This window comes from Lissotriton vulgaris, chromosome 8 (genome assembly GCF_964263255.1).
Source record: "Lissotriton vulgaris chromosome 8, aLisVul1.2, whole genome shotgun sequence".
Taxonomy (NCBI): Eukaryota; Metazoa; Chordata; class Amphibia; order Caudata; family Salamandridae; genus Lissotriton; species Lissotriton vulgaris.
This window is the reverse complement of record NC_141696.1, coordinates 220,167,603-220,311,781: the sequence shown is the minus strand read 5'-3', so window position 1 is coordinate 220,311,781 and position 144,179 is coordinate 220,167,603. Positions and strand designations below refer to the sequence as shown.

General features: G+C 46.5%; 1 protein-coding gene across 1 annotated transcript; it reads left to right on the top strand.

Annotated features, from left to right (window-relative positions):
- Positions 1–54,322: 54,322 nt before the first annotated feature.
- Positions 54,323–124,666, top strand: MIS18A (MIS18 kinetochore protein A). Its single transcript, XM_086933254.1, has 5 exons — positions 54,323–54,686; positions 67,642–67,708; positions 69,989–70,111; positions 87,924–88,020; positions 124,399–124,666. Exons 1-5 carry the CDS (start codon positions 54,413–54,415, stop codon positions 124,459–124,461), a joined length of 624 nt encoding a protein of 207 aa, XP_086789380.1. The 5' UTR covers positions 54,323–54,412; the 3' UTR covers positions 124,462–124,666.
- The last annotated feature ends 19,513 nt before the right edge of the window (positions 124,667–144,179 follow it).

Here is a 144,179-nt window from a genome sequence, read left to right as displayed (position 1 = left end):
ATACTAGGGTATGTGTGGGATAGTGGAGGAGTATATAATTACTATTCTAACTCCAGGGGGGGTGTAATACTAGGGTATGTGTGGGATAGTGGAGGAGTATATAATTACTATTCTAACTCCATGGGGGTGTAATACTAGGGTATGTGTGGGATAGTGGAAGGGTATAAATTACTATTCTAACTCCAGGGGGTGTAATACTAGGGTATGTGTGGGATAGTGGAGTGGTATAAATTACTATTCTAACTCCAGGGGGCTGTAATACTAGGGCATGTGTGGGATAGTGGAGGGGTATATAATTACTATTCAAACTCCAGGGGTGTATAATACTAGGGTATATGTGGGATAGTGGAGGAGTATATAATTACTATTCTAACTCCAGGGGTGTATAATACTAGGGTATATGTGGGATAGTGGAGGAGTATATAATTACTATTCAAACTCCTGGGGGGTGTAATACTAGGGTATGTGTGGGATAGTGGAGGAGTATACATTTCTATTCTAACTCCAGGGGGGTGTAATACTAGGGTATGTGTGGGATAGTGGAGGGGTATAAATTACTATTCTAACTCCAGGGGGGTGTAATTCTAGAGTATGTGTGGGATAGTGAAGGGGTATAAATTACTATTCTAACTCCAGGGGGGGTGTAATACTAGAGTATGTGTGGGATAGTGGAGGGGTATAAATTACTATTCTAACTCCAGGGGGCTGTAATACTAGGGCATGTGTGGGATAGTGGAGGGGTATATAATTACTATTCTACTCCATGGGGTGTATAATACTAGGGTATATGTGGGATAGTGGAGGAGTATATAATTACTATTCTAACTCCAGGGGTGTATAATACTAGGGTATATGTGGGATAGTGGAGGAGTATATAATTACTATTCAAACTCCAGGGGGGTGTAATACTAGGGTATGTGTGGGATAGTGGAGGAGTATACATTTCTATTCTAACTCCAGGGGGGTGTAATACTAGGGTATGTGTGGGATAGTGGAGGGGTATAAATTACTATTCTAACTCCAGGGGGGTGTAATTCTAGAGTATGTGTGGGATAGTGAAGGGGTATAAATTACTATTCTAACTCCAGGGGGGTGTAATACTAGAGTATGTGTGGGATAGTGGAGGGGTATAAATTACTATTCTAACTCCAGGGGGGTGTAATACTAGGGTATGTGTGGGATAGTGGAGGAGTATATAATTACTATTCTACTCCATGGGGGTGTAATACTAGGGTATGTGTGGGATAGTGGAAGGGTATAAATTACTATTCTAACTCCAGGGGGTGTAATACTAGGGTATGTGTGGGATAGTGGAGGGGTATATAATTACTATTCAAACTCCAGGGGTGTATAATACTAGGGTATATGTGGGATAGTGGAGGAGTATATAATTACTATTCTAACTCCAGGGGTGTATAATACTAGGGTATATGTGGGATAGTGGAGGAGTATATAATTACTATTCAAACTCCAGGGGGGTGTAATACTAGGGTATGTGTGGGATAGTGGAGGAGTATATATTTACTATTCTAACTCCATGTGGGTGTAATACTAGGGTATGTGTGGGATAGTGGAGGGGTATAAATTACTATTTTAACTCCAGGGGGGAGTAATACTAGAGTATGTGTGGGATAGTGGAGGGATATAAATTACTATTCTAACTCCAGGGGGGTGTAATACTAGAGTATGTGTGGGATAGTGGAGAGGTATAAATTACTATTCTAACTCCAGGGGGTGTAATACTAGGGTATGTGTGGGATAGTGGAGGGGTATAAATTACTATTCTAACTCCAGGGGGGTGTAATACTGGGATATGTGTGGGATAGTGGAGTGGTATAAATTTCTATTCTAACTCCAGGGGGGTGTAATACTAGGGTATGTGTGGGATAGTGGAGGGGTATAAATTATTATTCTAACTCCAGGGGGGTGTAATTCTAGAGTATGTGTGGGATAGTGAAGGGGTATAAATTACTATTCTAACTCCAGGGGGGGTGTAATACTAGAGTATGTGTGGGATAGTGGAGGGGTATACATTACTATTCTAACTCCAGGGGGGTGAAATACTTGGGTATATCTGGGATAGTGGAGTGGTATAAATTACTATTCTAACTCCAGGGGGTTGTAATACTAGGGTATGTGTGGGATAGTGGATGAATATATAATTACTATTCTAACTCCAGGGGGGTGTAATACTAGAGTATGTGTGGGATAGTGGAGGGGTATAAATTACTATTCTAACTTCAGGGGTGTGTTATACTAGGGTATATGTGGGATAGTGGAGTGGTATAAATTACTATTTTAACTCCAGGGGGGTGTAATACTAGGGTATGTGTGGGATAGTGGAGGAGTATATAATTACTATTCTAACTCCATAGGGGTGTAATACTAGGGTATGTGTGGGATAGTGGAGGGGTATAAATTACTATTCTAACTCCAGGGGGGTGTAATACTAGTGTATGTGTGGGATAGCGGAGTGGTATAAATTACTATTCTAACTCCAGGGGGGTGTAATACTAGGGTATGTGTGGAATAGTGGAGTGGAATAAATTACTATTCTAACTCCAGGGGGTATAATAATAGGGTATGTGTGGGATAGTGGAGGCGTATAAATTACTATTCTAACTCCAGGGGGGGTATAATACTAGGGTATGTGTGGGATAGTGAAGGGGTATAAATTACTATTCTATCTCCAGGGGGGTGTAATACTAGGGTATGTGTAGGATAGTGGAGTGGTATAAATTACAATTCTAACTCCAGATGGGGTGTAATACTAGGGTATGTGTGGGATAGTGGAGGGGTATAAATTACTGTTTTAACTCCAGGGTGGTATAATACTAGAGTATGTATGGGATAGTGGAGGGGTATAAATTACTATTCTAACTCCAGGGGGTGTAATACTAGGGTATATGTGGGATAGTGGAGGGGTATAAATTACAATTCTAACTCCAGGGGGGTGTAATACTGGGATATGTGTGGGATAGTGAAGTGGTATACATTTCTATTCTAACTCCAGGGGGGTGTAATACTAGGGTATGTGTGGGATAGTGGAGGGGTATACATTACTATTCTAACTACAGGGGGGTGTAATACTAGAGTATGTGTGGGATAGTGGAGGGGTATAAATTACTATTCTAACTCGGGGGTGTAATACTAGAGTATGTGTGGGATAGTGGAGGAGTATATAATTACTATTCTAACTCCATGGGGGTGTAATACTAGGGTATGTGTGGGATAGTGGAGGGGTATAAATTGCTATTCTAACTCCAGGGGGGTGTTATACTAGGGTATGTGCGGGATAGTGGAGTGGTATAAATTACTATTCTAACTCCAGGGGGCTGTAATACTAGAGTATGTATGGGATAGTGGAGGGGTATAAATTACTATTCTAACTCCAGGGGGGGTGTAATACTAGAGTATGTGTGGGATAGTGGAGGGGTATAAATTACTATTCTAACTCCAGGGGAGTGTAATACTAGGATATGTGTGGGATAGTGGAGGGGTATAAATTACTATTTTAACTCCAGGGGGTGTAATACTAGAGTATGTGTGGGATAGTGGAGGGATATAAATTACTATTCTAACTTCAGGGGGGTGTAATACTAGAGTATGTGTGGGATAGTGGAGGGGTATAAATTACTATTCTAACTCCAGGGGGGTGTAATACTGGGATATGTGTGGGATAGTGGAGTGGTATAAATTTCTATTCTAACTCCTATTCCTATTCTATTCTAAGTAAGATTGCAAATTACTTTGAACAAAAAATTGTTAACCTTACGAAAAACTTTCCAGCTATTCCCTTAAACGATGAAAACACCGTACAAGGTAATAATCCCGGGTCAACCAGATGGAACACCTTTGCCATGATCGATCTGGTAGACACTTTACAAACCATGTCAAAAATTAAATCTGGTTCCCGACTCGACCCTTGTCCCCCCTCACTGGTCCATGCAATTAAAGATGAGGTAAACCCCATAATTAATGCTATTATCAATGCATCACTCCAATCTGGAGAAGTTCCCATCACCTGAAAGACTGCAATAGTAAAACCACTGCAAAAAAAGACCCTACATGATCCCTCTGTTCTAACTAATCTGCGACCCATTTCTCAACTCCCTGCTCTATGTAAATGTGCTGAAACCCTGGTTAATAAACAGCTTTCAACATTTCTGGAGGTAAACAACATACTACATCCAAATCAGGCAGGTTTCAGAGCAAGCCACTTTACAGAGTCAGCACTGTTATCAACAACAGAAACCATAAGAGCTGCACTAGATCAAGGGAGGAAGGCAGTCTTAATCCTCCTTCATCTATCTGCAGCATTCGACACGGTGTCTCATGCCATTCTATTACATCGCTTGGTTGAAGCTGGCATAGGGGGCACCGTGTTGAATTGGTTCAAAAATGTTCTGTTACATAGAAAACAGATAACCATGTTAGGACAGTTTCACTCGGAGGAGAAGGGGATTGGCTCAGGGGTGCCTCAGGGCTCAAGTTTGAGCCCTACCCTGTTCAATCTTTATATGGCACCCCTGATCAATCTAATTGCTTCCTACGATGTGAGTACTATTACATACGCAGACGACACTCAACTGGTCCTGGTTCTGGATGAAGATACAGATAAGGCCAAACAGGTTCTGAAAGAGTGCCTGACTGCGAACTTCAATTGGATGCATGATAACCATCTTAAATGCAACTCTGCTAAAACAGAGATCCTACCATTTGGGAAAAACAATCTCTTCTCTCCACACACTTGCTGGCCATCTGATGCGGAAACCCCCCAAACACCATCAGCGCAACTTGAAACTTGGGCATAAAATTCGATGACATGCTTTCCTTTAAGCAACAATCTAAAGAAGTAGCTGCCGTCTGCTTCAATATCATAAAAGGTTTACGCAAATTCTTTGATTACCTGCCCTTGTCTGCCCGCCGCACAGTAGCTATTGCTTTAGTTACATCAAGAATTGACTACTGTGATAGTCTGTATGCAGGGGTGGCAAAATCTATCCTGCATAAATTACAGATGGTTCAGAACTCGGCGGCTCGGTTGGTCCTGAGGTGGCCCAGAAAATCATCAGCATCAGCTGCCTTAGACATGCTGCATTGGCTTCCCATTCAGAAACGTATACTATTCAAAATCCTTGTGATTACATTTAGATGTTTTCACAAGCGCGGTTCAAAATATCTATCCAACAAATTTCACAGATACCACCCCACTAGAGAACTCAGATCAGCCACGGCTAATTTGATGACTCTTCCCAAGTTCAGACTTGCCACCAAGGGTGGAAAATCACTGGCAGTTCTAGGAGCCAAAGCCTGGAACACACTCCCTGCTCATCTTCGCTTAATTGCATCAGAACAAATCTTCAAAAAATCCCTAAAAACATGGATTTATGGATTAGCCGAATCAACTTGCAAATCTCTTGTCTAAATCACATATAACATCTATAATTCAGCTAAAACATCTGCCAATCTACCAGCAATGAAGTTGCAGCGCCAGGATGCTCCGTGGATTGACAGTGCGCTTTATAAATACCCCCAAACATCAAACATCAAACTCCAGGGGGGTGTAATACTAGGGTATGTGTGGGATAGTGGAGGAGTATACATTTCTATTCTAACTCCAGGGGGGTGTAATACTAGGGTATGTGTGGGATAGTGGAGGGGTATAAATTACTAATCTAACTCCAGGGGGGTGTAATTCTAGAGTATGTGTGGGATAGTGAAGGGGTATAAATTACTATTCTAACTCCAGGGGGGGTGTAATACTAGAGTATGTGTGGGATAGTGGAGGGGTATAAATTACTATTCTAACTCCAGGGGGGTGTAATACTAGGGTATGTGTGGGATAGTGGAGGAGTATATAATTACTATTCTACTCCATGGGGGTGTAATACTAGGGTATGTGTGGGATAGTGGAGGAGTATATAATTACTATTCCAACTCCAGGGGGGTGTAATACTAGGGTATGTGTGGGATAGTGGAGGAGTATATAATTACTATTCTAACTCCATGGGGGTGTAATACTAGGGTATGTGTGGGATAGTGGAAGGGTATAAATTACTATTCTAACTCCAGGGGGTGTAATACTAGGGTATGTGTGGGATAGTGGAGTGGTATAAATTACTATTCTAACTCCAGGGGGCTGTAATACTAGGGTATGTGTGGGATAGTGGAGGGGTATATAATTACTATTCAAACTCCAGGGGTGTATAATACTAGGGTATATGTGGGATAGTGGAGGAGTATATAATTACTATTCTAACTCCAGGGGTGTATAATACTAGGGTATATGTGGGATAGTGGAGGAGTATATAATTACTATTCAAACTCCAGGGGGGTGTAATACTAGGGTATGTGTGGGATAGTGGAGGAGTATATATTTACTATTCTAACTCCATGTGGGTGTAATACTAGGGTATGTGTGGGATAGTGGAGGGGTATAAATTACTATTTTAACTCCAGGGGGGAGTAATACTAGAGTATGTGTGGGATAGTGGAGGGATATAAATTACTATTCTAACTCCAGGGGGGTGTAATACTAGAGTATGTGTGGGATAGTGGAGAGGTATAAATTACTATTCTAACTCCAGGGGGTGTAATACTAGGGTATGTGTGGGATAGTGGAGGGGTATAAATTACTATTCTAACTCCAGGGGGGTGTAATACTGGGATATGTGTGGGATAGTGGAGTGGTATAAATTTCTATTCTAACTCCAGGGGGGTGTAATACTAGGGTATGTGTGGGATAGTGGAGGGGTATAAATTATTATTCTAACTCCAGGGGGGTGTAATTCTAGAGTATGTGTGGGATAGTGAAGGGGTATAAATTACTATTCTAACTCCAGGGGGGGTGTAATACTAGAGTATGTGTGGGATAGTGGAGGGGTATACATTACTATTCTAACTCCAGGGGGGTGAAATACTTGGGTATATCTGGGATAGTGGAGTGGTATAAATTACTATTCTAACTCCAGGGGGTTGTAATACTAGGGTATGTGTGGGATAGTGGATGAATATATAATTACTATTCTAACTCCAGGGGGGTGTAATACTAGAGTATGTGTGGGATAGTGGAGGGGTATAAATTACTATTCTAACTTCAGGGGTGTGTTATACTAGGGTATATGTGGGATAGTTGAGTGGTATAAATTACTATTTTAACTCCAGGGGGGGTGTAATACTAGGGTATGTGTGGGATAGTGGAGGAGTATATAATTACTATTCTAACTCCATAGGGGTGTAATACTAGGGTATGTGTGGGATAGTGGAGGGGTATAAATTACTATTCTAACTCCAGGGGGGTGTAATACTAGTGTATGTGTGGGATAGCGGAGTGGTATAAATTACTATTCTAACTCCAGGGGGGTGTAATACTAGGGTATGTGTGGAATAGTGGAGTGGAATAAATTACTATTCTAACTCCAGGGGGTATAATAATAGGGTATGTGTGGGATAGTGGAGGCGTATAAATTACTATTCTAACTCCGGGGGGGTATAATACTAGGGTATGTGTGGGATAGTGAAGGGGTATAAATTACTATTCTATCTCCAGGGGGGTGTAATACTAGGGTATGTGTAGGATAGTGGAGTGGTATAAATTACTATTCTAACTCCAGATGGGGTGTAATACTAGGGTATGTGTGGGATAGTGGAGGGGTATAAATTACTATTTTAACTCCAGGGTGGTATAATACTAGAGTATGTCTGGGATAGTGGAGGGGTATAAATTACTATTCTAACTCCAGGGGGGTGTAATACTAGGGTATATGTGGGATAGTGGAGGGGTATAAATTACAATTCTAACTCCAGGGGGGTGTAATACTGGGATATGTGTGGGATAGTGAAGTGGTATACATTTCTATTCTAACTCCAGGGGGGTGTAATACTAGGGTATGTGTGGGATAGTGGAGGGGTATACATTACTATTCTAACTACAGGGGGGTGTAATACTAGAGTATGTGTGGGATAGTGGAGGGGTATAAATTACTATTCTAACTCGGGGGTGTAATACTAGAGTATGTGTGGGATAGTGGAGGAGTATATAATTACTATTCTAACTCCATAGGGGTGTAATACTAGGGTATGTGTGGGATAGTGGAGGGGTATAAATTGCTATTCTAACTCCAGGGGGGTGTTATACTAGGGTATGTGCGGGATAGTGGAGTGGTATAAATTACTATTCTAACTCCAGGGGGCTGTAATACTAGAGTATGTATGGGATAGTGGAGGGGTATAAATTACTATTCTAACTCCAGGGGGGGTGTAATACTAGAGTATGTGTGGGATAGTGGAGGGGTATAAATTACTATTCTAACTCCAGGGGAGTGTAATACTAGGATATGTGTGGGATAGTGGAGGGGTATAAATTACTATTTTAACTCCAGGGGGTGTAATACTAGAGTATGTGTGGGATAGTGGAGGGATATAAATTACTATTCTAACTTCAGGGGGGTGTAATACTAGAGTATGTGTGGGATAGTGGAGGGGTATAGTAACTAACTCCAGGGGGGTGTAATACTGGGATATGTGTGGGATAGTGGAGTGGTATAAATTTCTATTCTAACTCCTATTCCTATTCTATTCTAAGTAAGATTGCAAATTACTTTGAACAAAAAATTGTTAACCTTACGAAAAACTTTCCAGCTATTCCCTTAAACGATGAAAACACCGTACAAGGTAATAATCCCGGGTCAACCAGATGGAACACCTTTGCCATGATCGATCTGGTAGACACTTTACAAACCATGTCAAAAATTAAATCTGGTTCCCGACTCGACCCTTGTCCCCCCTCACTGGTCCATGCAATTAAAGATGAGGTAAACCCCATAATTAATGCTATTATCAATGCATCACTCCAATCTGGAGAAGTTCCCATCACCTGAAAGACTGCAATAGTAAAACCACTGCAAAAAAAGACCCTACATGATCCCTCTGTTCTAACTAATCTGCGACCCATTTCTCAACTCCCTGCTCTATGTAAATGTGCTGAAACCCTGGTTAATAAACAGCTTTCAACATTTCTGGAGGTAAACAACATACTACATCCAAATCAGGCAGGTTTCAGAGCAAGCCACTTTACAGAGTCAGCACTGTTATCAACAACAGAAACCATAAGAGCTGCACTAGATCAAGGGAGGAAGGCAGTCTTAATCCTCCTTCATCTATCTGCATCATTCGACACGGTGTCTCATGCCATTCTATTACATCGCTTGGTTGAAGCTGGCATAGGGGGCACCGTGTTGAATTGGTTCAAAAATGTTCTGTTACATAGAAAACAGATAACCATGTTAGGACAGTTTCACTCGGAGGAGAAGGGGATTGGCTCAGGGGTGCCTCAGGGCTCAAGTTTGAGCCCTACCCTGTTCAATCTTTATATGGCACCCCTGATCAATCTAATTGCTTCCTACGATGTGAGTACTATTACATACGCAGACGACACTCAACTGGTCCTGGTTCTGGATGAAGATACAGATAAGGCCAAACAGGTTCTGAAAGAGTGCCTGACTGCGAACTTCAATTGGATGCATGATAACCATCTTAAATGCAACTCTGCTAAAACAGAGATCCTACCATTTGGGAAAAACAATCTCTTCTCTCCACACACTTGCTGGCCATCTGATGCGGAAACCCCCCAAACACTATCAGCGCAACTTGAAACTTGGGCATAAAATTCGATGACATGCTTTCCTTTAAGCAACAATCTAAAGAAGTAGCTGCCGTCTGCTTCAATATCATAAAAGGTTTACGCAAATTCTTTGATTACCTGCCCTTGTCTGCCCGCCGCACAGTAGCTATTGCTTTAGTTACATCAAGAATTGACTACTGTGATAGTCTGTATGCAGGGGTGGCAAAATCTATCCTGCATAAATTACAGATGGTTCAGAACTCGGCGGCTCGGTTGGTCCTGAGGTGGCCCAGAAAATCATCAGCATCAGCTGCCTTAGACATGCTGCATTGGCTTCCCATTCAGAAACGTATACTATTCAAAATCCTTGTGATTACATTTAGATGTTTTCACAAGCGCGGTTCAAAATATCTATCCAACAAATTTCACAGATACCACCCCACTAGAGAACTCAGATCAGCCACGGCTAATTTGATGACTGTTCCCAAGTTCAGACTTGCCACCAAGGGTGGAAAATCACTGGCAGTTCTAGGAGCCAAAGCCTGGAACACACTCCCTGCTCATCTTCGCTTAATTGCATCAGAACAAATCTTCAAAAAATCCCTAAAAACATGGATTTATGGATTAGCCGAATCAACTTGCAAATCTCTTGTCTAAATCACATATAACATCTATAATTCAGCTAAAACATCTGCCAATCTACCAGCAATGAAGTTGCAGCGCCAGGATGCTCCGTGGATTGACAGTGCGCTTTATAAATACCCCCAAACATCAAACATCAAACTCCAGGGGGGTGTAATACTAGGGTATGTGTGGGATAGTGGAGGGGTATAAATTACTATTCTAAATCCAGGGGGGTGTAATACTAGGGTATGTGTGGGATAGTGGAGTGGTATAAATTACTATTCTAACTCCAGGGGGCTGTAATATTAGGGTATGTGTAGGATAGTGGAGGGGTATAAATTACTATTCTAACTCCAGGGGGGTGTAATACTAGAGTATGTGTGGGATAGTGGAGGGGTATACATTACTATTCTAACTCCAGGGGGGGTGTAATACTAGAGTATGTGTGGGATAGTGGAGGGGTGTAAATTACTATTCTAACTCCAGGGGGGTGTAGTACTAGGGTATGTGTGGGATAGTGGAGTGGTATAAATGACTATTCTAACTCCAGGTGTGGTGTAATACTACAGTATGTGTGAGATAGTGGAGGGGTGTAAATTACTATTCTAACTCCAGGGGGTGTATTACTAGGGTAGGTGTGGGGTAGTGAAGGGGTATAAATTACTAATCTAACTCCAGGGGGGTGTGATACTAGGGTATGTGTGGGATAGTGAAGGGGTATATATTACTATTCTAACTCCAGGGGGGGTGTAATACTAGAGTATGTGTGGGATAGTGGAGGGGTGTAAATTACTATTCTAACTCCAGGGGGGTGTAGTACTAGGGTATGTGTGGGACAGTGGATGAATATATCATTACTATTCTCACTCCTGGGGGTGTAATACTAGGGTATATGTGGGATAGTGGAGGTCTCTAAATCACTATTCGAACTCCAGGGGGGTGTAGTACTAGGGTATGTGTGGGATAGTGGAGTGGTATAAATGAGTATTCTAACTCCAGGTGTGGTGTAATACTACAGTATGTGTGAGATAGTGGAGGGGTGTAAATTACTATTCTAACTCCAGTGGGTGTAATACTAGGGTAGGTGTGGGATAGTGAAGGGGTATAAATTACCATTCTAACTCCAGGGGGGTGTGATACTAGGGTATGTGTGGGATAGTGAAGGGGTATACATTACTATTCTAACTCCAGGGGGTGTAATACTAGGGCATGTGTGGGATAGTAGAGGAGTAGATAATTACTATTCTAACTCCAGGGGGTGTATTACTAGGGTATGTTTGGGATAGTGGAGGGGTATAAATTACTAATATAACTCCAGGGGGGTGTAATACTAGGGTATGTGTGGGATAGTGGAGGAGTATATAATTACTATTCTAACTCCATGGGGGTGTAATACTAGGGTATGTGTGGGATAGTGGAGGGGTATAATTTACTATTCTAACTCCAGGGGGGTGTAATACTAGGGTATGTGTGGAATAGTGGAGTGGAATAAATTACTATTCTAACTCCAGGGGGGTGTAATACTAGGGTATGTGTGGGATAGTGGAGGGGTATAAATTACTATTCTAACTCCAGGGGGGTGTAATACTACGGTATGTGTGGGATAGTGAAGGGGTATACATTACTATTCTAACTCCAGGGGGGTGTAATACTACGGTATGTGTAGGATAGTGGTGTGGTATAAATTACTATTCTAACTCCAGGGGGTGTAATACTGGGATATGTGTGGGATAGTGGAGTGGTATAAATTTCTATTCTAACTCCAGGGGGGTGTAATACTAGGGTATGTATGGGATAGAGGAGGGGTATAAATTACTATTCTAACTTCTCATGGGGTGTAATACTAGAGTATGTGTGGGATAGTGGAGGGGTATAAATTACTTCCAGGGGGGGGGGGTAATACTAGGATATGTGTGGGATAGTGGAGGAGTATATAATTACTATTCTAACTCCATGGGGGTGTAATACTAGGGTATGTGTGGGATAGTGGAGGGGGATAAATTACTATTCTAACTCCAGGGGGGTGTAATACTAGGGTATGTGCAGGATGGTGGAGTGGTATAAATTACTATTCTAACTCCAGGGGGCTGTAATACTAGGGTATGTGTGGGATAGTGGAGGGGTATAAATTACTATTCTAACTCCAGGGGGTGTAATACTAGAGTATGTGTGGGATAGTGGAGGGGTATAAATTACTATTCTAACTCCCGGGGGGGGGTGTAATACTAGAGTATGTGTGGGATAGTGGAGGGGTATAAATTACTATTTTAACTCCAGGGGGGTGTAATACTAGAGTATGTGTGGGATAGTGGAGGGGTATAAATTACTATTCTAACTCCAGGGGGTGTAATACTAGAGTATGTGTGGGATAGTGGAGGGGTATAAATTACTATTCTAACTCCAGGTGGGGTGTAATACTATAGTATATGTGGGATAGTGGAGGGGTATAAATTACTATTTTAACTCCAGGGGGGTGTAATACTAGAGTATGTGTGGGATAGTGGAGGGGTATAAATTACTATTCTATCTCCAGGGGGGGTGTAATACTAGAGTATGTGTGGGATAGTGGAGGGGTATAAATTACTATTTTAACTCCAGGGGGGTGTAATACTAGAGCATGTGTTGGATAGTGGAGGGATATAAATTACTATTCTAACTCCAGCGGGGTGTAATACTAGAGTATGTGTGGGATAGTGGAGGGGTATAAATTACTATTCTAACTCCAGGGGGGGGTGTAATACTAGAGTATGTGTGGGATAGTGGAGGGGTATAAATTACTATTTTAACTCCAGGGTGTGAGAAGTTGGCCCGATATGCAGTGTTCACTATTCTAGTGACCACTATGCATCGGTCCAAACGACCCTTATGGTGATTGGTTGTAAGTCAACCTTAGACCAGCTATCCTAGTAGCGTGGATACGAGCAGTCTTCGGGCTTAACTCTAGAGGGCGTGTTAAGCCAGCTGTTATACCATCACATACCCCTTGAACACCAAGTGAAAGGACACCACACAAGTGTTATGAAAATAAACAGTATATTTATTAGGATCACAACAGCCCTGTACTCTTTATGAGGACAGGGTACTAAGCACAGAAACAAACTCTTAGGAAAATACTTCAAGTGCACAATCAATACAAGTGCCCGAGGGCACGGAAAGGTTAGTGGTCTCGGGCGGACCCGATAAGGCAAGTCGGAAGCGAGGGACACAGGACCCTTAAGTAAGGAGGCTATGCGGGCACCGAAATGCCGGAGTTACCTAGCCACAAGGGCTGCGGCTGCACAAGTCTTACAGGCGTCGGGGGTCTTCGCTGACGAGCCAGGAGCCGGAAGGAAGGAGTTGCTGGCCGGCGACCAGTGAAGAATAGTTCGTAGAGATCCAAGCCTGGATCAGAGATCGATGATACCTGAAAGCAGAGGGGACCAAGTTCGTACTACTAGCCAGTAGTCAGAGGGTACCAGGAAGGCACCGGATGGCCGTCACCTCGACTAGGTGAGTGGGCGACGCTAGGCTCTGCAGTCTCACGGACCAGGAGGCGTTGTCGGCGACCAGGATGGAGGTGCGAGCTGTCCCACGAAGGTTGATGCTGTCGGCGTCGCTGGGCCCAGGATTGGGGCAACAAGCCTTGGCAGATTTCAGGGCCACGTGGTGGGCCTAAAATGGCGTCTTAAGTGGACCACGAGGGTCCGGGGTGCTCCTCTCGGAAAAGGGAGCAAAGGCCGGTCTGGAGCAACCAGACCAGCAGCGTTGGTTGTCGGATGTCGTCAAGGAGATCACAAGCCAGCGGCTAGCGATCGGACAACGTGCTGAGCGGCGAGCAGAAGGGCCCCACGCAGATCGTGGAGATGCTGGGAGGCTGCACTTCGGTGCTGGAGCTGCTCAGGATCGGGGCTTCTCGGACCCCAGAGCACTCACCAGAGGATTCCTTCGGTGGTCGTGCTGGATTAAGAAAGCGTGCAGGTTTTGATGATGGCTGGTCCCTCGAGGTCTCGTCGCACCCACAGATCTCAGCTGAGCTGATGATGTGGGTAGAGGTCAGAGGTGCCAGGGAAGCCGGTTCTCGTTGAGCTGGGTCGTCGGATTTCTGAGGAAGGACTTGCAGCAAACCGCAGAGTTCTTAGATGGTGCCTGCGGATGCAGGGTGACTACTCCTTAGCCACAAGGGAGAAATCTTGAGAAGAGTCTCGAATGTCCTTTCGTAGAAAGTAGTTCTTGATTCAAAGATGATCTAATTTGGAAGGGTCCCCGCTCCGGCCTTTATCCTAAAGAAAGGGGTGGGTACATGACTAGGTCCTGCCCTAGGGGTGGGACCAGTAAGGGGGGTAGTTACACCCCTCTCCCCCTGCTGGACTTTCCCCAGGTCAGGGGCTGCGCGCCCCTGGAACTGGTTCTAGCCGGCAGATGCGTAGTGAGCACCGGGGTGCCACTCCGCAGTCACCTTCTCGCAAAGCCCTACCTACCCAGAATACACAAACCCTGTCTGGGATGGTGCGAACACCGCCCCTGACAGGAAACCCTTTGTCCAAGCTCTCCTCGCTGGAAGGACTCCCAGCAGCAGGAGGTCAGACTCGTGTCTGTGGTGGCAGCGTCCATTTTGTGGAGCTGAGGCTTCAGTTAACTAGGGATTGCTCCTACATTCAGGAAAGGAAGGATTGCTGTTGTTTGTCAGTGGGAGCCCTTTAAGGCTGTTACCGCCACGCCTCGCCGGACCCGCTCCGCGGGTCCCGCTTCGAGGTTAGCAGCGCCAGGACTCACTGTGCAAGGGGTGACCTCGTTCTTGGCTTCAGGGTCGACCGGCAGGGCTGCGAGCGAGTGGCGTGGGGACTCCAAGGTCCAGGAGCCCACACGCGCCCGCCTCCATCTGGGCTGCTCTCCCTGCCGGCCCCACCCCCACCTGAGCACTCTAAAGCTCCACCGCGTCTGAAACTCACCGGATTGCTCCTACATTCAGGCTTGTGAAACGGGAAAGGAAGGATTGCTGTTGTTTGTCAGTGGGAGCCCTTTAAGCCAGCTGTTACCGCCACGCCTCGCCGGACCCGCTCCGCGGGTCCCGCTTCGAGGTTAGCAGCGCCAGGACTCACTGTGCAAGGGGTGACCTCGTTCTTGGCTTCAGGGTCGACCGGCAGGGCTGCGAGCGAGTGGCGTGGGGACTCCAAGGTCCAGGAGCCCACGCGCGCCCACCTCCATCTGGGCTGCTCTCCCTGCCGGCCCCACCCCCACCTGAGCACTCTAAAGCTCCACCGCGTCTGAAACTCACCGGATTGCTCCTACATTCAGGCTTGTGAAACGGGAAAGGAAGGATTGCTGTTGTTTGTCAGTGGGAGCCCTTTAAGCCAGCTGTTACCGCCACGCCTCGCCGGACCCGCTCCGCTGGTCCCGCTTCGAGGTTAGCAGCGCCAGGACTCACTGTGCAAGGGGTGACCTCGTTCTTGGCTTCACGGTCGACCGGCAGGGCTGCGAGCGAGTGGCGTGGGGACTCCAAGGTCCAGGAGCCCACGCGCGCCCGCCTCCATCTGGGCTGCTCTCCCTGCCGGCCCCACCCCCTCGGCCTCCTCCTCCAATCTAAATAACTATATAAGTCGGACAGCCTCCCCGCTGCGCGGGAGCGCGCGGGAGGTTGCCGGGAGAAGCCCGGGACAAGGGCGGGACCGTTTGAGGCCGTTCGAGGCCTAAGAGGACTGGACTGGCCTACCCCTCTTGGCTTAATATTATTTGGTTGTTTTGGTAGATAATCCACTAACTGAGGGGAAACAGATCTATCCTCGCCACAGTGCCCTAGTATTATGGATCCAAGGGTAACTCGTAGTAAATCTTCCAAACGTGGGTCACTAGTCAGCGGCCCCATGGATGACTTTATTACCCGCACCAATATAGCTATAGACGAAGAAATATCTAAGCTCCAGACCCGGGTCTCGTTAGAACTAGACGCCGCAAGAAGAGTGTCTCAAGTAATCGCACTCTCTAAAAAATCCTCCCTTGGTCATATAGCCACCTCTGTTACCCCCGAGCGCCCAGCCCGCCCTAATTGTATAGTCGCCCAGGTAGACATCCACCATTCACCGACCCCGGCTATTCCCACACTTGCCACAGGAAGTGGGGTTGAGGATACTACATTAACATCTCTTAGTACGCTCATCCCTGCTCCCATCGTATCTCTCCAGAATCTGACTCATAATATCTCCAGTGGGAAACAACCAAAGAGGAAACGCAATTCTCGCTCAGCTTATTTCCGTAAGAAAGCGAAAATTGCTGTTCCAAAAGACCTGCCCACGAATAACATCACAGCTCTTAATGCGGGTGCTGAGTTCACCACTAATACTCAGTCATGTAGTGAGGGACAGGGAAATAATCCATCTAATTCCCCTCTGAATACCATAACAGATGAGGTCCCTGAAGTTGATGGGCTAACCAAGAGTAATAAAGAATTTATAGAGGTGGTTTGGGATACTCTTAAAAAACTCTTATCTCCTTTGGACCTAAGATTATCAAGGATTGAAAATAATCTGTTAGAAATGGAGAAGAGTATTATTGCGCTAGCCACTCTTGGGTTGAAAAGTCTGGAAAACCAGGGCGTTATTGCAGCTGACTTAATCCCACAATCTACCGCACCACAAACTAATCCAGCTTCCTCTTCAGTACCACTCACAATAAAACCTGTTCCTAAACCAAGGACAGTTACGGTGGAGCAATCTCGTGTCAAACTAAAGCCCTCTCCACGAGGCTCCACCCGCAACTCGCAACATCCCAAAAATGAAATAGTAACTAGACCGGTTCCTAGTGAAACCCAGGTCCTCCCAGTCAAAGACGACTTTAGAGGTGGCTACATTGACCTTCCCCCAGAGGCAAACGACTATGTCGTTGTCTTGACGGGTGTCCCTACGTTAGGCAATGGTCAATTCGAAAATCACTGGTCGCTTAAAAATAAAATAATGCATTGGTTAAATGTCAACAGACCAATCCCCAATGGCAGAAGAAGTAGGGTATTGATGGTTCGCAGAACTCCCTGGGTAGGGCCAACGTTAAAATCCAGTCCAGGCGACTGCATAGTAGTGACTTTCGAAGATCCCCTCACGGCGCATCACATTTGTAGTTGGCCCAGTAATGATGACTCTCTAGTTAAACCCAAGCCACTATCCTTTTTCTATCCTCCCCGACCCAGTTGTAACCAGGGGGACAATTGGACATTGGTTCAGTACCATCAACGGCCGAATAACCTCAGGGGCCATAGGGAGACCCTGCTACATTGGAATGGCCTCTCCACTTATAATAGATTCGGCGGTCTAGAGGAGGTGGATTGACTCACTATGCAAGCAGTCAAGCAAATACGAAGGGTATCCCTAACTCCACAAAGGCAGCATCTCACCGATTGTCCTGCTCCTGAACCTGCATCAAGCCAAACAATTCAAACAGGACGATTTAACAACGTAAGGGCTGTTGGGGTGGAAACGTCATTGGACTCAACAGCAAATTGTAAAAGGGAAGAGTGCCCAAATCCGCCTTGTGTGACCCTCCCTGCACCTACTACTCTTGAACAACCGGATATTACCTGCCTCGCCCCTTATGCGTCTTTCAATCTCCCCCAAATTGAGCCACTTGTGACGCCTTTATCACCAGTGGGTGCGACTGTTTCCTTAACGCCTATGCCTATTGACCCCACCAGAGTCCTTCCACCATCTGACTCTGTCCTAAAAATTCTATCTTGGAACGTGGCTGGTCTTGGCCGCAATTTTGACATCCCTGAATGGAACGACTTTTTGGAACCCTTTCACATATGTCTTCTACAGGAAACCTGGTGCTTGGAGCCAAGACACCGAGTGGGATTTACCACCTTTTTTATCCCAGCAGTCCAGGAACAAGGGTCCAAAGGTCGCCCGTCAGGTGGACTTATCATATGGATCAGTATTGCTTTAGGCTACAGGGTAAAAGAAAGAAACACCCAATCTTTGGACATCCAGTGGCTAACGGTAACACACAAAAGGGGAAGAAGTATGGAAATCTTCAACATCTACTTGAGGGGTGCCAAAGGCGGTGCATCCCACTTACCATCCACAGGTCTAAACCACAATCTGGCTGCCTGTGGTGCAGATTCCCATATAATGCTTGCAGGGGATTTCAACTGCTGCTTCGAGCCTTTGGCCAGGGAAGATATCTTGGACACTTTTGAAGAGGACAACAGGAGAGGTATTCCGATTTTGAACCTTGACCCGATTCCTAAATGGTCGCAAAACGCAATAGAGATCAATGCCTTGTGCATGGAGCACAATTTGCGACCGACAAATGGCCGATCCAAATCTGACCATATGGGTGCCCACACCTATAACAGACAAGACCACACGTCTAGGATTGATTACATCATGCTCAATTACAATCTTTGGCAACATCACCTAGATATGGAGGTTATAGTGTCGGTCGATAGCGATCATAACCCCTTATTGCTATTTATTTCATCCCCTTGGCAGGTCGGAAGGCAAGGCTCAACCGGCCATAAGTGGAAATCCTCTCATGAAGTGGTCCCCACAAATTGTAGCAGGCGTTTAAAATGGGCAAAAGTTTCAGCCGATGTGACAAGGATGGCCCAAGCCGGGGCAATTTTGGAAGAGGTGGAGCCCCGGATGAGCCCTTTAAGTCAAAACGATAACAAGACCCTACCTCTATTCACTGAAACTGTACTCGCGCTGAGCGACTTATTTATTGTTCCCCAAACTACTCGAAGGGGTCCCTCAAAGTTCTTGCCAAAACAGTCAGAGAAATGGTATACTCAAAAATGTCGTGAGGCCAAGAAGGAACTTGTTGAGACACTAAAGACCAAAGACGCGGTTGCTATTAGGGCTGCCAGAAAATTTTATAAAAAAATCATAACTGAAGCTAAACGGACTTATGATTTTAACTTCTGGGGAGATCTAGTAGAGGCCAGTACTAGGAAGGATGCCAAGAGGTTTTGGGACCTACTAAGATCTAGGGAAAAGCCCATTGACCAGCAGCTAACTTGTAACATTGCAGGGGGAGCTTGGTTTGACCATTTCTCGCAACTGTACTCCCTTCCCCCAGGCCCATCCCAGGTAGCTTGCCCACACATGGGCTTTATAATTAACCCCCAGTGCTATGACGTCCTATTTACCAACTTAGAAGTAGAAAGAGCAATCCATTCCATTGTCCCGAACAAAGCAGCAGGACCAGACGGAATCCCAGGAGACCTAATTAAGAACTACCCATCTCCTTGGAGTAGATTAATTTCCTCGCTTTTGAATGAAGTGATGTTGGGTGGAGCCTTTCCCGACTCATGGAGGGGCGCTGAGGTCGTACCTATTTTTAAAAAAGGCTCCAGGGACGACCCAGCAAATTACTGCCCAATTAGTTTATTAGATTCTTCTCAAAAGGTAGCAGGAAAGGTGGTATTGGGCAGGATCATCGAGTGGGCAGACAATAACCATATCCTATCAGATCTCCAAGCAGGCTTCAGGACAGGTACGGGCACAATCGAGCAGACGTTCCGTCTCCTAATGATCTATTGGAAAGTGGTGGTACTGGGAGGGGGCAGTCTGTACCTAGTCTTCATTGACCTGCGGACTGCCTTCGACCTGGTGCCACGCACGCTCCTATGGAACGTCCTCGATGGGTTAGGCCTCCCCCCCTATCTGCTGTCACTGCTTGTAAAATTTCATGATAGGAATTTTGCCCAAATTAGATGGGGTGCACAGGGAGAGAAAACATCTCGTATCCCCGTGGACAGAGGCGTCCGCCAGGGGTGTGTGCTTGCCCCCACTCTGTTCTCCCTCTATATCAACGGAGTGGTGGAGCATCTTTTACAACATCCATCAGACGCACCCACCCTGGCTGGAAGGAAGATCCCAACGCTTCTGTTCGCGGACGATACCCTCCTAATTTCAAAATCACCAATGGGCATCCAACTGCTGCTTTCCAGCTTTCAAACCTTCTGCAATGAAAGGGGCTTGGCCATAAATATAGGTAAAACTAAGTTTTTAGTTCTTAATCCGCCAAAAAAATCTGTTTATCCCCCGGTCTTGGATTCTGTCCCACTTGATCGCGTGAAAGAATTTGATTATCTGGGCATACGCATCAGTGATACCATGAGTTGGAAGGCACACCACCAGAAAATCTTCCTTACCCACAAAAGGGTGGCAGGTGCGCTGCTTAAGGAGCAAAGAGCATCACCATTAAAACCCATTGGGGCCCCCTTAGATATCTATAAGGCAAGGGTTGTAAGCGCGGCACTCTACGGTGCTGAGCTGTGGGGCACACAAAGAGTTGACACTCTGGCCCATCTTGAGAACAACTTCCATAAAGACCTAATGGGTTTGCCCCACAGCACGCCAACAATCCCAGTGCTAATAGATGCAGGTACCCGGGCAATCTGCGACCAAGCGAAACTACGCCCACTCCTGTTATGGTCCAGAATTTGGAACGTTCAGGAATTAAGTAGTTACGCAGATGCCTTAAATGATATTTTGTCCCTACCAGGTTCCCATAAGATCATCTGGCTAAGGGAAGTTAAAAAGCTGCTATACAGTCTGGGCCTAGGTGAGGCATGGTCTAACAAATCTGCACCCTCGAAACAATATCTAAAGAAGGTTTATTGGGCATGGGTGGATAGTGAGAGGGCCCGAAGCACAAATCACTGTAAATCTGTAGCCCTGTTCCTGTCAGTCAAGGAGTTGCCGTTAAGGGAATCTTATCTAGACACCATTCAGAGCCCAAGGGACAGAGCATTGTACATCAAGTTCAGGTTGGGGGTACTTCCATTATGTGAGTTCACGTCCACTTGGAAACCCCCTGCTCAAACTGTACCCTATTGCCCTTTTTGCGATTTAAGGGTAGAGTCTATGTCCCATATGCTGTTCGAATGTAGCGTCTATGTAGCCCCGAGACGTAGGTGGTTGAAGCCTATCTGCAGAAGCCTGGGAACTCGCTCTCACTTGGAAGCCCTGCGTATTTTACGTACAGATCCTAGACCCTTTCTTTCAACTTGTATGGCAAAATTTTTGGGTTGGGCTTGGCACCTAAGAACTGTAAGGAAAATGTTAATCCAGTGAAACGAGCATACCCACCGAATAAGCTGTTTTGTATATGAAATGTTTTTATGTAATGATTATTGTTAAAGATGTTTTTTAAAGATGTGTAAATGCTTTTATGATATGTTTTTATCGAATAAAGCTTTCTATACCACTTTAACCGGGGTTCACAGTTACGTACATGTCGTGTCCCTCTAGAAGGGCGGAATGCTAACCTCGTCGCCAGAATTGATGAGGGGGCCGCATCCCGATTCGTATGACACCTTACTCGACATGTCTTGATAACGCGATACCGAAGTTACCGATATGATATGCGTTATCATGGAACAGCCATTGGGTCTCGGTTCCGCAAGCTGCAACCGGGCTCGGCTCGTGCCAGAGCCCAATTCACACGGTTCCATGCACTCTGCCTTCAGGATTGTCAAGGCCTACCATAGGAGCGACTGATAGGAACTCGGGTGTCCATTTTAAGGTTAGGTATAGGGATACTATACCTACAGCAACGGGCGAGTACGCCACGTGGCCCCAGCTGTCGTGCAGCCAGTTGTGTCAGATTTAGGTGGCCAGCCAGGGGTGGCATAATACATGCTTCAGCCCCTGGTAGGCCCTGGGTACACCGATGCCCTGAGTTACGGGGTCTGACAGGGTGGCCCAGTTCCAATTGGGTAATGCACCTAGGGTACACACAGCAATTTAGCGAGAGAACAGCTAGGCTGTGGGTCTGATTGGCAGGCCCACAGCCCGAGAAAGTCGTAAACCAGTGAAACAAAAGCAAAAAGTCCGGGTGATCATAGGATTGCAGACCCTACTCTCCTACATGACCCCCCCCCCCAAACGTTGGGACAATAAGCTAACCTTGACCAGGTGAGTCTTCTTGTTCTAAGTGGAAATACCTGGAGAGCCCATCTGCATTGCCATGATCAGTGCCAGGTCTATGCTCCACTGTGAAGTCCATCCCCTGTAGGGAAATGGACCACCTAAGCAGTTTGGGGTTTTCACCCTTTATCTGATTTAGCCATAGGAGGGGCTTATGGTCGGTCTGAATCTTGAAATGAGTGCCAAACAAGTATGGCCTCAGTTTCTTCAGGGCCCACACCACAGCGAAGGCCTCCCTCTCTATAGCTGACCAATTTTTCTCTCTGGGGGTCAGCCGTCTGCTTATAAAAGCAATGGGCTGGTCATTACCATCAAAATTCAGTTGAGATAGAACAGCTCCCACACCCAACTCAGAAGCATCTGTTTGGACAATGAATGGTTTGGAGTAGTCTGGACTCTTGAGGATAGGTGCCGTGCACATGGCCTGTTTTAGGTCATCGAATGCTTTTTGACAGCTCGCTGTCCACTGAACCTTTTTTGGCATTTTCTTACTCGTCGGTTCATTGAGCGGAGTCACAATCGATCCGTAATTTCTGACGAACTTCCGGTAGTAACCAGTCAGGCCCAAGAAAGCTCGAACCTGAGTCTGGGTGGTTGGAGGAGCCCAGTCCCTGATTGACTGTATCTTGCTCTCCAGTGGTTGAACTTGGCCTCCACCGACAAGGTGGCCCAAGTACACAACCTGTGTCTGCCCTATCTGGCACTTGGTAGCCTTGATAGTGAGACCTGCTGCTTGCAGAGCCTCTAACACTTTCCGCAGGTGGACCAGGTGATCCTCCCAGGTGGAGCTAAAGACAGCGATATCGTCAAGATACGCCGCACAGAAGTCATCCAGCCCAGTGAGAACGTGATTCACCAACCGTTGGAAGGTGGCAGGTGCATTTTTCAAACCAAAGGGCATCACCACAAACTGATAATGCCCACCAGGGGTCGAAAATGCGGTCTTAGGCTTGGCGTCCTCAGCTAACCTGATTTGCCAATACCCAGCTGTCAGGTCAAACGTACTTAAGTAGTTGGCCGAAGCCAATCTATCGATAAGCTCGTCTGCCCTTGGTATTGGGTGGGCATCAGTCTTAGTGACTGCATTGAGACCCCTGTAGTCTACGCAGAACCTCATCTCTTTCTTACCGCCCGGGGTGTGAGGTTTCGGCACTAGAACTACGGGACTAGCCCAAGGGCTATCCGAGGATTCAATGACTCCCAGCTCCAACATTTTCTGCACTTCACTTTTGATGCAGTCTCTAACGTGATCGGGCTGCCTGTAGATTTTACTCTTGACGGGCAGGCTGTCACCAGTGTCAACCTCATGGGTGCACCAATTGGTCTGACTGGGTGTTAGAGAGAACATATGCCGGAAGGATTGAAGAACCTGTTTACAATCCTCCTGTTGATGTTCGGAGAGGCTGCCACAAAAGACAACACCGTCTACCGATCCATCGTCAGGATTCTGAGTGAGCAGGTCGGGGAGAGGGTCACTCTCCTCCTCCTGTCCCTCATCTATGGCCATGAGCAAACTCATGTCCTTCCTGTCGACATATACTTTGAGCCTGTTGACATGGAGCACCCTGTGGGGGCTCCGGGGAGTTCCCAGGTCCACCAGGTAGGTGACCTCTCCCTTTTTCTCCAGGATGGTGTAGGGCCCGGACCATTTGTCCTTGAGTGCTGCTGGGGCCACTGGCTCCAACACCCACACCTTCTGTCCGGGCTGATAAACAGTCAAGACAGCCTTTTGGTCATGCCAAGCTTTTTGGAGTTCTTGGCTGGCCTTAAGGTTTTCGGATGCCTTCTCCATGTACTCAGCCATCCGCGAGCGGAGACCAAGCACATAGTCCACTATGCTGGTTGCAGGCTTTTTGAGAGGTCTCTCCCATCCTTCCTTCACCAAACACAGGGGTCCTCTTACAGGATGCCCGTACAAAAGTTCACAAGGGCTGTAGCCAACCCCCTTCTGTGGGACTTCTCTGTAAGCGAATAAAAGGCAGGGAATCAGGACGTCCCATCTACGCCGAAGCTTTTCAGGTAGTCCATGAATCATCCCTTTCAGGGTCCTGTTGAATCTCTCAACAAGCCCATTGCATTGTGGATGATAGGGTGTAGTGAACTTGTAGTTAACACCACATTCCTTCCACATAGCAGTTAAGTAGCTCGACATGAAGTTTGCACCTCTGTCGGAGACGACCTCCTTAGGGAAGCCCACTCTGGAGAATACTCCAACTAGGGCTCTTGCCACCACAGGGGCTGTAGTGGTCCTAAGGGGAATAGCTTCAGGATACCTGGTGGCATGATCCACTACCACCAGTATAAACTTGTGCCCTGATGCTGTTGGTGGTTCCATGGGACCGACGATGTCAATCCCCACCCGTTCAAAGGGCACCCCCACCACAGGCATTGGTATAAGGAGGCCCTTTGTCGTGCCACCTGACTTACCACTGGCTTGGCAAGTGACATAGGAGCGGCAAAACTCTTTGGTATCTTCGTTCATGTGAGGCCAGTGAAAGTGCGAGACAAGCCTGTCCCACGTCTTCGTCTGGCCTAAGTGTCCTGCTAAGGGAATCTCGTGGGCCAAGGTAAGGAGGAAACCACGCTGAGACAAGGGGATAACCAGCCTCCTGGTCATGCCAGGCTTGGGGTCTCTTGCCTCAGTGTACAGGAGTCCATCTTCCCAGTATACCTTGTGGGTACCTGTGCTGTTCCCAGCAGCCTCAGCAGCAGCCTGCTGTCTGAGGGGTTCAAGGGAAGGGCAGTCTAACTGGTCCTTCCCCAGGTCTTCTCGTGTGGGTCCCCCTGAGCCCAGAAACTCAACTTGATCAAGTTCGAGTTCTTTAGGTTCAGTTTCCTGCAATTCCTGGAGGTCAGCCTCCTCTGAGACCTGATCCTCGACCTGGGGCAAGGGGGAAGGCGAGGCCTTAACCCAACTGCTCTTCTTCTTGGGAGGTGTCTGGTCCGTTGTTCCAGGATCCAGCACCTGTTCAGTGGGGCATCGTCTGACCTGTGACCTGGTCACAGCAAACACATGTGCTGGCAAGCCTAACATCTCCATGTGAGTCCGTTGCTCCACTTCGACCATTGCGATGACTCCAAATCATTGCCCAACAAACAATCCACTGGGAGGTCTGAACTAACAACAACCTTTTTCTGGCCATTTACCCCTCCCCAGGAGAAAGCAACAATCGCCATACTATGACTGGTAGTGACGTTGCTGGCATTGGTCACCAGGAAATCTGTACCTGGCATGATCTGTCCAGGGTCCACAAAGTTAGGCGTCACCATGGTGACGCTGGCACAAGTGTCCCTGTAGGCCTGAGCCATTCTTCCATTGATTAAAGGCGTCTGTCGGTATTTGCCCAAAGTATTGGGACTGACATCAGGGGATATATCCACATCCCCTGTACAGACAAGGACAGCCTGAGTGAGTGTACCAACTAAGTTGTCACACCCCTCAGAACCCAAGGTTAACCCAACTAGTCCCTTGGGAGGCGCACTACTACTGCTGGCTGTACTAGGGGGCACAGGTGCCTTAGGGGCTGCAGTAGCAGGAGTCTGCCCTCCTTTCTTGTTGCACTCACTAAACCAGTGAGTTTTACTTTTACAGTATTGGCACCACCTTTTCGATTGACCTTCTTGATTCTTCTTTTTCTGGGAAGCCTGACCCCCCCCCTCTTTGGGTTGTTGGGGACCTGTCGAAGACTTCTGGTCAGTTTGTTCCCCTTTCGAATCTTTACCCTTCTGGTCTGCTTTCTTCTGACCACCCTGGTTCTGGCCCTGGTTTTGCTTAACCCTTGTCCTGACCCATCTGTCTGCCTTCTTTCCCAATTCTTGGGGAGAGGTCAGATCCGAGTCGACAAGGTGCTGATGCAACAACTGGTTCTGACAATTGTTTAAAATTTGTTCTCGCATGATCAAATTGTACAATCCTGTATAATCAGTAACCTTACTGCCCAGCAACCAGCCCTCCAAAGCCTTAGTGGCACAATCAACGAAATCAGACCAGTCCTGAGACTGAGTTTTCTGGGTATCCCTGAACAGCAACCTGTGCTGCTCAGGGATACCCAATCAATCAGTGTGTTCTTCAGGACTTGGTAATTGTTAGCGTCCTCTACCCTAGTAGTGAGGAGCTTATCTCTACCTTTACCTTCAAAGGAGAGCCACAAGATAGCTGCCCACTGACTCTGGGGGATGCACTGTACAGTGCAGGCCCGCTCCAAAGCAGTAATCCATTTGTGGATGTCGTCCCCTTGCTTAAAGGGGGGCACTATCTTATTCAGGTGCTTAGTGTCTAAACTCCTGGGTTCCCGTGGGGGAATGCTGCCACCAGTGGGAATTGTCCCACTCAATTCTTGCTCTCGAGCAAAGGCGAGTCTTTCTTTGGCTAGGGCAAGTTCTTCCCTCTCGATCCGCAGATTGACTTCCCTCTCCTTCGCTTCGTACACTCTCCTCTGAGGGGAAGTCATCCCTCTTTGAGCAGAGCCTCGAGAGCCATTGGTTCGAACAGATCTATTAGAGCCTCTCGACAGAGACCTAACTCGTCCGTTCCCAATGTTAAGCTGGCCTGAGAGGGGCCCCAGGGGTCTCCTAGTACCATTCTCGTGCCGGCTTAAGTTGTCCTGTGTTAGCTGACTAACTATGACTGGACCTTTGTCTGCCTCGTCCCCAGATGTCTCTGGCTCCTCGTCCTACTCTTCGCCCTCTGCGGAGAGATGGATAAGATCAGGGTCACCTCGGGTTCCCTCGAGGGGGGGCATATCCACTTCTGGATGACAAGGGTCGGTGTTACCCGCCCTCCTTGCATCATAAGTCTCCAAGAGACCAATCAGAAACGGAATGGTAGGGTTTGCACCCTGTTTTAACTTCCGAGATGTACAGATCTGTCGCATCTCTTGGAAGCTAAGTGCAGCATATCTGGAGGTGACCTGTGGAAGGTCGACTGACACAAGGGGAGAATCAGAGTTTCCTCCTTTGTCGGACATGCTGCTTCTAGTGTGGTGTAAGTGATGCACCTACCTACACTATATGTTTGCCTACTGATCCCTTGCTAAGAGTTGTAGCCAAGGTGTGCTAAGCCTTGAGGAGCTACAACAGCTGGTTCAGTAGAACTCAGAGTATTCTAAGCTAAGTTATATGTACCTGGAGTACTTATGCGATCTTTCACAAGATATTCTTAGGATACGCGTGGTAAAACAACAGCAAGCTCAAATCCCAACCGCTGCTCACCAATGTGAGAAGTTGGCCCGATATGCAGTGTTCACTATTCTAGTGACCACTATGCATCGGTCCAAACGACCCTTATGGTGATTGGTTGTAAGTCAACCTTAGACCAGCTATCCTAGTAGCGTGGATACGAGCAGTCTTCGGGCTAAACTCTAGAGGGCGTGTTAAGCCAGCTGTTATACCATCACATACCCCTTGAACACCAAGTGAAAGGACACCACACAAGTGTTATGAAAATAAACAGTATATTTATTAGGATCACAACAGCCCTGTACTCTTTATGAGGACAGGGTACTAAGCACAGAACTAAACTCTTAGGAAAATACTTCAAGTGCACAATCAATACAAGTGCCCGAGGGCACGGGAAGTTTAGTGGTCTCGGGCGGACCCGATAAGGCAAGTCAGAAGCGAGAGACTCAGGACCCTTAAGTAAGGAGGCTATGCGGGCACCGAAATGCCGGAGTTACCTAGCCACAAGGGCTGGGGCTGCACAAGTCTTACAGGCGTCGGGGGTCTTCGCTGACGAGCCAGGAGCCGGAAGGAAGGAGTTGCTGGCCGGCGACCAGTGAAGAATAGTTCGTAGAGATCCAAGCCTGGATCAGAGATCGATGATACCTGAAAGCAGAGGGGACCAAGTTCGTACTACTAGCCAGTAGTCAGAGGGTACCAGGAAGGCACCGGATGGCCGTCACCTCGACTAGGTGAGTGGGCGACGCTAGGCTCTGCAGTCTCACGGACCAGGAGGTGTTGTCGGCGACCAGGATGGAGGTGCGAGCGGTCCCACGAAGGTTGATGCTGTCGGCATCGCTGGGCCCAGGATTGGGGCAACAAGCATTGGCAGATTTCAGGGCCACGTGGTGGGCCTAAAATGGTGTCGTAAGTGGACCACGAGGGTCCGGGGTGCTCCTCTCGGAAAAGGGAGCAAAGGCCGGTCTGGAGCAACCAGACCAGCAGCGTTGGTTGTCGGATGTCGTCAAAGAGATCATAAGCCAGCGGCTAGCGATCGGACAACGTGCTGAGCGGCGAGCAGAAGGGCCCCACGCAGATCGTGGAGATGCTGGGAGGCTGCACTTCGGTGCTGGAGCTGCTCAGGATCGGGGCTTCTCGGACCCCAGAGCACTCACCAGAGGATTCCTTCGGTGGTCGTGCTGGATTAAGAAAGCGTGCAGGTTTTGATGATGGCCGGTCCCTCAAGGTCTCGTCGCACCCACAGATCTCAGCTGAGCTGATGATGTGGGTAGAGGTCAGAGGTGCCAGGGAAGCCGGTTCTCGTCGAGCTGGGTCGTCGGATTCCTGAGGAAGGACTTGCAGCAAACCGCAGAGTTCTTAGATGGTGCCTGCGGATGCAGGGTGACTACTCCTTAGCCACAAGGGAGAAATCTTGAGAAGAGTCTCGAATGTCCTTTCGTAGAAAGTAGTTCTTGATTCAAAGATGATCTAATTTGGAAGGGTCCCCGCTCCGGCCTTTATCCTAAAGAAAGGGGTGGGTACATGACTAGGTCCTGCCCTAGGGGTGGGACCAGGAAGGGGGGTAGTTACACCCCTCTCCCCCTGCTGGACTTTCCCCAGGTCAGGGGCTGCGCGCCCCTGGAACTGGTTCTAGCCGGCAGATGCGTAGTGAGCACCGGGGTGCCACTCCGCAGTCACCTTCTCGCAAAGCCCTCCCTACCCAGAATACACAAACCCTGTCTGGGATGGTGCGAACACCGCCCCTGACAGGAAACCCTTTGTCCAAGCTCTCCTCGCTGGAAGGACTCCCAGCAGCAGGAGGTCAGACTCGTGTCTGTGGTGGCAGCGTCCATTTTGTGGAGCTGAGGCTTCAGTTAACTTTAACCGGGGTTCACAGTTACGTACATGTCGTGTCCCTCTAGAAGGGCGGAATGCTAACCTCGTCGCCAGAATTGGTGAGGGGGCCGCATCCCGATTCGTATGACACCTTACTCGACATGTCTTGATAACGCGATACCGAAGTTACCGATATGATATGCGTTATCATGGAACAGCCATTGGGTCTTGGTTCCGCAAGCTGCAACCGGGCTCGGCTCGTGCCAGAGCCCAATTCACATGGTTCCATGCACTCTGCCTTCAGGATTGTCAAGGCCTGCCATAGGAGCGACTGATAGGAACTCGGGTGTCCATTTTAAGGTTAGGTATAGGGATACTATACCTACAGCAACGGGCGAGTACGCCACGTGGCCCCAGCTGTCGTGCAGCCAGTTGTGTCAGATTTAGGTGGCCAGCCAGGGGTGGCATAATACATGCTTCAGCCCCTGGTAGGCCCTGGGTACACCGATGCCCTGAGTTACGGGGTCTGACAGGGTGGCCCAGATCCAATTGGGTAATGCACCTAGGGTACACACAGCAATTTAGCGAGAGAACAGCTAGGCTGTGGGTCTGATTGGCAGGCCCACAGCCCGAGAAAGTCGTAAACCAGTGAAACATAAGCAACAAGTCTGGGTGATCATAGGATTGCAGACCCTACTCTCCTACACAGGGGGTGTAATACTAGAGCATGTGTGGGATAGTGGAGGGATATAAATTACTATTTTATCTCCAGATGGGGTGTAATACTAGGGTATGTGTGGGATAGTGGAGGGGTATAAATTACTATTTTAACTCCAGGGGGTGTAATACTAGAGCATGTGTGGGATAGTGGAGGGATATAAATTACTATTCTAACTCCAGCGGGGTGTAATACTAGAGTATGTGTGGGATAGTGGAGGGGTATAAATTACTATTCTTACTCCAGGGGGGGTGTAATACTAGGGTATGTGTGGGATAGTGGGGGGTATAAATTACTATTCTAACTCCAGGGGGGTGTAATACTGGGATATGTGTGGGATAGTGGAGTGGTATAAATTTCTATTCTAACTCCAGGGGGGTGTAATACTAGGGTATGTGTGGGATAGTGGAGGGGCATAAATTACTATTCTAACTCGAGGGGGGTGTAATACTAGAGTATGTGTGGGATAGTGGAGGGGTATAAATTATTATTCTAACTCCAGGGTGGGTGTAATACTAGAGTATGTGTGGGATAGTGGAGGGGTATAAATTACTATTCTAACTCCAGGCGGGGGTGTAATACTAGGGTATGTGTGGAATAGTGGAGGAGTATATAATTACTTTTCTAACTCCATGGGGGCATAAAACTAGGGTATGTGTGGGATAGTGGAGGGGTATAAATCACTATTCTAACTCCAGGGGGGTGTAATACTAGGGTATGTGTGGGATAGTGGAGTGGTATAAATTACTATTCTAACTCCAGGGGGTTGTAATACTAGGGTATGTGTGGGATAGTGGAGGGGTATAAATTACTATTCTAACTCCAGGGGGGGGTGTAATACTAGAGTATGTGTGGGATAGTAGAGGGGTGTAAATTACTATTCTAACTCCAGCGGGGTGTAGTACTAGAATATGTGTGGGATAGTGGAGGGGTATAAATTACTATTCTAACTCCAGGGGGGTGTAATACTAGGGTATGTGTGGGATAGTGGAGTGGTATAAATTACTATTCTAACTCCAGGGGGTTGTAATACTAGGGTATGTGTGGGATAGTGGAGGGGTATAAATTACTATTCTAACTCCAGGGGGGGGTGTAATACTAGAGTATGTGTGGGATAGTAGAGGGGTGTAAATTACTATTCTAACTCCAGCGGGGTGTAGTACTAGAGTATGTGTGGGATAGTGGAGGGGTATAAATTACTATTCTAACTCCAGGTGGGGTGTAATACTAGGGTATGTGTGGGATAGTGGAGGGGTATAAATTGCTATTCTAACTCCAGGGGGGGGTGTAATACTAGAGTATGTGTGGGATAGTGGAGGGGTATAAATTACTATTTTAACTCCAGGGGGTGTAATACTAGAGCATGTGTGGGATACTGGAGGGATATAAATTACTATTTTATCTCCAGATGGGGTGTAATACTAGGGTATGTGTGGGATAGTGGAGGGGTATAAATTACTATTTTAACTCCAGGGGTGCAATACAGGAGCATGTGTGGGATAGTGGAGGGGTGTAAATTACTATTCTAACTCCAGGGGGGGTGTAATACTAGGGTATGTGTGGGATAGTGGGGGGTATAAATTACTATTCTAACTCCAGGGGGGTGTAATACTGGGATATGTGTGGGATAGTGGAGTGGTATAAATTTCTATTCTAACTCCAGGGGGGTGTAATACTAGGGTATGTGTGGGATAGTGGAGGGGTATAAATTACTATTCTAACTCCAGGGGGGTGTAATACTAGAGTATGTGTGGGATAGTGGAGGGGTATAAATTATTATTCTAACTCCAGGGGGGGTGTAATACTAGAGTATGTGTGGGATAGTGGAGGGGTATAAATTACTATTCTAACTCCAGGCGGGGGTGTAATACTAGGGTATGTGTTGAATAGTGGAGGAGTATATAATTACTATTCTAACTCCATGGGGGTGTAATACTAGGGTATGTGTGGGATAGTGGAGGGGTATAAATTACTATTCTTACTCCAGGGGGGGTGTAATACTAGGGTATGTGTGGGATAGTGGAGTGGTATAAATTACTATTCTAACTCCAGGGGGCTGTAATATTAGGGTATGTGTGGGATAGTGGAGGGGTATAAATTACTATTCTAACTCCAGGGGGGTGTAATACTACAGTATGTGTGGGATAGTGGAGGGGTATAAATCACTATTCTAACTCCAGGGGGGGTGTAATACTAGAGTATGTGTGGGATAGTGGAGGGGTATAAATTATTATTCTAACTCCAGGGTGGGTGTAATACTAGGATATGTGTGGGATAGTGGAGTGGTATAAATTACTATTCTAACTCCAGGGAGGTATAATACAAGGGTATATGTGGGATAGTGGAGGAGTATATAATTACTATTCTAACTCCATGGGGGCATAAAACTAGGGTATGTGTGGGATAGTGGAGGGGTATAAATCACTATTCTAACTCCAGGGGGGTGTAATACTAGGGTATGTGTGGGATAGTGGAGTGGTATAAATTACTATTCTAACTCCAGGGGGTTGTAATACTAGGGTATGTGTGGGATAGTGGAGGGGTATAAATTACTATTCTAACTCCAGGGGGGGGGGTGTAATACTAGAGTATGTGTGGGATAGTAGAGGGGTGTAAATTACTATTCTAACTCCAGGGGGTGTAATACTAGAGCATATGTGGGATAGTGGAGGGTTATAAATTACTATTCTAACTTCAGGGGTGTGTAATACTAGGGTATATGTGGGATAGTGGAGTGGTATAAATTACTATTCTAACTCCAGGGGGGTGTAATACTAGGGTATGTGTGGGACAGTGGATGAATATATAATTACTATTCTAACTCCAGGGGGTGTAATACTAGGGTATGTGTGGGAAAGTGGAGGTCTATAGATTACTATTCTAACTCCAGGGGGTGTAGTACTAGGGTATGTGTGGATAGTGGTGTGGTATAAATGACTATTCTAACTCCAGGTGTGGTGTAATACTACAGTATGTGTGAGATAGTGGAGGGGTATACATTACTATTCTAACTCCTGGGGGTGTAATACTATGGTATGTGTGGGATAGTGAAGGGGTATAAATTACTATTCTAACTCCAGGGGGGTGTGATACTAGGGTATGTGAGAGATAGTGAAGGGGTATAAATTACTATTCTAACTCCAGGTGGGTGTAATACTAGGGCATGTGTGGGATAGTGGAGGAGTAGATAATTACTATTCTAACTCCAGGGGGTGTATTACTGGGGTATGTGTGGGATAGTGGAGTGGTATAAATTACTATTCTAACTCCAGGGGGGTGTAATACTAGAGTATGTGTGGGATAGTGGAGGGGTATAAATTACTATTCTAACTCCAGGGGGTGTAATACTAGGGTATGTGTGGGATAGTGGCTAATTTTAAATTACATACTTTTTTTAATTACTCTAGTATTTAAAAAAACGTTTTAATTTAAAATAATGAAACAATGATTAAAATTAATACTATAGTATCAAACAAAGTCTTAATCTTAAGTCTTAATAATCTATTATTAAAATTAATACATTTCACATCTAAATATAATGTATAAAAACATTTTTTTTAATTATAATAATTTCAAATTAAACATTTTTAAAAATATTATAAACTTACCCATATATGTAAAATGTAAAACATTTTTTTTTATAAATTATAATAATATAATTAATACAAATTAAAACATTTTAAAACTATTATAAACGTACCTATAAATGCGTTGACATGGCATGCGTTGTAATGACATCTGCTTTGTAATGGCATGCGTTGTAATAGCATGCGTTGTCATGGATCTTGCTCTGTAAAAGTTGCGTTGTAATGGTAGTGCGTTGTACAAGTTGCGTTGTGATAGTTGTTTCCCGTAGCGGAGTGCACTATGGGAATCACTAGTGTCCTCTCACATTGAGCACTAAAACTCAGTTTGAAGCAGACCCTGTACCCACATTAAACTAGGAGACAAGAGAACAGGTCCAGTCTTCTATACTCTTCTCAGGTGTCAGGCATCAGTAAATTCAGTTCTGTTCAAATCTTCCATGGATCAAGGAATGATCAGCAGTGGATGCCATGCCTGAAGAAGCCACATTTGAACTGCAAACATCGCTGCGCTGGCGCTTGGCAGCGAGTAAGGACTGCTACAAGCGTTATCTTTTATCTTTGTTTTAGCCTGCTTTTTAAAATTGTGTAATATCACTTGTACTCTGCTCGCTCACTCCCCGGTCCACCGCAGCAACCAGTGCTGTTTGTTGTGGAGGGAGGCAAGCGGTACCACTTCCTGGTTGCTCCATTCTAGGCGGCCATCTTAGGTGGGATGACGCGCTAGTCTCCCACTCCGCCCTTACTACTTAAGGGTTAGACTCATTCGCGCTCGAGGTTGAACTGCAAACATCGCTGCGCTGGCGCTTGGCAGCGAGTAAGGACTGCTACAAGCGTTATCTTTTATCTTTGTTTTAGCCTGCATTTTAAAATTGTGTAATATCACTTGTACTCTGCTCGCTCACTCCCCGGTCCACCGCAGCAACCAGTGCTGTTTGTTGTGGAGGGAGGCAAGCGGTACCACTTCCTGGTTGCTCCATTCTAGGCGGCCATCTTAGGTGGGTTGACGCGCTAGTCTCCCACTCCGCCTAATCTATTTAGCCCCGCACCTTCCCGCGCAGCGGTGACACGCAGCGGTAGCGCCGTAGACGCGCCGAAGAGGCGCCTAAGAGAAGCCAGTCTGCGCCAGTCCGCGTCCAGACGCTTCTTGCTTGCTGGCGGCCAGGCTCTTTCACAATGGTAGGGCCCCTACTTTCCTATGACTCCTCATCGCTTCTCGCCCTACGTCCTTGCCCCAATCTGTTATGTCGTCACACGTTCCTCCCATCCCTTACTGAGTACCTCTGTAAAAGCTGTAATTGGAGTCCATCTCACACCTGCCCTTCACCCCCTGGTCAAGAATGGAGAATGTTCCTCCTTAACTGTAGGCCCTTATGCAAACATTATACCGAACTGCACTTACTGATTGAAGAGCTCAAACCTGAGGCTCTCTTCCTAACTGAAACGTGGCTTCACACAGACAACGATCCGACTACTGTATGGGCCACCCCACAAGGATACACGCTTAAAAGACTGGATCGCCAGACGGGGAGAGGTGGTGGATTGGCTATCATTTATCGAGACAGCTATAAATGCCGTATTACCCCCACCACCTCACCAACTTGTGAGAGCTTCCATTTTTCACTAGAATTCTCCCCCACTACCACCTTTTCTGGCATCCTAGCCTATCGCCCACCTGGCGCGCTTAACAATTTCATTACTAAAATAACAGACCTTGCTGCAAGTCTCGTGTTGTCCTCGCCCAATTTCACTCTGTTGGGGGATCTTAACCTACATCTAGATGATCCTCACGACACTACAGCTAATAATCTTCGCTCCAACTTACAAGCCTTGGATCTACATCAAAAGGGCTTTCACGCAACCCATAATAGGGGTCATCTTCTCGACCACATCTATAGCAATATAGACGCCCTTGTGGTGGATCCCCCTACACCACTACCCTGGACCGACCACTTTTTGATACCTTTCACGTGGCGCACAAACCCCCCTCCCTCGACTCTCCATCCTGCTAGACATCGAGGTAGGAAGTGGTCCTCAATCCCCCTCCCTGCTTGGGAAGACGCCCTTGCTAGAGACCCACCTAGGAAGGTAACGAATCCCAACACAGCCACCAACAATTTCGATGTCTGAATCTCTAGCACACTCGATCTGGTCCTCCCCATACAATCTAGTAACTCCATAAAAAGACCCAAAGCAGCCCCATGGTACACACCGGCCCTTAAGACCATGAAATTAGCTTGCCGGAAAATCGAGAGAGCCTGGAAACAGGACTACTCCCAACTCAGGAAAACCGAATACAGAGCTGCCATTAAGCTCTATAAACAGGAGATAAAGGTGGCACAAGCTTCTTTCTACGGTGGCAAAATTAACGTAGCCGCTAATGCCCCAAGGGAAATTTTTAAAATTGTCAAATCCCTTATTTCACCCCCTGCTGAGTGTCCCTCTGCTGAGGGCGCCCAAAATCATTTTAACGATTTGGCCGTTTTCTTTTCCCAAAAAATCGAGGCCATATACTCCTCTTTCAGGGACGCTAATAATGATACGGAACCCCTCGTATCTACAACCTCCGATTCCTCTGTTCTTTGTACGCTTGATACAATCCCACTTTTGGACATTCCTGCCTTGGATAAACTCATCCCCAAAATTACCTCTAGTTCCCCCAACGATCCAGCACCCCCTCAGACCCTCACTAAGGTCACGGACATTATTCGCCCGGTATATTGGACGTTCTCAACACATCCATCACCTCTAAATCCGTACCACCTTCATGGAAGTGCGCGATGGTGAGGGCTCTGTTGAAGAAGCCCAACCTTGACCAGAACAACTTGGCGAACTACCGTCCTATCTCCTTACTCCCCTGGCTGAGCAAACTGCTAGAGAGGCACGTAAATAACACCTTGATGAACTATTTGGAGTCTAATAGTCTTCTGCAGGCCTCTCAGACAGGGTTCCGTCCTCTGCATGGGACTGAAACCGCTCTCTTAGCGGTGACGGAAGAGGCAAGAGCTGTGTTGGACCGGGGTGGAAAAGTCGCCATCATCCTTTTAGATCTCAGCGCCGCGTTCGACACGGTGAACCAGGTCACGCTATTACAACGACTGGCGGACATGGGCGTGTCGGGCGCGGCCCTGGAATGGCTGACATCCTTCCTGGCTGACCGTTTCTTCCAGGTCTTTGAGGGCGAGGCGGTGTCTCCTAAACACCCACTCAGGTGTGGGGTCCCTCAGGGCTCCTCCCTGAGCCCTACCCTGTTTAATGCCTACATGGAACCCCTAGACAGGATAGTCCATCCCTTCGGTGTGCGTATCGTCACCTACGCGGACGATACCCAACTGGTGGTCTCTCTAGACCACTCTGAGGGATCGTCCCACACCTTAGGCCCCTGTCTGGAGGCTGTTGCCAGATGGATGCAATCTTCCTGCTTAAAACTTAACGGGGAGAAGACAGACGTCATCCTATTGGGCAATCCTTCTCCCTCTGTTCTTGCATCCATCTGGCCACCATGTTTGGGCCTGCCCCCCGTTCCTAAGTCCCAAATAAAAAGCCTCGGGATCTGGTTCGATAAAGCTTTGGACTTTTAAGTCCAAGCAGCAAAGACCGCCGCCACCTGCTTTGGGCTTATGAGGATGTTGCGGAAGGTGCTCCCTCTGCTCCCATTCCAGGCAAGGAGGATCCTGGTCCAGGCCCTTATACTCTCCCGCCTGGATTATGGGAAAGCCCTCTACATGGGAGCTCCGACCTTTGCCACCCAGAAGCTCCAAGTCACACAAAATAGTGCGGCCCGCCTACTCTATAACCTCCCTCGCTGGCAGTCAGCGAGGAATGCCCTAAGGGAGCTTCACTGGCTCCCTATAGTGGCAAGAGTACAATTTAAGGCTATGTGTATCCTACACAAAGCCTTTCATCGCACAGGTCCCGCCATTCTGCATCCCTTGGCTACTCCCTACGTCCCGTCCCGTTCCCTCCGCTCCTGCACCCTCCGGCTGGCCACTTCCGCCAGAGTCAGGAAAGCCAGATGGGGAGGCCGCTCTTTCTCCCATACTGCGGCCAAACTCTGGAACACCCTCCCTCTATCCCTTCGAGGCAACAGTAACCACCTGTCCTTCAGGAAAGCCTTGAAAACACACCTGTATGCCAAATTCTGCTGACCTGCCCTGAGCCCGCGTTAAGCAAATTCAGTCACAAGCGCTACGAGGCCTCCGGGTAGTTTAGCGCTATACAAGTGCAATTTTCAATTTTCAATTTGTGCCTGCCATGAGTTAGTGGACAGGAATGTCCCCTGGGGATGTCCGAACTAATGCGGTAATGGTTCCAGGGGCTTATCCCTACTCAGTTTGGACATTTCATTTTCAAGATAAACTTGGTCTCTTATGGCTCGGGGGATGTGGGGAGGTGACGTTTGGTAATTGTAGAGTCCACTCACATCTAACTCCAATATTCAGTTTAAGGCAGTCCCTGTATCCATGACTACCTCAGAGACAGAAGTCTGATAGAAAAAAAGCTGAGTTTTCAGCAACCAGATATGGAATGCACAAGAACTGTTTTGGCATCCTGCTTTTGCCCTTTGAAGTGTACCTCAAATGTTATATGTAATCCAGCAGACCTGTAAAACAGGCTGTGACACTGTAATGCCAAAAAAAGTGTATCCGTTATTGGGGCCTGGCTGGCTGGGGGGACAAAATAAGGGCCCTGTCAAAGAATCAACTATCATGTGCCCATGATAGTGGAGACCTCTTTGAAATGCGCTGCAAGTGTCATATGCAAAACCCCAGGAGACCACTCAATCAGAGTTGACATATTAATTTCAAAAAGGATCCTCGTAGCACCCCTGCATATTCTGTCAGGGACAGGTGAGTCATCTCTGTCTATTCAGGTCAACTTCTTGTTTGCTCCTGGGTGCAAGTTCACACCTCATTCAAGCCTATTCAAATGCTAATTACTGGCTGACCGAAGTGGGAGAGCAAAAAACAGATTCAGCTTCCAGGGACTTCAGGCAGGGTAAAGATAGCATTCTAAAAGTTACCTTTGCATAATATTTAGAAACAAAACAGACCACCATTGAATTGTATTTTTAATACCTATTAAAAAGTTATTTCACTGCTTGCGGCTCCCTTCGCCTGGAGCACAGACACCACTACTGGGCACAGCCTCCAGCCCCATCTTAGGCCCTGGACCTGGCCTTGTGGACCCAGCAACCTCTCAAACTGGTAATCTTTTGACCGTCCACCAGGTCTGTATGAGGCAGAGTTCTTCAATCTGTGGGGCGTGGGGGGGGGGGGGGGGGGTGGGGGGGGCGTGACACCGTCCCAGGGGGGGGCGCGCACTCCACCCATAAATCTCACCTTTGTCCTCTGCTGTCCCACATCGTTGCAATTCTACTTCACCAGCAGGCAGAGGCGCACCTAGAGTCAAATTTCAGGGGGGCTGATTCTTTAAGCGAACGGCAGAGTGGAGCTGCAGGGGCACTAAGAAGGGGTGAAAAACATCAAAGCCTTATTAACAAGCAAAAGGTCTTTTAAAGACCTGTGAAGTACTTGGGAGCGGCTGTGTTTGTGCCTGGGAAGCTGTCTCAGCCCGGGCTGACACACAAACGGGGGGGGGGGGGGGTGGGGGGGCTGTTGCAATTTCACCCGAGCTAACCAGGTTAATTCCTACAGCTGAAATGCTTTAGCTGCAGTGGGAGGCAAGGAGCCCCCTTTGCTAAAACTGAAAGTGACGATTTCTTAGCAGGGGAGACTCCTTGCCTCACACTGCAGATGAAATGAATGTCTGTTACTTGCTTTCAGTTTTAGCAAAGAAGGCATACTGCCTCCCACTGCAGCTGATGCATTTCAGCTCTCGGAATTTAACCCCGTCCAGGGAGGGTTAGCTCTTCCCAGAAAGGCGACAATGTTGCTGTTTAAATTACACGGCAGGAGCACAATGATCACAGGGCTAAAGGGGTTTTAATTTGCCAAAAGACAAATCCCAGTCAGGTGTTTAAATAGCCTGCAAATTGTTTCTCTTGACACATATGGGTTATAAATAAAGAAGTATGTATTCATTTATGATGTGACTTTTCTGTCTTTGTTCCCTTTTATTATCAGTTATATCATTCAGGCAGGCCTAAAACACAATTTAAAGTTCTTTCTATTTATATTTGCTGTTCAGAGTATGCACAGATAAGTGCTGAAAATAGAGCTTTAGGTGACTGCTTATTTTTGTACCACCTGGGACATCAAAATAATGAGCTGGCAACCCTAATCATAAAACTGGAAGTTTGTTGCAAGATCAGCCCAGTATTTATTTCATCGACCCTTGATCCCTTGTTAATGCCATAATAGCAATAGTTCAACATATCTGAAACCCTGCGCTGCTGTCAATAGCATGCTGAGTTACTGCAAGTGTCTGGGAATGCACCCTACATTCAGACAACTTGCTCCTAATTCTCGCCCTTCACTTTCATGCTCACCCTGCACTCACAGCGATCACAATTCCCTCACACTGACCCCCATTCACTCCCACCATTCACCCTGCACTCAGTGATCACTCTGCTCTCACAATGCACTTGCGCGGTTTTCCCTGTACCTCAACCTGCAGCCACACAAGCACACTACCCACCCTGCACTCATGTGACACTTCACTCACCTGTCCCCCTCACTCCTCAATCTGCAATCTCACTTAAACAAGCCCATCACTAACCATGCATTCATTAGTCCCACTCTGCACTAACATGCACCCCCACAAATTGGTATTGTCACCTCACTCACCCTGCCGTCACTCCACTTACCCTACTCTCACACTGTCGCATACCTCACTGCACTCACATGAGCACTCCAGCCACCCTCACAGCACAGAGGGTTAATGTGCCTGCTACAAAGAAGGTGTACAATGCAGATAAAAGAACTGAGGGGCATATGTTCAAGGAAGTTACGGAGTGAGGCGTTAGCATTCATGGGTTAAGGCCCCTCTCCGCCACTTCAAAAACGGAAGGCTGCACCAATTTTACAAAAATATGGTGCAGCCTTGCGTTTCCCCTGCGCTGGCGCTACACTTAGCAGTGTAGCGCCAACACAGACACCCTTGCACCATAGTGCAAGGGTGTCTCGTGCAGGGGAAAGATTGTTATTGTACAGGAGGGGGACCTTCTTGTACATAAACAATCTTTAAATGCCATTAGTCACACTTCCATGTGTGCTGCTTAATGCAGCACACAAGGAAATCACAAAATGGATTTTTTTAAAAGATTACAAATACAAGGCATTTTGCTTTTTCCATGTGTGCTACACAAGGCAGCACACATGGATGAAGCAAAAATGAGCAGAAATAATGCATTTCTCCTAGTTTCGCCAGCTTAAGACCAGGTTTTCCCTGTTCTTAATTTTAACGCTGCCTCCCTTTTACGCTGCCCTTGTAAATAGGGCGCGGCATCAAAATCAGTGCCTGTTGCAGTGGAACGCCCACTGCAACACCCACTGTCCACCCCTTCATGCTAAGCATAGCATGAAAGGAGGCCTTATTTACAAGGCAGTGTTAAGCCAAGGTAAGTGGCCTTGTAAATACGACAATGCACCCTATCGCCACCACAAACGTCGTAAAAAGTGAAGGTGTGGCTTCTATAGGGGCTTGTACATATGCCCCTGAGTATGATGAAACTATGAGTAGCACTGCAAAAAACATATATGTTTGTCAGAAAGGTGCTATAGAGAGATGAGGTGCATTGTTGGTGAGTGGTAGTGAGGGAATTCATGGAGAAGGAGGAAACACTCATTGTTTTGAACATTATTTGCCAGATATGGCCCGGAATATGCGTGTGGCGGTCGATTATGTGGTGTACCAGATTCCAGAAATTTCTGTCAGGTGGTTGAGGGGGGGGCGACATTTAAAAAAAATCAGCTGGGGGGGCTCAACCATCAAAAGTTTGAAGATCTGACTGCTGTAGATCTCGACTTTGGGGGTGCGTGAAGTTCGGGGGATCTGCCATTTTGTTGTTTACGGGTGGTGGGGCGGTGTCGGACGCCTTCCCTGGACTTTATTTTCAATAACTTGCTCACATAATTGCTATACTTAGAACCGGGACTGTTCGCCGCAGGGGGGGGGGTAAGGGGACCGAGGGTAAATGTGATTTTTCTCCTCCTCCGTCTTTTTTCCTTCTCTTCTCTTTTCCTTTTTCTATCTTTATATATTTCCCTTCTCTCGCTATATTTCGGGTTTTTGGATGCTGGGCGACAGGCACGCTGCTAGGGGGGTAGGCCGTAGCCATTTGCAGGGGTGCAGGGTGGGGGGGATGGGGTATTATTGTTTTTCCGTTTCTTGTTTCTATGGCCTTTTTTCTTCATTAGTTTCACTGGACTCTCTGTTCCTTTCCCTTCTTTCCGGGTTCTGGGATCAGTGCAGTGCATTATCTGATTTCGAATTCTCGACGTTTGACCGTGGGTTTCGCCCATGAATGTTTTTCATTAAGCCTCTCCGTGTACGGGCGATGGCCGGGTGTGCTTAGTGTTTGACTGCACACGTATACTGATTGGCCCCCCTTAAAGATGCCGATAGATATATGATTTAGATTCTGTGACCGATCCCACCCTTCTTTCTTGTTTTCTGCTCTTTTTGTTATTATATTGAACTTCATTTCTTCTAACTGTAACTATCCTGTTGTAAAATTTAAAATTAACCTCACTCATCCTGTGCAAAATTGTGTGTGCTGCAATAGTTCTGGTCTCTAATCCTGCTGCCGTGCCTCCGGGATGTTCGGCTGAATAGCTGTGTGCACCTTGTTTACAAATAAAGGTTTTCAAAAATAAAAATAAAAATAAAAAAAAGTTTGAAGACCTCTGGTATATGGAATGTAGATCACTGTGGTAAGCTGAACCACTTTTTGCAGGTATGCCATGGGGGCCCAACAACCCAAGGCAGCAGAGGACAGACACCAGTGACCAAAGCAATCTGACAAATCTCCCTGGCTGACCCAGGGGACCAAGGCGCGACCCCACTGTGCACGTAGTTGAATTACCCTCAAGACAAGTCCTTTGGATGAGGAGGACGTCTTCCTCATATCCTTTGCGGAGCACCTCATGAGACACAGACGGCCCCAACCCACATGTGAAGTCATTGTAGCAGCCATGACCACTAGAGCACTCATAGGAGCTTTAAAACTTTGTAATAACTATCCACACGTATATGCCTATTGGCTTTAACATATTATTTTTTTTTTTTAAAGTAAGGCCTACCACTTTTCATCTATGACTTAACTTCTTCTAATGAATTCATCAAGCAAATAGCTTTTATCATTGGCGTGTCACCACTGTATTAGACACAAAGCAGCTACCCGTATACATTAATAAAATTATAAATGTGACGGTAATTACAGGTGGTATAAGCAGTATTCTTAAAGTGCAAATCTTCTATTCCTGGGGGATGTCACAGGGGTAACCATGAGCAAGCCCCTTACCTACCACTGTAATTTGTGAGAGTCCTTGTTACAAAATACCTGTCTACGACCTCTAACCCAGTGTAATGATAATCCACCACTAAAGGTCTATTTGCTGCTCCATATGCTTCTCGCAAATAATATGTCCGGCCTACTGACTTTCTCATAACATTTCACAACAAACAGAGCAGGTCTTTAGGGCTTGATCAGTGGCTCGCCACCTTAACCAACTCTATCTTGCTGTGTTGAGTGTAAACTTTCCCATGTGGCAAAAAGTCAGCTTCAAGCTCTTTTTAGGTTTTGCCTGCACAGCCCTTGCGCTGTGTTTGCAAACTCTCTTGTAAACCAAAAGAAAGCATGAAATAAGCTTAGAGTCAGCCCATTGCTCACCATTACATACCATTGGGTGACTTTCATGTCACTCTAGTTTCCTTGCTTCTTAATGGTCAGTGCCTACTCCTCACCTCCAGCTTCCTCCTGGGGCTTCCTGTGTGTCCCTGCTGTGGAGCATGGACCAAGTACAGCTTACTGTCTGCCGCGAGTTTCCTTCCACTGGCTAAATACTCCTACAGGTATTCTTTTTTCACTTTTTAACATGCACTCTACTAGAGTGCATGTCTCTGCAATCCATCTCCTTCACCCCACCCTCCTCCCACTATTAATACCTGCCCTCCTCTCGCTGTTTTTATTTCTTCCCCTCACCCGTAGTGCAGTCCACTATTTGTAAACCAACCCCCCACCCTCCTCCTGCTGTCTGTTGTTTGTAAACCCACTCCCCGTCTTCCTCCCGCTGTCTGTTGTGTGTAAACCCACGCCCACCCTCATCTCACTCTTCGTTGTTTGGAAATCCACCCATCTTCCGCTGTCCGCAATTTGTAACCCACACCCACCCTCCTTCCTCGTGTTGCTTGCCCTCCTCAAACCCATGCACTTTCTTTACACATAGCCCACAGCAGCATGGGCTATTGTGCAACATGGCATAAAGGGAAAAAATCGCTATTACATAGTCACCGATGGCCGCATCACAGTGCTTTTTTTTTTCTTCAAGTCATGTTTCACAGCAGTATTCACTGCTGTGCAACATATCTGAAAATAATTAACAAAGTCAATAGATCTCACATAGGTGAAACCTCTTGGCTTTACCAATGCTTCTTTTCAATGGGAGCACGCAACTTCTGTCCAATCAGTGTCTGTGCCTAGGTAGCCAACATTTGAGTGGAGCCAAAGCACTAATCCCTGTACTTATGAAATTACAAATATGTACCAAATTTAACCTTAATCACCCGGTGACTTTCACATATGAATTTTACAATAAATAAGCCAAGTGTACTGCCTTTGCCATAACGTTTCATAATAAACAGATCAGTCCTATTGCCTCGATCAGTGGCTTGTCACTATACCCAAGTCAGGCCCGTTGTCTTGAGCATAAGCTTTCTCACAAGGGAAAAGTGCAATACAACAGAAGCACATAACTTCTGCCCAACAGAAATCTGTACTTAGAACAACTAACATATGGTGGACCCCAAATACCTCCCTTTAGTACTCTGGAAATATTATTTTTCTGTTGATCACATATGGATGGTATGGGGACAGGTACGCTCTCAAATCAGACCTAAAAAGGCTCAGTCCTTTGCAGTGTGGGTAGGGTGTAAGCACTTCAACCATTAGGGCTGTACTGAAGTGACCTCCCCATCATTTGGACTTTCTGCCCCCTTTCTGACACAAGTGATTTCTAAATGCTTTTAAAACAGTCAAAAAGGATGGTAGAGCCCATCCTGGCAGATAGGAGGCTTTTCCCAATTGGGGGTTTCCCTGTAATATGCTCCAAGGGGTGTCAAAAGATCACCCAATGCCAGAGATGTACCATTTGGGCAAAAAAGTGGAGTGGGGACATCTGACCCTGGAACTGGGTCATGCCCGCATCTCAAAAGGGGCAGATAAGGTGTTGGCCTCAATATTACCCCTGAGGGAGAGGGGAGGGGCAGAGAAAAACTCACCCCCAACAAAAAGCTGTAGAGTGGTCTATCCGGGAATCGGCTTGTGCCCCCACCCCAGAATGGTATAGCCCCAATCTGCACCTCCCCTGTAAGCAATATGCCCACTAGATACGAGGGACAGAAATCCCTGACATAAGAAGGGATGGGGGTTGTCCCACAGTCATGTGCCATGGCCCCACCTCTGAATAAGAGCCAGAGACTTTCTAGTCCTACCCTTGTGATGGATTGGGAAGTAATATCTCAGATAATTGCATCCCCACTCCCTCTGGCAGGTGAAAGAAAGCCCACTAGACACCAGGGGGGGAAAAGACCTCTCCCAAAAAACAAGGTGTGGTATTGGTCCTACAAGGTATTGTGTTGTGCCCCACACCAGAAAAGGTACAACAGTCTTTCTCCACCCACCCTCCTCTCTGAGCAGATAGGGGGGCTTACTTTCAATCTGCCACCTAGGGGTGGAAAACACACTAGATACCAGGGACCAAAATGTCAAGAACAAAAAAAAACAAAGAGAGTAGGGGCCGCCTGGCCAGGCCAGGTGTACCCTCGTCTCAGAATGGATGTTACAGATATTGTGACCCACCTTCCCTCCACAAACCCCTCAGGTGGATTGGAGGTGGCTAAACAGGCCCCAAACACAACGTGGAGGCATCAACATTTCCAGTCAAAAAATGAACTGCTTTGGTAATGGGAGTAGCTCTGGTATTTGGGATCAGGCTCATCTGCCAACCATTGGAAACCTACCAAACCTATACATTTTGTGAATCCACAGCTGCCCACATTGCAAAAAAGGGTATATCACAGAAATTTGAGGAAATTTGATGTTTTAGCCAAAGTTTGAGGTTTGCAAGGGCTTTGGGATACAAACAGATTGTGGGATACACATGATCTAGTTTTCAGAAATGTCTGGGTTTGGTAGGTTTCTCTTGGTGGCAGCTGAGCAAGAGCCCAAATCTGGCAGCAACCCAGATAGTTAAAAAAAGTGTTCATTTTGCTCGGTGAAATGTGCTATTTCCAGGTCGTGTTTTGGGGCATTTTGTCTCACAGGTGCTGGTGTACTGTGTTTATTAAGAGACGTGTGGGAACAGAGAATAGTAGAATTGTTGTTATTAATTGTATTGCTCTGCATTTATGTCTTCCAAATGGAAGTCAGTGTGCATGAAAGAAGACATTTTTGAAAATGTCTTCTGAATCACGATAGTATGGGTAACCCCAAATTCAGAGGTGTTCAAATAACCACTATGCTCAACTCAGTATGTTATGCACATTTCAATAATACTTAGGTTTCCTTCATGCTCATTTTTAGGTTTTGTCTGTGTGCCGATGTGTTCTCATTTGCAAGAGATACTGTGTTAAATTAGGGCCTTAGAGCCTTCCTTTTGCAAAGCATTCATGGACTTCATTGTCACTCTCATTTGCGGTCTTCCACTTCGGCAGCGAGAGCCGACTTCACTTCTTTTTCTTTTGGCTGGAGCATGGGCTAAGTAGTGTTAGCTTCATATAGAATAATGTCCTTCTGCTGCAGGCACTGTGCTTGAGGTACTATTGTTTTTATTTATTAAACTTCTTCTCCAGTCTCACTCAATCATAGTGCCAACAGTGGAAGACATTTCAGTACTGCCATCTTTGTTGCTTCTTCTACTCCCGGACCCCCGTCTGTGATCCGTAATACCATCACAATCCCAGGGTGTGTTGCTTCCCTCCCCTACCCCCTTCATCAGGTGTCTTATACCCTGCCACTCCACCCCCTGCCATGTTGCTTATTCCCTCACCCACATGTTGTCACTCTTGCTTACCTCCCCCCCCCCCCCCAACCACCATAATGGACAAAGAGCACACAAGCCACTTCATAGTGCTTTTTTTTTACAGTCCTATTCCCTCCTCATTAGCTTGTTTGTTCTCCCCATCAAGTTTTGGGACAAATCCCTGACATCTACAAACACCTCATAGGATGTACTGGTCAGCCATATTGATGGTAAAGACCGGACACATGTTGCGGCAACGTTGGAGCTTCCACCTCACTAGGTTCCATGTGCAGAAGTGCTACTTCCTGAATATTAGCAGGGTAATGTGGCTAAACAATGGGCATAATTCCAAGTTGTTGCACCAAGTCCATTTTTATATGTTTTCAATAATGGAGGACATGTCTTTATAACTATTTATTGTTTTATTGTGTTACCTAGTTTCCAAATGTTAATGTTTTGTATTCTCTTCATAGAACATATATGGATATGTAAAAGTAAATGAAGGGGGTCATATGGTTGTTTATTTATAGTTATTGCTCAGATATAGCATTTTCCAATTGAAATTGTTTATGAGGGCCCTTATGCTCCCGTGCATGGATGAATCATCCCTGTATTGCCTTGTTTACGCTACGACTACCAGGAATCTACACTTTCGGTTCTTCGAACAGCGTGCCTTCCAATGATAAATGTATGCTCATTCGGGTTGCACTTTTTTCAACACAGGCTGCATTCAATTTCTTGGCATGCGATGTATGATTTTCTTATTTATGTGTTTTTGCTATTTTTAATAGCACGGTAATGGCCCAAAGGCATCCTAGTGCTTTACAACAGTAGCAGGATACAAGGGTACAGCATGTTACAGTTACAATAATTAAATTTTGACATTTGCATCGGTACCTGGGAACAGGACAAATGCAGCTGTTGGCAAGGGTTATACACGGTTCATCATCGATTAAAATGGTGGGGTCACATAATGATGGTAGTTCATATCCTGTTGGAGAGAGTACTTAAGTATGGTTTATGGTGATTAACCAAGGTGTCAAACAGGAGGAGCTTGAGGTCCTTTTTGAAGGTGGCTGTGCAGGTTGTTATTCGAAGGGAGGGAGGTAAGGAGTTCCATATTCTTGTGCCGCTACCAGAGAATGTCTCAGTTACTGCTTACCTATCTCCTTGTTAAACTATATGTCTTCCTCTTGATGTTGCTTTAATGAATCTTAAAGAACATCCACCCACATGTTCACCTGTAGTTCTCTCCTTGCCTTCTACAGCAAACTATCTGTGTGTCCTAGCCTGACTTCTTACAGGTAATTAAGTACATTGTTTTGCTCAGCAGCCTAGTCAACTTCATTAGACTCCAGTTTCTTCCCACCCTCCTGCCTGCTGCCCACGCCATAAGACGTTGCCAATGCACTGAGATGGACCTCTTACTGCTTTGCATCTGACGGCTTCCCCTTCAACACAAACAACCCCCTCTGCCTTCCAATTTCTTTTTCTTCCTTTTTTCTACTAGAGAGTGCCTTGCAACCTTGGCTATTCTTGGCTGCATGCATAACCTTCAGTGTTTCCATCTGTCATTGCGTTATGAGTTGCAGTAACATCTCCTTGGTCAGTCCTGACCTTGTCACATTTTCCACCCTCCACTCAGGTCGTTCTCATGCACCGCAGCTCTTTGTTTATATCTGGTAGCACCACAAACTACTCTGGTGCTTGAAGCACACTCTTTCTATATCTCCTTATTTGTCCATTTTGTTCAGTTTCCATTCTGCTACTTTTTATTTGAAATCCTTGTAAGGCATGAAACATGAAGTCCATTATAACAGCAAATGCTTAGCAAGTTGGGAGAAAACAGGCATGCAACCAGAAGCTTTGGTTTCGGGCATTTAGAGGGCGCAGCAAATTTCAACACTTTTCTCTCTTTGGTTGGTTGTGATTTTGACAATCACCAGAGTGCTCTGTTCTCACAAGCAATCCATGTGGAAATAGTGTTTTCTGTGTTACAGCTTGCTTAGCTTTTCCTAAAGTATTCCTAAAATAGACGCTGGCTTTGCCGATGCTTGTTTATTTGCTAGATTTTACCATATCAACTCCTGTATGATCAGAATACAATGAAAAATCAATACAAGCTGAAGCTCAGTTTATGTTTTAAGAGAACCTACAACCCTATTTATCCCGATACAACCAGCTTGTGAGTGCTGAGCAGATGAGACTTCCTGGGTTTGGTCTAGAATGCCTGTAGACACCCTCCATAAAAGATGCAGCTAAGTGATGAGTGAAGCCGGCCTCTGGTGCTGCGATGCTGTGACCCCAACCGGACAAAGGACGTGCATACATGACTTTAATGGGTTCCCTGATATTAACCTCTTTTCATAGCAGGTACTCTGGATTTCTTGATTAAATTCCTACTACAGGCTTAATGTCCCATCCCCCACTACCCTTTGTGTTAATCATTTCCTGTATTTGTGTTACAGCTGTTACTACAGGAATCTTCAGACAGCGGAGCCCCAGCTACATGGCCAGTGCCCGGTGGAGCTGCCTAGGTAGCTGTAGAGGAGATTGGCTGTGGATCTCCCCCTTGGCCATCACCTACCCTCCGGACAAGGGCACTGTTACTTGCCTCACCTGCCTTACGGATTTCGTCCACGGTTGCTTGGCATCCTGTGATGCCTTCCCCAACCGTTTTGTTGACTCGTTCACCCTTACTTTTTTGTGTACCCTGAAGTACTTTCCTCTCTGCCGGTCCGGCTGACCTGATCTGCATGCCAACCCCTTTACTAACCCCGCACTACCTTCTATGCCTCGTATGACTTTTTTCTATGTTATGCTATGTTGTAATAACTCATGTTATTATGTTTCATTGTTTTCTTTTCCATGTTATGCTATGCGCCAGCAACTGATGTAATTATGTAACACTGTTCTACCGCATGTAAAGCGCTCTGATACCTCCGGATCTAGCAAGCGCTATTTAAAACTCTTTAAATAAATAAATAAATACAAATTGTTCCTGAAATCTGTGAAGACACTGATACTAGCACGGCAAACCTTTTGATGGTGCCATTTTTATATTTATATAAAAAAATAAGCCTACTTACTCTGCATTTTTTCCTATTCCACCCCAACCACACACAACAAGCATTGGAAATGCAATAGGTCTCGCATTTGTTTGAGTCAGAGATATTGGCACTGTAAATGGCAATGTCTTTTGCCTATGTGTTATGGAGTGTATGTATGTGGTGTGTAGTGGAATTATGTGGGTTGTCTTGGAATTGTTAGCTGTGGAATTGTGTGGCTTTGACTTGTGCGGTGTGGAGTGGAATTATGTGGCATGGTGTGCAGTGGAATTATGTGGATAGTAATTATGTGGTATTGAGTGTATACCTATTTGTTGTACAGGGATGTTGAGTGTGGTAAATTTGAGTAGAGTGTAGTATTATGGAGTGGTGTGTAGTATAGTGGCGTTGATTTAAGATGAGTGGTATGGTATGTAATGGATTTGCATGTTATGTTTTGTAATATATATGGAGTATAGTGTTTAGTTGAAGGGTGTAGTGTTGTTTGCAGTAAATACAGTGGAGTATAGTTTTTGAGTGTATTAGTGGAGTGGTGTGGCTCACTGGTTAGAGGCGGCAGACTCGGGAGCAGAGAACGGCCCAGGACCAGGGTTCAATTCCCGACGCGGCAGGTTCGTGGACCAGGGTCAGCGGACTCGTTAATTCTCATCTCGGTGCCTACTCTAACCAGGGTTCACACTCGGCAACTCTAGGCATTAGCTTGCCTCATCTCCACAACGGCCCTCCACATACGCTGGGGATGCCTGGTTTCACCTTGGAGATACCCAGTAGGGACCATCTCACAGGGAAAGCCAGGATGGGTTCCCCAGCGGTCTACTGCGCAGAGATACTCCTTCGGGAGTCGATTCTAGCGCATTACAAACCCACAATTAATTAGAGCATTGTTAAGTTGTACTAAGCAAGACGAGTCTGACAGTATTTTCAGGCAGTGCAATCATTTTCGAACAGCTATCTACCCTTTATAATGCTGAGTGCACACCTGTACTGTACTCTAGTAATGAGCAGGCAGAAACACTATACCTCTGAGATAATGTTCTGGGATTTACATGCACAACAAAGGCGATAGAAAATTCCCAAACAAACATTCATTTAAAAGTCATCGCATGGCAACAGACAGTATACAATGTCTCATTCCCACGCCACAGACCATGGTGGCGCTGTGTGTTTGATTTTGAGATGAGTAAAACAAGTGTTTAACAACTCACAATACATTGCAAATAAATAATATCGGACGCCATGCCACTCTTATAGTTGTGGGTGGCCTAGAATAGGCTAAATTGTAGGAGTGCAATGGTTAGTTACTGTGTTGGTATTGTCACTGGCAGCACTGGCGGGGGCATTGGGGCCTCAAGGTACAGTGGCCCCCTAAGAAACTTACTTACCTGGCACTTCCTATTTAACAAATTAAGCTAGTCTCCTGGAAATTCGGGTATCAGGCTGGTGCAGGGCCCTATTTAATCTTTGCCTGTCTTGTGTGCGATCAAGTGCCCTCTGCTACGTCCACTGATGGAGGGGCGACCGGCTTCCAGCCATCACAGGCTGGTAACCCTCACAGAGCACAGGAGTACCTATGAGGAGTTCAAGAGGATTTTAAACCGCGCCGTGGAATATCCCTTTCCAGTACCTGCAATCCACACATAGCACCTGCACCTACAAATGTATACACGAATAACACATGTACACACTTGTGCTAGTTTTTTACATCACACAAAGACAACTCAAACAGCACTGCAAGCATTGATACTGAACGCTCCCGGAAAGTTACACCGACACACACATATGAAAAGAGACACCGAGATACACACACCCGTTCACTGGAGGTGCGCACAAACGCATTCTCACAAAATACATACACACTGGTCCTCCCAAAGGCACACAGACACCACAGACCAACGCAGACAGCACATCTTCCTATCTGTGGCAAACATCTAGACCAATACACAGAGCAGGCGCACGGCTGTATGCGGTAGAGGGCGTGGTGCAGAACGGAGAGGGCGCATTTTACCATTGCCTGTACTGCACATTGCCAGACAACGCCACAAAAAAACAGTGTCTCCCTTCTTCAGCAGACTTAAATAACATAAACAGAAAACCTCCAGCTGCCAGCATGATAGTTAAATACAGTGTAAACGTGCACACACAGGGGGTGCCACTCCGCACCACCTTATGTGGAAACAGGTTGTTCTGCGAATGAGAGCAGTGAATCAAAGCACAAGGTTAATTGAATTGCACTGTTATATCTTGGACCTTAAACATTGAATTTACAGTCTTATTGTTAACACCTTCTGTGCTCATGACGGAGCCGCTCCATCAGGGGCCAGGCTGCGGCTCCGCGGATGTTAATGTTGAGCCTGCACTGGGCCCGCACTGCCCCGGGTTTTGGAGTGTCATTCATAATAGCCAACGTTGTCATCTGTTGTGACTGGCTCATGGAATTCAACGACTTTCATTCTAATGAAGAGGTGATGGTGGCTCTAATGAGCAGAGCGCGAGACAGCGCGGGATTAGGTACATTCATCGGACTTTCATATTAACATTACATAGATGGCTACAATGCCTTTATTCGGGAAATGTGTTTGCAGCTATTTCAGATGAGGCAGTTTACTGCATCTCTGTGACCGCTAAGGACAACAAGAAAGTGAACGAGTGGTGTGCGCTCGCTGGGGTAACCTGACCTAAAACAGATGGCCGGCTGCACGCTCTGCTGAAGCTGCTGACTTTGGAGCTGGAGACCAGGGTTCGAGCCTCGGCGTGGGCACCGTTATTTAATTATTAAACAAGTAAACAGCAATCTCGGAGTGGGGGTGGGGAGAAACAAATAAAAAAAAAATAATACACACTGAGGGGGAGACCGATACAATAAAAAAAAACACGGCTGAGAAGAACAATAAAAAAAACACGGCTGAGATGAACAAATGTAATATCTGAAACCAAGTACAACAAACGGTGCGAGGAGGTGGCTCAACAAATAACGCTGTTGACTTTGGAGTAGGAAAACAGGGTTCGAACCTTGGCGTGGGCTGCATCATTTAAGCGTGATTTAATTATGAATAAATTAAACGTAAATAAATAAACGGGGTCGGGTAAGTTAAGGAAGCTGCCAGATGTGGAAATGCAAGCAGCAAAGAAAACAAGCATTAGCAAAGCAACCAATCAAACGGAAAACGAAAGCCGTGGAAAACTAGATGTGCCGGCCGGCCAGCAGTGAATAATTAGGGGAGAGAGAGGGGAGGTGCTGGGGAATAGATGGCCGTGAAGCAGGGGGCGGGGCAGCGGAACCCTTTGAAGTCACGGCCTGCGGCCGTGAATAAGTGACGGCGAGGGAAGCCTTTGATGTGGCAATTGCTGCTGGCAGGGGGAAGCCTGTGGGGAAATGCAAGCTCGTGCACGAAGGAGCTTGTGGTCACGTGATTTCACGTGAACTGTTGAGAATCCGGATCGTAAAAAGTCAGCTTTTGGGTTGACAACAATAGGTTCGAGTAAACTTGACCTAAAAATGACCCATATTCTGGTTATTTTGTAGACTCCCTCTATGAATGCACCGATCCTGGGTACCTTGGGAAAAAGGACAGTAATCTGGCATGGGTAAAAAAAATGTTGAAGGTTTAAGTGCGAACTACTCCAAACAAAAAAAAAAACACTGGGCAGATTTACAAGCCCCTTGCGCCTCTTTTTCGCCGCTGTTGCGTCACTGTGTGACGCAGCGGCAGCGCAAAGCCAGCGCCATGCTGCGGGGTATTTACAACGTGACGCATCTGGGAGATGCGTCACGTTGTAAAGCCCTGCGCCACATGTAGGCGTTCTGGCGCAGGGGGGTTGGGGTAGAGGGGGGCTGTTCCAGTGCAGGAACACCTCCTAAAAGTGGCTGGGTGAAATCTTCAAGATTTCACTCAGTCACTTTTAGGGCCATGCTGCGTCAAAACCCTGCTCCTGCTTGAAGCAGGCGTAATGATTGACGCAACATGTTGGGGATAGGGCACCCCTGAGCCTTGCTGGAACTGCGTCGCGCTTGCGATGCAACTCCAGCAATGTGCCGCATTTCCGCATCACGCATCTGCCCATCCGAGCACCACGGTGCGCCTGAATTGTAAATGCGGAGCATCAGTGGTGGCGCACGGGTCGGCAGATGCGTCACAACTCTTCTGGCGCATCTCTGTTGATTAGCAGAGATACGCTAGAAGTCGTAAATCTGCCCCAAGATGAGACCACAGAGAGAGGGGGAAGGCTTAACAGGAAAGTGGTGAAGAGGTTAGCGAAGTTCGAATATCCCGAGTCCTGTGACTCCCGGTTCACAACACTACACTGATAATAAGAGGCTAATTTCAGCCTCCTGAACAATAGTAAACATTGAAAAGAAACATCGTGGGATAATGCGTAGCAAAACACCGCAAGTCTAACATTATTTAGAACAAATACACATGTCGAGATACTGAAAGAAGCCTTTGTTAACTTGGAAGTAGCTGTTATATTTCTCATGTTATCCAATAACAGTCATAAATTACCCCATTATAAGGTGAAAATTAAACGTTGTTATAGGAATGCACTAAATGAGGGTGCAATACCTAATAAGAGCAAGAGGCTGCAAGGAGATGTACAGAATTTTTTTTTACACAAACTAACTTTAATAGCAGTTTCAAATAACTGTGAGCACCACCGTCCACTTCGTTTGAAAGGAAGGGTACTACACTCCAAGATGGCCGCCACGCTTTCACTGAGCCCGGCATCATCGTGAGTACATGTTGAGGGTCTAGCATGATCCATTCAATACTCGTAGCGGCCGGAAGAATTATGGCGGGTTTGAACAAGAAAGCGGGAGACTCTTCACGCTTGGTTCTTAACTGCAATGGGGACAACGCCAGCCTGGCCCTGGAATCCACTGACACGAGTAAGGTGACCGACAAGAGTAGCCTGACCTCACCCGAACAGCTACCTCTGGTCTTCCTCTGCAGCGCCTGCAAACGCGTCCTGGGGGACTCCGCCGGCTGGATGGAGAGTGACGTGGAGGACCAATCCGTGATGCTAAAAGGTAGGTCCAAGATGATTAGTCTATTAATGGAGGTTTAAAGACAGGTCCTCCTGACCTGTTGGGTGCGAACACTACTGTCGATAACAGTCTTTCTATAGGTCAGTTTTAGGCTTTACTGTTTGCTCTTTAAAACAACACCAACATTAAAACAAGCATTTGCAATAGGTCTCGCATTTACGTATGTTTGAGCTTTTGGCATTGTAAATGACAATGTCTTTTATTTATGTTTTGGTTAGTAAAACAAATAAAAGGCATTGTCATTTGCAATGCTAACAGCTTAAACTGTCGCAAATGCGAGACCTATTGCATTGCAAATGTTTGCTTGTATTTGAGGCAAAAGAAAACAAATTAACGACAATGAAAAATATGCTATAGAACAAGGGTTGTCGCCACCAATGTTAAAGAAACACAGCCCCAGAATAGTTACTCCTCAGGTAAGAAGTGTGTGTAAATTATATTTGTGCACCCACACATTGAAGGATATCTTTGAATATCGTACTAAAAAGACCGCTCTCCCGCCAAGGCCAAGTTTTAACTCCCTGGCAAAGCAAGAAAATGCTAAAGGTTTTAGAGAACAGATTAGATTAACCTAAGGGCTTAACGGCTAGAGCTGCCAGTGCCAACCTTGTAATTGGAGAACTAGGTTCAGGTCCTGGTCTTGGTGCAACATCCTGTGATTCTGGGCAAATCACTTACTCTCTTGTGCCTATAAAAATATGTAATGTAATCTGGTTCGCCTGCGATGCGCTCTAACATCCTTGTGCCACATTCGGGCTACATAAAGCTGGGCTTTTCTTGACCCTGGCAAGGCTCTCTGTCAGTCACAGTCTGACTTTGAGCCACTGGAGGCCCCAACCAGGCCAGTGTCCAGGGTATGTGGGTCCGGTGGGGGACAGGGGTGGTGACAGGGCACAAGTCGGTGTTACACACAGGTACACAGCGTCCACCCACTATTTACACATGGTGGACGCCATCCCCCCTGCCAAGAAGTTGGGCCCCACAGAAATATGCTTGTGTCTGCAGCGAGCCCACACTGAACAATGACGGCCGCTTATCATAAAGAGCGCTATGCCGATCTAACTTTAAAAGTGGCTGCCCCTTACCACCACAGCACTGACGGCACAATGGCTACATTCTTTCACCTTTTATTTATTTAATTCTTTATAAAGTTGCATTCTGAGCGCCGCGCCCGCTTTAAGGACACCACGCTCAGTTTCATTATTCTTTTTTTTAAAAAAAAACTATAATGTGGAGCGCGGCACCCGCTTCAAGGATACCGTGGTTTTTTTGTGTTATTTTTTTAACTTTATTGGTGAGCGCGGCGCCCAATTCAGTCACCGCGCTCTGCAATGCAATAGGTCTTACTTTTGCCAAAGTTTAACCCATTGGTATTGTAAATGAAAATGCCGTTTAATATCATAAATTGCATTGTGAATGCTTGTTTTCACCTCTAGCTGGGCCGAAGTTAAGGCGTCATTAGGCCTCCTTTTGTTTGAATATCCTGACTGGAGGCGGCCTGGAACCTCACACATAAATGTAAATGCCACAGAGGGTAAACCAAGGCACACATCTTGTTATCTCTTCACGAGTACTTAAGAGAGGCATGCTTTTGATTCTGTTCAGTCGCTTTTAGGAGGATCCTTTGGTAGAATTTTGAAGCATAGTAGCCCTGAGGAAGTCGCTAGGGGTGATTACCGGTGCGATGAAACGCATTGCCTAAAAGAAAATAAAGAACACATCATAAAGAGGAACAAGAATTTCAGCATCTTTCTTTGCCATAAAATAATTGCTTGATATAACTTTGATTGTATTGTTGTATGTCTTGAATTTGGTGAAAATATTGTCTCTATCGTTCTGATTGATAAACTTTGGGGGAGCTGGGTGTGTTCTCCCTCTTTCAAGAGCACCGCACCGTTTTATCCAGATAGTACATAGCAGTGTATTCCATGTACAGCGCCTGAGACTCCTACACCGACAACAGCAGAATGCTTTTGACTTTGTTCAGTCCCTGTATAGAAGTGCATGCACTAGAAGACTATCAGATGTGTAGGTCTGTCCCAGTATTTACACAAATAACAATTTCAGTAGCACTGTTTTATTTCTTTTATAGCGCTACGCAACCCAATGCAGGATGTCAGAACTCTTTACATAACCTATACATTGACAATAAATCATGTTCATGTGTAAATCAATGTACAAGATGAGTTACATGAGACAGGGTTAGAAGGTTTAGGAGTCACATGCCCTTCATAGCTCACTGTGCTATATTACAAGATTAGCAATTTATGAACTGCAGGAACCAAAAGGATCCCTGTGTTAAAAGCAGTAATCCACTTTACTATCTACATAAAATAAAAATCTGTCATCTGCATGTTAGGTGGTGTGCTTTGCAGGTGACACATTAACCTTATACTACTTTCATTCAAATCTGGGACTTCACAAAATACAGATCTCTCCAACAAATGTGTTAAACTCCAGAGTTATCTCACCATTATTACTGTTCCCTGAGATATACGGGGCACCGTTACAGCAGATGCCTTAACTCAATCAAATATTTTAAAATGAAGACTTTGTAACCAATTAAGCATAACAGATCTACTGCCATGCATCTCCTTGTTGCCAATTTCTTTTTGTCAGGGCTTAAAAAATATAAATGTATTAGTTGAGGCACAGATTTTGCGTCCGGATTGTGCCACTTTATTGGCACAACGCTGATGCTAAATCTCATTTTTTAAATCTCATAATGTGCTTAAATGTACTCATGATATACCTGATAATATGTGTGAGGTCTTAATATCTGATGTCACTTCCTAAGAGATCACTTTGTCACATCATGCGTTGTGATGGCATGCTACATGATTTCACTTGCATACTGCCTACCCTGGTTAGTCCTCCCACTTCTTTTTCTAGGACTTGTGCCCTGGGCCGTGGTTACTGTTTACTGGGATTTTCACTCTATTGTAGTCACTGGGTACTCGATCCAATGTCCTATATATCTCTTCCTCGACTCTTTATTTATGCTATTATCGTCCTCTCACTTACACCATCACCCCTCTCATTAAATCTTTTTCTCTGCCCCTCATCACTTTGTTCTGTCTATCCTCCCTCGTCCCTCTGACTGTGCTTCCCGATCTATTTTCTTCTCTTCCGCCCCCCCACTCCTTTATCCCTCTTCCCTCCCAGTGCTTAATTTGTAAAATATTAAGTGCCAGGGCTCTGACCAGGAGGCCACTGCAGCTTACACCACTTGTCCTCCCTGGCATCGCTGCCAAAACAACTGCTAGCCATCTCTCTTGCATGTAAATGTGACAGTTCAAATTATTCCAGGTCCCCAAAGCAAAAGGAATGGCTGGGGAGGAAGGTATTAGTAATTTTTTATGTATATTGTTTTCCTAAACAACTGTTACACTGCTCAACTCTAAATTACATGAGCAGCGCCACCTTGTGGCAGACTGCCGTATGTGTGGTGCTACATAAATGCAATTACAATTCAAAACAAGAGTGCTGCAGGACTGAGGTGTCCACACGGTCATGGCTGCTATGTTCTCACTTTGCTTGTGTGTGACATTTCTGTGTTTTCAGGGTTTTTGTTTATCTGTGACATTTAAAAACCTTTGCGTAACGCTGTCATGTATGTCCTTGTGAGGATACATTTCAGATGTTGCCACCTTGTGCTTCTGGCCGAGAAATGACCTCAAAACACTGACTGCTTTAGGAGTACCCAAGCAATGTCAGTTAACTCAGTCCCTTCTGTAACATGCGCATTACATTTTTATTCTGGGACTTTTTAGCCTATTTAAGTTTGTTTTTAAAGGGTACAAGCAAAGCAACGGAATAACTCGACTAGGCAGAAGAGCTAACCACAGGTGTTAGTCACTCAAAACATAGCCCCTTTGTGGCTATCTTATGACCTTGGCTCACCAACATGACACATGAAACACACGAACCATCACTGATAAACAGGCATTCCAAATTAAAGGTATTAGCCATGATCAAATCACAGGAATTTCAAATACCTATTGTTTTCTTTTGACGATCCGTTGTACCAGCAAACAGTAATGCACAGAACACTTATGACGTTAGGTTTTTGTTCCTGGCACGATCTCTCCACAAATCACGGACATGTCACGGCCCGTGAAGCGGTACTAACCCATGATAGGACAAGTGAGAAGTTGTTCTGCATAGTACTAGCCACAAGTAACCGCTTGGATTGTTACCTGTCCACTCACTCGTGGCTTTTTAAAGACAATAGCACGTTGCACGTTTGGAGCTGTGGGTTCAGTGTTTGCACGGGCTTTTGACTACATACCCTGGCTAGAGGTATCGCACCTGACGGTTTCGACTAGAATACATTTAACTTTTTACTTTAAGGAACAGCATTGGGGGTGCTGCACATTTTAAAGTTGGATGGTTCTTAAAAAAACAGCAAACATAGAAGCCTATAGCTAACTTTTGTGACAAAATAATAGAAGCACACAGAATGCACCCCTGTTGAGCCCCAGGTCAAAGGCCATATTAAGAGGAGCACATGTCCTCAGCCTCGAGTAGCTCAGAGAAACTCCAAGACTTAACACTGGGCAGGACCCATTTCTAGTACTTTATTATGTTAAAGGAACACTGCACCGGCGTGAAAGTGAGCTCATTGTCATATTCTAAAGTTAGAATAGTAATGCATTAAGAGAAAAGCTGCCCTTGTACAGCAAATGCTGAACCCACAGTGCGCCCAGAGACCCCTCTCTCTCTACCCTTTCCCAGCGGGCTCAGGGAGGGGCTGGCGTGGGATGTCACAGCCTACGCTCGTCTGTGCTGGAATTCCAGAGGTGGGTGAGAGAGGAGGAGGAAGTGCTCAGAACAGCTCGTCTGCTTCACGGCTGTACTGAAGAATTTTCTTATCTGCTTGTTAAGTAAACAAGCAGATAGGAAAAGTCTTCACAGCAGCCACAAAGCAGGCGATCGTGTTCGGAAGGGCAGTACGAAAAGCGGACAGAGTAGCCCCCAAAAACCCTCTTTTCCAATAGGAAGCCAGCGTTTCCCATAAACGCTGACGCTACCCAATGGAAAAGAGGGGCGGGGCTTAGAGTCCCTTTTATAAATCTTGTATTTACAAGATCTCTCGGAGAGGCGGAGCAGGGCTCTGCCCTGCTACGCCCAGCCAAGACCTAAAAATTGCTAAACGGAAAAATATTTATTTTAGTCTAAAAGTACACATTGGCACAGTAATCCCCTATCTCTGAAGGGACTACTTGTAGATCTGTTCCTATTGAAGGAACAGAATACAGTCACTTAAGGTGAATCTCTTATGGGACCGAGTCAAAGCCCTTAACCCCTTCGATGCTCATGACAAACTCAGCTCGTCATGAGGCACGGTTGAGCTGTGCTCATGACGAGCTGAGCTTGTCATGAACAATGGTAAATCAGGGAATGCAGCACAGGAGGAAAATCTCTCAAGCACCCAAGGTGTTAAGAGAGATTTCCAAATGTAGGAAATACGCAAATACACCAGATATACTTGCTACTGTATGAGTGAATGCATTGAATGGTCACTGTGACATTCACGTGGGATATTTAAATACAGTGTTGGGGACCTGGTAGGTCTTGAGGCAAGCTGACTGACCTGTTTAGGTATTAAATATGAGATAAAGCATGTGGACCCTTGGATGAAATAAACATTAAGGGCGGACACAATTTCGGTGTGGGATAACCAACCATAGGTCAGCGGTTCTGCACACCGTATTATGCAAACTCCCATTTTCTCCCAGTTTCCGCCCGCAGGACAATCTCCCGTACATAAATTGGACTTTGTGTAAATCCCTGCACCATGTGGCAGGCACCTCACGGTGCAGCGATTAACAGGGGGCACCATGGGTGTCCCCAGCCTCCCCATTACCGACCCACAACCGGAAGCCACAGATGAAAGTGGGCCCTGCTAAGGCCCCCCAAAGTCTATTTCCAACAGGCTTTCCATGCCGGAAAGTACGACATGGAAAGCCTATCGGAAATCAATATCATAATCCCTACAGCGGAAAAGCCTTACGTGAGGGATTATGTGCCGGTTTCCAACTGGCTGGGCTTCTTCAGTCCGTCAGAAGCCAGCCAGAATGACCATCCGGTTTAAACTCCTACTGCCTTCTTAGTAACAAAAAAAAAAAGACGGTCATACTTTAAACCGTGGATGTCAGTCGCAAAGCCTGCGACCTGTAGTCGGAGGCTTTATGACCGACATCCTAATCAGCCCCCAACTCTCCTGTAATGTCCACCCTTATGTTTTTGATCTGTGCCATGGGTGCTCATTTGTAATATTGCCTGAGATCGGGGACACCCAGAGGCATTTTTACTTTTCCCAATTTCCTGGGTCCTTTCCACAGATTCTCTGGCAATACCAAAATGGCCCCAACCCCGGCCACCGCCAAAATGTGGGATTGAGCCTGTCCGGTACACAAGTGCATTTACCGGGTGAGAACTCTGTGATGAAGCTTCATTTGGTCTAGTGCATAACATAAAGTGATCAATGTATGAGACAAAAAAGTTTGACATTGGATCACTTTTCGCGTGTGTCTTTTTTGAAGCTGTGTGACACATTAGCTTTTGAACTTACTGGCTCTCGACCCGTTTGTTGGAATTATGGGAGGTGAAGAAAAGGAGGCAACTGACTATTTATATAGTGCCATCTTAGAAATATGGGCTGGAGAGCACCTGAATTTGATCTCAGATATAGGAAAAGCAGCAGAAATAAATTGATAGCATATGCCAAGGCAGACAAAGAAGTAGGTGATCATGTGACGAGAGGGCATAAAGTGATCATTATAGTCGTATTGATAGGACTTAAATTAGTAAGTCTTTACATTTTCTTCGGTATGACAGTAGGGATTGCTTTGTACTGAGAGCTTCAGGGAGATTGTTCCAGATTCTGGGGCCCAGACAGGTATAATCGTGGTTCAAGGTTTTTGGCTTTGTTTACTTTTGGGATATATAACAGGAAATTTATTGGACAGCAGACACAATTTATTTGATTACTTTAATATTTTGTTGATCTGTGAGTGAATTTGAAGATAAGTGATTGCAACTTTAAGCACTGTCAAAAATCTGGGCATCATGATGGACAACACCCTCTAAATGAGATCACCAGTCCAGTCTGTTGCAGGCTCATGTTTTTGACTTTTAAGTATGCTTAGACAATTTCTCCCCCTCTTGCCTCTTGAACATAGGAAGACCGTAGTCCAGGCATTAATCATTTCCATACTGATTAATACGGATGCCAAAATCCCTACTAAGCTGTTAGCCACTCGCCTAGCCCCACACATGACTCAATTGATCCACTCGGACCAATGCGGATTTATCCCGGGCCGTAACACGGCGATGAATCTGCGCCACCTAAATCATGTCCCTCATGAAGTACGAGGGAGAGAGGGTCCTCACATGCTTGTATCAATTGATCTGGCTAAAGCCTTTGATACGGTACATTGGGGGTATCTGATGGAGGTGCTCCAGAGGACGGGGTTCGGACCTGGTTTTTGCGGTTGGATCCGTGTGCTCTACGGGGCGCCTGTGCCAGGGTTCGGCTGGGATCGACCCGGTCGGAGGAATGATCCTTGGGGAGAGGCACCCGTCAGGGTTGCCCTCTCTCCCCTCTTCTGTTTGCTCTAGCGATCGAACCCCTTGCAGTCTCCGCCCGCGCTGAGCTACAGCAATTGGGAATTACGGTAGGTGACACTGTCAATGTGATCTCACTCTATGCTGACGATGCGCTATTCTATCTAACTTCCCCCTCCGAGGCCCTTCCCGTTTTGATGCGAACCCTGGACCGCTTTGCTGCGGCCTCTGGGCTGCGTATTAACCTCAGTAAATCCCTGGTTTTCCCATTGGCAGGTTGTACTCCGTACCCAGGCGTGGACATCCCATATTTGGGTCTACGTTGCGAGCAGGTAGCGTTCCGCTACCTTGGCATACAGGTGGCCGCAACTGATGAGGCCCTGCTGACTTATAACATCGACAGAGTACTCCAGGCTCTCCACAACTCTGTCACCTTCTGGAACACACTCCCTCTCTCCCTTATGGGGCGGTTGGCGATCGCCAAAATGGTGATGCTTCCCAGGACTTTGTACGTTTTGCAGAATAACCTATGTCCATTGCCTCCCCGAGTGTTTCGCACACTCGACTCGCTTCTTACCTCCCTGCTCTGGGTGGGCGGGCGCAGTAGAGTCGCTCTGCGCACAGTGACCCGGTGTTGGGAGGAGGGAGGCCTCGAGGCCCCGAGATTTGATTTATATTATTATGCAGCACAACTTCTCCCAGCCACAAAGTGGTTCGCTGACCAGGAGAACTGGGAACTGGCACTGCTGACAGGCACGGCGAACGAAAGGGCTCTGAGGGAGGCTTTGATGCAGGGACGTGGCGCCGATAACACTTTGCCATATGTGGTGCGTCACACAGCAGGAATCTGGCAGAGATTCGTCGAGAAGGTATTAAGAAGGGCCCCATTTCATAGGGAGCTCCCGTGTGGATCTTGGCCCCGGTACTCCGCTTGGAGGAGAACATGTCCTACCGAGAGTGGCGCTGTGGTAGATGTGAGACCCTGGTGGACCTCTACTCGGATGAATCTTTTGTGTCCTTTGAACGTGCTACAGAGTTTTTTGGGTTAAGTAGGGGGCAATACCTCCACTACAGAAGCCTCCAGGACATAGCCAGAACAACGTGGCCCCAGTTCCCGGAAGCGCCTCCGCTCACCTATACTCTTGACATCATTTTATCCTGTGGTAGAGGTAGACGGCTGATTTCCCTGCTCTACTCGGCCATGCGTCGGGACTCGACCGCGCCGTCTTGGGCGGTCTGGGAGGCAGATTTGGGGGTGGAACTGGGAACCGGGACAGCGTAAACGAATCGGGCTCTTGACCCGCAAGGTCTCCTGCAATGCCCGTTTCAAACTCATACACTTCAACTTTGTCCACCGTACCTATATGACCCCGGTCTCTCTGAATCGCATATCTACAGATAGACGACACAATTGCCCTAGGTGTGGGGTCAGAAAGTGGGTTTTTTCCACCTAGCGTGGGAATGTTCTCTGGTTAATACCTTCTGAAGGGAAGTAGTGGACCATATTGGTCGTGCCACTAAACTCAGAATTGTGCTAGATCCGCTCCATTGTCTCCTGGCTCTAGTGCCCAAGCCTAGACAGAAGAAGCTGTCTTATAAATTCTTACAACTACTGCTAGTCTTGGCAAGGAGGCGCTTGGCTATCACCTGGATGGGTCAAGGGGCTCCCGAGATCTCCCTCTGGCTGAGGGATGACAGAGGATGGGCCCTAGCTGAAGAGACGCACATGCAGCGCACTCGCAGGGATGGGAAACTGCAGGATGATCTGCTTGCTTGGAGGATGTTGTGCATAGAGGGGTTGGCAGAGGAGGATTCTGATGCCACCAGCGCTGACTTATTGACCCCGGATGAGTCTGAGTCCGAGTGTGCTGGGGGGGGGAGCCGAATTGGGGGGTTTGAGTCCGGTGTAGTACCCCACCGAATGCACGCTAATATTCCTTGGTACGTATAACTGTGATTTGCTGTGATCCCTACAGGTCTTTATTGCATAATAATAACTGTGCCTTTGCTGGGCCTCACATAGATAGCCTGATTCTTTAAATGCTTTACTAATGATGCCATGATCGGGGGGTTTGTTTCTTGTTTTATGTTAAACAGTATAAAAAAAAGAAAAATGAAAAATTTGCGAATACAAAGATAGTTTCGTATCCTTAACACACAGCTGAGTTTTCCTTTCTACATGCTCTGATTCTACGCCGCCCAGCCTCCGGGATGTGGGCCTTTATGGCTGTGTATTGTCCTGGGACCTGCATGTTAATATTGCATATGAGTGGTTTGGATGACCATGTAAACCTGTGCTTTCTTATAATTTCGCAATAAAAATATTTTTCAAAAAAAATAAATCATTTCCAGACTGGACTACGTCAATGTCCTGTACCTAGGCCTTCCCGAATATTTGCTTAACTGCCTACAGGTGGTCCAGAATGCAGCCGCAAGAGCAGTCCTTTTGCTCAAACCCAGGACTCCTATTTCGCCTCAGCTCAAGGCCTTCCTGTAAAAAAAAAAAAGGATCAGTTTTGAGGCCTTGGTAATTTTCTTTGAGGCCCTTCAGGGAAACGGGGCAGAGTATCTCGGAAGGAGAGTTGCGCACTATGTGCCGCTAAGAACCCGGGGCAGAGTATCTCAGAAGGAGAGTTGCGCACTATGTGCCGCTAAGAACCTGAAGGTCCTCTACGCTGAATCTGGCATTTGTTCCCAAGATACACCGCACTCTCTCTGGCGGCTGCTCCTTTCGGTTGAAAGGAGCCTGCGCCTGGAACCTTCTACCTTCGACACTCAGGAAGGTGTCTGGCGTAACAGTTTTCACGAAAATGCTTAAAACCTGGCTTTTCCGTTATTAACTCCCGGTCTTCCGCCCCTTGGGGCGGCAGTGGGTCTGCAGTCTTTTTGGCGCCAGGACACACTTTCTGAGTTGCTGTGCCCTCTATAAATGCTCTTTCATTCATACCAAAGTGGCAGTGTATTCTGTTCAGAGTACTTGCATCAGGGGTGTGAGCAATAGTACTCAATTACTTTGCAGAACAAAAAAAGGCAGACTTTCACACAAAAAAAGTGTAGTAAAATGCGGGCTTTCCTCATGAATATCATAAAACCCCTTCTGTGGAATTTAACACACCGTCATTTCCACCATTGTTTCCATGATTCTTACACAATAATCCATTTCCCCACATACCTGACTTTGCTATTTGTAAGTCTGCTGGCCATTTTACACCATCCCCCAAAATCAAATCTCATTTAGTTTCAAGCCTAAAGAATACATGTATTTTTTTTGTATGTTCGTTTTAATTATCAGGAAAGACCCTTTGTTATTATTGTTAGCGTATTTAAACAAGCATTTACAATGCAATGGTCTCTGCATTCTTAAAGTTAGAGCTATTGGCATTGCTCATGACATTATTTTTATTTATGTTTTTGTTTTTAAAACAGAAATAAATGGCATTGTCATTTACAATGCCAATAGCCGGGCAGGAGAGCAAGCACAATGAACGAGGGGGCAGGACAGCAAGCACAAGCAACGAGGGGGGGCAGGAGAGCAAGCAAAAGCAACAAGGAGGGCAGGAGAGCGAGCACAAGCAACGAGGGGGGGCAGGAGATCAAGCACAAGCAACGAGGGGGGCAGGAGAGCAAGCACAAGGGGGCAGGACAGCAAGCACAAGCAACGAGGGGGCAGGACAGCAAGCACAAGCAACGAGGGGGCAGGACAGCAAGCACGAGGCGGCAGGAGAGCAAGTACAACCAATGAGGGGGGGGCAGGAGACCAAGCACAGCAAACGAGGGGGGGCAGCAGAGCAAGCGCAACCAACGAGGGGGGGTAGGAGAGCAAGCACAACCAACGAGGGGGGGGGCAGGAGAAACCAACGAGGGGGGGCAGGAGAGCAAGCACAAGCAACAACAGCGAGGGGGCAGGGGAGCAAGCACAGCGAGGGGGGGGCAGTAGAGCAAGCACAGCGAGGGGGGCAGTAGAGCAATCACAGAGAGAGGGGGGCTGGGAAGCAAGCACAACAAAGGGGGCAGACGCACAACAGAGGGGATAGATGCACAATGAGGGGACAGAGGCAAGAACACGAGCCATGAACATGTTTTGTACCAAGCCACTTTTTTTTATTCCTAAGGGTTCTGCTGCGGTGCAGTCAAGGAGAAAGCCTAGCTGAAGTAAACACGTCAAATATGGAGGAAAAAAAGGACACACCACTTCAAAAATGAACATTGTCAAGATGGTAAACAAACACATGAAGGGCTCGCCGGTGCGTCCAGATTTTCTGCCTCGGCGCTGGCCCTGCCTGACACCGGAGTCAGCCAGGCGGGAGCAGGAGGGGTGGAAAGCAGGACCCCGGCTCCCCTCCCACCCACCGGAGCGGCGGGTCTGCGCCCTGCTCGGCTCTGCCTTTAATCTGGGCGGCCCTTTTCTCATTCTGCGGCTGTCTCGTTGCATTCACCCTCTCGCTGACTGATGCACTGATCTCTCGGTCACTTGGTTTTCTGCTCCGCCGAGCCCATATTACTAATAACACCTCTGCACAACCAGCGAGGGGGGGGGGGGCAGGAGAGCAAGCACAACCAGTGAGGGGGGGGGGAGAGAGCAAGCACAACCTATGAGGGTGGGCAGGAGAGCAAGCACAAGCAACGAGGGGGTAGGACCGCAAGCACAAGCAACGACAGCGAGGGGGCAGGGGAGCAAGCACAAGCAACAAGGGGGCAGGACAGCAAGCACAGGCAACCACAGCGAGGGGGCAGGGGAGCAAGCACAGCGAGGGGGCAGGGGAGCAAGCACAGCGAGGTGGGGCTGGAAAGCAAGCACAACGAGGGGGCAGACGCACAACAGAGGGGACAGACGCACAATGAGGGGACAGAGGCAAGAACACGGGCACAATCAGGGAAGATAGGCAAGAAAAGCGAGCACTCACCGGATGACTCTGCAGCTTCTCGACTTCTTCCCACGGCGGTCGGGCAGAAATGGCGTCAGAAAAGCGCTGCCATTTTCGCATTCGGTGGCGTGGTTTTTGCTGTTGAGTGACGGATGACGTCACGGAGTTAAAAACTGCAAAAAACATGCCCCCGAATCCGAAAAAGACGGGGCTTGAACGTAGTGACGCCCCTCTCCTCCATTGGCTGGCCTCCGTTTAGGAAGCCAGCCAATGGAGAAGAGGGGCGGGTTCAAGCCCCCATACTTGTAAACATAAAATCTCGGCTGCGCGACAGTGCTGCGCAGTGTACGCTGGGCCGAGACCTAAAACTGAACACAAACTATATAATTTAACAAGAACAAACTGTCTCCATCGTAAGCAAGTATTTTTTAGAGAATAATTTTTTTAATAATGCTTGAATTATGGCATGCTAATTATACATGCATTCTTTGTCATTTTAGTTGTGTCCCCATTTGTTGTTAAAGACAAAGAACCAAAAGTGTCTACAGCTTCTCAAGACAATTGTTGGTGAGTAAACTGCAATGTAAAATTGTAATACTTTTCTCCAGACTTTAACTTAGCTGGAGACATTGGTTTAGTTTGTTTGCTGCCTATGTGTTTCTTTAGTATATGGACATTGTTTTGGTTTAACTCTGTTGCGTATGGATCATATTAGCTGTTAAATTGGTAGTCTTGTGTAAGGGCCAGTGAAAAGTAGTTCCTTCAGTGGATGCTTTCCTCTAGCAACGTGTGTTCACCAAATGGGTATAAATGACTTTATTAAGTTGTTATTTTTGAAAGTGGTGGTGGCAACCCATTTCCCTGATGCATTCCTCTTATGGAAGAAGACATGGCTGAACTGATAGTTAAGTTGAAGTCTTGTTATACACTGATGTTAAGAGCCTCTTGGTATTCCATTACCACAGATTAATTAAGAAAAGTGAGAAAAACATTTAACTCCAATCACACTGCTTTGCTGTAACTGTTTAATGTAACCGGTAATTGAAACCCACAACTCCTAATCTTAAACCTTAGGCTAGTCTTTATCCTATGGTCTTTCCTTTACAATATCTCAAAAACCTGTGTTTGCACTTAACCACATCCTTTTTGTTATCCTAACCCAATCCTTTTTTTATTATTCAAACCATTTTTAATTATTGAACTTTTTCCCTTTCTCACCATTTTCTCAGTTTGTTCCCCTTAATGAGCATGCATTATGCTTCCAAATGTTGTAATTTCATTCATTTTATTTATGTACAGCACTGCTTGGCACAACCATTGAATTTCTGTACATAGCACACTGTTAAGCACTTTTATTTACATCACCTTAGATCAGTGCTTCACAAACTTTTTAGAACGACAGACTTTCGCATCCCACCTACCTTTAATGGACATGAGGCGGGGCTATTTTCGACTGTAACAAAAGCATAGTGTGGGAGCTCATTTTCATTTACATACAGCACTTTTCTATTGTGGGCTCCCAAAGGATGTTTGGGGTTCAAGATAATGATCACCTTATAGTCTAAAATTCTTCCAAGACTTATCCATTGTTAGCATGTCTGTGTTTGATCAGCTGTTCTGCACAGTTTGTGACCTTGGAAAGATAGATCTGTGAACAAATTTCTAAATCTGTCAAGAAGTTTATATCTTAAATAGAAACACATAGTTCATAAAGGGATTTGTGAGTACATGAAGTACCAATAACATTTGTTGAAAGCAATATAGCTGATAGAATTGTCATATTAGGCAGTGTTTTTGTATTACTTTACCGCAGAAAGAAGCCATGGAACATTTGGTTAACTCTGACCTTACACTATCTATTGTCTGCTTACCCGTTCGTAATGTTTTCTCACAAATGAGTGTGTCTTCTCCTACATCTTATGTTACTGTCCTTCAAAAATGAAATGTTAAGGCCCTGCATGTGAATGCAGTCTTACCCATTATGTAACTGTGAACCGGACCAACAGTTGAGCATCGCATGTGGAGAGACCTTCAATTAAATCAGAGTCAGTTAGAATTGCTGCCGAAGGCTTGTTCCTCAAAAACGAATAGTCCAGCGACTGGTACAGATGCTGGAAAATGCATAAGCGCTTGAGTACAAGGGTGCTGTATAAAGTTAACTTTTAATATAAAGGTGTTTCGTGGTATATATAACAAAAAAAAAGCAAACAGCACTCCGTTATACCAAAAGACCTGTGTCTGGCTGCATTTTCCTATTCATTTTTAGGTCTCGGCCTGATCCAGCACATGCGCTGGTCTGGTTACTATTCCGTTGTTTCAAATGCTTGTTTGCAAGTTGATAACCACATTGTTCCAAAAGATTCACAGCCTTGCATCATGTAAACGGCGCTTTCAGTCCTGTGTTCTTCTTTATGAATCTGGTGTTCTTCTGCTTGAGTCCCAGCCCCCAGCTGACGGCTGGTGTGGTCATCGGCATTAAGTGCAGTGTGAGAGGAATGTCCTTGTGAATTCAGAGTGAGCTTCATGCTTTTGTGAGTTCTGGGTGCAGCACCTTCAAGCCAGACCTATTTCCATTGCCACAGGTTGTCTACACACTGATTGACCCTGTACTTCTAGTTCATGTTTAACACTGTCACGACTCTTAAACCAAACAAAAATATGTTACATAAAGTTATGTTCAGATATAAAGAGCTTTAGGTTACAGTTGGATTGAGCCGCCTGCTTTAAAAGTGCTTTTATAGTCTGTGGTAATTTCAATTGGCTGGTGAGAGCGAAGTGTAACCTGCATGTCATAAACCTACAATAATCCTGTGTTCTAACATTGTAGTTGTGTACATTTCATTGTAGCATGATTGAAAGCTTGTTTTGCTCCGGTTGCTCCACATGCATTGGGAAGATGTACAAGTCCACGCCAAGGCATCTTGATTTCAAACGAGACCTCTACTGCCTCGATGTTGATGCAATTGACAGGTAAGCAATGGGGGTGGCTATGGGTAGCTGAAAGAGTCTGTAATAATGTGTTTACAATACGTGGGATTCTGTAATCCCTGTATGAATGCCGTCTCTAATTTCTTTATTAATTGAGGGAACGGCGAGTTCAGTTAAATTATCAGTTTATGAGAAAAGATACAGCTTCATCAGGGAGAAATCCCAGCTGACTGGTTGATGGACCTTTGATGTTGAGTTAGATTAGTGTACATCACGTGAAATTATCGCAATCATTAAACTATTTCCAGTCAATAATTAGTTTGTGTTAAAAGGGTTTTATGAATTCAATATTTTAGTAATTTATCTTTATTAGAATTCGCATATAAATTCAACAATATCAATCATTAGTTTTTGTCAATCAAAAACAGTCATCTGGATCACGTTTAATGCATTAAACAAGTTCCATAAAGGAAAAAAACCTCCTATTCTAGAAATGGGAATTAAAAAAAGGTGTCCGTTAGAACCCGTAAAGAGTTCCAATTCGAGAGAGAATAGTAAAACTTCAGCTTCAAAATCGAATCAATAATCGGAAATCAATCAACGGAACGTCTCGTGAAGAGAGATTGGAGAGAATCAGTAGAGTCTCAGAGTGGAGCAAGAGTGCAATGTTGAGCATGGATGAGTGAGTTTGGTCCTACTCTAGGAACACGTGCTATTACAGACAACAAATTATTTCAAAGTTGTAGTTTAGAAAAAACAACTCTTTAGCGTTTTTTTGCTGGGTTTAACACCATACTTTTGACTTCCAATGTCATAGTACCTATACATATTTTGCAGTAGTACATCTATCAATAACAATTTATCACCACCTTTGCTGCTAGTGTTTTTCTGCACACAAACTCAGTTGGTGCACAGTCATCCTATACAGAAGTAAATGGTCCAGACTCTAGCACCCTCCTCTCGTTCTTCAAATGGCTCCCAGCTTGACTGCTATTTTGCTGTGTTCTTAGCCTGTTCCCCACATGTATCCTCCCCCCTTCTTTGCTGGGTCTTCTGAGTCCAACCAGTGGACGTGTTGTAGATGGGCTGCCATATAGTAGAGTTCTATGCTAGGACTCTCAATTCCTCCCCGCTCCCAAGTTTGTTTAGGCATAGTTAGTCCTGTTTGTTTCTTCTTATTGGCCCATAGTAAATCCATAATCAAGCGATCTATCCCTGCAAAGTAGCGCTGGGGAGTCTCCTAGACCGTGCCATGCAGCGCGTGTTCAGCCACCTGCCGAAAACCGCCCTTTTTCACGACTGCAGCCCTGCCCATCAGAAATAAAGGGAGGCCCCTCCAGAATCTTATTGAAGCTCGGAGACCTTCCGATACTGTTCTTATATTAAAGTTCATAAATGTCTGTTCTGTATGGGAAATCTTAACTCCCAGATATTGAATCCCTTCCGATCCCCATGGTAGCCCCACCTGCTGGAGTGTCCCAGTTGGGACAACAGTTAGTGCACCCATCGGGAATAACTGGGACTTTTAGGTGTTAAAATAGAGTCCGAAATCCCTTGGGTTGTTCAGGAGTATGTGAACTGAGTACTCTGGGCTCCACAAATCTACCAGGGCAACATCTGCGTACAAGAATACCACGTGGGTGGCATCTCTCAACGGGATTCCCCAGGTCCATGGTGCATGACGTAGCAGCTCTGCCATTGTCTCTATAGCCAACCTGAACAAGAGGGGTGACGGGCATCCCTGACTATTATCCCTATGCAATTGGAATTTGCTTGAAACCATGCCACCCGTACATACCCTGGCTCCTGGGTCTGTGTATAATAATTTAACCCAGGCAATGTATTTACGGCCAAGTCCCCCTTTCTCCAATACCTGCCAGAGGTATACCCAGTTTCCGGAATCAAACACCTTCTCGATGTCTAGAAATGGCAGGGCATAGGGGTCATCTTCCAGGTGCGGTGCATGGCAAACATGCGACAGTCGCCTGAGGTTATACATAGCGAGTGCTTCGCTGTGGTATAAATCCACACTAGTCAGTGTGTTTTAATTTCGATAGATGGGGTAGCAACCTTGCAGCCAGTATACCTCTAATGATTTTTGCATCTACATTTAAAAGTGAGAGTGGTCTATAAGAAGAGACTTCTACCGGGCCCTTGACTGGTTTTGGTACTATAACTATGAGGGCCTCACACATGGTATCGGGTAATCTCACTCCTCTGAAGGGGCTCCTGATATACCTCGGTAGGGAAATTACTGATCGTATCTGCATACTTTTGGTAGGCGTTTTAGAATTACTGATCGTATCTGCATACTTTTGGTAGGCGTTTTAGTCTTCTCATTGCAGCCAGGAGCTCTTCAGGTTCAGAGGTATAAATCGGTTTCACATGTTACCCTGGTGCTAGACAGCAGAACTTCAGTACCCCTGAGCAGCATGCATTCCCCAAATACCGTAAAACTACCAGAATGTAACACCATCCTAACACCCCCCACCCCAGGTCAGTGCGGAGCAGGTGCAACGAGGCCATAGCATTCAAGCACCCCTTCCTCTATACCCCTTTTTGCCCCTCTTTCTCCCTCCGGCCCAATATGTAATACAGCGAAACCAAAGGGGATGATGGACGGAGCGCTAGAGCAAATCAAACACTCACCCACAGTCAACTGATCTGGGTTTAATCCATGATCATTCTTTAGCTCACTCCACCACCCCACAGTTCAGCCATGGCCATATGAAAATCAGTGTGACCCTGTGCCTCATGGGAACAGTCCCAAAAAACAACAGGTGATGGACAGAATGCAGAACTGCCAAGCCATGTCTTCCCTGGACCGGAAACAAGCATCCTGGGACCGGTTTCGGGTTCGTAACCCTCATCAGCCAGGCTATCTTGAATCCAGTTGCAGAGTGAGCAAGGGACCCACGTCTGGGCATACCCTGCTAACTTAGGGCGAACAAAGCAATACCAAAGGGGATGATGGACGGAGCGCTTGAGCAAATCGAACACTCTAACTGATCTGGGTTTGAACCATCATCATTCTTTAGCTCACTATGTAATACAGACATATCATCAGGTACTCTTATCCTTTTAGGAGTTATACAACAGTGCAGTTGACAACATTCCAAATACCCAAGGTGCAACCCTCGTTCCCCCCCCCCCCCCCCCCACCAATCCCTTCTGTCTCTTCTGTGCCAGATCAGTACCCACTTTACGGTGAACACGCTTTAGGCTGGGCCACCATCCGTGCTGTCACTGCCTGTTCCGGGGTCACTCTTTCGTCTTTGAAGTGAGTCCCAGGAGTCTGGCACTACATCAGTAAAGTTGCAATTTGTTGTTTCTTCTTTCTTCAGCCAGTTAATCATCTTTCAATGCTGTCATGAAAACAGGATCCCTCCGCGGCTTCTCACAGGAACACAATAACTCATAGCAGCGTTCACTGTTGCAACTATGTGTTATAATCTATCGGTTTCATCTGGTCTACTTGTGATTCATTTTTTTGTTTAAAACTTTTTTTCCGTGAGGGAAGTTTTACCTCTGTTCTAAATAGAGCAAGGGTCAGGCCAGCGCATAGAAAACTTCTTAACCCCTTGCATGCTGATGACAGAACGGTTCCGTCATCAGCGTCGGTTGAGCTGATGACGGAACCGTTCCGTCATGACTCCGCCCGCGCAAGGCGGAGTCAGCACAGGCGGGAAATACACCCGCACGCAAGGGGTTAAATAAATTCATTTAATAGCAGTAAACATTATGTGAGTTGAAACATTTATGCAGCTATTGTTCATTATCTAAAACAAGTCCATGGAATTGTCGGGAAATAAACATTTTATGAGATTTAAGCTTTCTTTAGTCCTGTCAGCTTGTTGAGCAATGTTACTTCAGCTATTCAGGCCTGGTACAAGTAAATATGTTTGTATACTACAATTTTATTTTCTTTAAACAAATTTGTATTTTTAATTAAAGCCTGCACGTAAATTCTGCACATTATTATAAACTTTTTTTTAACATTATAAAGCTTTTCAGCATAATCGTCTACTAGTGACCCACTCAGTCGCCAATTATAAAGAAAAGACATCAAAGTTTGACTTATTATAAGTTATTACAGTCAAATTCTGACAATACAGTGGGTGCCGCCAGAGCCAGCAGCATAGCTGAAAGGTAGGTCAGGTCACAGCATAATTAAAGCAGCTGATTAAAGCAACAAAAACAGAACATTGCTTTTCTTTCTTCTGCTTACAATGGCAAGCAGAGAGAATGTTTCTTTTTTGCACTCCTTACATAGAGAAAAGCTAGAATCGTTCTCTAGGCTTTTATACATTCTGAGGTACTGCAGTTTTTAAAGCTTTTTTATAAAACTGACTTGTATTTAACGGTTTCTAATGTTTGTAACAAAGATCGAACAGGTTTTTAATGTGTTTAATTTTGCACTAAAGGTTTTATTTTTGTTGTTCATATTTGCAAACTTGCTTGTTGTTTCATCTGAAAGAGCTATGCACCAAGGTTTTATTTGGTTTGTAGGAAAGGTGATGGTGTTACCATGTATTATGAGATGCAGTATTCCCTGGCGTACTTGATAATGATCTAGAAACTCACCTTGGAGTTCTATAACCTTATAAAAGAACTCTTCCTTCAGTCTCGTTCCACTTTATGGTTATGGAACTCCTCTGTGACTTGCATTCTTACAATGTACGGAAGGGCGTACTTTATCTCTTATATTATTCAATAACTATTTTAAAGATGCATTTCAACCAGCTGTGAGGCAAAGCCTACCACAGCAAAGAGGAAAAAATAATTCTGAACTAAGTTTGTTCACCTTCCCTACATTTTTTCATCCTTATTGATAAAGAATTGTTATACTATTTCTGTTCGTTGTTAATGTGTATGTTGCACAGTTTCTTAAATAAAAATGTTCTTCTCTACTACAGCATAAAAATAGAAATTGACTTCAAATAATGAAACATGAAGAGTTTTCATGGAGCAGTGTTCCAGTAAGAGGGTTGTTAATTTCAAAGAATGTTAAAGAAAGCTTAAGATAAAATATACAAAGTTTATTAGATGAAAATAAAAAAAAATCCATTCTGCTCTCACTCTATGAGATAATGAGCTTCCTCAGTCCAAAAGCTGGTTCTAAGGCTAGAGTAAAATGTGAAGAGGGAGGAAAATACCAATACAATTGCTGCCAAGCCTAGAACAAACGGCACGTTGTATAAGGAAAACATAAAAGCATACTGTCAAATTGTAAGAAATCACAACAGGGGGGCTAGAACATTTTCTGATTATAATATGTGGATAAGAGGCACAAAGAAGAGTCAAAAATATGGGCAAGGCAACAGATTGCAGGGGAAGAAAACAATTTGCTCGAAGAGAGGCAGAATGATGTAACAAAACTCCTATTGTTATTGTACTGGTTGCTATGTAATGCTTTTTAATAGGGCAATGCCGAAGCTAGGAAGCAGACTGAGCTAATGGAGAAGGCAGCAGAATGTAAGAGTAGGGAATCTACTAAAGGGTTCAGATGGAAACATGCACAGTGCTAAAGCAGCCCTAGTACTCTCATCGAGAGGTTAGGCAGAACAAAGAATAGGATACTTTGAAGACAATTGGAGAGTAAAGAGCAACAGTGTCTATCAAGTAGGATGATGAGTAAGAGGCACAGGCATCAGAAGCAATATCCAGAATTCTATCCAAGGACATATTCTTCCCCTAGCCATCCTCAGCCTTATCACCCACCCATCTTTCATCTGTAAAATCATTAAGAAAGCATTCTCCGTTCAGTTGCAAGATCAGCTAGAATAACCTTCTGCAGGATTATCAGCTCTTTAACAAGTAGAGCTTGCTCTGCATACCTGTCTGAAAGATCAGGAACTGGGCACATTGAGGGAGAAGTGATGGGAACCGACAGAGAACACTAGTCAGAAGGGATGGTGACTAAGCAGAAGGGAGACTCCTCAAAGTATGGGAACTACCAGGCACCAGACTTTAAATTGCAGTGGAAACTGAAAACGTAAAGTCAAAAGAGTATGTGAGATAGCAGGGTAGGTCTGCCAGTGCGTACAGATTGGTGTTGGAGCGGACTGAAAATGCAGAGGACTCTCTGAGATAACATATCACATCAGGAGCTCTGTGTCAGGCAACTCGGCCGCATATATCCACAACTCCTAGCACTTGGGTCAGCAGTATCTCAGTTCTCTGGTCAGATCCCTACCCTAATCTCTGGAAAAGGAGGGGCATATCAAAACCCTTCCCTTTACCGATTAATCGATTGCAACTGGTGATCCCAGCAAAAACATGAGGTAACTGAGATGAGGAACCAGGAATCTGGGCACATGAACCTTCTGAAAACTCTTACACCCACCCCCCCACTCCTCCTGAGGTAATCAGAAAGGGTCTATTTAGTCAGCGTGCTGCACCATGGTCTACAGGATTACTTTTATCCTGACTCGGGTGCAGTGTGGAAAATATTTATTCTAGCACTCCTTATCTTGAGACGCCAGCAAGAAAGTGCAATGGAGCTGAACGAAGAAGGCCAAAAAGGGGGTCAGGAGTGGTGGTAGTAGGAGAGATCTATTGCAAGTGGAAGGGGGACAGAAGTGTGGTCAACTAATAAAAATAAATTCTTTGCCTTAATGGTGTAATGTAAAGGTCCTGCTGCTGGGCTGCGAAGATATAGATTCCAGAAGCCCTTCGCCTGATCCAGTATCAGTTGCTATAACCTTGGTAATATAGACTTGAATTTAACTTATGAAGTCCAAATTGAATTGTGAAGAGGTGTGGTGCGGCGGCCAGAGCGTCTGAATCTGGCATGCGGGGACCGCAGTTCGATCCCTGGCAGCAGCGGCTCAGCATCATGTGAGTCTGGGCAATGGTTTACTTAATCTCCTCGCCGGTCCCCAGCGCCTTGAAACCCTTGCAGGGTGATATGTTTGCACTTTACAAATATGTATTTTTAAGGCAGTAGTGAATTACTCTTACTTTCATGTAGATACTCCCTTGGAGAAGTTAGCAAGATAACAATGGCTTCAGCCGTTGTGCTATCCAGATTAGAATACAGCACTGCAGTATCTTAATGTCTTTCGAAGTTTCCCAAAATCATTCCATCCTTCTCATATTTGGCTTAGGAAAATATGTCCATGTCTCAGACCAGCTCTCCCAAATTGGCTTCGCTATGAGTAGGCTGGCAAGTAAAAATTAATTTTCTGGGCCACTTTTAGAATCGGCTCCAATCAGCTTATTTTTGTAATCTGATCAGTTGGCTTACTTGTGATTGCCCAGATGTTCTGGTCATAACCCTAATGTGAGCATCTCGAAGAACGTAAGTCCATGAGTGGTGGGGGTAAACATGTGGAATCCACTTAGCCCCCAACCTGTGTTTCTTTAAATGCAAACTGAAATCCTTTTTCTTTTGCGTCATTCACTCTAGGAGTTCTGCTTTCATTATTTTAGTAGATTATAGGAACCTGTTGAATCTTCTTATTCAAAGCTCTTTTCAGAGAGTTGACTAATAGTTGTTTATTCATCCACTTTTATAACTTAATATTTCACAGCATTTGTTTTGCTCTTGTGATTGGGAGTGATCTTGTCTGGGGCGGGTTTCAAATATATATTTTTTGGGTATATGTTTTTATAGTTTCTTTTATATTGTGATTGGATTGTTCAAATACAAAAAAAAACTGTGTAAGTGACACTCAGCTGTTGTTCACCTGCGGGAAAGGAGCTGCGTTTGATGGCAATTTAATTAACACCTGTCTTTCCAAAGTCTTTTCCTGGTTAAGTCACAATCATTTAAAAGGCAACCCCGAGAAGTCTGAGATCATCTTTTTTGGGCCTCAGCCACCGGGTAGCTGGCACGAATGGTGGCCCCAGGATATATTTCCCCCTGTGTCGGCCGTTTCTACAGTGAAAAATCTGGGAGTCCAGCTGGATTCCACCCTTTCCATGAAGGCCAAGTGCACTCGGTAGCCGGGGTATGCTTTGGATTGTTGAAAATGCAGCGGAATTTTCTCCCATTGCTCTCTATCCCATACAGGAAGACAGTGGTTCAGGCGTTTATAATGTCCAGATTGGACTATGCCTGAATATCTTTTGAGCTGACTACAAGTGATCGCGAACTTAGCAGCCAGGGCCATTTTCCTGTCAGGTTCTAGAACCCACACCACCTAGCTCCTGTCCTCTCTTCACTGGCTTATGGTTCGGAAAATAATTCAGTTTAAAGCCCTGGTTCCGGTTTTTAAAGCCTTCCATAAGATCGGAGCCCCTTATCTTAGGGACACATTTCAGCATTATCTCCCTCAGCGCAACCTGAGATCTTAATCTCAACTTTTGATCACTACTCCTAGGGTGCTACCAGCCCGGATAAGGGGTAGATCTTTTCATGCAGCTGCCTCACGGCTCAAGAACAGCCTTCCTTTCGCGAATCGACAGAGTCCCGATCTTCTTACCTTCAGGAAAAGGCTTAAAACGTGGGTCTTCCAGCTGTGAGTCATTAGCAGTGTTTTGGTTGTGTTTTATGTTACTTCACTTTTGGATGTTTTTAGTGCCCGGACACTCCAGGGAGTAGCCGTGCGCTTTATAAGTATATGCTAACATAACATAAGTGCAAGCTTCCCCTTTGTACACCAAATATGTACAACAGAGTCCGAAGCAATACATAGCTCCCATGCCAATCATTGTGTGTGCACACGTTATTGATGAGGCCAGTTCTGGTGATTTTATCTGGACTATTAAGGGCCTAGACATATGCAAGAGACAGACAGACACACACATCCATCCCCTCCCTCTTTACCGAGTGAAGCTGGCATGCTCGTGAGATGGGTGCAAGCCAAATGGCTCTTGGTGGTGGATCAAGCCACAGATGAAGCCCAGTTTGGGAAAATAATAATGCTCTCAACCAACAACCAAGTTCATGAGGATTATAAAGCCCCTCCTGCTGCCTTAGCCCTTGCTGTCGACTTCCCAAAAAGTACAGGCAGTCATCCCAGTGAATAGTTGTCATTTCTGGTATCGCATCACTGCAGCCTGCCCTCTGATGGGAGGCAGGTGTGTGCAGTACTAAAGACTGATCTAGGGGCTCATGCGCTGTCATTGAGCTCACTACTAGAACCAACTGAGAAGAACTCTCAAAGCCAATCCTAAGCAGATAGTACCCCTCACCACTCAGAGTTCACACAAGATCTTTGTTAAAGTGCAATAATTAACTGTCCAGTGAAATTCTGTACAGGTGTCCCAGTGTTTTTATTACATTTGCTTAAACAGACCTGGAACTATTGTGGCTTCTACTTCTTCACCAGTGACCAACAGCCTGCTTCCAGTAAAGGCTAGATGGCTAGATTTGGAAATAAATGATCACTCTGCTATGCTTGCAGCAAATGGATTCATTGAGCACTTTTAGTAATGGAAGGATATGTGATGGATGCAGCAATTTTCTGCAGTGTAGTCCATTTCTTGAAATATACCAGTCCAGTAGTGATTTTTATTAATATGCAAATCCATAAACAATACCACGTCTTGTCAGGTTGGTTGGTTCTCAGTGCAAAAGGGCTTTCACATCACTCCAATGCTTTCCTTGAGTGAATGTTGGCAAATCATTTCTGGTAACTGTCTTTTGAAAAAAACTCCCACACGTCTATAATTTAGTCCCAGTGTGAATGGTAAGTCTCGAAGTCTAATAAAGAATGTTTCTAAATCAGTAGCTTACGTGGCACATTGAAATAGCTGTTCGTTTATGCCAACTCATAGACTCATATGGTTTCTAGAGAAATGCAAATGGGGTTGTTCGACCTTGTACATCATGGGAAATGTGATGTCTTCTACCTTTTCATCAGCATTTATACTGAGAAGGAGACAAAGAATTCAGGGGGGTAAAAAAACATATTTTTGTCATTTTCAACCTTTCGTGACCTTCCATCCAATCTCAGGTTTACTTTAACATTAACGCTAAAATGTATTTTATTTTTAGCCTGTTGGCTTTTAGATGCTGCATGTATCTTTGGTATTCTGCTGTACAATCCACAATCAGGACATGGGACCTGGTATGGGTTGGTGCTTTTCTGACTGAATGCTTGATTTCAGTAACATCTTGATCCATACTGCCTTGTTAATTCTTTCTAGTCCTTAACAGCCATGCCGTCAATTTTATACACATAATCAATTATCCTAAGGTTTAGGGCCATAACTTTTGATAGTGCAAATGATCAACTGGCAGTGCGGCCCAGAGGTGAAAGGGGCCTACTGCACCGTTCGCTTCAGTGTCATTGCAGCTTCAGTTAAACTTTCGATCTCCTAATATGCCTTGATTCTCACAGTTGCAAACTCTGTTCCTCTTAACATTTCCTTTTGGGACCTTGGACTGTGGGTGCAGGACTCTTCTCTTTCATAAAGAAAAAAATTCAAACTTTTATTTATTGAAATTTTCACAACAGTGTAAAAGCACTAGGTCATCAGGAAATGAAGACAAATACTAGAAAATAGAAGAAGAAATTAAAGACTGAGAGAAGAAAGAACTAATACAGGGCATTTTTCAAAAGACATATCAGTGATCCCGTTTTACTTAGCATTCATCCAGAAAATACAGTTTCAGATTGTCCATACATCTCTTCTACACCTACGTGTTGAGAGGTAAACAGAAAATCTAGATTAAGGACGGAAGGAAGGCCCAAACCCAGCTGCGACAACTACATGTGAAACATCTCTAAAAGCTGATGACATCGATTCAGTTTGCTGGCATGGATTCGTATCCCCTCGTCCGTTATACTGATATACATTCTCAACAGACGGGGTGTCAATTGATCCCCGACATTTGTATAAGGGGCTATACAGGAAGTATTACGGGGCAGATTTCTACATACACTTCACTCAATCCCCTCGTGATGTGTCAGTACATAATCCCTCGATGGTTGCCATATGTTTTTAGAATGTGAGGCAAGTGGCATATGCATCACTAGATGTGTTTTAGTAGATTAAGTTGCGGACCCAAGCCTTAAGCGTTGGGACTTGAAGTCCCCCCCATTACACCCCCCCCCCCTCCACCCAAATGTAGCGAGACCTGCCTTTTAGCTATGAGCAGAGCGATAGCAACGAATTGCCTCACTCCAGCCTGTATAGGCTTAATATACCTTAACAAGACTGTCAGTAGAGTGGGTTGTAGTGCATAATCAATGATCTGGGATAAATGGTGCAAGACCTCTCCCCAATATGTCAATATGGGCCTGCAGTTCCTTGCCAAATGTGAGAAGTCCGCTTGCTCTGCTGCACATCTGGAAAAAGTGTGTGATTTGGCGGGATCTATTTTAGCTAGTAGGTACGGTGTGACATGCTCTATGTAAGTTTATACCGATGATTGAGACAATCGCGTCTGCTCACAGCAATATAGCCACGTCTGATCTGGAAAGTGGCACCCAGGTCTTTCCCAGACCGCCCGGGCTCTTGCCCCAACTACTGGCCAGAGTGTTAAGGATAGGTGGTAAAGTCAGTAAATGGGATGGGCCCCTTGAGCCACCCTGATGGTTAATGTGAGCGGGGAAAAGTCTGCCTGCTCCCTTGGTGGAGATGGAGCTTCGTATGCATGGCGTTTCGTACTCTGTGCAAAATAAATTTGTCCATGTAAGATGCGTTGCGGTCTGCTTTTAATTCGTCAACAGTGCGCAACTGAGCGTCATGAAAAAGATCACCAATAGTCTGTAGACCATACAGAGCCAGAGTTTGTTTGGTAAGTGTTACTGTATTTGGGGGTAGCCAGGGGTTATCTAGCAGCAGGTGCGCAACACCCATTGGGCTCAAAGGGTTTCAGCACCCCCTTCCCCGCCGTGTGTGTCAGCCTGGGCTGAGAACGCTTCCCGGGCTACACACAGACCGTTTTTGAGCTGCTGTAGGTACTTCTCAGGTCTGTAAAAGACCATTTAATCGTTAGGTCTCGTCTGGCGTTAGCAGCGCGCATGTTATCTTTTCACATTTGCTAACTTTCAGAGACAGCGGTCAAGTGCATTGCAGTTAGGTCAAGTAGATTTTTCAAGTTACTAAAGTAGGTTGGAAAGAGTTCTCCCTGCCTTCATCCATGTCAATCAAGCAGGTTTATTCCAGGACACAGTACTACCCATAATACAAAGAAAGAGCTCCAGGTTATAAATCTACAGAGAAAGACAGTAAGGTCATCCTCTCCATACATGACAAAAAGGCATTTGAATGTATATACTAATCACATTGAGTAGGAAACTTAAAATAGATAGTACACCACGCCTGAAGGATAGTGCCTAAGTGGGAGAAGCTTCTCGGAAATTATGCTGGATAACTGTCTGCATGGAACAAAACCTTTTGGATTGAAAATAAAACTACTGAAACAATACAGCCTATAATACCTAATCAATTTACTTCCACATTTTGCCCCTGCCCATGCACTCACAGACTCAGTGTGTCACCTGTTGCCAGGTCTAGCTAACAACAACTTCGAACATGTTTTAGCCCCGAGGCAAATCTATGTACATACATTTTTTCTATTAACTTGAAAAACAAAATGCTTGGGCTGCAATGATGTGGATAAGTATTGGTCAACTACCTCACACCAGTCGCAAAAGTTAGAGTAAATGGTTGGCAATCAGAAAGGTCTGGATTCAGAACTAGATATGGCTGCCCCTATTATTTGTACTCACACTAGTACCTCGCTACAACCCCCTGATCAATGGCCTGACTTTTTGGCAAAGCACCTTTAAACTTACGGCCTTTGCAGACAACCTCTTGGCGTCACTGGAAGACCATAACTATAATCGGGGACGGACCTCCAGAATTAGTGGGCTTTCGCATTAACTTTAACAAACCAAAGGGGCTAGTGTTAGTGGGAGTCCCCATGTTAATTAAACAGCTGAAATTAAGTACTTAATTCTGTTAGATAATGGGCGGGGGAATCAAAAACCTGCCCCCATGCTAATAGATCTGTAGCAGGGAGTACCTATCTGCTCTGGTACTGGAAATCAAAACCGGAACCAGTACATGGCACAAATTCATTCTCTTATGCATGTTTTATGCGTGTCCTAAATTGGCTGACCTATTCATGTCCATTGAGTACTTTTTTGATTTTAATAATGGGATCACCTGTGTGTATTAGTGGAGAACTGGTGATGACAGGGGTTAATTCAGGTACTGCTGTACAATTAAGATCTAAAGCAATAACCTCTTTTGGTTCATCTGCATGGCGGCTGTGCGCGCTTGTATAACGAAGAACTGGATTACCCCTGAACCTCCGTCATTTACTAGCTGGTGGAATAGACTTCTGGCGATGTATAACCTTGAAGTAGCCATTTATAAGACCAAGGGGAGATGGAAGAGGATAACGGGAGCAAAGATCTGGGCTCCCGTGACTGATTGGATCTAAGATATGAAGTTTTTGATTGTTACTACTCATTTTCTTTAGTCTAGGCTGTTCTATGTCTTTTCTGTTTCGTGCACTATTTGCTACTTATTTATTTATTTTGAAAGTTTTATATAGCGCGAACAAGTTCTTTGCAGATTTCAGAGCGCTTTACATAGAATAGGTACATGAGGGAGCATAGTCAGACAGATAAATCAATAGATCAAACAGTACAAATAGGTGGCTGCAAAGCCAATCATGTGAGTAATAAGACAACTAATACAAATAATCAGAGGGGTCAAACATGTAGTATTGATCGGTGCGGAGTATTAACAGAGTTCGAGATAATAGTTCAAGTGTATTTAGCCATGAGGATAGCTTTTACTTCATTTTTAAAGAGTGTAGTGGAAGAGATCAGCCTGGTTTCGGGAGGTAGTGAGTTCCAGATCCTAGGCGCCATGTTTTTTCCTTCCGGAATCTTCGAGGTTTCAGCAGAAGATTGTTTGTGCCTCTGGTGTTTCTAGCTCCGCCAGAGATTGTCAGCTTCTGAGCGAGGTAGCCGGGTGAGTTTAGGTGAACCGCCTTGTGTGTCATGCAGGCGATTTTCAGATGTATTCTGGCTTCAAAAGGCAGCCAGTTCAGGGATTTCAAGTCGGGGGTAATATGGGAGTGCTTTTTTGAGTCAGTGATGAGTCTCGCTGCAGCGTTTAGAGAAGCTCTTAGGGGTGCGGTTGTAGTTAGGGGGAGTCCGCAGAGGGCGATGCTGCCTGTATTCTATTCGAGGGATGACTAGTGCTTGTACTGCGGGCTGGGAGGAAGGGTTTAAGTTTCCTCAGAGTATTGATTTGGAAGTTTGCTCCCTTTGTTGCCTTGCTGATATGTTGCTGCATGTTGAGATTGGTGTCGAGTGTTATGCCTAAAGATTTTGCTGAGTCCACGATGGTGGGTTGAACATTGAGTGCGGTTAGGTGTTTAAGCCAAGTTTGAGTGGTGGAGATCTTCGCTGGAGGTGAGATCAGAAGGAACTCTGTTTTCAGGGCATTGAGTTTGAGATGATTATCGGCAAGCCAGGATTGGGTGCCTCTGATCGTTGAGTTCAGGAGCAGGATGTCTTTGGGGGATTGTAATTTGAGATAAAGTTGGGTGTCATCGGCGTACATGTGAAAGTGTACATTGGATGCTTGTAGCAGGGTGGTCAGAGGCTCCATAACTAGGTTGAACAGAGTTGGGGATAGAGAGATCCTTGGGGGACGCCTAGCGTTACAGGTATTGGCGAGGACATCAGGTTGTTGCCCTTGAATTTCTGCGACCTGTTGTGAAGAAAGGAAGTAAACCACTTGAGGACAGTTCCAGATATTAACTGATACTGTATTCATGTTGCCCTTTCTTTTTGTTGACCCCAGTTATCTATTCATCTGTTTAAGTTTGTACTGAAGAAATGTAAATTCCTTGCATAAAAGGGGAAAAATCAATAAAAAAAAATTAAAAAAAGCGCAATGAGCCGTCTGCGTAGAGGTCGCCCAGCATTTCTAGGCCTGCCTCGTGCCAGTGCTTCGTCTGAGGTGCCTGTCCTCCCTATGGGTGTCCCCGTGAGTGAAAGCAGTGGGACATAAGGGGGGGTCGCACCCCGGGTAAGGTGTAGGCTTCTCTTGTAGCATTTGTGCGCCAGCTCCAGATGTATCTGGGATGGCCTTTGGAGTCGAGCAACGGGGTGAAACAAGTGGTAGATCTGAGATTGAGACCATGGCTGCTGCGTGGTTGCTGTGCTTTCTAACCCAATGCCGCCTAACCATCTCATCACCCACTGTAGCTGGGCTGCCAAATAATACAGTTCCATATTTGGAACCCCCAGTACTCCTTGGCCGGTGGGGGCGTATAGTTTCCACAGTGCGACCCGGGGCCTGCCCTTGTTCCAAATAGGGTCACGGAACAGGCATGCTAATTCTCGAAATATTATAGCAGGGATATAGATTGGGAGGTTGGAAAAGTAGTATAGCAGTTGTGGTAGGATTACCATTTTTGTCATTGTTATTCGGCTCATGACACTTAATGGAAGGGTCTTCCAAAAGTGCACTCGGGCTCTGACAGCAGAGATGGCTCTGATTGCAAACTGGGGTGTGAAGGCGATCTCTTACGCCGACGATACCCAGTTGGTATTTCCTTTTAAAGATTTGTCGAGTGCCTCTTTTGTAATCTTAAGAGTTGCTTAAAAGACATAGCTCAATGTATGAATAACAACAAACTCAAGCTGAATGCTAACAAGACGGAGGTGCTGTTCTTCGGTAACAGCCAACCCCCCGTCGCAGACCTTTGGTGGCCGGAGGAAATGGGCTGCCCTACCACCCCCGCAGGCTGCGCAAAAAACCTAAGTGTAAAATGGCAGATGGGCTTATCATTCTCGGCCCAAATAAAGCAGGTGACAGGCGCTTGCTTTGGCAGTTTGAAAAACCTGCGTAAAGTTTTACACCTTTTGCCAAAAAACTGCTGTCGGTCTGTGGTTCATGCCACAGTAACCTCTCGCCTGGACTACGCGAATGGCCTGTATCTAGGCCTCCCAGCGTACCAGATAAAGAAATTGCAGATGGTCCAGGATGCGGCTGCGAGATTGCTCAAACATGTCCCATTTAAGCAACATATCTCTTCGCATCTCAAAAAATTGCACTGGTTGCTGGTCACCAACAGAATAAAGTTTAAGGTCTTAACTCTAGCCTTTCGGGTATTCCATGGACCTTGTCCCAGCTATCTGAAGCAGAGACTTGGTGCGTCCAAACAGTCTTGCTTACTCAGATCTAGCTCCCAGAACCAGCTATGCACCCCTCGAGTTAGGAAAGCACGACTGGGGGGCAGATCCTTTAGGTTTAGGGCTGCCATGCTTTGGAACGCCCTGCCCAACGCTATGCGACAAATTACCTCTGAAACCATTTTTAGGAAAGCAACTAAAACCTGGCTTTTCAATCTGGACTAATCTGCTGGACTCTCTGTTGTACGCAGGCTACCTTGCACGCCACCTGTTGCTACAGCTCCAGGACACCTCTTAGGAGGTAGCTGTTTGCGCTTCACAAATGACAGTATTATTATTATTATTATTAGGTTTCCTTCTAATATATCAGCAGGGGACCGATACATGAAGATGCCAAGATAGCGGAACGTGGACAGGTTTTGTATTTTTTACTCAAGGTACAGAAATCGTTTGTGGCCTAGTCAGTCACAGTGTCATTTTCCTGCACCTTTCTAATTTCTTTTTATCGACGGCATGTTAATTTTTTTTAATTAATTTCATACTTTTGTTAATAACTCACACTATGTAAGGTAAATCTGAGCAGGTTTTATTTACGCAAAACAAAAAAGATGCAATGTGACGAACCCGTTGGATAGCATCTCACTATGATACTGCAAATGAATTTTTGATAATCGTGCACAATGCTCCCGCACCCGTCACCCTTTGGTGCCACTGAGTACAGATTATAAATAATACAAATTAAACAAAAGGAGGTGCACCAAAGAAAGTGAATCTAGTCCATTAGGTTTTCTTCAAATTGTTACTTTATTCCCTAAATTCATATTCATCACGGAAGGAAAGTGTTGACACGTAATAAGGTGTTAATCTTTGGCTTTTGGAGCTTACCTCTACCATAAGGAGAAACTGCATTTCGAAATATAGCCTCATAGCGCTATAGATTACAACTTTAAAAAGCCCTGATGAAGTTCCACAAGTTTCATTGTGGAAACGAAACGCGTTGGCTGTTTTTATGCGTGAATATACATTTTAGAATAAAGAAACAATTTGAAGAAATCATAATGGACTAGATTCACTTGTTTAATTTATTTACGCAAAACCCTGCTCCATCTGCCGGAAAGAAGAGTAACACACATCCAAGACAGATTCATTAGATTCAACTTGGTCTTTTACTCACGAATTCTTTCATTGGGCGGGTTTTAAACGTTGTGTGTCACCTATTGAAATGCATTAGCACACTTGGACCTTAAGTCCTTAGAATAACAGCAGCACACTGTGGACTTTCACCAATTTCCAATTGGAATATTTTCTTTACAAAAATGAAGTGTATTTTTTTTCTTTAATATTTGCAGGCTCTCCACAAATACATTTAAATATGTGCCACCTCAAGAAATGCCCAGCAAAATCAATCACAGACAGCAATACATTGGTACATTCAGTGGTCTTCACCACTTGTCCACAGTAATGTGTGGACACAGTTTAACCTGCTTCCATTCAGCATCCCATTTTGGAGGTGGGATGCCTTAGTTTAAAGGCAGGGTGATATCATAGGTTGAGAAGACGACACATTTTTTGTTTGGCCATGCCAGTACTTTCCTCTGTATTGGATAATTCTTGCAAATATACACAGATATTATTAGCAACATGTACGCTATAACTTGAGTATCTGCGACGTTGTAGTCGGTGCCAGCAAATGTTTATTCATTCTGATCGTTGACCATTGCATAATGAGTATTTTACATGAATATTTGTTTTTTTTGGGCGTTAACTTTAGTGTGTTTGCTTTGTAGTTACATTATAGGCTCCACGACCTTGCAAGAAATACCTGAGAAAGACGAACCTCTAACCTTGGAGAAGCGGTCTGACTTGGAAGAGGAGTTGGAGAGGGTAAAGTTAGCGTTTGAATTCTGCAATATTCTTTCTCACATAAAATAACATAATGGGCTGGTAATGTAATGCTACTATTTATTAGTCTGATATTTCTTCGCCTCCAGGCATTAGCTGTCGGCAGCTACTTTGGGTGCACAAAGGTGAAATAGAAACCTTTATTCAGCTTATGCTCTGTTGTAGAGCACTGTATTTAGGGTGAATGTTTGAAATGTGTGATTTTGGCTAAACTTCCAGATGCGAACTGTATTGAAAGATTTCGGGCATTAACTGCCCCCAGAAGATGCTGATCCATCTGATTCCATTTAACAGTGCAGAGTATTCAGTGAACTTACTTTGATTCATTAGAAAACACAACATTTACATGCGAGTTCCCCTAGTTCTTCCCGGTCCCCCACAGGATATAGATTTGTAAACAGGCCACACCCATCCACACAAGCAACACATTTATCAACAGTTCAACTTTGCATCTTTATTAAAATTATACGATGTGTATCCCTCTATAGGCAGCAACCACCCCACAATGATTTGTTATCTATCTGAAAATTAGGAACCAGAGGTGGTGAGACCTTAATGAGTACCCGGGGTCTATTTATTGGCTGAGGGGAAAGATGGTGTGTCATATGAGTTGTGGTGTCCCCTGTGTCATCTAGTAAAAAACATCTGGATTTTAACAGCCCATAACCTGTCCATCTCTCTATGACACATTAATTATTTTATTGCGGTTTACAAGTATGGTGTAAGTTGGCACTCTGCCAACAAGATGAGGCTAACAACATTGGATCACTTTATTCAAAGGGTAACTAAGGGGTGCACTGCTCCCCACTGGAGCCAAGGGGGCTCACTCACTTTCAATATTATGAAAGACGTCTGTGATGTGGCCCCAGCAAGCAATCGGCCGTTCACACTGCAAGGCCGATTGGCTCTTTTGATCTCATATAACAAATACCATTTACTATTTCACCACCATGTTGGCACATTCGTCTACCTGTTGACAGGACCTCGCAGGAGTATGTAACAAATGTTCTGATTGGTTCCTTCTTCAACAAAGTTGCTAAATGTCTGACGTGCAGGAAATAAGTGAGGCCTTGTTGTATTGATTGCTTTACTGGTAGGGACTAAAAGTATAATGCATAGGAATATTTCCACAGGTTGAGGAGTTTATCCAGGTTGCTGCACGTTTGAAGTCCAACACCAGTATGTTTGACTGCTTGAACAATGTCCCAATAAACTAAACTGTGCTACAAAAAGCCCCACAGATAAGGGGCTGTGTGATCTTATTCATGATTTGTTAATGACCATTTTGAAAATAAACTTCAAAATCAAAGTTAGCAAATGTTTTTTTAAATACATGTTTTGACCAAGCTGGCTCATAATTGCACCTTTAGACAGCTGCGTCAGAGGAGAGCCTTTGTGTACTGGGTACATAGATATGCAATTCTTTTGCTGTTTATGACGATACCATCGCTTTCTATTTCATAATAGTGTCCATGTGGTGTCCTTTTGGGTACCATTTATCAGGAGCGTTGCAATTGTATCTAAACTTAGGGGTACATCCCCTACTGGAACAAGCATTTGCAATGCAACAGGTCTCACATTCATGAGTTTGAGCTATTGCCATTGTAAATGACAATGGCTTTTATTTATATTTTGGGTTTTAAAACATAAATAAAAGGCATTGCCATTTAAAATACTAATAGCTTAAACAGTCACACATGCGAGACCTTTAGCTTTGCAATAAAGGGCCTTCTCGACCGATTGATAGAGTGTAAATACCAGAGGAAGAGACCAGCCTGCGACGTCCTCAAAGTAGTGCTAAATAATGAATAAGACGTGCAAGTGTTGTAAATTACACAGACACACAGTGTGAAGTGAAAGTTAGTTACATATGATCCGAGCTATAAACCCTAAAAAAGAGCTAACACCTTTCTCTCTGATTACACTGTCGCAGCTCAGGAGGAAGAGCGGGGGGAGCCTAGTTCCTGCCGTCTCTGTGATTTGAGTGTGCAGTGTTGCATTGCTTAATGTTATTGCTATATTTGGCCTAATAAAAAGCACTCCAACTGGCTTCACCTCCTGGTGCAGGGTGGGCTGTGCTGTATGGCAAGCATGGAGGGAGGGATGTTTTCGGCTGCAGCTCCGGCCTCGTACAGTGCCCCTGCTATTACTAGTGAGCGAGAGGCAATGAGGTGGTGGTATTGATATTGGTGGTGGTGGAGGTATTGGTGGAGGTGGGAGTATTGATGGTGATGGTGCTGGTGCTGGTATTGGTGGTGCTGGTACTGGTATTGGTGGTGCTGGTACTGGTATTGGTGATGGTAGTGGTATTGGTTGTGGTGGTATTGGCAATGGTACTGGTATTGGTTGTGGTGGTATTGGTGGTGGTATTGGTGGTTGCATTGGTGATGGTATTGGTACTGGTGATGGTACCGTTGGTTTTGGTGGTGGCGGCATTATTGGTGGTGGTATTGCTGGTTGTGGTATTGGTGGTAGTACTGGTGGTGGTGGTGGTTTGGTGGTGGCATTGGTGATGGAGGTATTGGTGGTAGTGGCATTGGTATTGGCACTGGTGTTGGTGGTGATATTTGCAGTAGTATTATTGGAATTGGCATTGGTTGTGGTGGCATTTGTGGTGGTGGTGGCATTCGTGGTGATATTGGCGGTAGTATTATTGGCATTGGTGGTGGTATTGGTGGTGGTGGCGGCCTTGGTGGTGGTATTATTGGATGTAGTATTATTGGCTGTAGTATTATTGGCAGTGGAATTGGTGCTAGTGGCATTGGTGGTGAAGGTAGTGGCATTGGTGGTGGTGGTAGTGGCATTGGTGGTAGTGGTTGTGGTTGTGGCATTGGTGGTGATAATGGTAGTGGTGGTGGTGGTAGTGGTATTGGTGGTGGTAGTGGCATTGGTGGTGGTGGTAGTGGCATTGGTGGTGGTAGTGGCATTGGTGGTGGTGGTATTGGTATTGGCTTTGGTAGTGGTATTGGTGGTGGTAGTGGTATTGGTAGTGGTGGCTAATCATTTCTAAATCAATTTTACTTGAGGCGGGGGGAATTTGAAAGAGAAGAAATAATGCTGGGTTAAAGTGATTGAAAGTAGGCGCCCGTGTTACGCTGAAGCAGCGCATGTCCGGTCTTCAGTAAGAGAAACTCAATAAAGTAAATAATGCTTACAGACTAAATAACCGGTTACACGGGCCAGTCTCCATGGGAGGGTAAAAATGAAGATAAGGCTGTACTAAGGAGGGACTCCCAACACTATTAACGAATCCGAAGGCAGCATTTACGGAAGAATAACACAAGCCAATTAAAAATATGGGAGGAGAGTGTGCGCAGCTTCTCTCCCATACTCTATTGCACAAGTCTAGCAGAGCAAGCAGTGCTTGCACGCTGCCGCTATGCTCGACCTAAAAAGCACGCAAAGAGGTAGGGCTTTATAAATATGAAGAGAAAGTGAAACAGTGACGGAGGAGGAGTTTGCTTGATATGTGGATGCTGGAGGTTGCAGTGTTTGTGACCTAAGCATGTAAATTACAAAACGATATACCTGGTCATAACTGCAGTTAATGTTTGAACTTAGTCCATAAAAGAATGATATTACTTTGTATTAAACAGTAGTGAGTGTAATGGAGTATGTAAAAATGTATCTTGGAATCGGTTTAATGAAACCGCGGCTCATTATAAGGCAAATTCAATCAATGCTACGCACAATAACGTCCATGTTGTGGCCCGGAAACCGGCTTCAGAATAAAAAAAAAACTGTTTTACAGTGTCAGGTGTAGTATAGTTACCAGAGAAGTGGTTTGCCCAGCAACGGCAACCACGTTAAAAATGTTCCTTAAAATGTTGTCATGGCTCATTCACCAGTTCTTAATTTTGGAAAGGTGGGCAGCTGGGCTGACCCCTAACATCTGATCGAATGAACCTGCGTTCTTTCACCGTGCTGAGAGGCATGGCTGAGGCCTTCATACAGTTTAATACGTGGCCCATTTATAGACGATTTGGATGGATTTTTGTAACTTGCAAGTCAAGACCCTCGCCTTTTATTTTCTACATCCCATTGCATTCTGGGATCTGTAGTTTTGGTTTGCCTTAATTACACCCCTTGTACTAAAACGTGATTACACAGTTTACTAAAACGCACATGACTGGATTAGCATTTACCTAACGACGTAGAGCCATCAAGTAAATACACAACTTCGTCCTGTTAGATGGATTTTTAGCAACACCAGTTAAGTACCTTAGTTTCCATGGGTGACGTGGTGTGGTTTTTCCCTGCAATTAAGGCAAACCATCAAATGATCTGCCCATCAACTTTTGCTCCATACAAAACCATCCACTCTTGTCTGTCTTTCTTTGCTAGCTCAGCTTTCCCCAACTTCCATTTTTCTTTCAACAGATGTACTCCATTCCCTTTTTTAGATCCTCTTCCTTTCTCTTTTGCTTGCATCCTTCGATAGCACTCTCTCTCTCTCTTTCATCCAGCCCATTCCCTCGATTACATTCTCTTCTTCACGTTTGTCTCTCTCTTTCAGGTTCTGTCTTCTCTCTCGTTCTCTCTCTCTCTATTTGCAGTCTATGCTTCCACCTCATTTGCCTCCACTCATTTGGTTTCCTTTTTTCCCCATTCCATTCCTTTCTTAATCCCTTTAACTCAGTTTCCCCCTCCATTTCGCTTCCTGTTTTGCTGTACACATCTGTGGATCCCCTTACATTACTTGTACTTTCAGGTACCCTTTCTGGTGCACATGCTATTGAGGATCTTTCAGTGGTGCTACACCTACAGAGTCCGAAACCCTTGGCCTACCAGCAGCAGAGACATTTTAAGGCATGGGCAAAGTGGGCTCCGGCTCAGGCCTTTCAGGGGTGGGCCTGATAGAGCCTGCTCTGTTTTGCAGAGAGTCTTGCCCCCGATTACCATGACTAATTCTTAAATAAATTGTTGTAAAGCCAGTTTTCCTTTTTAATGTGGCTAATATGTGAGACTCTATTCAGGACATTTTGCAGAGACATGCTGTGTTTGTTTCATGCAACATACATAAAAAAGTTTCTTTAAGATCAAAACAGCACCTATCAAATGAGAAATGGGAGGGTGTTGCAGAAATTATTTCCAGCAATATTAGTGCGCTGCTGCTGCTGTGTTCAATATTGAAAACACAATTCACTATCCCTGAATACTAGATGTAAACACGTTTAAAATTTGCACAAGTGTGCTATGATCACATAACGGGCATATGAACGAAGTCTGTACTACTGGGCACTCATTGTCCACAAAATATGCATTTGCCAAAGTTTTGAAGCATTGGGCTAATAGCTGGCCATATAATATGAAAATGCCAGAGGCTTATAATACTGGGCAAATATCAGCTGCCCAGTTGGTGTGAATATGACAGAAGCTTTCACAACTTGACATATATAATAGGCCAACCAAACAAAAACCTGCACAAGTGGACATTTTTGACTCCGTATGTGCACTCGGCAGACCTCCGTTACATGCGCGGTAATGCTTAAGTCATCTACACTTCTGAAGAACGTAATTTTTAGATACCATACCACAGCATTACATAATGTGCATATACAAAGGGTGTGCAATGTATTCTATGCATAGCTGTAACATTGCATTTTACATAAGTCTATGATGAATGCACATTTTGGAGACCTGATGTATGCATACAATCAGAGTTTTGACATCCATATTGAACTGAATGATGTGCAGAACTCAGTTACAGGCAGTGTATATGCCAGAGAGGTGCATCTAGCAGAGTCCAAGATATTCATGTGATCGATGCTTTCAAATTGGGCTTGTACCTCTGAGGTCTATAAGGTCATATATTCTTTGGGAACATTATGTACATAGATCAGTGGGAAGTGAATTCTCCAAATTCTCAGAGCAAAAGAATTGAGAAGTGCGTAAGGTGTGGTGCTCTCTTCTACCAACAGACTGGGGCAGTTTAATTGCAGGTATGCCCACCAGACGGGGGTAAGTTATACCTTTCTTCTCTGTAACTGGTCAGTCTTTCCCAAAATTCAAGTAGCCAAGCGGCCTTGTGACAATAAACCTGGTGAATGGGCACACGTGAAATTACGGAGTTCACAAGAGGCCCTCCGCCCACTTAACACGGAAAGGGTAAAAATACCCAAATATGGCATACCACATGAAATGCATAATTACATTTTTTTGCGGAAGCTGACCCAAATTCATTTTCAGTCCGTGGATACTTAAAGGTAAACCGCTCAGTGACTAACCTGTACCTATGGGCAGGTTATAAACAGGCGCACTGGAAGTATGAGATTTTGTGGCTGCTGCATTTTCCGCATATTTAGTAATGTGCCACATTCAGTCACCGGCTGCATAATCTGTAGATTTTAACACAAAAAGTTGTTTCTTGTCAAATGGATCAAGTTACTAAAAACGGCACATGGCAGGCCTGTTGCAAACGTTGGCTGTCACCGATCTGTTGCTTTTTGCTGTATTTGGATGTTAAATTGATACTAATGAGATTAAATATTTGCCCGGATAGTGTTAAAGTGTAAAAATTACAAAATAAGTATGTAATACTATCACAAAATGTGCCGCATTTTGCCACATATTTTGCCCTTTTTCTGCATAATTTAATCCACCCTGTCGCATAATTTTGTACTCCCCTACCACATAATTCCTATGTTCCTGTTTATAAAGCCGAAAAAAATAGTCTAAACTGGATATATGTGTACCAAAATCTCTTCTCAACCCCCAAACATACTATCCAGTGACGCAGTGGAAACAAAGTTTTCAAATGAGAACTCCATCTGTGGTAGCTCTGTTGTCATCCTGCGACTGTTCAGTGTCCCCGTGGCTTCCTACTAGCTCTAGGAAAATAATAGGCCAGGTCTTCATAACTAGTCCCTTGGACTACTAACTCACACTTCTAGTACCGGGGAACGAGGCCCCCTGGTCTAAATTACAGGTGGCACAAAACGCCTTCCATTGGGTACCCGTTAAGAAATGCAATTTATTTAAACTCCTTTGCCACACGTATAGAGCACTATTTGGGAATGGTCACATCTACCTCTGCATGAGAAACTCAAGGTAATTGAGAACTTTGGACATGGCACTGCGAACCTCATGGTGTGCCCATACAACACGAAACAGCGGTCTATCGTTTTCCTACCAAGACCCTCATCATTGGAACAGGCTGCCATTTCAAATTCTTTTTTGCCTGGATTTTGGAATACTTATGAAATTGCAGAAAACCTGGATATTTTGTGTTATGGCAATTTAATGTTTAATGTGCGTGAATCGCCCTGGGAGGCGTATCTCGGCTCAAATCATAACCAGATTATCAGACTAATTAAGCCAAAAATAGCAGCGTTTTAAGAAGTTTTCTAAATATGTAGTGGTACACACTTGTAGATAAAATACAATTGACATATACGAAATGGAAGCTTGTTCCAGACCAAAGGGGCTATTTTAAGATTTGTTTGTTGTCATTCTCCAAGACTGTAGAATAAGTGCTGGGATACGCCGCTGGGTATGAAATGTTGCGCTATACAAGTACAGTTAGCATAACAAATACAGAACGTGATAGTAGGTTTTCATTTGTGGCCATGGCCTCATGGGAGGCCAAGTCACTCCATGGACAACACAGGTCCCTTCCAATTATAGCCTTAAATACGAAGATGGTCTACAAGTGTGGGGGACGTCTTGAGCAAGAACCCACTTCTGGCTGCCTGCTGCAAGCGTACCAGAAATCAAGGCCACGCCTATGGTGATCAGGCCCCGGGCCGGACATCTTCTAACCTTAGTTACGGACATGCCTGGCACAGAAAATCATTTGAGGGTGTTTCTAAAGAGTGTGGCATTTCAATGAGTAGTTTTAACTGAACGCCCAATCAAATGGCTGGTTTGCCCCTGAGGGGGGGGAGGCAACGGGGGGGGGGGGGGGGCGGCGCTCCTGTGCTCATGGCGAGCTCAGCTCGTCACGGCCACACCCGCTCCCGTGAAATGCTCAGCACAGCACAGCACAGCAGGGGAATTATCCCTGCATGCGAGCGTTCCACGGCTCATGACGAGCTGAGCTCGTCATGAGCACTGGAGCTCGTCATGAGCATTCAAGGGGTTAAGCAAGATGAGTCCGATCAGGTCTCAGACCCGGTAGTAATTTCAAATGGACATTGAAAGGGGTCCATATCGGGCCCTATATTTGTGTCCAAGACTTTATAAGAAAATACACGAATCACATTGTGAACATTGAGTTCCCAACATGTTAAGGTAATTCCTTTCAGTGTTTTAGCTCACATGCTTTACTTCATCTTGCACTCCATAAAAGGGTTAGATATTTCCAGTGTTGCGTTTACAAAAAAAAACCTGTGTGCAGCATATTGCGCTTGTATAGTACATTCTTTAAACCGAGTCACCTCGAGGTGTTTATAACATGCCACCAGGTTTCTAACTGTGCCACCTGTCAGTGGGCCATAAAGGTGTTCAGAATACATGGTTATCCAAAGATTGGCCTCACTGCAGAGACATTAGCAAAGTCAATTGTCCCGGCTAGTGCCCAGAGAATGTGGCGTAAGGGTTAGAGCTTCCGTGTAACTGGGGGACCAGGTCCCAATCTCGGTGTAGGCTCAACAGCCTGTGAACCTGGGCAAATCTTTTAATCTCGTATGCCTACCAAAAATGAATGGATCATTGTGTAATATAACTGGTGCTCATGTTAAGCGCTCCAAAACATTTGGGTCAAGTTTGTGCAATATTAACTGCAAAAAAAAACAATAGCCCTCCCGGGAGGATGGCTGAATGAAAACATTCCTGCCCACGGACATCTCAAGGCAAAGGCCTGCAACAGGTGGGTTCCAGGCCTGTGTTTTAGATTCACCAAACGTTAAACTAGGATCCGATTAACAGGTGTAAATTATTCATTGCAGCCGAGAATCGCACTCACGCGCGCTGGCTTGAGGCCTCATGCAGCGCCGCGTCACCTGAAGCGGAACTGACGTCAGCCAACCAAACGTGATAGATGATTGGCCCTAGCGTGGTAAACGTGATAGATGATTGGCCCTAGCGTGGTAGCCTCTATCACAGCAGCAGTGCGCTTCGAGTGCTGCATGTGACAAGTTCGTCGTGACACTAGCCAGGCAGCGTGCTCACACACATACACACAGCAACACTACTGAACCAAAAGACGAGCACGCCTGCACCCCTCGGAGCTGGCACAATAGGATTGCAGCGTGCAGCTCACTGAGCAACTTGGCATCTTGCACTCCATAAAGGGGTTAGATATTTCCAGGGTTGCGTTTACAAAAAAAACAAACTGTGTGCAGCATATTGCGCTTGTATAGTGCCTTCTTTGAACCGAGTCGCCTCAAGGTGTTTATAACATGCCATCAGGTGTCTAACTGTGCCACCTGTCAGTGGGCCATAAAGGTGTTCAGAATACATGGTTATCCAATGATTGGCCTCTATCCAGAGACATTAGCAAAGTCAATTGTCCCGGCTGGTGCCCAGAGGATGTGGCGTAAGGGTCAGAGCTGCCGTGTAACTGGGGAACCAGCTTCCAGGCTCGGCGTAGGCTCAACAGACTGTGAACCTGGGCAAATCGTTTAATCTCGTATACCTACCAAAAAATGAATGGAAAGAAGTCCAAGAATGGCTATCAACGAACCACCTCAAACTCAATCAGGGAAAAACTGAGATCCTCCTCGTCTCCAACAAAGAAGAAAACCCGCAAATTGTTGAATGGTTGAAAGCCATTGATTCCTTCAACGGAAATCTCACCCTGGCAACCTCGGTCAAATCACTGGGAATCACCCTTGACCACAAACTATCCATGTCAAATCACATCAAGAACTCCGCCAAGAGCGCCTTCCTCAATCTGAAGCTCCTCAACAGAATCAAACCCCACATCCCTCCCGCCGACCTCAAGCAAGCCACCCAATCCCTGGTGTTGTCCAGACTGGACTATGGGAACGCAGTTCTTTCCGGTACAGCTCTTTCTCACCTAGCCCCGCTCAAAACCACCCTCAATGCTGATGCCAGAATGGTCACCGGAATAAAAAAATTTGACCACATTACTCCTGCACTCGGAGATCTTAAATGGCTCCCAGTTGAAATGCGGGCCAGCTTCAGAACTGCCTGCCTTACACACAAAGCCCTGCACACAGGGAAACCGGAATACTTAGCCTCCAAACTCAAGAAAGCCGGACAAGCAAGAAGCCTCAGGAGTTCCAACTCCCTCCTACTCATTCCTCAAAAAACGTGTAAACAAAAGACTGCTGCCCGCTCTTTTGCAGGAAACGCTCTGAAAATCTAGAACGCCATCCCAGTCAACATCAGAACCACCCCTTCCTTTCCAAAATTCAAAAACCTCCTAAAAACCCTCTACCGCGCCTTCCCGAATGCAATTACGTGACGCTCTCACTGCCACAGGCTGTCACCTGACAGCGCGCCCTCAATGGGCAGCCTTTGTCATCGAATTCAACCACTTCCCACCTCCTACCCTCTCTCTGAACTCTCATCCCCTTGGTCGGCACCACAAAGAGATCTTTTCCTGCATAAGTCTTGCCTTTCCCTGGGATTTGAGACTGCCTTTTGACCCCTCGTCCTTATTGCCACACCTCGACCTCCTCCAGTGGCGTCACTAGGGGGGTGCGGACTGCACCGGGTGTCACCCCATCTGCGGTGACACCAATCTAGTTAGTTAGCCTCCTGGCCACAGTAGTGCTCACTGGCGTTAGTGCAGAGCACGCCACCACGGTGCGCTGTGCGCAGTTGCACACGCACCTTCTTACAAAAAATTAAAATGCACTCACTGCAGCCAGCAGCACGTCGCCACGCACGCACCAGCATGTGATGATCGTCAGTGTCTGGTGCGATGCGTGCATAGCCAGCAGTTTGTGGGTCCCAGGGCCGTCAATCTTAGCGCTACCAATGACGGCCCTGGGACAGCCCCCGCGCGCTGTGCGCACCTGACGCGTCACGGCGGTCACGCGCCGGCCAGTGAGAGGAGACAGGAGCGCTTGAGTCGTGAGGTGCACCGTGTACTTTCATGAGCCGGGTATCTAAATTTCAGAAACTCATTGCGAGTGCTGAGCCCTTAAGTGATCTCTGTTTTATGGTTTTTTTTTTTTTACTTTGATGACACCCGTTATTACACCAAGTATCGCCGCTTTTGGTAGAACGCCTACAATTATAAACTATCATCTCTTGTTGCACAAGAACGCCATGCACACTGCCTGTTTATTCCCACTGTGTGAGCACTCAGACGGATATTTTCTGCACATTTGGCTCAAGTGAGTGCTTCTCGCTATGGCGTGCGTTCCGATTCTCATGCTTGCGCAGGTGTTTTTCTCTAATTAGAACTACCGCAGGGATGTATTTGAATAAGGGAAGGCCTGACGTGGCACCAGGCCAGATGAAGAGGTGACACCTATAGACTGCTTTAAGGCCTGGCCTTTGAATAATACTGTAATATGTACTTACATAGGGCCCTTAGGTCAGTGGGATTTTTCCACTATTCTGCTAAATTGTTATTCTCACTTTGCTTCCACCAAGACCAACATGCAGCATGAGGCAATTGGTCAGCTCACTGCAGCCATTGGTTCTATTTGGCGGCGTCCATGGTATATGTCAGCAACCTAGGAGCAAGGAGGCCTTTTGAGCAGCAGGCAGATGCGCACCATGCCTGTGACCCTGGTCTGCTGCTCAAGCCAATGGAATCAGAGTTTACCAACCGCAGAGCTCAGCGCGAACATCGCGTGGCTTTCACAGCACAACTTCGGGTTTTTTGGAAGGGTTTGTGTTTATGGGTGAGATTGATGGCAGTGGTATGTAAAACTGTGCTTGCAAATCCGTTATCATGTGAATATCACCCTGTTCATGTCGCTTGTCTCTGTAATTTCATTCTGTTTGTTAACCTGCTCCCTGCCTTGTGAGTTTGTTTCTTCGGTGTGTTAGTCACAGCAGACTACATATCCATTCGTGACCCTGTGTTTGACCGAGCTGTCAAAATGTTTGTGTAACTGTCAATAACCATGTTTGTGTGATTCATCTATCCAGTGTGAATGTCTCAACTGAAAATGTGCGCGCCAGCTGTCCCAAAGGGCGTTTGACCGCGCTGTCAAAGTGCACCAGCGTGGGGGCGCTAGAGGGCACCGAGCAAGATGGCCGCACGTAGGTGAGGCTCTGCCGAGACCATCCAATATTCGCTAATTTATCCTACATATCCCGCCTAACCTGAACCCCGGCTGTGTGCCAAACAACGTCCGAAGTGCCTGGGAATCCGGTGTGGAGCTTTTTGCAAACCAGGAAGTTGACGGGGCCGCCTCCGGAGACGGGCCGTCCTGTGCTGTGATCGCGCCTGGAGAGAACCGGCCCTGCATCCTGCGCCCGCCCAGAAGCTGCACTGACGGAGGGCCTCTTCCACTGCCTGCGGGGAGAGTCCGGAGAGAGCGGAGCCCCGTGCGGATGGCGGCGGCGCTCGACTGTGGCGAGCCGTGCAGCACCCGTGAATCGAGCGGCCTGGACCGGCCCTGCTGGTTGCGGTGAGTGGGGCGGGGAACTAGGCGAGTCCGGGGCTGGCACTGGGCCGCGCGAGCTGTGGCCGGCGGGGACACGGGGGGGGGGGGGCCTAAACCACGGCAGAGTGGTGATACTGAGGTGGCGCAGACAGCGGCGAGACCGCGGGGAGTGAACTCTTGAAGTGCGCTTGGCAGTTAAGTGCGTTAATATTTTGGCGCAATATCTCTACCAGGCGCCATTGCTGACTCTGCCCCTGGCTGGGACTAGCTGCGGGGCCACCGGGATATATTTGGGTGCATGGACATTACTAAATCTCCTGCGACTTACTGGGGCATTTTTCACTGTGCTCCTCCTGCATAACTACTGTGACTGGGGGAGGGCACTGCTCGGATCGGCGCCATGGGCAGGCCGGAACGAAATCAACCAAAGATAACCTTTGAAACCAAGAAAACGGCGCTATCTTCTTCGCAGACGCCACATGACTCGGAGAATGGGGGGGCAGTTGGGGGCACCCCGAATCTAGAGGCTACATTGGTGGCAATGCAAAAAACACTGCAGTCCATAGAAGGCACCATGGAGGCGGTCAACCATCGCCTTGACCACATGGCGACTCAATTCGACCGACAAAATGAGCGGATGGGAGAAATGGAACAGAGAGTGTCTGCCACGGACGATGGGCTTACCACGGTCATGACTAAGGTGTTTAATATGGAGAGGGTGTTGGCGGTCATACAGGCGAAGAATGAGGAGTTGGAAGGGAGGTCCAAAAGGAATAATATACGCGTTACGGGCCTGCCAGAATCCACAAATGTTAGCCGGATGGAGGACTTCATGGAGCGCATGCTGGTGGATATTTTTGGAGCGGACCAGTTATCTCGTGTCTTCATCGTGGAACGTGCCCACCGCTCTCTGGCGCAACGTCCAGTGCCTGGAGCACAGCCACGTCCTATTATAGCTCGCATCCTGAACTACAGAGACCGGGATGCCATACTACGCCTTGCAAGGGAAAAGGGCACTATTGAGTACCAGGGTAACAAACTGGAATTTTATCCTGATTTTACCATGGCGGTGCAAACGGCGCACAAAGAATTTGCCACAGTGAAACAGCTATTGCGCGCCGAAAACATCCAGTACGCCATGTTGTATCCTGCACGTCTTCGGATAGGGCCCCCGTCAGACAACAAAATCTTCGCCTCCCCTAAGGCGGCCATGGACTACGCAAAAAAACAGAAAAAACGTAAAAGGGACTCGAATGGACAACGAGATGGGGAGGAAGACAGGCAGGACGAGGTGGCTTAGACTGTCGCAAACTAACCGCCGAACTCACAACACAGACATGGTGTCCTGATTTAACACACACTGTTTTTAAATTTGCTACTTGTTAATGCTACCCATACCGTAGGCGAAATGTCCCCTAGATTGTGGATAGACGTGCCCGAAAATGTTGACACCTGCTATATTTTCTGGCCCATGCCAAAGACGCTTAACAGCAGTGGGTGCTATTGAGTGGGCCATATGTGCTACAGGAATTATTGGGGCCTTGCATGGTTGTTGCGGACGAAGGGGGATATATTCGCATACTGCATTGCCTGCTTGTGACATGGTCTAAATATAATGGCACCTCTGCTGAAACACAAATGGGTGGATTGGAGCCCCTATGGCGGTATATCGATAATTGATTGCTGGTTATTACTCCTATGGCCATGCAGATGGGGTGGGTGGGATGGGATTGTTCAATGGTGAGTATGGTCTGCACTCTCGTTAGTTCACTGACGGGAGTTGTGTGCCACTGCGCCCCTGCATATGGGAGATCCCCACACACATTTGAATGCATTGTTGGGTTTTGTAAGGGGGGGAATGGGAACGGCTTTGGCAGGTTGGGGTTGCTGAAGTGGGTGGTGGGATGGTTGTGGATTCTTTGACGTTTGGTGCAGGGTTGCTGTGTTTCCTGGTCTGTGGTGGGGGTTTGGGAGGTCTGAAGGGCATTTGGAACATTGTTGGTTTATGTACTGCTTGACTTGCAAGGCGGTTTGTGGCGTTACTAGATTGCTGGTTGGTGGATACCAGGACGTTGGGAGGTATTTGGGAGGTGTCTACTGGCTGTTGGGTAGCTTGAAAGCCTGGAAGTATGGATAGGGGGGGTAAACTTTCTTGTATTACTTGGAATGTCAGGGGATTGAATCGACCGCAGAAGACTAGACAGATGCTAGCGTGCCTGAATACAAGTGGTTTTCCTTCAGGAAACGCACCTTCGGGGGAGGGCGGCGGAAATTGTGGGCAAGCAGTGGGCGAGTGTTCGGCTGGCGACGTCTTATTCCTCTTATGCACGTGGAGTTATGATCTTAATTAAGAGAAATGTACCATTTGAAGTGATCCATGAAGAGATCGACCAGGATGGTCGATATATCATTGTACATGGTAAATTATGCGGGACACTGGTCACCCTCCTTAATGTTTACAGGCCGAATTTGGATGATCCCGACTTCTATGTTAAACTTTGGAACAAAATTTATATGCTCCCCCCATCAGCTGTACTCTGTGGGGGAGATTTGAATGTCACATTGGATATTGAGTTGGACAAAAAACAGGACAGGCCTCGTGTGCGGAAGAAAGCTGCTGACGCGGTGTGTGAGGGTATGCATGGACTAGGGTTGGTGGATGCTTGGCGATTGAGACACCCTGGTGGGCAGGAGGGAACATGCTACACGTCGGCACATGACTCGTGGTCGAGATTAGATTATTGGCTGGTGACTCGTGATGTGAGTGGCTGGGTTCTGGATGTAGAACATCTGCCTCGCACGATCTCTGATCATGCGCCGGTTCGTCTGGTGATTCAACTACCGACACATGCGCCAGCTCCTTTCACTTGGCGGCTTTCGCCAGGTGTGTTGTCTGATCAGGTACTGCGTGAGCGACTGCGACAGATCATTGAGAAGTTCTTTGAAAACAATGTGGGATCTGTTGACGACGTGAGCACAGTGTGGGAGGCATTTAAAGTGACTGTAAGAGGGGCGTGTATTGGCCTCCGATCGGGAGTGCTTACGTCATTGAGAGATTCCATGTCCAGGTTGGAAAGAGAATTGTTGGTACTGGAACGGCAGCTGGAAGAATGTTTGGAGGAAACGTTATTGGTGGAAATTAGATCGAAAGTCACTGAATATAACGAGCTGGCGGATCAGGAGGTGAAGTTCCTGTCCAAACACACTAGAGCACGATATTATGGTGAAGGGGGTAGGCCGGGGAAAGGACTGGCGGACCGTGTGAGGGACCCCTGGGCACGACACTGCACTGTGCAGGAAATAGAAGACTGGGAGGACGTCGTGACTAGCACGAATGGTATTCTGGCTTGCTTTACGAAATACTACACACAGATGTATGAGCACAGAGAAACAGCAGATGAGGAGGAAATAGATCGGTACTTCGAGGACATCGCTTTGGTGTGGCTATCGAGGGGGCAACAGGAATTCCTTATGCATCAGATCACGGAGGAGGAGTTTAGAGAGGCAATAGCTGCTCTCCCAAATGGCAAAGCAGCTGGCACAGACAGTTTGCCCTCTGAATTTTATAAAGAATATGCTGATCAGTAGCTTCCACACTTGGCAATGGTCCTAGAGGAAGCGGTAGACCGTGGTCAGTTACCAACTACAATGAGAGAGGCGCTACTAGTAGCGCTGCCTAAGCCGGGAAAGCCCCCAAATAGATGTGAATCATACCGCCCTCTCTCCCTCATGAATACTGATGTCAAAATAATAGCTACGGTTTTGGCTACTAGACTGCGGTTACTCCTCCCAGTCATGGTGTTACCGGACCAATCAGGATTCGTACCTCTCCGGTCCACCACCCACAATCTGCGGGCTCTATTTGCGGTATTACATCTGCTTAAGCCGGAGTTGGCTGCGGAAGCTGTCATGCTTGACGCTGCTAAGGCCTTTGACTCGGTGGCGTGGCGGTATATGATAGCCATACTACACCGGATGGGGGTGCCTTTCTATTTTACATCACTGATAACTCTTCTGTATACCAATCCCATAGCGAGAGTAAGGGTCAATGGTCATGTCTCAAGCCCATTTCCGGTTCAGAGGGGGACGAGACAGGGCTGCCCTCTCTCGCCTTTGCTTTTTGCTATTGTGATGGAACCGCTGGCCTGTATCTTGAGGCAGAGGTATGCGGAGGCGGCGTTGCAGTTCCCTCTCAGGTCTCTGGCGGTGTCCATGTATGCTGATGACATGGTCCTCTATGTACGTGAACCTGCTCTATATCTAGAGGCTATACTCTGAGAGTTTATCAGATTTGGTTGTCACTCCGGTCTGACCATCAACTGGGACAAATCTGTTATGCTGCCCCTCACGGACGCTACTCATCCGTTTCCCTTAGAATTTCCGTTGGAATGGGCGACAGATTCAGTTCGGTATCTGGGCATCTGGATGCATCGGGACAGCCAAGAAATTATAAGGGCTAATTATGGAGTGGCTATCTCTAAGTTAGAGGATCAGGTGGCGCGTTGGACTCGACTCCCTCTTACTTTGGCAGATCGAGTGTCTTTAATCAAAATGGTAGTATTGCCGAAATTCCTCTATCTCTTTGTCAACATTCCTATCCCGCTGAAATCACACTTCTTTGCCAGGATGCGATCCCTGCTGATTACTCTAACCTGGGCTGGTAAGAAGCCGCGTGTGACATGGGAAGTGTTGACTAAGCCATACGAGTTGGGGGGTTTTGCTGTACCAGATATGAAACTATATTATTTGTGTGCACAAGCGCATTTTGCAGCCTACTGGCTGTCTGCTCCTCCATATACCCCGCATGTGGCGCTTGAGGCCAGTGCTGTTCTGCCAAATCCGCTGAGGGCCATGGTAGTCAACGACCATTCAGTGTTTGTCAAAGGGGAGGTTGACACGGTGCAATCCACAGCGAACGCCTGGCGGGAATTGGGCAGGCGAGCAACCAGGTTGCCATTGTATGCGCCTGCTATGCCACTTCTTTATCACTCAGAAATCTCGGTCTCGAGCGACATTGGAGGCTTGCAGGTCCTACAGGGGGCTGGGCTACATACTATGGGGGATCTGTTCCCTGGGGCCTCGTTCCTCTCCTTACAGTCTATGACGGACCGCTCTGCTAATGCAGTTATGTCTACTTTTATATACGCCAGACTTCGGGCTGCCATTCATGCTCTATACCCTACGTATCCGGAGGAGCCGCTAACACTCTGCACCTTGCAATTGCTTTATACTACTACGGACAGGGCTAAGCTGCTTTCTAAACTATACCGAGCTGCACAGGAGGATGAGGGGGGAGGCGCTGTACTGGCCAGGGCTAGATGGGACAGGAGTCTTCCAGAACCACTGAGTGATGATGAATGGACCGAATGCTGCTCTATGACTGGGGGATTTTTGGCCAACGGCAATTTTCTTCGTCTTCATTATAAATTTGTGCATCAGTGGTACTACACACCGGTCCAGCTGGTTCGGTATGGCCTTCGAGCGAATGCTCAGTGTGTCCGGTGTGGTGAGGATGATGCTGACGCTGACTTTGTACACCTGGCCTGGGGATGTCCACGTGTGTATGCCTTCTGGACGGCTGTCTCTGAGGCACTAACTGCCATGACGTCGACTGAGGTTGTGTTGGATGAACGCCTGTGCCTCCTGGGAATAGCCTCTGGAATACCTGCGAAATCGAGACGTTTCATTGTGTTGGCGCTACAATTGGCTAAACGGAGAGTTGCTATGGAGTGGGGGGAAGGAGAGCGCCCGATGTCCAACTGTGGCTGACTGACATGGCTTATTGCAGAGATCAACTGAATTGTTACTATGAGGGATTGCCGGCGAAGGCCAGACCACGTGATATATGGGCTCCATATACGAAATATATGCTTTCCCTAGCTGATGATGATAGCACCAGGAGTGGGAGTGGAGGATCATTGGAAGGAGGGGGAGGACCTGAGTGATTGCTTAACGCAAAAGTAACTGTCATGTGAAATACTTGGTCTGAGCGACCCATGCGTCTGGATATGGAAGGTCGCATAGGCCTTGAATATTTTTCACAGTAGACATTCCATTTGTGAAGCTGATGTTTCTTGTAAGATGATGGGAGTAGATAACAAGGACTGTAAGGCCGGTTTACTCGCTTTCTTGCCACTCAAGGGTTGAGTGTATCTTTACCATTCTGCCTCAAAGACACGGAATACTCACTGTGACCAGGAACCAGGAAAGACCGGGTGGGAGTTGTGGGTTAATGTTGTTTGAATTTGTTTAAAAAAAAAAAATGCAAAATGAGACCGAGATTCCATAAGGGTGTTACGGCTGCAGTATTACAATGAACCCAGAACGCTGACTCTTAATGCCTTGGTAGAATTGTCCATGCTATATACTTTTGCTAATGATTAGTATTTACGAGTTCAGTTACATTGGCTATTATACTGGTTGCGGCCGGCCCTCCCAGTGGGTTGTAGGCACACCGCTGTGTATATGTATTATGTGCAATAAAGGTCTACCAAAAAAAAAAAAAAATAAGTGCACCAGCGTGTGAGAGCTCTCTTGAATGTGAAACACCTCAGCTTATGTAATATTCCACTCTGCTTGTTGTCCTATATCAACATGCACAGGGGTTCCCGTTTCCAATCTTCTGTCATCACACAGCCCCTATCAACGTTCTGTTTTGCGATTCCTAAATAGCGATTTTTAAGGAATCGCTATTTAGAAATCGCAAAATGGTATGTATGTAGAAAATCGCTTCTTTTTAGCGATTCCTTAAAATTCCATAATTGCGATTAGCAAATTGCTAATTGCAATTAAGGAATAATTTCCCATTCATTTCTATGGGCCAGGAGACCCATAGGAATGAAGGGGAAATTGCGAATCGCAATTTGCTAATCGCAAATTGTGAATGTTTTCAAGGGTGCAGGGGTGTCTCAAGAACACCCTGCTGTACCCCTGAAAATGACATGTGTGCGCATATGGCGCGCATACATGCCCTAATGTATGAGCGTCAGATGGCACCTTTTGATTTTTGCCAAAAGTGAGACACCGGGAAATCCCGTTGTCTAGATGGTAATGTTTTGCACACTTTAACTTGAACCCTTGGTTCTCCTCAGGTATACTTATAGACAAAAATAATAATGATGGGGGCGTGGCCAAGATGGCGTCGGAGTAGGACGCTTTCTCGAGCCTCTCCGACGCCGTTCCTGCACAGCGGCTGATTGCGGGGTCCCGCGGCATCCTGCCTGCGCTGTTTGGTCGGCGGGAGCTGCCGACTTGCTGGTGGTGTGTGCCGATGCCCTCCGGTCGTCGGAGGGAGCCCGGTGGGAGGCGAGAGCTAGGCACGGTGCAGCGGCCTGCACGGCGGCGGCCTCGCGTGATTTGCTGCCCGGAAGAGGCGGAGCAGCCCCGGACCTTGCCGTGCCACCAACGCAGGGTCCGTTGCGCGGAGCGGAGGCAGCGAGGGTCCGAGCCCGCCAACAGACGGACCGTCCTCTGCAGGACACTTGCAGGAGTGCTCGTCGACCCGACCTCGGGCCGAAGCTAGGTGGCGCCTGAGACCAGCGGAGGGCCGAAGGGCGCCCCCCGGAACCTCGGAGCCGGCCCGCACACTTCATCGCCGGCCCAGCGGAGGTGGAGCAGGGGGATTCCTCGACCCCGGGTGCAGCAGTCGAGCGAGCCTGCCGGCGGGAGGAGGCTGGCGGGGTGACGGCGTGGCGAGGCCCCATCTCGGCGCATGCACTGGGAATTGCCTGGTTGGTGCCGAGGGCCGGAGGGCCGGCGCGTGGTCCTGCATACCCAGCACACGGCGAGGTGAGCCGTGTGGTGCCGGCGGCCATTCCGGGGCAGCAGTTGAGCCTGGGATACCATCGGGGGCCCTGAACTCTGGTGTGAAATCTGTGGAGTGGCTTGCCGATACCCTGGAGGTGGGCCTCCACGGCGGCGCCTGGAGAGAACGAGACGCCTGTGCCTAGCTGGTACGGATTTGGTGGGTGGCGCGCTGTACTTGCCGCCATTTGCATGCTGGGCCCTTGTGGCGGCCGAATGCCTGGAGCCACTTTGGAGGCACCCTAACGCTGGCATCCCGACCTGGAGGATCCCTGCCTGGCTGTTGGAGGGGACACGTGCCATATTGAGGTTCCGTAGGCCCTAACCTGGTGATCTGCCTGGAGGGGCAGGCCTCTCCGGCTGCCTTTTGTCCCTGGGTTGACTCTAGGGCACTGGAGCCCCGGCGCTTCGAAGAGGCCTAGAAGGAGCGAGGCCGCACTGCCGTAGGAGGGTACCCCTCTGCTCGCTGGAGGGGCCGAACGGCGCCTGTGGGGTCGCCTTGACGCGGTGAGTCGCCGTCCCGATTCTCAGCCCCGAGTGCAGTGGTCTGGAGCCTGAGTGCAGGAGTGGAGCAGTGACTGGCCACCATGTCCAACTCGCAGCGCAGAGGGGGCAAGCCGGGGAAGGAAGTAGCCCCCAAACCATCACAGCAACCGGCCTCGCCTGGAGCCAGCGGCTCCTCCAGGCAGTCTGATGATGAGGCACCGGCAACCAAAGCCTTCATGAAAGAACTCTTCGCCACTATCAAGGACGATATCTCCGAACTTCGTACGCAGTTGGCCTCGGATCTCAGAGAGGTGAGGAGAGATGTGGATGGGATCGGCGAGAGGGTGGCGATACTGGAGGACCATGATCTGAGCATGGCGAATGATGTCCATCAACTCCAACAGGACATCATACGCCTTACGGAGCAAAATCTGAATTTACAAACCCACGCGGAAGACTTGGAGAACCGCTCCAGGAGAAATAACGTTCGTATTAAGGCGGTGCCATGGGACGGCGAGGCAGGGGACCTGCGTGGGTACGTCCTGGCCCTGTTTCTCCAGATCTTGGAGGATGAGGAGGTGCGTGACATCCAGATGGACAGAGTGCACAGAGTTGGCCTGCCCAGGAGGGGCGGTGGGCCACCCCCTGACATCCTCGTTTGTGTCCACGACTTCCAGTTGAAGGAGAGGTTATTACGGAAAGCGAGAACCACGGCCTCTTTGCAATTTAGGGGCCACCGCCCCCAGCTTTTCCAGGACCTGGCTGCGACGACCTTGCAGAAGCGGAGGGACTTCCGCCCTGTGACCGCCTTCCTCAGGGGCCGCGGAATATCTTACTCCTGGGGCCATCCCTTCCGGATCATCTTCCGTTGGGACAACCGATTGCGACAGATCACCTCCCTGCGGGAGGCGAGAGATCTCCTAGGTATCGAAGAGGCAGACCCAACGCCGGAGGCGCGTGGCTCCCCATCCCGGAGGCGGCGGCGCTCTTCCTCTTGGCACGATGTGGGCCCAGCCGCGGACCGACGACGGCCGGACTCAGCGACTAGCGAGCAGGAGCGAGGGGCTGCGGTGGCCTCGGTGGCTTCCGCCACCGTGACGGATTCCCAGATGAGCTCTAGTGCAGCGTGACCCCGATCTTGAAGATTGGCGTCGGAGGGGCTCTTGGCTTGAGGTCCCCGGGGTACTATGGTACTTTTGGTGAAGACACCCCGGACTATGGACCTGGGGGTCCCCAGGTGGACCCCCCCGCCCCAACCCCAGTCCAGTAGGGGACTTCTGAACCACGACCTGCTGGAACTGAAGACTGCGAGGTTCAGGTTCAGTGCCTTGTGTTGTTTTTTGTTGTTTCTTGTTCTTGTTCTTGAGGGGGGGGTGGGTGGGACTCTTGGAAGTCTGAGTATGGGTCTCAGTGCGGGGCGGTTTGGGTTGGGGCTGGGACTGTGGGTGGTGGCGGCGGCGTGGTGTGTTGTGGGTGTGCTGAAGATATTTTTGATGACATTCTCCTCCATGTGTGTAAGGTGCTTCGAGGTCTGCCCCTTCTTGACATTTGTGTGCCTTCGACACGTGACTGCCTGGCGCGGCCTGCGGTATATCCATGTGGGCCTCTCAGAGTGGTTGTGGTCTGGCTGCTTCCCTCGAACCTTTCCGTGGGCTTGGGTCCTAATGCATGTCTGGGGGCGGTGCGGGCACCGTGGCTGTCTGGCTGTGAGCTTAGCGTGGACTCTGTGCTGCCTCTTATGCCTGTCTGCGTAGGAACGTGGAATGTAAAGGGCCTTAACTCTCCGCAGAAACGGCAGAAGCTCTGGAAGTACATCCTAGACCATCATTTAGATGTGGTGGCCCTCCAGGAAACGCATCTGGCTAGGAGGGATGAGTTGAGGCTTCGTCATAAGCAGTTCCCCCTTATTTACAGGGCATCTGCGGCCACGAAGCATAGAGGGGTGGCCCTGCTATTCCGAGCCTCCCTGCATTTTCAGCCCATGGACGTCAGTGTGGATAGGGATGGTCGCTGGCTGCTAGTGAAGGGTTTGTTGCGTGGCCGCCTGTGTACTTTTGCAGTGCTGTATGCCCCTAATGCGGGTCAGAATGGGTTTCTGCAGGGTTTGTTGGACAGGATGGGGGACTTTGTGGAGGGCCACTTGCTCTTATTGGGGGATTTCAATATGGTCTGGGACAGGGGTTTGGATAGTTCTGGAGGCCGCAGAGCAGACACTGGAGTTTTTTCAGATGACACTAAACGTCAGTTAGGGGACATGGGACTGATTGATAGTTGGCGCTCTCTCCACTCTCAGGCCAGGGACTACACCTTCTTTTCCAACGTACATCACTCGTATTCCCGCATTGACTATGTTTTGGTTAGTCAGGCCCTCCGGGGGGATATACAGTTAGCGAACATTCTTCCGCTCTCTCTCTCGGACCACAGCCTCGTGGTTCTGGGGCTGCATTGGGCCACCGGGGGGGATGGTTGGCGAAAGTGGTATTTTCCAGCAGCTCTAGTGCGCGACGAGGTGTCGTGTAAAGCTCTGCGCAAGGCGATTGGTGACTTCTTCCTACTCAACCCACCTGCAGACACGTCGGTGTATACCACGTGGGACGCATGTAAGGCCTCTATACGGGGCACGTGCATCGCCCTCAATGCTAGTTTGAATAAACTGAGGCGTAAGGAACGGGAAGATCTGGAATTGGAGCTGGCCTCCTTAGAGCAGGCTCACAAGGCAAACCCTTCCAGAGTGACTCTGCGCCCCCTGACGGCGGTGCGAGGGAAGCTGAGGGCCCACTACAATAACAGGGCGGAGTTTACTCTTCTGCGTCTTAGGCGCACCTCCTATTCCCAGGGCAACAAGATCGGGCGCCATCTTGCCCGACAACTCAGGGATAAGCGCGAGAAAGAGTATATAGGGGGCATTCGCGACCACATGGGCTCTGTTCAGCACAGAGATGCGGACAAAGCGGCCGTATTCGGGCGCTTTTATACGGCACTCTACTCGGGGGACGCCCTTGACTCGGACGCACAGTCCAAATTCCTGGAGGGTCTATCTCTCCCGAAAGTCTCTGCGGACTGGAATGATTCACTGTCCTCCCCCATCACCCGGGAGGAGGTCTTAGCCGCCTTTGCTGGCCTGAAGCTGCACAAGGCCCCAGGGCCAGACGGCTACACGGCCCTCTTCTATAAAACGTTCGCCTCGGAGGTGTGTGACTACCTAGTCTCCCTTTTCAACGCGATGGCATGTGATGGCAGTACCACGGATTCTATGGCGGAAGCGCTAATCACTGTTATTCCCAAGCCGGGGAAGGATCCTACTCTTTGTACATCCTACCGGCCGATCGCACTTCTCAACTTGGACGCCAAGCTATATTCCTCCATCCTGGCGAGTAGACTGCAAGACTTGATGCCTGCTCTGATCCATCCCGATCAATCGGGGTTTATTAAGGGCAGGCAGACCCATGATAACCTGCGTCGCGTCATACACCTCATCGAAAAGGCGGAACGTTTTCGCATACCTGCGGTACTAGTGGGGCTTGATGCAGAAAAGGCCTTCGACCGCGTAGACTGGGGGTTTTTGCACAAGACACTGCTGGCCTTCGGTTTCTCGCCCTCTTTCGTGAGGATGATTGAGGCCAACTACAGCGGCCCTTCATCTCGAGTGCTGATCAACGGCCATAGGTCCCTTAATTTCCGTCACTCCCGTGGGACGCGTCAGGGATGTCCCCTCTCGCCCCTACTATTTGCTCTTAGTATTGAGCCGTTGGCTGTGGCGGTGCGGGACAATGAGAGGATTTTGGGTCTTCCCTTTACGGGCGAACAGCACAAGATCTCGCTCTTTGCGGACGACGTCCTGTTATCTCTCGGGGAGCCGGCGCTATCGCTCCCTCATGTCCACTCGGTACTCACCGCCTACGAAGAGGTGGCGGGCTTCAAGGTCAACTTCGACAAATCCTACGTCCTGAATCTGACCCTATCGGCAGGAGAGGTTCAGCTGGCCCGGTCGCTCACCAAGCTCGCCTGGGCGTCGGAGTCCTTGCTTTACCTGGGCGTGCGGTTGACCCCCTCTGTGAATGCCCTGTTCCAGGCTAACTTCCCTTCGATGTTCTCCTCTATTAGGGCGGAGCTGGAACGATGGAAGCCTAAATTCATCTCGTGGCTAGGCAGGATACACGCTCTTAAAATGGTGCTCCTACCCAAATTGTTATACCTCTTTCAGGCGCTGCCTATTCCAATAGGGCTAGATTACTTCCGCAAACTGAAGACTATTATGCTGAAATTCGTTTGGCAGGGCGGCCGTGCCAGGCTTCCGTTCTCGGTCCTACGGCGCCCACGCTTGGAGGGAGGGGTTGGCTTTCCGGACATGCACTTGTACTACAAAGCCGCCCAACTGAGGGTCATCGTGGAGTGGTCACAACAACTGTCGGAAAAGCACTGGCTCCACATGGATCGGAGCGTAGCGGGCCGATCCATCTGGGATTTAGCCTGGAAGCCTAAAGCAGACCGGCCCAAAAATGCCTACATTAGCACCCCCACGAGTACGGTATTGAAGGTCTGGGACACGGTGAGCGGTGACGACCGCTGGACCACATTCCCGTCCCCGTTCACCCCGATCCACTTCAATCCGGCTTTTGCCCCGGCCCTGGAGGAAGGTCCCTTTGACGCTTGGAGGGAGGGAGGATGTAGATCCCTCACCCATTTATTCCATGGCGCCGAGCCCCTCACTTTCCACAACTGCATGAGGGACTATGGCGTCCTTCCGACAGAACGCTACAGACATCTCCAACTCCTACATTGGGCAACATCGCCCGCAGTAGTGGACGCGGCTACTAGACCCTTGTCGAAATTCGAGTCTTTCATTCTTCACACCTCCACCATGAAGGGGACGATCTCCTTCCTGTACAAACTGTTGTTAGACTCTACCGTGGCACCACGACCGCGCTATCGGGACCATTGGGAATCCACACTGGGGAGGGACATATCTGCGACTGAATGGCAGGCCCTATGGAGAGATGTCTCGACGCACAATCACTCTACTGACCTTAGAGAAGCGCACATGAAGCTTGTTTTTGACTGGTATCTGTATCCCTCTAAATTGCACCACATATTCCCTACTACTTCGGATAGGTGTTGGCGGGGCTGTGGGTTGCTTGGAGACTTTAGCCATATATGGTGGGATTGTCCCGCCATCAGACCATTCTGGGCTGAAATTCTCTCCCACGTGAAAGATATCCTGGGCTACCCGATCCCTGACACCATGGCCTTCGTTCTCTTAGGGCTTAGGGACCCACTGCTTGAACATCAGACTAGAGCGGACAAACGTGTTCTGTGGTTATGTTTGGGTGCGGCCAAGATGACTCTGGCGGCTGCGTGGAAGTCCCCGACCGCCCCAGCTATTTCCTTGTGGCATGCCCGATTGTGGCGTCTGTTGAGCATGGAACGCCTTTCCGACATCTTCTTGGGGCAATTTAAAAATTTTATGTACAACTGGGGCTCACTTGTGAGATTTCTGTCCCGGGGCTTGCCTTCGGCTGTCTGCCCGCCAACGCTGCGGTCTCTTCATCTTTTCCAACTTTGATTGCGAGAATACCTACATTGTATTGTGTGCCTGTTGGTTGCCGCCACCGGGGGGAGGGTGAATGTTGGGGAGGGCTGTGGGTGGGGGGATAGTTGGGGTACTTATCTAGTGTTCTTCCTTTCTTTCTTCTCTTTCTTGCTGCGACTGGCTGTACCTAGGGAGGGTTGCTGGACTATGGGCGGAGCTTGGGCTCTGCGGACACCTGTTCTGGACTGAAAGCCGCACTGGGTGGGGTCTCCCCCATTGTTATGCCTCTGAACTGTGGAGCTCTCTTGCCCTTCCTTATTTGATTGCGCCCTCCCTCCCCCCTTTTTGCACCCCCTGTGTGGGGCTGAGTAGCGGTATGTCGCTGTCTTTCCCCTCTTCTGGTTCCCTTCTTCCTATTACCCCCCCCCCTTTTTTTCCGTTTCAACTGATATACTGCAAAATAAAACTTTTACAAAAAAAAAAAATAATAATGATGATCCATGAGGTATTCCTTATTTCAAAGATTTCTGTTTATTTTTTCTTTTTAGTTCATATGAATCCTTTGGTTTCCAGAACAATTCAAATTAACATTTCCCATTTACCCAATGCATTTCGGGTCTATGGTGACCCTTCTTCGGGGGTCTCTATTGGAAAAATCAAGAAAAATGCAATCAGCCCTTTAACCTATATACGTGTGTACATTGACATTTACATGCATTTAAACCCACTATGTTCTTAAGTGCAAACAAACATCTAAAAATCATGGCATGTCCTTTTATAACGATCCCTGAATAGCCTACCTAGCTATGTTCTCACTATTCACAAAAATGTACGTTTTTATTTTAGCGCTAAAAAATGTACCAAACACCAAGACCATGCTAAACGCTCCAAGTAAAACAAACTAAACCTAGTTTAACAACAAAATAACTCTAAACAGAAAAGAGTTTAGCCTAACAAACATTCTGCTCCTCTACAGCGCTTTACTTACTGAGAAATGAAAACGTCCCTCGTTTACGTGATGTCGGCCAATCCGCTACTACCTGACTTTCTGTGCAGCGCTATTTAAAGCTCCATGCTCTCTGATTGGCTCAGCTTGCGATCACGTGATCGCGACAACGGACTGCTGTACAGTCCTTATTTCATACTTAAAAATAAACTAAATAACAATAAAAAGGTATACAAATGTATAGAAATAATCCATAATTGGAATTAATTAATTCCGTGTCATATTAACTGCATATTCTTCATAGTTCAATATAATACAATATACTCAATATTTGCTGTTTTGAAAGGCTGCCTCATGTGAAATATGAATATGATAACGCATATTAGTGATAAATAATGACTAATAATACAATTTCTAAAGCAACATGGTGTCGGCCATTTTAGGTAGGGGAGTTCTCACTGTAAGTGTCATGCAAGGAAATAAAGTTAGCTTTCCACAGTCTATTTACAAAAAGCAGGATAATTCTATCCTGTCATTCAGTCCATTCGGTTGTAAGCTGCCCATCTTCTTTATCCAAAAATATTCAGATCTCAGTCTTACTTTGTGTGAGTCTTTCTCGGGGTGATGTTTGATAACTTCCAGTATTGTGAAACGTAGTTGTGCCACATTATGTCCTGCTTCTAACCAGTGTGTTGCCAATGTAGATTTCAAGTTTTTCAGGCGGATGTTACTCTTATGCTCTGTTATTCTTACTTTTATTTTTCTTTCAGTTTGACCTATATACAATTTTCCACATGGACACTTGATTCCATAAATAACGTTCTTTGTGTCACAGGTTCCTGAGTGTAACAAGGTCACCTTCTTGCCTGTCATTGGGTGTGTGAACATTTGTCCTGTAATCACATTGTTGCAATGGATGCAATTTTCGCATCTCTGCATGCCTTTGTAGTTGATTTCATTTGGTTTGTTCTTCTTTTTTAGCAGTTCTTTCAAGTTTTTGGATCTGTTGTAGGCAAACGTTATCCTATCAGCAAAAAGTGGTTCTAAATCCGGTTCTCTTGCTATGAGTACCCAATGTTTTTTCATGATGTTGACTATTTTTGCTGATTGTAGAGAATGTTTTAGGACACATACTGTCTTTTTCGTTTCCCCTCTCTCTTTCGTGACTAGTAAAGACTCTCTCTTCATGTTCAAGACTTTGATTTTGGATTCTTCCAATAAAGGTGTGGGATAACCTCGTAGTTTGTATTTTTGGATCTGTTTGTCGATGGTGGAGAGCAAATCTTGTGGATCAGATGTGATCCTTTTTTGGCGAATAAATTGAGATGTGGGAAGATGTTTCTTTAAAGAAAAATGATGGAAGCTTTCATAGTGTAGGCCACTGTTTCTATCTGTTTCTTTAGTGTGCACACTGGTTCTTATTTTGTTCTGTTCAAGATGAATTTTTACATCTAGAAAAGCCAATTCCTTCTGGTCCATTTGATGAGTGAATTTGATCCGATCATGAACACTGTTCAGTCTCTGGATGTTGTTGGTTAGTCCTTCCTTTTCACCCTTCCATATGAGGAAGATGTCGTCGATGTATCTTTTAAATACCAATAATCCAGTTATCCAGTTTGTGTCTTGGATTATATGATCATGCTCAAATTTAGCCATAAAGGTATTCGCGTAGGACGGTGCCCCCGCAAAACCCATAGAGGTCCCACTGCACTGTTCATAGAAGTCGCCTTCCCAGTTAAAGTAACTGTGTAGTAGAGCAAACTGTAATAGTTCAAGCATCAGAGTTTTTTCTCCTCCACGTACTTCATTGTTGAGTAAACACCATTCCATGGCTTCAATTCCCTCCCTGTGTGGGATTGAAGTGTACAGCGCTGTCACATCTATAGAACATAACCATATTTCTTCGTCAGTTGGAATGTCTATTGTGGATAGCATGTTGAGAAATGCGGTGGTGTCCTTTATGTGTGTGCTCCATTTTTGAACTAAAGGCTGTAGGAACCAGTCTAGGTATTGACCCAGTGGTTCTGATAACGATCCACAAGCTGAAACTATGGGTCTGAAAGGAGGTCTCTTGGGGTACTTGTGTATCTTCGGGAGCATGTAAAATTGAGGTCTCCTGGGGTGTTTAGTCTGCAAAAATTGGTATGTTTTCAAAGTAATCCACTTCATCTCCAAGGCTTTGTCTAGGATTGTCTTGAGTGTCATTCCAAAAATCTCAGTCGGATCTTGTTCCAACTTATGGTAAATATTTTCATCTTGCAGATGGGCCTGTACACTCTCTTTGTAGTAGGTAGTGTTCATTACCACTATCGCTCCCCCTTTGTCCGCCTTCATTATAGTGATGTCATTGGCGTCTCTCAAAGTTTGTAAAACTTGCCATTCTTTTCTAGAGAAGTTACTGGTAGTACCTCCGGAGTAGTTGATTTTTTGAATTTCAGATGTTATAATCCGTTCATATGCATCAATGGTTTTGTGCGAGGTGGGGGCACAGAATGTGCTTTTGGGTTTAAATTCCTTTAACTCCATGTCCGGTCTTTCATTCGGTGGTAGACTATTGAAGAAGTTCTTCAATCTCAGATTCCTTAGGAATTTGTAAATTGATATTTCCGTCTCTTGGGCATTCGATTTATATCTTGGAACAAACGTGAGACCTTTGTTCAATACTTTTGTTTGGGCTTCCGTTAGTTGTTTATCTGATATGTTGATGACTAAGTCGGTTTCGGTTTTTTTGATCTCAGTTCTCTCTCTGCTATTGTTTCTTTCACTTGTGTCTTTTCTTTTTCCTTTTCCCCTCCTTGTTTTGAGGGCTCTGTTATGCTTGTTGAAGGGGCATTGTTTGCTGCCGGGCTGATGTCTAAAAAAGGAACTTTATTTTGTTGATCTTTACGTCTGTCTTTAGATATGGGTCTCCTGTTTTGTGCTGTGTCAGAATCAGATACCACACTTTCTTGTGATGAACTTACGTTGGTTTGCGGTTGTTGCCACTTCCTTTGATTATAAACCTCTGCCCAACTGTATACTTCTTCAAGTTTATAATCTATTGTATCTCTTCGGTATTTTTTAACCTTCCTCTCCTCGATCTCTTTAGCATATCTTTCTAGCTTTTTGTTAACCTCTTCCAGTGTAGCATCAAGATCTTCAAATTGGTTCAATTCTGTTTTTACTTTAGCCAGTTCCTCTTCGATTATTCTTAGTTCTTTTGACAACTCTTCCACAATCAGCAAAATGAGGTCCAAACTACATTTATCCAAAATTTGATACCATTTTGTTAGGAAAGCCTTGTTATTCCTGCATAACATAGGTTTAAGCGCTATTCTTAAACCCCTAGGGATTCGTTGGTTCCTGTGGTAGTGTATTAAAGTTGTCGCGTGCAGTCTTTGATTTATTTCACGTTTGCTTACATTTTCAAGTTGTTTTAACAATTGCATAACAGTGCTTGGTTGTGGGCTGAAGGCTCTGGTTTCCTTGATCAAACTGTAAATTCCTTCTGCTTCTTCTGCAGTGTATACTAGGGTTTCAGCCTTATTCGTTGTAATCTGTGCTATCTCTTCTAAATTCATCTCTGCGGTGCTTGGATGGAGGGTAGACTATGGCTGTGAATGAATTATGATAGGGTCCGTCCAGCACTCTAGTTTTTATGTTTGTTTTCTTTTCAATTTGAAAAATAAACTAAATAACAATAAAAAGGTTGTATACCTTTTTATTGTTATTTAGTTTATTTTTAAGTATGAAATAAGGACTGTACAGCAGTCCGTTGTCGCGATCACGTGATCGCAAGCTGAGCCAATCAGAGAGCATGGAGCTTTAAATAGCGCTGCACAGAAAGTCAGGTAGTAGCGGATTGGCCGACATCACGTAAACGAGGGACGTTTTCATTTCTCAGTAAGTAAAGCGCTGTAGAGGAGCAGAATGTTTGTTAGGCTAAACTCTTTTCTGTTTAGAGTTATTTTGTTGTTAAACTAGGTTTAGTTTGTTTTACTTGGAGCGTTTAGCATGGTCTTGGTGTTTGGTACATTTTTTAGCGCTAAAATAAAAACGTACATTTTTGTGAATAGTGAGAACATAGCTAGGTAGGCTATTCAGGGATCGTTATAAAAGGACATGCCATGATTTTTAGATGTTTGTTTGCACTTAAGAACATAGTGGGTTTAAATGCATGTAAATGTCAATGTACACACGTATATAGGTTAAAGGGCTGATTGTATTTTTCTTGATTTTTCCAATAGAGACCCCCGAAGAAGGGTCACCATAGACCCGAAATGCATTGGGTAAATGGGAAATGTTAATTTGAATTGTTCTGGAAACCAAAGGATTCATATGAACTAAAAAGAAAAAATAAACAGAAATCTTTGAAATAAGGAATACCTCATGGATCATCATTATTATTTTTGTCTATAAGTATACCTGAGGAGAACCAAGGGTTCAAGTTAAAGTGTGCAAAACATTACCATCTAGACAACGGGATTTCCCGGTGTCTCACTTTTGGCAATATATTCACTAAGTGTTTTCAGACTAAAACACCAGGGTAATGTTGCACAACAACGAAAGGATCAAATTGAAAAGAAAACAAACATAAAAACTAGAGTGCTGGACGGACCCTATCATAATAACCTTTTGATTTTTAAAATAATGCTTTTTTGAAAGAATTCGCAACTTACCACCAACTAGAAGTTGGTGGCAATTTGCGATTCCTTAATGGCATTTTGGAATGTTTTTTTCCTTGATACATTGCATTTAAGGAATTGTAAAATATGCAATTCCTTAAATGCAATCGCAAAATAAGGAATGGCAAATTTAGCGATCCCTTATTTTGCAACAAAAATGTTTCATACATACCATTTAGCGAAAATGGGTTCGCAAACGCCAGAATTCTGCGAATTTCGGCGTTTTCGAACACCTTTTGCCTTGATACATATGGCCCCTAATCTCCCTGTGCCTGAATATGTACGTAACCAACGCTCATGTAAAGTTCTCCAATACCTGTGGGTCGAGTTCGCGCTGTAAATCTGCATTAAAAAATGCTGTGTTTTAACTGTCATTATATCATTTTAGTGGACAAAAACTTTGTGTGTCAGCCCTCTTTATCCATGGATCAGTTCCAAAGTTATTCCCATTTTACTTCTCCCCACTACAGCAGTTATGATGGTGTAATGGGGCAGACCACTTCAGCCACTGGTTTAATTCCTCGGTGAGTGGCAGTATTTTTCCTGTCCACATGTGCAAGCCTGCCTAAAAAGAAGAAAAACAACGACTCCTGGTTTGGATGTCAGAAAAAGAAGCTGTCTACACACTTGAACAGTTTGGTTTTTCATCCAAACCACACCCCATATTGACATTGTGCGTCATTTCTATCAAACTTTTTTTGCATTATCCCACAGGAGCCGTTGTTTTTCATCTTAATCTTCATACCCAGGATCCCAGTGAGTAGGGTTCCCTTGTTCCCCATTCCAGTGCCTAAAAAGAGGAGCACTTCAATGCCAGGGCCAGTGAACTAGTACTTTACTTGGGAAAAGACCTTTTCTCTCCATTCCTTCCACATGTTTTATTTTGTGTAGTCATCCATGTGTTTTAAACCATGTCCTTAGGTTACAGTAATTCAAAGTTGATGGTAGCTTTTTTTGGTGCCAATTGGAATAATATTTTCTTTACATTACAAATAAGAAGGGTTTCTATACCATGCCTCACTGCATAATCCTGACAGAAGGCACCCATACGTTTGTATTAAAATGTCATGCCATGGTTGATGTTTCCTAAACTGCGAAATTTAATAACAGCCATATGCACCTGACCTGCCTCCCTCTGTTGTCCAAGTAGCTTGCCACCATCCACCCTCCCTCCCTCCATTGTGGACTTTGTTGCTTGCCGCCACCCACCTCCTTCATTCTCATTGTCTGTGTTGCTTACCCTCACCCACCCTCCATTGTTCTCTGTTCGCTGCGGAGGAGGTCCAAGGGGTAAGTTGTGAGGGGGTGACACCATGAGTAACCCGCACCGGGTGACACCAACCCTAGTGACCCCACTGACCTCCTCAACCTCTCTACCTCAACGGCACACTTTGGGCACACAGCAGAACTGTAACGCTTCCTTTTGAACTTTTTCTTCCTCAATGGCACTTCTTCGACACCCAGCACAACTGTTAAGCTTCCTTTTTGAACTTTTCTTCCTACCACGCCTTTGTCCTGTATTTTGTTATAAATGTTTCTTTGTTATAAATGTTTTTATGCTGTAAAGCGCTCTGATACCCTCGGGTCTGGCTAGCACTATAGAAAACCTCTAAATAAATAAATAATAAAAAATCATTGTGTAACATAACTGGTGCTCATGTAAAGCACTCCAATACATTCGGGTCAAGTTTGTGCTATAATAACTGCAAAAAAAATAAATACAATAGCCCTCCCGTGAGAATGGCTAAATGAAAGCATTCCTGCCCACGGACATCTCACGGAAAGGCCTGCCACGGGTGGGTTCCAGGCCTGTGTTTTACATTCACCAATGTCAAACTAGGATCCGATTAACAGGTGTAAATTATTCATCACAGCAGAGAGCGCACTCGTGCGCTGGCTCGAGGCCTCAATGCAGCGCAGCGACACCTGAAGCGGAACCGACGACAGCCAACCAAATGTGATAGATATTTGGACCTAGCGTGGTAGCCTCGATCGCAGCAGTAGTGCGCTACGAGTGCTGCATGTTACACGCACGTCATGACACTAGCCAGGCTGGGTTCTCACACACCCACACACACACACAACAACACTACTGCACCAAAAGACGATCACGTCTGCGCCCCTCGGAGCTGGCACAATAGGATTGCAGCGTGCAGCTCACTGAGCAGCTTGGCAGCCTAAGCGCCTTAGCGGCAGTGTGAAGCTGTAGACCGCAGCGGGGACAGGGTGGCTTTGTGTCTGAATTGCTGATCCACCAGCACGTGGGGGTTAGGGGTGTAAAATTACACATGGGGGAGGGGGGCAGGAGAACTGTGAGAGGAACCCCACAATGGTCCGAGCCTGCTGCGGTGGAGGGGCTCCGGGGCACCCCCTTGGTAGCAGTGCTCCACACCACCTCTGACCGTCCGGATAAAGACATCAACTGAGCGGCTTGTTTACCTTTCCTGGTTACAGTAGCAGCCCGTGTGTGTCGCCAGTGCCAGGGAGGTGGGAGATAAACACTGCTCCTTCCTCGGAGCGCTATGGCGGCTGCGCGTGGGGATGGGAGGGGAGGGGGGGGGAGTAAGAATAGGTTGTACAGACGTGGTCTGTGGCAGGTGGGGGGTGAGTTAGTCATTGTAAGAAGCTAGGTCAAGGCCAGAGACCTGAATACATGGCTGCGTGTGATGCAGAGCGCTGAGTGAACAAGGTGGAAATAGGGAAAGTGTGCAAGGGGACATGCTGGCACACGACTATAGAGAGGTGTAAAACTTACCACAGCAGACTGGAGCAGTACCCTTGGCAACGGGGCAAGGCTTAAAGCCCGCTAGTCACAGCTCCTAAAAAAACATAAAATCTCGCCAGCGAGACTGCGCATGTGCGCAGCCTACGCTAGCGAGAGCTAAAAAGGGGGAACCTTTGAGGTTTAATTTAGATAGGGTTGTGGCAAAATGTTTTTTAGGCAATTTGGATGGCCATAGCATAGCACCATTCAATTGCCATGACTATTTAGAAGATGATATATTTAGAATGAGTTAACATACTCTTGCTACAATTCTAAAGTTCTACTTTCAATTTGAAACATCTATGAGAGGGTGTGTAGCTTTGGAGTCCAATTTGATGAACACTTCACTTATCTCCATTTCTTGACCTAAGCTGGCCTTTCAGGCCAAATGCAGCAATGCACCTGTCTGTGGCCAAGGAACTTTGAATGTACGTTTTCTTGGAAGTCTGTCTTAGATGTGCTTTACAATGTGGAGTAAATACAAGTGGGTCTTGGTCAGCAATCCACAGGTAAAAGCCAATGTTTGTTGAAAGGATGGTTCAAGTTTGCTTCAAAATTTAGCAAATGTAAACGAAAAAACCTCACGAATTGGAACAAGATACATTTCTGTTGCGAGGAGTAAAAAAAAAAGTACCTTAATTGCCAGAGTGCCTTACCCCATTTCTTCGGGTGAATCTATTTGTGTGCATGCAGCATTCTGCTCGACCTACCTTTCGGGTCCTAGTGAGGGCCATTGAGGTTCATGGCACATTCACGAATTTGTCACTTACATGTCTGTAGCCGTGTGGAATTAGTTACTGAGTGCACACATTTCAGACACTATTAACAGCCTCACATATTAGCTGTACTGTGTGTAATTGTTGCTTAGCACCTCTGAAGTAATTCACTCCCATACAGAAATAGGATCTGCTCGGGATGAGGGTGGATAGAGAGAACAGCAGAGGTTACGCACCCCTCCTTTTAGTTGCAATGCTCTCTGTGAGATGCATGATAATGCCCATGTCTGCTTTCCGGTGGGCATTTTGGCTTGTTCTTAGAGGCTCGGATAGAAATGAAGCTACATTGTCAGTTTTGGAGGCGCTGATAGATGGTAGCAGTGACTGAGATGCTGTCGTACTGGATCGCCATGTCCAGAAGCTGGTCTAGTGCTTGGTTCAAGAGAGCATTACCAGAACACAGCTTGCACAATGGGGAGCCATCCTGCAGTAATAGGAAAAGGCTTAACCTCAGCCCAGCAGTACTGACAGCAGCATTATCTTTTGCTCCCCCCCACCCCCATTTCCAACGCATATTCAATATTTTTGTTTTCCAGTCGTGAGACCGCTCCTTATTTATGAAGCATTGCTCTGCACAGCCCTGTACCTCCTTCACAGGAGGGAGCGTTCAGGAAGCTGCGCAAGGACAAGCGGGATCAAGTCAAGACTGGTCATTGGTCGGTTTGAAGAGTGGTTCTTATTCTGCAATCTGATATCTCTAGGGATTGGCTATGGAAGGTGGTACATTTAGAATTGGGGACAAGGATGGTGGGGTGGCTTGTTTGGCACTCTAGGGTAGAATGAGTAATATGAAACCGCCATGTTTGCTGCTACTCCTCATAAATCAATAGTTCAGTTTTGAACAATGTAAACTAGAGGATCATTTGTCTTGCTGCAAGAAGAATTCATGTATTTGTTTACATTTTCCCATAGGCTAATGCTGTGCTGAAAGTGTTGCAGAACCAGATTTCCGCGCTTCAAGCTAGAATTTCATAAGATTGAACTGAAACGCACACTGGGTCTGAAGACACCACCTGCCTTACTGAGAGTTGTCTTCGTAATGACCACGGAGTTTAAAGGTTAAGAAAAGTGCGCAAAGCTAAATTACATCATCCAGTTGGAAATGACGAGTTTTTTTCTTTTTGGGACGTTGAACGTTGTTTTGCATTTTTGCCTCATTAAATAAGGGCATGAAGTTTTACTGAGTGTTTACTTATGGCCACTACTTTCCATGTTGGAATCTTCCTTCTAGTTTGCTGTTACTACAGACCGGATATTACCTTTTACCCCGGAGTTCGTCAATAAAGGCATCTTGTTCAAACCGATGAGACTGTCCATCAGCGAAGCGTAATCTTTATTTATATATATATATATATATATATATATTTATATATATATTATAATTTTTTCCTAAATATTTTATACACCCTTAATTCTTCTGTCTCCAGTCGCTATTCGCATATCAACCTCTGATACGTTTTGTCTATTTTCTGCAATATTTTGCGTACTTCTTAATTCACGTATATCACTGATCAAGGATGATGGTCCACATTGGTGACAATGGTTCCATCATGCTGCTGAGCTGAGCTGACCTGGTGATTGACATTGGCTTACTTATTTGCGAAGTGTCTAGGCCAGGACCTATGCAGTTTGTTACAGTTTTCTAAATTAATTCGTGACTATTGTTGGTTTGCCGACATTTTATTAATCTGTGTTTTTGTTGTCTTTCTTACAACTGTACAGTAATTTTATTTCTTGCAATCACTCAATCTCTTTGTGACGAGGTTACTGAAATGAGGGAAAAATCAGAATGTGATAGAAGTCAAGTTTGTCTGCATTGGTCATGTTAGCATAAGGACTACATGTGCATTTGTTTGCAAGATCACAATGTACTGTTTAGAGAAATACGTGTGGTTACAGGACATGCAGTGTCTGAGCAGACATGCTTGTTCAATCCAGACTTGGTAGTTCTGAAATCTTGCAAATCTGCTACATTTCTTTAAGATTTTTCAGTTTATGAATAACAGGGTGTAAATAAGATGCACTTTTCTGGGTCACCTTTTTGGAGAGCTTCACCTGTGAACTAATAATCTAGTTTAAATAGTAAATGCCATACAATGGCATGAAGCTTGCAAGAAAATTCTAATAGAATGTTTAACATTGTTTTGAATTAATAAATAAAAGCTTTGGTCTGTTTATTTATATCAAATTTTTCTTATATTCGTGTTTTGAAGGCCAGTATGTTTAGAAAAACAATAGGAACCGCACATTGCTTTGCATTGTTTCATTTCGAGAAAAAAGTGGAACTGTTACTTGGCTTAAATGCTAGCTTAACTTTCTTTTAAGTTGGGTAGTGCATCAACTGATCTACAACGTGCCCTTGTAACTTTCATTGCCTGTCTGTCATTGTTGCAAGGATTCTGCTCCTACACAGAACTGTGCACAGAGACACAGGACCTTAGTGAATTGTGGTGTACCAAAAAACTCACCTCAGCACCTAGAAAACCCCAACCAGCTAGCATCAGTGTCACATTAGCTCTTTGTCCTATAGGAAAGTAACCAATGATTAAACAACCCAGAACATGCGACTTAAGTTATACTCCGGAATGGTGGGAAGTGAGAACACTCTTCCGTTATACTCTCATACCAGTCCACAACAGGAGTAAAAAAGAGACACGGGAAAGGTTAAAATATTTATTTTAACAACGTGCTCTCAGATGCAGTATTTTTGCTAACATAAGCAGACATATGATTAGAAATAATATGATCAGCATTGTTACAACTCCATAAAACACAAAAGGAGAAATCATATTACAATGATGGTGAAAACAGGTATTATAGCGCCTAGTAAATCACCCTCCCTGGCTAGGAAGTATGTTTTATAAAATATAGAGGGTCTCTTAGGCTTGTGCGGGGGACCACATACCTCCAGGATTAGCAGGAGTGTGTCACATCAGGATCTGCAAAAGCTCTCGGTCTCTCCTGGAAACGGAAAGCATCCAAGTGTGTGAAATCATGCCTATAGTGTGATATTAAAGGCGCCAGAATCCCCGTTGGACAGCAGCTGCATGTATGTTATGTCTAAAGACGTGAGCCAATCAGTTTGAGCAACAGATACCTTGTTATGATAACCTTGGAGGCTTTAGCACTCACTGTGCAGACTAAGGTCGCGATGTAAGTCTTGGGATGCCGAAAACAAGCCATTCTCATGTGAAGATATTCACGCAGCCTAACTTACAAAAGCAGCTATATGCAATGTCGTGTGCAAAAGCAGCAAAAGGTAAAATGGCGTTTAGACTTCTAATAAGCCATGCTCACATAGCAATGTGCGCAAACCAGGCCCAGACCACACTACATCTTCAGGGATAGTTCCTGTTGGTACGCAAATGCCCATTCATTAATTGTGTAATTTGGACACCCAATAGTACATTTTGAGATTAGATAGACCAATACCCGTTCTCGCATGGACCCCTTCTTTGTTAGTGCTTGTAAAGCTATTCTAGGGGATCATTTTCCCAAAGTAGCAATCGTGTAGCACTATCTACTTGGTGGAAAAAACTGGGAGGACAAAGGTCAAGCCCCCCCCCCCCCCCCTTTTCGTTCCCCAGCCCAGGGGGAATTGTCCGGAGAGCATGCCATTCAACCTCACCTGTGCCACCGTTGCAGTATGAAGGGGGCAGACCAGTCTCTAAATTTCAGACCGAATCCTATCTTATAAATGAGTGCCATTAAATAAGGTTTTCCAGGGAGTCCAGTGCCTTTGTTTTTTTTACCACCAAGTGTCATCAGGACTGCCTGTTCCCTAATGGTTCCTAACTGCCATGACACCCTGAAGTCAGCAGAGGTTGTTATGGATGGATAGTGCTGCACAAACGGGTATTGATCTGGGTGAATCCGCTGGTCTATCACCTGGTATAAGCCGTTGCCCAGTATTTTAGCCTCAATATTAAACATGGATGTTGGCCCCTATTAAAAACAAGCATCTGGTGGTTTGCCTTGTTTATGGATTAGTACAAAATTGGTGGTTCCTAAGTCTCTGTACTGCATTCCTTTCATTATCTCCTCAAGGAACATGCGAATGAGCGGGTTTACTATATGCCCCGCAAGGCATTCTAAAATTCTGCAGTGAGACTGTTGGAGCCTGACATCATCCCACTTTACATTTGCCTAATAGTTTTGTTAATTCCCCTACCTCATGCTTCCTGGACATATGCATGATATCATCTTGGGACAGACTTGGTGTGGGGATATCTCTAATTCCTCCAGGTCTACTCTGGGGCTTACTGACCCAGACCTAAAAGTTGCTCCAGATATGCCTCAAAGCTCTGCATGATTCCCTTGGCTGTTTTCACCCTAACAACCTCATTATTCATGGGCCCCTTAAACCACCTCGAGCTCTCCTGTCAATGTCCCAGGCATTTAAGCAATTTGCCTGCATTAATGCCCACATCCCATGTTTGGAGGGAGAGACGCAGGCCTTGTCCATGCCAAGGTCTGCCTGTACTCTTCTCTGACCAATTCGTACATCTTGTCTACTGATGGGTTGGGTATGTACTCCTTGTCTCTAGGAGTCAGTTTCCCCTCTAAATTCTATATATTTTTTTAAATCTTTTCCTTGACTTGGCAATAAATTGATCTCTCATGACTGATTTGTAAGCTTCCTACATTGTTTTCTCTTTGTCCATCAAACCCACTTTCTCTTTAAAGTACAAGTCAGTGGTGTGCCATCTGCTTTTTGTACCAGCTACTCAGACACCACGGATCAAGCCTTCACTTTGGGCTCCGACTCCTATGGTTTCTGTACAGGGCTGATTGAGGAATAGTCTGTGATAACGCAAGGTGAGCATTGTGTATCACCAAATGTTGTCTCCTGTCACCTTGGTATCAAAAGATAGTCGAGTCTGGAGAAGGAATGCAACACTCCATTAATGAAAGAATATTGTTATGTCATGGGGTGTGTTTCCATAGATCAACTAGGCCTAGTGCTTTATGAAACTGTATACTCTATTTTCGTCCCTCCCTGGTTACCCAGTCCATGTTTAAGCTCTTCCACTTTAATCATTCTGGCATCAGGAGCCTGGGCTGTCCCGTTCTCCAACTTCTCCAATCCTATGAATAGGACTGGATGGAAATACACTAACATTAGGATAATCTTTTCCCCGTCCCATCTTCCACTGATTGCAGCATAGTAATGCTCTGGATCGACTCATACCAGAGTCACTATTAGTAGGACAGCGCTCTGTACCAGGATGCCTTTGCCTGTGAGCCATTTGTGAACCCAGAGTGAACCAGAACCTTGTATTCTCACCTTCCCCCTAGAAAACCACACATAGTACCCACCAAGTGGATCTCCTGGAGAAGGATGAGGTTGGGGTGTGTCTCAAGAAGAATTTGCACACAATTGCTCTCTTCAACTTGCTTCCTAGGCTATTAACATTCCATGTAAGTATTTTTAGTCCATGCCTATGTAACTCCGTCATTTCTGTTGCTTTGATTTCCAATGCTGCCACATTGTTGCCCTCCTCTCAAAGTATTTGTTTTGTTGTGACCCACCCGCCCCGTGCCACAACTCCTCCCCCACCACTGAGTGTCCTAAAAGTGGCTGCCACTGAAATGCTTGAGACGGCTGTCACCCCCCTATAAATCTCATCAAATATTAAACCTTGATCATATCAGCAACGCTTTGTTGCCTATAGTACGAGCCTGGTGTCCCTCCTCCATGCACTCTCCGGTTTCAATCAGTCCTAAAAATAATGCACCAGCTCGGCATCATAAGTCTTCTTCCGGCACCAGCGGCATTGCTCCTGCCCCCTCTTCTAATGCTGATATTAGTCCGACCTTGGAGCCTGATCGCAGTCTTGGATATTTTGTCGATAACCTTGGTGTTTCTTTAGGCCTCGCATACGCAACGCGCATGCGCTGCACAGGAAAAATACCTTTAGTAATCAACACAGCTTTGCGGGCAAAAAAGTGCACGCGTTGCATTGCTTTGAATGGCAACGCGTGTACATTTTGGCGATTCCCCTGCAGGAGCGAGCTTTAAAACCATCTGTTAGTAATTAGCATATGGTTCCTGCTCACTCCCGTAAGGAAAACAGCTGAAGGCCCCCTCCTCACCCGCCCCCCACCCTGCTGCCAGCGCGAGTCGCGCTCGCTTGTTTTATGTGCCACTGTTTTTCAACTCTCCAGCCATTTCTACACACTTGGTGGTCAAAAGCCTCCATGTCAAAAGATGCATTCCCTAACGCACCACCTGATAGGGAATCCAAAAAGTTGGGCAACCTTGGGAAGATGTATTCTTCCTCCAGCCTAGGACTGCGGGTGGTAAATACTTTGTCTGTTGAGCCGTTACACCCACTCTGTGAGGGATACGGTGGCGCAGGTCCTGCCCCAGTGCCTGGAGGTGGCCCGGGCCGTACTCTCCCGTACAATTGCTGAGGGGAGAGACGGAGTCAAGTTTACCATTCGCTGTGGACTAGATACAGCTGTCTCGCTCAGGCATGACGATTTCCACGTTGGGAGCCCTCTGACTGGCTGAGGTCGACTGGTTTTTCCGGGGATGTCCAAGCTACCCTTATGGACATGTCCTTTGATAGCTGTCGCCTGTTTGTCGACAAGGCAGACAACACGCTAGAGCGCTTTAAGGACTTTCGAGCTACGGCCAAGTCCTTGGGCCTCTCCACCACCCTCCCTGCACAGTCTGCCTTTCGCCCCTTTCGTGGCTACGGAAGGGGTGCACCGCCATGTCCCGCCCAGGGCCACAGGCTAGCGCAAGCTTTTCAGCCTCTGCACAGCAGAGGATGTGGGAACCACCATCGTGGGTCTGGGGGTCAGCGTGTGGGCCAGTACACCATAGCCCCCTCTGCAGCAGCCTCCAAACCCTCCTAGTCCGACCTTTCAGGGCCACCGATCGCCAGTGGGTGGCAGGATTCTCCATCACCTCCCTCACTGGTGCACCATCACGTCAGACAGGTGGATTTTGCTAATAGTCAGAAGGGGCTACTCCCTCCCCTTCGAGACTACCCCCTGCCCCCAGCCATACCACCTCAGTACCAAAGCATGTCAGAGGATCAGCTAGCCCTTCTCCAACAGGAAGTAATGGCTCTCTTGGCCAAGGGAGCCATCAAGCATGTTCCTGCCCCAGAAGTAGGTCGTCGTTGCTACTCCCACTACTTTCTGGTGTCCAAGAAGGACAAAGGCCTGCGTCCTATCAAGGATCTCGGGAACGTCAACCGCTTCCTACGGAAGGAGAAGCTCAAAACCTCCTTTTCTGGCTGTTCATCCGGACAAGGTTGTCCTTCAAACTCGTCCATCCTTTCTACCCAAAGTGGTTACTTTACACATTGGCCAAACCATCACTTTGCCCACCTTCTTTCTGCCTCCTTCTAAGGAGGAAGAGAGGCTCCACCATCTGGATCCAAAGAGTGTGCTTTCTTTTTACTTGGATCGCACTCAACAATTCCGGGTGGATGACAAGCTCTTTGTTGGCTACTTGGGTGCTAAGAAAGGTCGGGCCGTACACAAGCGGACCACCTCTAGACTGGTCGTTTTGTGCATCAAAGCTTGCTATTCTTTGGCAAAGAAGGAGCCTCCTGTGGGGCAACGCGCCCTACCCCCTTCACACCACACCACGGCCCCCCTGGGGGTCGCGCCCCACAGTTTGAAGACCCCTGCATTACACCCGCTTCCTGGACAGACTTTTGTCCTGGGTCTACAGAGAAAAAGGCTCTCACCCTAGGAGGTCAGAACAGCCTCTTGGGTGACAGGCTGGCAGAAACCAGTCCGCAAGGTAACTAGAGGCTGGTAGGTTTTCAGGGGCCTCTGGGTGCATGTATTGGTAAATCCAACCTTGAATCAGCGTGGTTTTATCATTCGAAGATGTTTGATACCAAACATCCCTATTTTCAGTGAAGCCATCATGTAGCTCAGGAACTGTTTTCACCAGTGGCCAGCATGTCTTAAGATGGCTTCCCTGGTCACTTGTGCTGGCAGTAATATGACTGACCAGCACAGGGGCATATCTGCTCATGCAGGTATGCCCTCTCATGGAATATTCAGCACTTGCCTTAGGGCTGTTAGGCCTGCTGTATGGGTGTCATACAAATATTACAAGCAGTGGTAGGGGATGCTGCACAAAGGATGTGTGACATGGCATGTTTTCACTTTTGTCTGCACCAAGACACTCAGCCATTGATCAGGTCTTCTTTGGCACACCAAGAACTGTAATGTACATCTCTTTCATGGTAATGCCTCTTGCAGCAAAACACTCACTGAGCAACGTTTCAATAAGAAAAACACCCGGTTGTTATCAACGGCATCTGTCATAATATTAAAACTTTTCCAATACATTGAACCTACAATTATTCTTAAACTTCACATTATCTCTTTGACTCGCTTTACGATCGGTTATGGCCAATAGTCTTTCCACACTGTCCACACCTCACTCCGTGGTCACGTGACGCTGTCACCATAGCAACTGCCACAAACAGGAAGCTCGATTCGCCATTGCCGACACGAGCAAGACAACACGCCAGATTCACTCGGCTGTCGGTGAGTGTATACTTCTCTATACTTCCCTATACTCTTGGCCCTATGTAGCCCGGACTCAGGATTTATAGCCAATGACACGTTTTCAGTGTTATTTCCCCAGAGATACTGAGTAGCGGCCTCTTCTACACAATTGCCCACGGACACTAGAACAGCCCAAATCCATCCTCGGGTAAGCTGTTCTACTTAACGTTCAATACGGACAAGGTTGTGCTCCGCGTGGCTTCAAATCTAAATTAGGCTTCTCTCTACAGATATTGCCTTGTCCAACGTCCCCGGGCTCTGATTCGATTTCTACCGCTCAAGCACGCCCTAATTGTAAGTTAATACTCAGTTCGTATATACTCCTTATGAGCTGCACTGCCATGTTTAGCAACGATGCTAATAACGATATGTCCATTCCTTCTTCTAGACCTACGGGTCTCCACCATTTTAATGACATTGATTCTTTAATAAGTTCTTTCATTTCTTTCTTTTTTCCAAGATTTGAACATCTTTCCAGACGAGCCATTCCGTCCATTAATTTACAAGTCGAGCATCAATTGAATCAGTATGCTCCATCCCCTAATATGTGCTAATTTAAATTCAATTAAATTCAACTATTTGTGATGTGACTCATGACCAGATCATCAATTATATTTAATTAACCCCTGTAATATATATTGACTAGGTTGCCTGCCCCGCACCATGTCCTGTTGAAGACCCCACAGCAAGGGTACCACTAATTCCTGCAACAATTTGAGGGTCGAAACGTCGACAATTGCTCCTTGTCCATCAGCTTCACGCCAATATCTCAACATTAATGTATTTTGTGAAGTATGATACATATCCAGTGATGCATTGAACCTATGGTCTATTGTTTTGTATATTGAAATTGACATACAAATGCATCTTTGATACTTGGTTGATTTTACTGTCACGATTCACTTTACCACACTATCCTCACCTTATCACTTCCCCCTCTCCCCTTGGGGCACTGTACAACCGTTTGAAATTTTTACTACCAGATACCAAATCTGACAAATATATCCACATTGTGAATAAAAACTATGCGGATTCATTCATTGTATTTCTAATTTTTTTTTGATAATTTTGTGTTTATTGCCTATTCACACTGGGACCCCTCCTTCTCAGTACTAATCTCCACTATGGCCCCACTGCGATGGGATGCCTGGTCTTCACCTTGGGGATGCCCAGTAGGGGTTATGTCGCAGGGAAAGCCAGGACGGGTTCCCAAAGCAAGTGCTAAGAGACCTGTCGGTGATTTGGCGCTATATAAATCGAAATTAACATAACATAACATTCTTTTGCTTTGGCAGAAATTGGTATACCTCCTTATCCATTATGCCTTGGCTGTAATGTGCTGTGTTTATGTATTGTGAGTGTGCCTAGCAGTCGAGATATGAAAGGTCTGCGGCTGGTCCTATTAGACTTAGATCTGCTAGCGTAGTTGTGGTCTGAAATGAAATGACACTGATTTAAAGAGTCTTCTAAATGTATTTTAGGCATTCTTGATGGATTATTCATGGTGTTGTTTGCCACTGCTAATGTTTTTTCCTGTGTATGCTTTAATCCAAGAATATTAAGAGATGCAAATAATGAGTGGAATGGTGCACCCGCAGACATGGTAGTCCACAAATTCTCAGTTGTATTTCAAAATAATTGTATTCTTCCTTTAGTTCATATTCATTAAAGCATTTTTAATATATAAGGACATATAGCCAATGCATTTTGTTCAAAAAGGTTTTGAACTTAGTCAGGGCTCAAATCTATTCACATTTTTTTGTAGTCCTTGTGGGAATATTTCCTAGAATCAGTCCAAGAAGTTCATAGATTAAATTGGATGAATGATACAATCAGATAAACCTCAGTCATGGTCCATCAAAAAAAAAAATAATTTGTCCAGTAACATACTGGGAAAAAGTGTCTCCCGGATGATACCTTATATCAAACTTTGAAAACCATGGTCGTCACCAAAGAGCTTTCTGTGGATGTACTGCCAAACCACATTAGTGTGAGATGCAGACTCCATAGATGCTATCCGGGTTGCCAAGCAATCAGGCCAGACAAGCAGGTTCTACAGATTGTCTTCAAACGTTATGCCTTACCTTTCCTGTCTTCACCGCCGCACCTACTACAGTCCACCCAGCAAATGACAGAGAACCATCTTTTTATTTTTTCTGGCAGAAATTGCAGGCCCTTTTGGCCAAAGGGGCTGTCTAGAGGGTATCCACACCAGAAGTAGGGCTTGTTCTTCCTGTTTACTTTCTGGAGCCCAAGAAGGATGGAGGTCTCCGTCCTATTCTAGATCTGCACCCTCTCCACACTTGCCTCAGAAGTAGAAATTCAAAATGTTCACACTGGTCCAAGTCTTGTCTGCCTTAGAGACTAGATGGTGGCATTGGACCTGCAGAAAGCCTAGTTCCATATTCCTGTCCTGCCGGCCCATCAGCGCTATCTACAGTTCATGGCATTTTCAGTTTGTTGCGCTCCCCTTTGGTCTCATCAGCACCGCTGGGGTGTTCACAAAAGTTATGGCTGTGGTGGCAGTGCACCTTCAGAAGTCTGGGGTGCTAGCCCTTCCTCTTCCTTGATGACTGTTGAAGAAGTCTTTGCACTAGGTATCAGTGAACCACCTCCAGACCATGCTGAACCTCTTATCATTTTTGGGGTTCGCTAACATGTCAAAGACACACCTGACTCTTCGGAGATGTGCCCGTTCATCAGAGCCAATCTGGACATGCTTCGGTTTTGTGCTGTTTTCCTAGGAAAGAGAGTCCAAGACATTAACTCAGGCTATGATTTTGATCTTTCAGCCGCGGTCCTGGATTTTATTGTGGTCGAGTCTGAGGCCGATTGAACTCTTGCATCCTATTGGTTGAGCATGCCAGGTGACATGTGCAGGCTTTGCAGTGGGGTCTGAAGTCTCAGTGGGCCCAACATCAAGGAAACCTCTTCGATCAGATTCAGATTTTGGAGGAGACTGCAAAAGATCTGCAGTGGTGATTACTGGACCACGGTTGGGTGAGCGGCAGACCCCTCGCTCTCTTCCCCACCCAGTGGAGACTGTTGCATCACTTCTGGGTTGGGCCGACCATCTAGGAGAGGTGGAGATCAAAGGCCTTTGGTCTCCAGCGGAATCCCAGCTCCATATCAGCCTTCTGGAGCAGAGGGCCATCCACTTGGCATTGAAAGCCTTCCTTCCATTCATTAATGGGAGACTGGTACAGGTGCTCAGAGACACCACCTCTTGTGGTAAAGCAATAAAAAGGGCGTGTGGTGCTAGGGGGCCTTGTGCCAAGGAATTTTTCCAGTGAACCACCTGGCGGGATCTTTGACAGGACAGACAAGCTCAACCGTTGGCACCTAGTGGATCAAAAATAGAAACTACACTCAGATATGGTGCAAGGTCTGTAAAGTGCATGGGGAGAGCCTTGGCCGGCTCTGTTTACCACTACAGAGATCACGCATTGACACACTTCTGTGCATTTGCATTTCTAAGGCGGTTCTTACTCTGAGATGTATTCTGCCTCAAGTGAAATACCGCAAAACCACTCCTGCTTGCAGTTCTCAAGAAGATCAGACCAAGGCATCCTAATGGCTCCGGATTGGGCATGGTGAATTTTGTATCTAGAACTCCTGGCCTTGATCATAGGTTCTTGATCATGCTGCCCCTCCGGGAGGACCTGCTGTTGCAGAAAAGGGACAGGGTTCTGCACGTGGGCCTTTCTCAAGAAGATTAGGACAAACCGAGGCATCTTAATGGCTTGGGATTGGCCGTGGCGAATTTGGTATCTAGAACTCCTGGCTTTGAGCATAGGTTCTTGATCAGGATGCCCCTCCGGGAGGACCTGCTGTTGCAGCAAAAGGACGGGGTTCTGCATGGGGCCTTTGCAAGGTCCACATTCATGCGTAGCATGTGAGCAACAGCTGAACACCTTAGACATTCCACCTGATGTCGTTGATGTCCTCTTGGCAGCTGGGTGTCCCTCAATGAAAACTATATATGCCTGTATTTGGGGCAAACTTGTAGTTTGGTGCAACACACCAGATTGGCACCCTTCAGGCAGAGTCATCAGACATTCTTCTGTTTGTTTTGGGCACTGTTACAGGGTATCATTTGGCCCTGTCGACCTTCCTGCAATTGCCTGATCAGCCTTTGTTTAAATTAGTGGGTATGATGAGGTTTCTGAAAGAGCTGCAGCATCTCCTTCCCACCCCTTTAGTGATGCTCCAATAGGACCTAAATGTAGTCCTTTCTTAATGTATAGCCCATTTGGGCTGCTCCCTACGACTCCTAAGCATCAATTTGTGTTCCTAATTGCTATCACCTCTACAAGTCATGTGATTTAAAGTCAGGCTCAGTGTGTTCATCCACCATATACTACCTTCTTGTCCGATAAGCTGGTTCTGCATGCTAGGGAATTCTTTCTTCCGAAAGATGTGACATTGTTCCACATCGGTCAAACCATCATTTTGCTGGGGTTTATGAGGAAATGCTCTATCACTTGGACACCAAAAGAGCCCTGCGCTTTTACATCAATCATACCAAAGACCATCAGGTGGATGAGCAGCTCTTTGTGGGTGTTTGCCAAGCCCCCCCCCCCCCCCCCCCAAAAGCAAGGCAGTGCACAAGTGTACCATTGCATGCTAAATCGGCGCTGCATTAAAATCTGCTACACATTAGCAAAGGGGTGATTGTGTTTCAGGCCGGATGTGACTGATCCATGGTCTCCAGACTCCTTGTTACACAAGAATCTGCACTGGATCTTGTATGTATTGGGCATTGCACCAAACCTCCTGTGAGTTGACTACATGGTCGTCACCCCCCATATTGAACAACTTCACACACAACAGCTGTTCTGGTGCCCAGGCCCATAAACCTAGGTCCCTCACCCTGGGGAGGCCATACTTCTGATTTATATATGAACCAAATTAGAGGCCATTTACACAAGGCCATACTCTGTTTTCTTGTCCTGATGAAGACCAGTGATGGTGTTAGATCTGAGCACACAACATAATTGGGTAGAAACATCAGCAATTATTACAGGTGTTCTATAGCATGATTGAGCGTATCCTAACAATAAGGACATATGCTTGAATCTGTTTGAACCACCCCTGGACACCACTTTTGAATCATTTTTGTATTTTCTGTGTAATTATGTAATGTCTTGTGTATTTAAATGTTTGTATTTGTGATTCACTGCACCAATTGTGTATCTTGACCCCATTATTCTTAGCATTCTTTGTACACGTTAGACAATGGTCCTGTGTACTATTGTGAGCCCGCATGGTATATGAATATACCTCATTTTCCTTTAACAATCTTTAGTGTCAATGACAATTTTTTTTAGTTAATAATCAAGTGATTTTCGCCATATAGTTGGCTATTCCTAACTAAACAGGAACTTAAGTGATTTATAAAGAAATTCCCAACAGAACCAACTGTTCTCCATACCAAAACACATTGGCAAAGAAACCTCATTCAGTAGGACTCATTCTACCAGGGCTAAAGCTGCTACCAGTGCATTAGCACGTGTAGTCCCTGTCCTAGACATCTGCCAGGTAGCTATGTGGGCACACCGCCATACGTTCACTAAGCACTATTGGATACATGCCAACATCTCCAACTGGGAGATGTTTTTAAATAAAAAAAACAGAGAATGTGTGTGTGTGTGGGTGGAGGGGGGGGAGTGGGGGGGGGGGGGGGAGGGGGGGGGGGCATAAGAACTGATTCACTTTCTGATACTGCACATGTTCCAGTCAACAGGTAGAGAGCCATGGGAGCACACTCATAATACACTGAACTGAGCACTGATTAGTACAAAGTGCTCCAGATCATAAAAATAATGAGTTTTTCCTTGTGGGGGATGCACAACATCTTTTGTTACTTTGCATTGTGATACTTGTATCAAATGTGAAAAGCATAAACGGGAGCAAGAAGGGAAAAAGCTAAGCTACTTAGGCCCGATATGAAAGATTTTGAATGACCTTATATCAGGGTGGTTCTTTTTGGAGATTTCTGGTGCCTCCCAAAAAGTGAAGTATATTTTCTTCCCTTTAGTACACTGGTTTTCAATCATTAGTATCTTGTCCCATTGTGTCTGCAATACAAAGAGCGTATGGCTGAGTGTAATCTATCTTTAAAATCGCATATGTCAATCCACTCATAAACAGCAAAGCTAGGGCCATGTCCTTCAAAGTGAAGAGTAGGAAGCGACCGGACAGGCAGTAACAGAAAGAAGTAGAAGACAACAAATAAGGGTCCTTCATCACATGTCTAAGGGGGAGATTCTCAAGAACGTGTGATAATTACCGCAAAATTTAGCTTATCGCAACTCTTCACATCGCAGACTTTCGTGGGAAAATAACGCTGTGTTAATGTTGTATTCCCAACACTGCGGTAACATGCGATAGTCCCACGCGTCAAATGACCGCGTAAAAATTAACGCGACGCCGAAAAAACACTAAACACGAACGCGAAAATAGTAGCGATTAGGCAAAAAACAGCAACAGGCCTGCAATTTCCACGAGGCATGCAGGAAAACCCACTATAAAAGTAGAAAAAAAACATTCAAGCAAAAGCCAAAAAAACGCGAAGCACAATGGAGGTAGCCGGAGCAAGTACAGACGACAACCAGAACCCCACAAGGTCCCCCCCCCCCCTCCCCCCCCCGGAGGACCAGCCTGGGACCTCGGGGTCCGGGAAGGGCAAGGACAAGAAGAGTAGGAAGAAGCGTTTTTTCCAATATATGTGACGTGTCCTTTCACAATAGATGTCCAATTTAACTCTAGGCTACCAGTGTATCTCTCAACATCCACATAGCCTACTGCTCCCACACTTCTGGGCAGTAAGCTTCAACCTATATTATACTTCATAGTGTATGGTTGCCCACATAACAGGTAGCACGCACGTCTTTGAGTCAGCCTGATCGGACATCTATTGTGAAAGGACACGTGCCCACCTTTGCCAACCCCACCCCTCAGGTGGGGGAGGAGAGGTGAAGCACAACTGCAGTCCCCGCCATCTGCAGATGGGTGGCTTATGACCACCCCCCCACCCCCCCACCCTTGAGGGTGGCATAATAGGAGGTGTACCCACCCAGAGGAAGTGAGCCATTGGTCAAACCTTTACTTACTAATACCCCTAAATCTAGTCTTTAGGGGCACCCCTGAACCTTGCCTCCTTAGACAAGAACCGACCAAGAAGAAAAGAAGAAGGACCGAAGAGCCGTGCTGAAGCTAAGAGGAGGAGGATGCCTACTGACTTGGCCCCAGCCCTACCGGCCTGTCCCCGCCTTGAACCTGCAGAAGTGAAATCCTGGTGTGTTCTGCAGTCAGCAACCTCAAGAACCCCAAGGACCTGCCCTGCCTCCCACAGAAGAGACTATGGGGCATATTCACAAGGAGCTATCGCATAATTAACAGCACTATATCGCAGCCAAAGTTGAGATAAATTTACCCCACCATTCACAACCTGGTGCTAACAACCCACAGCACCAGTTTTCCCATGATAGCAGCCGCAAACAAACATCGATCGCCACAGAGGACCCCCGCAACTATCGCTAATGAGATGCAGAGTAGGCGTTCCCGTGCCAAAACCCGCGACCATACCACACTTCAACATTCACAACGACCAGCTAGATCGGCGATAAAAACACAAAACACGCAAAAAGGCGCGTTAGCAGCAGGAAATTTCACCAGCTCTGACCTGGTGTAAAGTCGGAAGGCAGCCTGAACTACAATAGGGAGCCCAGCCCAGGGCGTCATCGGAAGGGCAACAGATGCCATGGAGCAACTGATTATGCTGGCCGGACACCCAAAAGGGCCACAACACCCACAGCCATCACCCCCAGGAACCCCCCCCCCCCCGGCAAAGCCATGCCACATCAGCTACACCTAAACATGTATCAAATAATCCACCTGAAGTCGCACAATCATAACTGGTGACATGCGTGTGTCGGCACAGAAATGAGCATCACACATTCACTTTCGAAGCAAACAATGAAACTTTATTGAAACAATACAGAAATCAAATGAAGACACATGGCGGCTCCCCTCGACACAACCCGTAGGTCACAGCCTTCAAGACAAAAACCATGATGAGAAGATGTGTCCTGTGCACATCAAATGACAGAGAGAGAGCGAGAAGAAGAGGGGGCGAGAGGGAGAGAAGAAGAGAGGGGAGTGGGAGAGAAGAAGAGAGGGGAGACAGAGAGAAGAAGAGAGGGTGTAAGAGAGAAGGGGAGAGAGAGAGAAGAGGGGGAGAGAGAGAGAAGAGGGGGAGAGAGAGAAGACGAGAGGGAGCGAGAGAAGAAAGGGAGAGAGAGAAGAAGGGGGGAGAGAGAGAGAGAAGGGGGGAGAGAGAGAGAGAAGGGAAGAGAGAGAAGAAGAGGGGGAGAGTGATAGAAGAAGAGAAGGAGGGGAGAGAGAGAGAGAGACGAAGAGAGGGAGAGAGAGAGAGGGGGGGAGAGATGAGAGGTAGAGAGAAGAGGGAGAGAGAGATAGAAGAGGGGGAGAGAGAGAGAAGAGGAGAGAGAGAAGAAGAGAGAGGGAAAGAGAGAGAAGAAGAGAGGGGGAGAGAGAGAAGGGAGAGAGAAGAGAGGGAGAGAGAAGAGAGGGAGAGAGAAGAAGAGAGGGGGAGAGAGAGAAGAAGAGAGGGAGAGACAGAGAAGAAGAGAGGGGGAGAGACAGAGAAGAAGAGGGAGAGAGAGAAGAGGGAGAGAGAGAAGAAGAGGGAGAGAGAGAAGAGGGAGAGAGAAGAAGAGGGAGAGAGAGAGAAGAAGAGGGAGAGCGAGAGAGAAGAGGGGGAGAGAGAGAAAGAAGAGAGGGAGAGAGAAGGGAGGGGGGAGAGAGAGGGGGAGAGAGAGAGCTGACCTGACCCTGCGCATCCAGGCCACACTGCTCACCTGCTGCCACCGGTGTGTCTCCAACCACATGCCGGTGCGTATAGCAGCACACCAGGTCCCACATCCGAGACAGAGCCGTCATCTGAAACAGAGACATGACTGGCACAGTACACACATGTGCACAAGACAACATCGCCCGCCCATGCACACCCAGGCAGAGGCACCCCAGCCCCTCCCGCTGTCCATCGGAGCATGCTCGCCCATGCACACCTGGACCACACTGCTCACCTTCCGCCACCGGTATGTAGACTGCAGGTCCACCACGTGCCGCTACAAGCCCGGGGCCCCACAGACATGACACCGTCCACACCATGCACCCACGCTGCACTGGCCACCAGGTAACATGTCCGGTGTAGGACTATATTACACCAGGGCATGGTATTAAACAGGGCACCCGGCAACATCGCAGCCTGCACAGCAGCTCAGCCCAATGATTGCCACTAACTCTGTGACCTCGGAAACGGGGCCATGTGGTGGTAGGCCCACGCAGGACGCTGGCAAGGCCTACACTGCGGTTCAGCAAGACACAAATCCTGAGCAGGCCGGACCACCAGGACAGGCCATCATCGCAGGCTGCACACCCGCTCAGCAGCTCAAGGTGCCATAGACTCCATGCACCCTAAGTCACCGTCCCGTGGTGGGGTGCCTGTGCCGGCCACAATGCAGCATCTGCTACAAACCCTGTCCAACCCCAGTCAGCGCCCGTGGCTGGGTGCCTGTGCAGGCCGCAATGCAGCGTCTGCAACAAACCCTGTCCAACCCCAGTAAGCGTCCTGTGGCGGGGTGCCTGTGCAGGCCTCAACGCAGCGTCTGCCACAAACCCAGTCCAACCACAGTCAGCGTCCCGTGGTAGGGTGCCTGTGCAGGCTGTAACGCAGCATCTGCCACAAACCCTGTCCAACCCCAGTCGGCACCACGTGGTGCTAGGACCATGCAGGCCTCAGCGCAGCGTCTGCCACAAGCCCTGTTCAAACCCAGTCAGCACCACGTGGTGCTATACCCGTGCCGACCTCAAGTCCTCGGGTCCGTTATCCAGTCAACACCGGCAGAGGGGTATGTGACGTCATCGCCCTCTTATATATTTTCAGGGTCACATGGCCTGTGATGCCTGTGCTGGGTGGGTGTGGTGTGCGTGCAAACCTGCCCTCAGGGAGTGGCTGTGACATGCTGACAACTAGACCAGTGACCTGTACACCACCAGCGAGTACGCCTGCGACGGGTAGCAATGAAGCCCCACCCTCGGAGCGTGAGCGGAGTGGTCTGGCCTGCCGTACGCCGAAACGGCAGGGTTTGCAAAAATGACTCGTGTGCACTGGGCGTGGTTTAGTCCATGTCTGGACAAGAAAGTGGCGGGTGCTTGTGTCCCTGTTGTGGTTCCACGGGACCCTTGACACAATTTGCTATGTAGCACCCTCTGACTGGCATCCCACAGGATGAGCATCGTTGACGCAAAGGAAATCACTGTCCCTACATTCATCCACACATACATACATACATACATACATAGATACATGAATGATGCAAGACATGACAGAGTAGTGCGTCACTGGATGTTTATTGCACATCCAGTGCTTTTCCGCATATGGTGCAGTACAGGGCGCTGCGGAATACAACACACTATATGGGCCCGTGGAGGGCCAGCCAGAGTCCAGCCCTAGAAGACAACTACTGCGGTAGAGGAGGGGTGCAGTCCGTAGTCTGGTCGCTGTGTCATTGATCATCAAACAGGATGTGGTGGTCCATGTCGGTGTCCAAGGTGAGTGCATCTGAGTGAATCGGGGTTTAGTGGAAGGTAATGAGGCCATGTGTGGGACCAACCAGGAACAGGCCAGGTGGCGGAAATGAGTGCTACTGAGCCCTTCTGATCACAGGCCCTTCTATGTCCTCATCCCTGGATATGTGCCCTGCCACACCTGGGGGTGTTGTGGTACCGGCGGCAGCTCTGTGTGGCACAGACACCTCAGGTGCCGGAGGTGGTCTGTCTGCCGCACTATGTGGCACAGACACCTCAGGTGCTGGAGGTGGTGTGTCTGCCGTACTGTGTGGCACAGACACCTCAGGTGCCGGAGTGGTTAGGCCTGCCGCAAGGGAGGCAAGGCCACACCAGGGGGCGGAGATGTGGATGGTGTGGGAGCAGCAGCAGTCACATCACCACGCCTTGTGGCAGCAATGCCATGATGAGGAACTGCAGGGCATGGTAGATCCCAACCACATTCCGCTGATGTGCAGCGGTGGCTGCCATCCTTTCCGCCTCCATCCGCACCAAGTCCTCCATGAACCTCCGCATGTGTGGCAGCCCACGGCTGGTATCGGTGGAGCCACTCTGAGTGGACAGGTGTTCTTCTCTCCGCGTCATAACTCCAGAGATGTTGTTCAGGGCTCGTTGGATGTCATGGAGCGGGGCAACACACCCAAGGATGGCGTCAAGTTTGGTTGCCATGTTGCGGAAGCCCAACTGCACCTGCTCAGCGGTCTCCCTCTGGCACTCCAGCACACACCGTTGAAGGTCATGTGTTGTTCCTGGGGGGTCTTGGAGGGGTGCCAGGGCTGTGGGTGCCTCCTGCCTGGTGCTTTGGGTAGTGAGTGGAGTCTCCTCAATGCAGCTGGGCTGCCCTGATCCTGGAGGTGAGTTGCGAATGAGGTCCATGATGTCTTGGATGGCAATACTGGTGTTGTCATCCTAGTCATCAGTGAAGAATGGCTGGGACTGCTCTGCAGGAGGTGTTGACGGTGCCCCTGCAATGTGAAGGGGAGATGGTGTATTACGATGTGTCCACATGTATGTAGCCGCATGGTACATGTTGACATTCAGACAGTATGGCATTGTACATTGTGAGAGTCTGGATCTGTGCAAGGACCCGGATTGTGGGTGCGCACTGTGCTCTGCTTGATTGTGCATGTGTGCCATTGGGCCCATCTCCACCCGTCCCCCCCAGTACCTTTACAGTGATTTTCCCTGCCTGCCAGGTGTGTGTTGCAGGCCTGGCGCTTCTTATCGCTGGTTTCCTTATCGCGCTTGGGCCCATCGCAGTTTTTTTGGTGTTGTGGTTTGTGTTTTTGTCTCCATTCAGGTGGTTGTATCGCAGGCTTTGTCCGCGGTTTTGGCAGACTATCACATTCTACCGCGTGTTGAGAAGTCCACGTTTACAAGGGGTTATTTTGCCGAAATAGGCTGCGATGTTGAAAGTTGCGTTACGCTACTCTTGCGGTATACCCCTATGTCTCCTGTGAGCATCAGAATTGTTCACACACAGACTT

Coding starts and splice junctions, on each gene's coding strand:
- MIS18A (XM_086933254.1), top strand. CDS start 54,413: ATGATCCATTCAATACTCGTAGCGGCCGGAAGAATTATGGCGGGTTTG. Junction 67,709..69,988: donor GCTTCTCAAGACAATTGTTG/GTGAGTAAACTG, acceptor ATTTCATTGTAG/CATGATTGAAAGCTTGTTTT. Junction 70,112..87,923: donor GATGTTGATGCAATTGACAG/GTAAGCAATGGG, acceptor TTTGCTTTGTAG/TTACATTATAGGCTCCACGA.